This window comes from Polypterus senegalus, chromosome 12 (assembly GCF_016835505.1).
Source record: "Polypterus senegalus isolate Bchr_013 chromosome 12, ASM1683550v1, whole genome shotgun sequence".
Classification (NCBI taxonomy): Eukaryota; Metazoa; Chordata; class Cladistia; order Polypteriformes; family Polypteridae; genus Polypterus; species Polypterus senegalus.
In genome coordinates, this window is record NC_053165.1 from 30,871,754 (window position 1) to 31,015,932 (window position 144,179).

Consider the following 144,179-nt stretch of genomic DNA (forward strand, 5'->3'; position numbering starts at 1 on the left):
GCATGTCATGGGTTTTGCCAGATACCAATGCTCTCACTGGACAGCAAGAACTTTTTAAAAGTATTTCTAAAACGGACAATGGAAAGCTACCTGAAACTTGAAGCTTTGTAGGTACATAGAAAAACAGAACACATAACACATTGTCAGGACAATGCATGGACAGGACAATTAACAAAATTGACTGAACAATTTGCAGCTCTGAGGTCTCTCACCTGTCAATGAATATGAATGGACTCTTTTAAAAGATCTCAGCAGTGAAGGTTGTCAAAAGGATTGTGGCTGTTACAAAAGTAGTCTTTGAAATAGTTACACAGTCAATAGAGTGTTAAGAGGCCTTTCACACGTTAGCAAGATTTGCCAGAAAAGTAAGGACATACCAAGAGGCAGTTTTAGCAGTGAGAGTAAAAGCCTGGATCAGGCAGATTTTATTCAGCTCCGTTGTACTGTGGACAACATGCACTTATACTGTCTCCAACTGCCACTTTCTCGCTATATGAACAGAACAATATTGATTGTAGGAATGGCACCTTTCTTTGGCTTTGGAGTTTCAGGCAGTATTCATTACCATGATCAAGACTATTAATTTCTTAACCTTATCCAGTCAAACATCTCCCAACAATTTCTTATTTGCAAAGGTGCAGGAAAGCAGGCTGTTTTTCTTTTTTTTTTTTTTATCTTTCTGAACCTTCAGCCAATGTCCACCATAAATTGGATCTGGTCACCTATATTTAAGTATTTAATGCCCCTCAAAAATCTCTAAATATCAATGATATACAGCTTTATCTTGTTAATGTCCCATTAGATCTTCTCTACCTCCCGTAATTGTTCAGTTCCAATGAGGCCATGCCTGGTTTTACAATTACATTGTGTAAATTCATCCTTTTATCCCAAATAGACTATGCCAACAGTTGTCTTTCATGCAACATCCATAACAAATTAATTTAGTTGTATCAGCACATATATTTTTAAATAGTGTAGAGCATTACTGCCTCTATTTACCAATACATTTTTAAAGAGTGTAAAGGAATCTTGTGTTTCTTTCTCTCCTCTTCTCCTATCTTATCTTTCCATTCTCATTTGACTATTACAATGAATATTGTTCCTTATTTAACTTTGTCAGAGCCATACTTCCCCTTTATACCCTGCTAATGTTGGCTCAAACTCATTAACACCCCCCATTTTCTCTAGAATTTCAAAAGACCGTTCATTAAGCACTCCAACATAATCCACATCACACTGGGGTGTCCGTACCATATTTAAAATTACACCATTGAGCATACCTCCTATGCACTTATGGGTAGGAGTGTTTTTTCTGCTATTTCAACATCATGGATTCCAATGGAACTTGGATAAGCCTGTTTTCTTTCAGTAATTTCCATGACCTCCCTGTACAACTGATTCTGAACTGAAGATATCACCCCCTTTATCTCTTATGATTGCAGGATGTGGTCCCAAGTTGAAAACAGCTGGACACATTTAGCACCCATAGGGATTTATTTTGAGAACTCTGAGCTCTCAATATTCCAATCACCAAGATATGGATTTGGGATTCCTTCTTCTTGTAACACCAGCCAAGGTCACTCCTTAAGACATGAGACTCTTTTGACCTCTCATGTTTTTTTTTTTTCATACATTTCCCCATTTACAGTACAAAGCCAGTTGCCAGGCTTGATGTTGCTTCATGTAAAGCAGCCTATATGCCTTTACCTCTACATTCATTTTAATTGGTGTGACCTTCAATCTTCCAGCACTCTATCATTGAGTAACATTTTTCTAAATTATCACTTTCTTCAAAAGTCCCCAATCACCATACTCTGTTCAAATATGCAGATCAGCTGTAGCTTACGCCAAGTAAGATTTTCATAATACAGCACTGTCATAAATGCTGTGTTTCTGTCCTGTCCAATTTGCTGCTTTTGGTTGCAATGATTTTACAGTAGTCATAGCGTGGTGTTAAATAAAACATGCAACACCTCTTTTCATATCCATGTTTGTTGAGTGCTTTGGATTTTTATTTTTTTAATTCTTTTCACTCTGCTCAAGAGCTGCAATTTTTATTGAACACCTACATATTTAGGACTTAATGGTATAAACCAAAAGTAGCAGTGTTAAGTTTCAGTTCCAGAAATTGACCTTTTGGTAGTAACAGTTTACATCACTCATCAACTTTTGCCTATAAAAAAAAGTTAATTGGCCATGTGTAAAAACGCATAATCAGTGTGTTTAACTTATAAAATTGTAAACAATTACATGCAACCCATTTGTAATATCCTCCCACAGAAAATATTTCAGATCGAAAAGAATCTTAGAATACAAATAACTTTCAGAAACAGAAAATTACAAGAACGTCAATTTTCATCCTCTGAGCCTTTGCAGGAAACTGAATGGACAGCAGACACTCTCCTTCTACCAATTACATTTATTCCAGAATGTTATTTGCATTTTAACTTCTCCAAATTCCCTCTCAACACCCAACAAGCAACCACTTCCACAAGCACCCTGCATTTCACAATGCTTCAAGTTTATGCAACAGTACCCCCCTGCCTGTGCATGTTGTGTGGAGGTTAGCTACCTCTTTTAAAACCAGGCCTTTTCCACACGTGAAAAATAAAATTCCGAATCTGAGCTAGCATTTTACAAACATTTTATAGCTTTAGGATAAGATTTAGAACAAACTTACAACATTCTTATTACATGGCAAGAATTTTCATATACTTAACATTTCACTTCCTAATTCTGTGTGATAAAAGGTGGTAGTGGATATCTTATTATAGCTGATGTTAGCTTACTAAACATATCGATACTTCACTTGTACCTCACCAAATGCCTTTTGATATTTCCATGCAATAGCATATTATCTGTAAGATATTTAAAGTAAGCTTGAAAAAGTCTATAAAAAAGGTGTGCATCAACTGCTGTTTCACAGTAATAAACTTTGCTCTGGTTTCATGCACACCACTGCAAAATGAACAACTTTAACAGTACATCTATTTGTCTTCAATAACACTACTGCTAATCGCAAACAACTTTAAACGTTTGCTCTCGGACCAGCTTGTATGGCTCCAGCGTTAACATGGACAGGGATAAAGTAAAGCACACACCCTCATGCAATTTAAGCCCATTATTTGGGTATGCTAGCCTTGGCTTCTTGCTTCCTAATTCAGCTTTTTACTGTTCAGACTGTTGCACTTACCTTAGTATCCTTTGCTGCATTTGGAAATACTGATGTCCTCCAATTGTTATCTAACAATTTCTATCATGTTGGGTCCAAATAAAGGCTAAGCACAGGTAATGGAAATTTTGTACGAAGTCACACGTTTATTTCCTCTGCCTCTGTTTATCATGACAAAGGCAGCAGTCTCATGAATTAGGTACAAATAATCCCCATACGCAATGTTTCAAACATAGAAATGCTCCTTTTCCTAACATTTATTTTAAGAATACTATAAGAATATATTACAGTCCTTTTATCGTCAGGTCTTGCGAATACAAAGTATTACTCAAACCATGGCTATGTTACCTGCATCTCCTAATGTGTGTGCAAAAGTTTACATTCACACACACAAACTTCAAGAATTCAATCCGGATTTGGTTTACCTGCATGCTTACTCTTCCAATTTCAAACATGACCATGGTAGGTTAAAAATATTTCCCTTATTGGTCATTGCTATACATGTAGTACCATTTTATAAAACCATGTTAACTGAATGAGTAAGCTAACTCCTCCTATAAACAAAGATTAAATTAGAAATGTATGAGTAATCTTTTAAAGGGTCAAGCATTGATCACTCTAGAATTACTTTATTGAACAGTTATTCCAGAACAGATTCTTCTCATGATGAAGCCTTGAAATGCAGTGGGGGGCGGGGGGATTGTGTTAAGGTAAAGAGTGGAGATTCAAGATGCTAGAAGCCTACTTCAATTTATTAAAGAAATAAATATTAAAATAAAAAAAAAGTTCTTAGTACAACTGTCCCAATTTTTCATTATGGGCAGTGACAGGTTAAGTAACTGAGGGGAAGCAAGTCATATTCATCTATGCCCACACTGTCACTCGGAGATTTTGCTTGTTGCATTACCGGTGGCAGAGCTCAGCAGTGGGAAATCTGGCTTTGCTGAAAGTAAAAATTTAAAAATATGTTATTTGTCTTCCATCTTAAAATGATGAACTTAATACAAAGAAAAGTTTAATACTGATCAATTATTCCATTTTTGTAAGCTGAAACTTTAAAAGCCTTCATCATGAACACAAGAGGGAAAAATTGCTTTCACAAGTTGGCTCCAAGGTAAGATATTTTTTACAAAAAAAAACCCTGTAGGCAATAGCCAAGTATTAGTCTCAGCTGAAAAGAGAATAGGTTTACCAATTTAAAATTTTTCATGATGAGTGGAAATCGATTCACAATATCTTTTTAGCGATCAAGATATCAGATTCTGATGTGCATTACATTAGAATGGTAGATAAACTACAGAAAACAAATTCTGGTTAATATATGCACTAAATTTGGACACCAGTGAATTAATGAAACTTTGCAACAATGAATTTGCAATATCAGCTCTTAAGTTTGAGATTGTGTATTAAATGTCATCAATTTAGGTCATCAGCAGTTACAACTATAGGATCTTTAATTGTAGCAATAATTTTCAACAGCATTGTTTGGAATGGGATAAAATTTTACAACAGTCTACTTCAAAACTTTATACTGCATTACTCCTGTGTCAACATATCTTGCTCAAACTTCAGGTCTCCTAGTCTTCCATAACCAAATGCAAAAATCTTATATGATGCAAGATTATGGGACTCAGGAGAAGGGCTATTAGGACAGAAATTCTTAAAAAAAAGGGTTCTTCAGCATTTGCCAAAATTTTCATTAACTATTCTAAAATATGCCTGCTGGATCTCTGCTTTTATTAGCATTTCAATGTTTCAATAAACATGATCTCTATGTTCACTCAGCTATCTTAACTGGCTAGGGGAAGGGTGGCAATTTCATTGCTTAGAATCCTGTACCGACTGTATTCATAACTATTTTAATTGTATTGTGATTTTTAAGCAGAATGAAGCTTTATTAAAAACCAGGTAAAGTGACAAGCTTAGGTCAAATTCAAGGGAATAAGCCTTAAAATGTTGGTAGTGTTAAAGTGAGGTCACAAATATACACAAAGTTGTGCTGTGCTTTTTATGTTCTCATGTGTTCAATGTTAAATTTTGACTGCTCATTTTCCTCTTGATCTGATGGATTCAATTAAACCATGAACAGAGTAGTGCAACATGTTTACAAGTTATTTCATGCACAAATTCCTTAAACTCCTTAATAAAATGAGGGGGTATAAAGCTAAAGCTAGAGTATCTCATTTCTTTACCACATACAAGTTTTATTGCAGGAAAAAAAAAATGTTTTTAATGACACAATCGAGGACAATTGTGTTTGCAAAACATGAATACACAAGTCATTTTCCCCATTCATTGAGGTGGACAGACCCAAACTGACAGCCTTCATTTATCTGACCACCTGGAATTTCACCAATCTAAACATGTCTCATTCCTTTAAACCAGGCCTCAAGAAGGTGTCATGTAGGCCTACAGGTATTCATTCCAATCAAATAAATCCCACCTTTAAGTGAAACTTTAGCTTAAATGAGCTTTTTCTTAGCAATAATTTAGCTTTTTATCATCTAGTTTTTAAGTGTCCTGAATTGAGCAGAAAGTTTCTCAAAAAGCAGATGAGTTTAAGAGTCCCCTTCTTTCACACTGCTATCTGCTTTTCAGAGGTGGCCTACCTTTCAACAAATAATGATCCAGCACAAAACTATCACAGTAAATATAGTAGCATGAACTGAAACTCTGTATATTTGCACTGCTGTCACAAATCACAATGGAACCTTCTATATACTTTTTAAATTCAGGAACAAGGGGACAAATAATTAGCCAGGACATTCCATCACAGGCTCACAGTAGAAGATATTATGTTTGCTTCAATTAAAACCCGCAGCCAGCATGGACCTCTAGGAGTAAGTTTGGTCTGCCCCTGGAAACGTGCATAGGGGAAGGAAAAAAATAATAATAAATAATATATAGGACCATACAAACAATGAGACCAGGAAACATTTTTAAAGAAATAGATATTCCTGTTAAAACATTACCATTCATTCTTGTCAGAGTACAGTGGTCAAAAGGAGAAAAAAAAAAAACGAAAAAATATACAAGCATTCTGCACATTAGTTTTACCCATTTTTCTCAAAGCTGAGCAAGATCAAAACAAAACCCACCCCAAAACAGAAGTTCAAGCAAAGCTCTTTGTCCAACCCAACTCCAAACTCATAGCCCAAAGAGTCGGGGACATTTTCCAAGTCCCTAAAAAGAGAATCACAAATTTAATGCAAAGAAAATGGGAGGAAAGGGGGGTGGGAGGGAGAAAGGGAGCCCCTACTCCCACAAAAATACATAAACACTCCTAACTCCTCCCCTCATGGTATATGGGGTTTTAACAAAAATCCAAAAGAGCAGTACAGGGACTACTGCTGCCTCATTACATATACACAAAAGCCATGGGAGAAAGATTTATTTAATTAACAAGACAAATGTAAAAGCAACTTGGTTTTGAAGTAAAATGTAATGTTACTGACAAACAGTAACAAACTGTACAATTAAGACTAAATGTACAGATAACTTGGGGCCAAATTCTGTCCAAAAGTAATTACAGTTCTAGCGATAAATGGTGTTCATTCCCAAAGTAGGCTCTGCATAAATACATGAAGATTTTAGGTACAGTAAATAAAAAAAATACTCACTGTAAAAGGGATTGAAAAAGTCCCATCCAAGTTTTAAAAAAGGGGGCGCAATGGAATGTAAAGGGAGCGGGAAGGCACTAAAATTAACTAGGTGTTTGTATTTTTAAAACGTAAAAATTATACAATTAAGATCATTTTGCTGACAACAGGTCTTCTGCCGGTCTTCATTCGGCCTCTTCATGATTTGGACTTTCTTGAGGGGTTGGGGTTCTGGAACGGCTGTGAATGGGAGAGAGGACAATTTAAGTGTTGGCCAAGATGGCTCAGCATATGAAAGTAATTTGCCCTTTAACACCCTGTCTCAAGTGTGGACATTAAATTTAAAAACATTTAGGATCTCCTCAACAAACCAAGGAGAGGATACCAGTTAAAGAGAAATTAACCAAGATTAAAGCTGTCACCTTTCTCTTTTAGGAGTAGGGGATCGTGATTGGGACCGTGATCTAGACCTGGATGCGGACCGTGCTCTGGAGTGAGAAGCAGATCTGGATCTTGATCGGCTAAAATGAAAGTGACAGTAGTAGTCGTCAACTCCCAAATAAGACCAAACAGTCCTAATACATCACAAATTGGAGCCACATCAAAATATCACAGTATCTTGTATTAAGTTAAGATGCTCTATTCTGTGCATTCTATTTGTATTTAAATGTACCTTCTCACTGGAGTTCGGGACTTGGATCGTGCTGGGGAGCCAGACCTGCAACAAAATAAAACCAAAATATCTGAATGATTAAGATGGTTTAACAAGACCAGTTTTCACCCTGCTTTCAGCAAGAACTGACCAAGGTGCTACAGTTTTAGTGCTCCACTCAATGTGTTTGAAGAAAATTATATAGATGACCCACATTTAAGCTCATGCAGAGACTATTCTGTAAGTACACATTAAAATAAATTGGCCAGAAGAAATAAAGTTGTACATGTGCAACGTGAAATATCTTCCAGCACAGCAGAGAAGTAAAAAATACCCATGAAATGGGGTTCGAATTCAAAATATTTTTTAAATGTGTAGATAGTGTATCATATGCCATATCATCCTCAAGTAAGCCTCATCCCAAAAATAAATTGTGCCTGTTGACATAAATGTACAGTTTACACCAAGGCAGACTCCTGCAAACAATAGCATATAATAAAAGATCACAAGATTTTAAAATATCAAATTTTAAAAAAGGACTGCGGAGGACCAGAAGAAAAAATTGCCATTGTAACAATAGAGTTCAACTCATGTTTCACAATAAATTTATAAATCCATGCTTACTTGAGGATAAGAGCAAAATGGAAGAACCTTATTTAGCTTTTCAAACTCTTCAATTACCATATACCCTTTAACAAAAGGTTTTACACTAAAATGGTCGAAAACAAAATATACAGGTACATGCATTTTGAAAACATTTTAGACACTCCAAGAACTAAGGTTGAGGCCTTAAAAATTAAGGACACACCCCCTTTAATCCCACCTGCTTTTCCTCTTAGAATAAGATGGAGAGTGATACCTGCAAAAGAAAGCAAGCTTATTAAAATTCAGTTAACATAATACAGAATATTTTATACAGAACAAAAACAAAGTGGCCACAAAGTACAAAGAATGAGTATGGAATGGCACATGCCGTTATTGCCTTAAGTGTAACTTCCAGAATGAGATCCTAAAACAAAACCACCAATTTTGAATGCTGACAAAAATGTAGAAGTCTTAAAAATAGGGCTGCATAAGTTCCAATTGGCGAGCTGTGTCAGTGATGGACAATCCCGATTCTGGGTGGCCACATTGGCTACAGGTTTTGTTATATTCAATTTCTTAATAGGATAGGTTGTTGGTAAATGCAGTCTTCACTTTACTTGAATGATAATGGAATTGTTAATTCTCTGTGCAAACTCAGAAATATGCTCGCTTCTATGGAACTTTAGTACACAAAATAAGCTTTAGAGTTGATTAAGATTTTCGGTAGTTCAGATTGTCCTCATTGCAAAAATGGAAGACATCACTATTGGCCAATAGTTGAAAGGTCCAACATAGCCAAACAACTCTAAAAAACTTACTTTCACAGCCAAGCAGATTAAACCTAACATAGGTTAATATATGAATAAAGGTCTAAACCCATAGATATGTACAATAAGAATACAACAGATAGTTTTCAGGTTAACCCCACAATGAGTATAAAATATATTGGGGTAAATATTGCCATTTTCAAAAATAGTGTCCAAACAAGTAGGCAACAAAAATCTGCCCACAAGACATACTTAAACATGTCTGTCTATACAGTTACCACTGTATACCCCATGCAAATTGCAGTAGGGTAACAAAACAGGGATAATGTACACTATATTGCCAAAAGTATTGGGATACCTGCCTTTACACACACATGCACTTTAATTGCATCCTATTCTTAATACATAGGCTTTTATACAAGTTGGCCCACCCTTTGCAATTATAACAGCTTTAGCTCTTCCAGGAAGGCTTTCCACAAGGTTTAGGAATAGCGTTTATGGGAATTTGACCATTCTTCCAGGAAAGCATTTGCGATGTTGGACGAGAAGGCCTGGCTCAGTCTTTGCTCTAATTCACCCCAAAGGTGTTCTATCCGGTTGAGGTCAGGGCTCTGTTGAAGCCAATCAAGTTCCTCCACAGCAAAGTTGCTCATCCATTTCTTTATAGACCTTTCTTTGTGCACTGGTGCGTAGTCATGTTGGAACAAAGACCATTCCCAATCTGTTCCCACAAAGATGGGAGCAGGAAATTGTGCAAAATAGCTTCATATGCTGAAGCATTAAGAGACCCTTTCACTGGCACTAAAGGGCAAAGCTCAATCCCTGAAAACAACCCCATACCATAATCCCCCTCCACCAAACTTTACATTTGGCACAGTGCAGTCAGGCAAGTACTGTTTCTCCTGGCAACCGCCAAACCCAGACTCGTCCATCAGATTGCCAGACACTGCTCTAGAGTCTAGAGTTGACTGTGGAATATTTAGTAGCGAGGAATTTCACAAATCGACTTGCTGCACAGATAGCATCCTATCATAGTACCAGGCTTGAATACACTGAGCTCCTGAGAGTGACCCATTCTTTCACAAATGAATGTGTTATTTTTAAATGCACTATACAAGAACATTTAAAGCTACTGACATTGCTTTATTACCTCAACAGTCTGCAAAATAAGTCACCGACAGGACATCACAACAACCTAAAGCTTCTACTCCCAAGTCCAATAGTAGTAAAAACCATTCAAGTAATATTTTCTATAACAGTGAAGAGGTCTTAAAAAAAAAAAAAAAAAATCATCTCTTGCCAAAACTTTTGAGTGATGAGATTTAAAAAAACACACCTTTAACAGATAACAACTTGATAAAAATCAATTCAAAAATCAAACACAGAAACTCTTAACCAAATAAAATTTCTGCTATATCCTAATCAAGAGATTCACATTCAATGCTATTCCAAGTCAAAATGGTTACAAGAAATCCACCTCTGCATGCCACTTCACTATATATTTTTATATTGCATAAACAAAAAAAAAAGTCACTTACCGATCATTGCTGCGACTACGAGAACGATTATAGCGGTTCCCTCTGGACCGTGAACGGGACCTGGACCGAGATCGGGACCGAGACCTGGAAAAGATTAATATATTTAACAAATTGTTGACCCTACAGTGAGGAATAATTTTTGCAAAAGTGATATATTTTATATTTTGAATTGTATAAAATGAAAGAGAAATGTATATTAGCATTTGAATAACCAGGACTACTGCAGCCACAGAAAGGAGCAGGATTCTACAGGGATTTTCAATAAGGAGAAAAAGCTTATTAAAAATTATACCTTAATACTAGCAGGAAGAAGAAGAAGAAGAAAAAACACCCAAACACAGCTTTCCCTTATTTTATAAAAGCCCAAGACAACTGCAAATAATCCACACAGCCTTGATGACTAAATCTAGACAAAATCACCACAATATTAGAGGGTACATTTGGACGGAATTAGTGAATCTTCACCTGCTACGGCGCCCTCCACTTCTTTTGTTGTTGTAACGGTAGCAGTCATATGCATAGTGGCCTCGCTCACCACATTGGTAACATCGGTCATTAGGGTCAAAGTGTCTTCGACTCGGGCGGCCATATCGTGTCTTCCTGGACATTCCTGTGGACAGTTCTACACGAATACGTGAGCCACAAAGCACCCTGCCAAAAAACAAAAAAAGCATTTTAGCAGTGTTTTGATCAGCAAAGAAATGAAATTTATAGGAAATAGCTTACCAAAAAGCGCAAATTAGAATTGTTACTTTAATATATATTAATGTTTTAACAGGAAAATTGTCCATGCCAATTATAACACCAAATTCCACACTTTGTTACGGTGAACACCAGTCTAAAGTTAGGTCTCACAAAAAAATACCCCCTCAAAAAAATAAAAATATAAAACCTATCCTTTAAAAATTTGTTTTATGAAGTGCAAATTTAAAATTCTCTCACTTCCATCTCAAGAGTCTGCCAATGGGCTTACTAGAATAAAACAGTCTTTAAGAGATCCTGCAAGATAAAGGGAGAATCACATAAAACGAATCTAACACTAACGATAAGGTAGACAGAATATTGTCTCTCTGAAGCCATGCTAGCATTACCAGTATCCATTGCTCCGCTCCTATTGCACAAAATTATTCAAATGCTAAATTATCCTCTCACAATCTAAGAGATTTGACAAAGAATACTACAGAGTTTATCTTGAGTGGACTAGAACTGAACCAGATAAGCAGGTTAGGAAGATATATAGATGACAGCAGAGACTAGACCAGTAACCTTTACAGAATATCCTACTGTACAAGTGAAACAATTGGAAAATAGGGACAAACATGAACATTTGCCAGCCACTCCATTAGCTTCCATTTTCCAGGAAATTATCCAAATCAGTTTCTCCCTTTGTTTTTTCATAAAAGTAATAGTTTAAGTGTCCTCTTACACCAACAATGTTTAAAATCAGTCACTTCAGTGCTCTATGCCATAGCAAGTGATGCCGGAGAAGGTCTAAAGGATCAAAATCACTAAATATCTTCTTTCTGGTCCACAGTATCACAAAAAAAACAAACAAAAAAAAAAAACACACCTTTATCCTTTCTCAAATCCATCCCATTAGCTACACATTTATGATCCATAGACTAAATGTACCAGTTTACTTAAAATTGATATTATTTGAACACTCCCTCCAGTACTAGATATGGAGAAATTTTTAAAATATGCAGAATTCAAAACAATGCCATGTGATACTAATTTACACAGCTCAGTTGTACAGGGGAAGTTTCTGCTCCAAGGCATTTCCAAATAAAAACAATTTTTGTGAGATGAAAAGCTACACTTGTAAGTTAATTACTTCTCTTATTCAAAGAATCAATTAAAAAATGCATACATTTTCAAACAAGCCTGCAATGTGTTAAAGTGGAGCTTACAACTTGTACAAGAAGCATCCTCATATTTAAAGCCAAACTCACCCTAAATATCTCCTGTAGACAAATTGGTACGAGAGGATTACCAGTCTCTTTCAAAATTTGTACAGAGAAGAAATACAAATAGAGGAAGTCTGGCGACAGACTCACTAGCAACAAATCAGAACCAATCAATCATTTTGAGAGTAAACAAAGAGTAACTGTATATAAATACAGTGTACATACACGCAGTTCCAGAAAACCAGTTCAGAGACTAATCCTGCAGGCATTTCAGATAATTTGGCCAGCATAGGGTGAAAGTCAGAACAAACTAAAATGTAAACTGCAGAGACTACAAACTAAAAATTGTAACTTAAAGATTGTACATTTGACCATAGAAGGTAATGGCACTTCGAGGTTTCACTGTTAGTAGTGCATAAAAATTAACAGCAAAAAGTACATTCCTACATTTATCACGATCTTAAAATATCTAAAATTAAAATTGCAACCAAAATGTCTGAATTGTGTATCATTACCAAACCAAAATTGAAGGAGCTCTCCAAGTCCTTCAGGAACATAGAGGTCAAGCAGTCTGCAAAGGAATTTAAAAATGTCTCCAAGCAATTGGAAATAAGCTATTCCACTGTCTAGAAGATCTACAAGCAAAGAACATTTCAAACATCTACCAGCTTGTCCATGCCAGGCTACATCAGAAATTCAGAGAAGAAAACAAGATCTTGAAAATAAGTCCCTTAGAAACACAGAATTTCACTATGTGACCTACAGGTAGCTCTAAGTGCTTAAGTCTACTATTAGAAAGAAGCTACAGTACGTTCACTAGATGACACCTTTGCTGTCCAGAAAGAACTTCAAGAAGTCTAAACTGTGCCCAAGAACTACTAGGAAAAGATAGGACTTCTAGAACAGTTTTGTCTAGATAGACAAGGCACTAACGGGGGTTATATGGCTACAGTACCAGAAGACAGGTTTGTCACAAAACCAAAGACTGCATCTGTCAACAAGAAACAGATACCGAGCGTAATGGAAATTTTATGGTTTGTTGGTCTGGTTTGCCTGGTCAGTTAATCATCCTATGAATTAGAGCTGGGCGGTATACCGGTTCATACCAAACACTGTTGTAGTCGTATTTTTTTTTCTCAATACTGTGTAATGTACCTGGGTACTGTGTAGTAGTGCGACAATGCTGGTCCCCTACAGACTCACCCACATGGGAGTCTGTTGAACCAACACAGTCGATAGTTATGACCAAGATGAGCTGACAAATCTCACTGAAGCCAGGGGGATGGTGAAAAGTGCTCAAGTGCTTTTGTTAAAAACAGTCAAAAGTAAAAACAAAAAGTGTCCATTGGGAAACAAAAATTAAAAATACATCACACAGTATCCAAATAAATAGCAAATCCATAAAACCAGTGAAATGTGGGGATAAAATCCATAACAAAAAAATCTGTTAAATAGAGGTTAAAATGCAGTCTCTCTCCTGAATGCAAGTTGCAGTTTTAGTATTTATGTATACAGCTTAGCTTGAAACAGGTTCCACATTAATGCAATCTGCCTTAATGGTGGTTCAGTTGGTAAAGAGGTCATCGCCAGGTTGCACTTGTTTAATTTTATTTAGTGAGTACTGTGTAATGCACCTGGGCTTGAAGTCTTGAAGGAATAGTATTACTGGAAGTTGCAATTTTATTGTTATAGTTAAAATATCGGTTTAAAGATGCAGTTTAATGATGGCAATGTTGTTTAAAAAGTCACTTTAAAAACGTGTCAGTGGACAGAGATTGTTAACATTAACAGAAAGTGTAGCTGGTTTACAAAAAAGATTTACTATTTATTCCTTTTCCAAGACATGTTCAGTGAAATACAACAACTTTTGACAAGCACCTCTGGATATTTTACCAAGTCTGAAAGCCTCTTTGGATGGTTGAAAAATTGTCAAAATTATAGTTGAAGTTGTTTGCAAAATTTGTTCAATGAAAAGGTTCTATATTTTGACTGCAACTGTCCTGCAAAGAGGTTCCTTCTCTTCACTCCTTAAAAACTATCACTTTATGGGGCCATACAAACATGTATTAATACTTGTGTGCACATTAAAATGTTTTGTACAGTGTACAATTCTCATGACAGTGGAATAGATTATTAGCCAATCTAATGCAGTAAAAGAAGTGGAAAATGTGGTTAACATCCACTCATGTATGGGGGGAAAAATAGAAAAAATACCGTCAAACCGGTATAATTTTGAAAAATATTGTGATATAGAATTTTAGTCATTCAAGTGACTTTGAATTAGGCATGGTTGTTGGTCTGAGTAATTCAGAAATTGATGATCTACTTGGATTTTTCATACACAATCATATTTAGGGTTTATAGAATTGTCCCAAAATAATGGGGGAGGATTTTATTGAGTGGCAGTTCACTGGCCAAAAATGTCCTGTTGATACCTGAGGAGAATAGCCAGACTGGCCCACGCCGATAGAAAGGCAATAGTAACTCAACCATTCATTACAGCCGAGGCACGCAGAAAAGCATCCCTGCATGCACAACACATCAAACTCCAAAGCAAATCGGCTAGAGCAGCAAGACCACCACAGCAGGTGCCACACTTATTAGGTAGGAAGAAGCAGCTGAAGCTACAATTCATACTGCATCACCAAACTGCAAAATAGAAGAGTGGAAACATGTTGCTTGGTCTGATGAGTCTCAATTTCTGCTGCAACATTCGGATGGTAGGATCAGAAATTGCGGTGTCAATAGCTGGTGTTCACAGTCACCAGCACCTTTGGGATGTGGAGGAGCGGGAGATCACATCATGGACGGGCAGCAAACAAATCTGCAGCAATTAAGTGATGCTATTATGTCAATATGGAGCAAAAACCTCAGTGAAATGCTGTACCTAATAAAGTGGGCCAATGAGTGTGTGTATATCTGCTAATTTTACAACTAAATTTTTGAATCACCTCCCCTTACATCAAATTTAAAATAGTTTAAATAAAAACCAAATCTTAGTACGTTCACATTTCATTTAAAAAAAAAACACACCCCACACAACATTTTACAGGGGGTGTTCTCACTTTTTCACATTAATTGCATTTGGTTTTGTGCGTCATACTTACCTCATTTTTTGACATCTATTTCATGTCCAACCTACCTGGAAGGGGATCTCTCCCTGAATGAGGGGCGGGGGGGTTTTCACCTTCTTAGAGTCAAGGCTAAAGGTAGCTCTCAAAAAACTGGGTCTGTTAAAGCCCATGGATGGATTCCTTGTTTGATTTTGGGCTATACAAGAAATTGTTGTTCACATGACTGTATATGCTACTATCATTCAAAGAAATAAAGCTAAGAATCATTCACTTAGAGATCATAACAATTATGTGAAGTATCAATCCTCTTTATGCATTAACCATTTTATATCACTAACTTGTGGAATGGTCTTCTACATTCCACCTTATGCCATGTGCCAATTTAACATTACACAACCTTTACAGAGATTTTTTCAATCACATACTTAACACTAACGAGTCAGAGGCAACCACAACGACTCCAGTGACAGCCAGCTGTGGCATGTGTGACTATATCATGCAGCTTAACATACCCATCAATTTATGCTCATTTAATCAGACATACTTGGATGAGGAGATAAACATCGTTAGTTGTCATGTTTAATATCCCCACTAACCAGAAGCTGTGTAAATGTGACAAAGGCTTTAAAAAAAGCCTTACAAAATTAATCACAAGCACTTAACCTCGTAAGTAAAAATAAAGGCCAGGAGGGTTTTCATGACCTAATGAGCCTTTATTCGCCAACTAAAATTATGCAAAATATACTCTTGTCCAAAAGTAGGTTACAACTTTCATTCTAATTTCTAGGAGATCTACAGTTAAACAAAAACAGGATTTAAAACAGTTAGGGAACCTTTATTAAGATGTAATAACATCTTGCCTTAAGGAGGAGCCTGGGCTGCCTCAAAAGCTTGCACATTGTAATCTTTTTAGTTGGCCAATAAATGGTGTCATTTTGCTTGACTTCTCACTAGAATTAGGAGTAAGAGGACTCCTTTTAAACAGCAGTATTAATTCAAAGTTCCAATTCAAATTAAAAATTAACTTGTGTAAGAATTTTTGAAGTTTCTCTAAGCGTTGCCTATTACTATTACTATTAAATCTCAAAAACACAATACAAATTAGTAATGAATAAAAAAAAAAAATTTGAAAACAGTAATACTACTACAAATGATGCCAAAACAGCAAATCTCAAAAGAAGTCCTTTGTGTGGTAAAATATTGAAGAACGGTGAAAGACACGGTGTGTTGGCACAGTCCGAACAATAATAGTGCGTTTCTCTTCAGATTTTCCTTCTAGATTTGAGTTTTTCAACAGCACACTGCACAGGTACAAGTTGGAATCAGTTTTCTTCTGTTGAAGTTATATAAAACATGTACTATAAGACACTGTGGATTGATCTGCGATGTGCTGAACTGACGGTGTGTCTCTTTAGCGGTAATGTGGATGATGGATGTGCAGCAAAGATTTGTTCTACAAGCTGCCACGTAAAATTTGCAGGAAAAACAGTTTTGCCAGCTTTTTGTTTCTACAACATGGATGCATCTCAAATGCATTGTTCCACCAGATGACAAAATATTTTGTAGTATTTCTTTTGTTGCATCCACATAATGGGATAAAAAGTAAATTCTTGGTCCCTGTGATTTACACCGCCCATCATGCTATTGGAGTCAACCACAGCACAAGGCTTCATAACCCGCTTGTTGCCATTTGACTATACTGTGACTGTAGCTGCATTATGTTCAGTGCCAAGATGACAAACATCTTTCTCATCCTTATATTTCAATGCAAGCACTTTACTTTTGTCAAGCTATTAGCACACCTTGCTGTAATTTAGCTCTGCCAAAGTCTTCCGGCATGCCCAGACGGCTAGAACACACTGTCCCATATGTGTCAGCCCTTCATCGAGATGTCAAATAGCTCTTGCGAAGCATAAAAACTGTCCGTCTTTACGCAGTAACCTTGATCCAGCAGAGAATCCATCAAAATCGGCACCAATGACATAGCAACGACATACCGATTGTACTTTGGCTCTGTACATGGGCAAAGGAACAATATTTGATCCAAACTCCAAATGTATCCAGTTTTAGATTCACAAAGCTTTATGCCAAATCTTGCTCTTTGACGTGATGTACTGTATCCATGACAGTCTGCCCTTATAAGCCATGAGACTTTCATTGATGCCAACCTCACAGTCCATAAATTTACTACAACGGCCTGGTGTATCTCCCAAATTTTCTTCACTTTGGGTGCTGGATGGGTATTTTATTTCTATATATAAAAAAAAGTCAGTGTGTATGTATGTTCCAGCATCGCGTCCGAACAGCTGGAGCGATTTTCATGAAACTTGGACACGTGTTCCTCATTTGTCAAATAAAAATACTTTAGGGTGAAATCAGCTGTAATCCACCCCCTTCTGGGTGGGGTGGGTTTGATCTTGCAGTCTAGTATGCATCTTATCATCCAGTTGACACTTTGAACGACCACCAGAGGGCATAGTGGAGGCAACTGCCAGCATTCTTTATGTTTGAGTGCAAACGCACCCCTGATTGCTTTTGAAATTAAATAGTTCTTCACATGGAAGAGTGAGTGAGTGAGTGAGTGAGTGAGTGAGTGTGTGTGTGTGTGTGTGTCTGGCCCAGAAGTGAGACGTACAGTTGGGGTGAGGGCTCCAGATCCGAAGATACGCAAGCGAGGCCAGTACACCGGCAAAAGGAAACCTTCCAAGACAGTCGCTTAGCTGCTAATGCACAAATGATGCAAGCACTTCGGCAACACAAACCCTTCTAGCAGAGAGATGCCCATGGTAGTTCTGACAATTTAAATACTTTCTAGGATCCTGTGCTGTTCAGTTAGTATATACCAGGGGACTGCCAGCATTCTTTAATTTTGTACAGCACCCCGCCCCGGTTGCTTTTCAAATTAAATAGTTGGCCGGTTTCAAGCATCAACTAGATAACATACATACAAGACAGCAACACAAGGACATTAGTGAGTCTTTGTTTCTTAATTTATTTTTATTGTTGTGTTTGTTTAAATGTTTTTCTCAAAAAAAAAAAAATCCCATACGAGGGCGAACTGGAGGTGACTGCCTGCATTCTTTGTTTGAGCACCATCGCTCCCGTGTTGCTTTTCAAATAAAATACAGTTGGCCGGTTCTGAGCATCAACTGGATGATAACATACATACAACACCAAGACAAGCAAATTTTTTGAGTCTTTTTCCATCCATCATCCAACCCGCTATAGCCTACCTATAGGGTCACGGGGGTCTGCTGGAACCAATCCCAGCCAACACAGGGCACAAAGCAGGAAAACCCCGGGCAGGGCGCCAGCCCACCGCAGAAAACCCACGCAGACACACGGAGAACATGCAAACTCCACGCAGGGATGACCCGGGAAGCAAACCCAGGTTTACAGTTTGTCAATTTATTTTTAAAGTGTTTTTTTTTTAAACTATGGTTTTTCTCAAACAATAAAAAAAAAACACTAATTTTCCTCATGGGGAACGATGGGTATTTCAGCTAGTTGTTGATAAAGTGTAGATAATTCACAAATAGTGAAAACCTACACTCAAGACATAATTTCTCCAAAGAATGGCAGCACGGACAGCACTTTTAAAGGCTGAGTGATTCTCGGATCTAATGCATGCACAAGACAAAACTCTGCAGTTGCCCGACTGACACTCGGGACTAATTCTTTTAGCATGGTTTTCACAGCCCAAGTAAAGCTTGGCTGTAATTCTAATGAGGTTAAGCTATATTACAGAATTCATAATGTAAGTCAGACCTGTATACAGAGGGTCCTCGGGTTACAACGTTTCGAGTTGACAACGCTCACTCCCATAAAAACTTTTAAAAAATTGAGACATGAGAAGGAATAAAGGTAAGGATTTTTTTACTACACTCATTTTTTCTGTTACTACAGTACAGTATATTTATGTCCTTTTCTTTTTTCTCAGGCTTAGATTGTGTTTTTATGTTCTAGATTATGATTTTGCAAATGTGTTAAGATAGGTAAGTGACTTAGGCTAGAGTGTGTTTCGACTTACACCAAAATTCGGGTTACATCACTGTTGTAGGAACGGAACTGTGTCATAACCCAAGGACCCCCTGTATATGTACAAAATGCATCTATTTGCATAAAAAAGTGGCAATGCTAATGAAGTTAAGCCAATTGCATAAAACCCGAGGTATTGGTCTTACACCCGTACTCCGTATTCCACAGCAGCAAAATCACATTAAACAAGTTTTTGCACTGATGTAAAGGATCATTCCGCCTCAAAAATTAGATATGTTACTTACCCGATGTAGTCATAACCAATTTAAAAAAAAAAAAAGTATATGTTTTCAATATGTATAGAGTAAATACAGCCCAATAGTATCAATGCTGTACAATGCCAACCAATGTAAAAAACATCCACAGAAGACAGGGCTCTTGACCAATTAAATAAAGTCTTGTGCAGAACTTGTAGAAAAACACTAATTTAACTACTTAAGATGAACAAAGTTGTTACCCGTTTCATCCAGAATTAGTAATGTGTGTGTACATATTACACATACACAATTTCTTTTACATTGATCATAACATATCCTACTGTTAAACCCATTAGGCCCCCACCCAAAAAAAAAAAACAAACTACAAATATCAAAAAGTGTGCAACAATAAAAATGATACAAAATAAAAATTAAACAATATTTTACATATTGCCAGAAACTCTTAAGATACTTTAAAATACTCACTTTCCATCCATTCCCTTAACAGCATCAACTGCATCTCGGGAGTCTTCATATTCCACAAAAGCAAAGCCAGGAGGGTTGCGTGCTACCCATACACTGCGCAGAGGACCATAGTAACTGAAAGCCCTCTCAAGCTCTCCCTTCGCAGCTCCACTACCCAAGTCACCAACATATACCTTACAATCAGAAGAGCGCGAGGAACTACGTGATGAGGAATAGTAAGACATCTTAACCTAAAATGGGAAAAAGAAAACCTCTTATAAAGGAAAAAAAAACCTCCATTAACCTCCAGCAACATAATTCACAAAAAAAGTCCATAAACAGAAATGATCAGGGGAATGGGCTTACACTTTCCAAATTGTGGTAAATATGGAAAGCTACTGTGCCCTGGTTATTTTTTTATAGAAATCAAAGCAAAAATCTGACAGCTTCATTGTGTACAAACCTCTGCCTAATGCACTACAGGAGGCAAATTTCTGATAAGCAAATGAGCAGAACTGACATACAGTATGCACCACAGACTGTACTTAATTTAGCAGCATGAACTGGAAGTAACCAACAATCTGTCCCCAGATTTGTAATAATTGCTTGTTAACTTAATAATCATTTGCAAAAAGAAACAAAGATAACCTCCAGACGAAACATTGTAACATGCTGATAGTTCTTTGTGCCTAAAACTGTTGAGTGCAAACTAGCCATACAAACAAAAATAAATAAATAAATAAATCATATCTACGGTAAATGCATTTTTTAAAATTATTTTGCAACGAAAAATTGCAGGTTTTTGACGAATCTGATAAGCTGCACGAGGACACGTCCAGGTTCGCTTTTCATTGCATGACGTACCAATCAGCTCTCAAGCTCTCGATCGGACGTCTTCATAACGCAGAAAAATAAACTTAACAGGAAGTACAACCTGAATCTCAATGGACTGTACGCGATTACTAGCTAGTCGCACTCCCGCCGTTGGCTGCAAAAATCTAAATAAGCCACTCGATGAGCCGAATGAAAGCGGGGGCTTTCATAAATTTGACGTAACCAGTACAATGTAATATACGCATGGGGTGCATTTTCAAAACATTTATCACGGGGTTTCAACACAAAAAATGAGGGGAAAAAAATTAAGTTCCCATGTGGAAAAAATGCATAAATGCCAAGGTAAATTGTTTGCCTTCATGATATACAGCAGGCTTAGTGGCCCACCAAAAAACAGCCACTCTTGCACACATGTAATTCAGGCCTTGCTACGGCCGGCAGTCAAAGGCCTAAGGCCTCGCTAGAAACGACCGCTAAAGGAAAAGTCAAGACTCGATAAAAATGTAGTTTTTTTCCAAAAAACAATCTTCCGATCCCAGCTCCAGACCGCAGTGATCAGTGCATGCAAGTTATTCGCCCCACGCGGAGCGCGACAGAGGCCCTGTCTCAACTGGCAAACGGGAACAATGGCCGCCGCTCTTACCTGAAAGTAAGCACCTGGAATCCAAATGGGCGCTCTCAACGTCTATGACTCAATTATGTGCTTGCGGGAGCTCAATCGAAGCTCCCAATGAGACCTGGATTCGGTTCAAGAAAGGTTCAGACACTCAAACCTACGCTCTATTCCACGCACCTCACTCCCTGCAGCCTTCTACTCGTGCCGCCCGCCCGGCTCTGTGCGTCACGCGCGCCAGCGTGCCTTATACCCGCCCCTCGCGCCGCAGCTATGACAACGCGCTGCTTGTGCTCGCGCGCCTTTGCCTGTGTAATTCGAATTTTTGCTCCGTTCCTCAACTGAAAATAAGGAAGCTAAATTACAAAATAATCATCAGGAAGAAACAAGCCATGGATTACCGGAGATTGAAAAGAACGGATAGCTTGGAGAAACGGGGCATTTCAGCGTGGGACATTAACTGAATATACAGAACTACAGAAGGAGGTGAAACGTGAAATCAGACAGACAAACCTGAAATTATAAGGGCAGAATTGAGAGTGAACTGCGGACTGATAACCCGGGTTTACTGTGGAATGGCATGAACATGATTCACACTAAATACCATAATCGTATTGAATTGAGAGGAGTTAAAACTGAATATCAGTTGGCTCAAAAATTCACTGAATTCTTATTTGTTCACTCAAATGATGTGCCACTTTTATGTTATAAATCCTCCAGGCTGGCATACGCGATTTTCTTTTCCCTAACGTGCCTTCCATCCAGATATAGTGTTTCACGGCAGCGGAAAGTCTTGAAGTAGATGCTCTGTTGTCTGGCTGCCCATTTTGCATGGGCACTGGACTCACTGAAAAATCTGAAACTTTCTGTAAAGGTGGTGGTTTAGGCGCTTGTGGCCTGTTCAGTTCTTGTAAGCAGTAGGTATAAGTCATGCCTATCACAGCATGGGTGATGATGCATCTATGTTGCATATTAATTGGCCTTGATGATAGTCTTAGGTTTGTGGTAAGTGGTAGACCTGTGTCTTCCAGTTCTTTTACAGATACTTCCTTTGCCAGTTATGGAAGATAATTCATGTCAAAATTAAATGCACTCCACCATATTATCTGCATTGCACAATGCAATGCATATGCACATGGCAAATTTAATTGTCCTAATTAAAATATACTAATTAAAAACATATCAACCAAATGATTGATTGCTTTTTATTATAGCATACAATTTTTGTGTCAATTTAAAATGAAATACAGAAACATATTGCATTTTAATTAAAACTTTAGGTTGTGTGTCATAACTAAGACAATGCAAAGGTATTGCATTTCATTGAGGGGCTTCTCCGAGTGTATTGAATTTTAATTCAAGACCAAGCCATGCCAATACTGAATGTAATCAAATGACCAACCTGCATCAAAAAGGTGGGGCAACAGGGCGTCAACAGTTGGGGTATTAACATATATATGTGTGTGTGTGTGTGTATATATATATATATATATATATATATATATATATATATATATATATATATATATATATATATGATACTGAAAAACATGGAAGGAGACTAGATGTGATTTACTAAATAATTCACAAATGCTGGTGCAGTACACATGCAGAGCAGGTTAGAGATAACAGAAGTACGAATATTCGAAAGTCTCAAAAGAGGATAGGAAAGATCACATTAGCACAGACAAATGGAAATTATTAAACACCGAAAAGAGATTGAATATATTGTTTGGATTTAAACTTTAAGTCTGAGACTTGTAGATCATCTAATTTGTGTTGCCAGAGAGAATTAAAAGATTCCAAAAACATTGGTATGGTATGAACTCCTGTAAAATGAAGACTGTTAACATGAGATCCTTTCAAGTCACGCCCTAATTACAACTATTTTCAAACAAGACCACGGTCATGTAACCTCAGTCGTGTGAATGCTTTTGGCAGACACACTTCCTGCACTCTCAGCTCTTATAAATTTTATCAGGGCAATAAGTTTATACGTTCTAGATGACACGTCAATGACTAAGCGAAGAAGAAAGAGCATGGACATACATTCAAAAAAGTTGTTTTATTTATTAGAGAGAAAGAAACGATATTCACTCACAGGCAGTTATATGTTGTGTTGTCACGATGTAAGTCCAAACACGGAATCAAAATTCAATGAGATCTTAAGGTTAAAGCTGTCTCACTTCCAGTTAAGACTATAAAATGACATCAAAAATTCAGAATCAATTTCTCCTTGATGGAACAGTTAACTTTGTGAGATGGAATGTTAAAGGCCTAAATCACGAACTAAAGAGAAAGAAAGTATTGTGTTACCTAACAGGTTTAAATGCTAAAATAGTATTTTTACAGGAGACCCACTTACTAAGCAAGGATCAGTTCCAGCTGCAAAAGGACTGGACTGGCCAAATGTTCCATTCTAGCTTTACAAAGAAAACTAGAGGTGTGGGAATTCTCATACATAGAACAGTCTCATTTGTAGCATCAGATGTAGTATCTGATCCTGAAGGGAGATACAGTATGTGATGGTCATGGGCAACTTATTTAACTGTAAAATGATTTTGATAAATGTTTATGCACCTAATGTCGATGATAAGGAATTTATAAAAAATGTATTTGCATCCATTCCCAATGTGAACACTCATAAAATTATAATGGCTGGTGACTTTAATTGCGTTTTAAATCCACTCTTAGATAGGACTCCTGTCACGGGGGGAATGACATCTAACACTGCAAAGACAATTACACAGATTGTAACTGACCACAACTTATCAGACCCCTGGAGGTTTCTAAACCCAAACTCAAGAACATATTCTTTCTACTCACCAGTACATCATTGCTACTCAAGAATTGATTATTTCTTTATAGATAATAATTTCTTGCCTACGATTAAATCTTGCAAGTATGATGCTATTGTTATTTCCGACCATGCACCTCTGATCTTGGAGCTAAAGTCACTATGCCCCACACACTCACCTCGCAGATGGCGTCTTAACCCGCTTCTATTAGCAGACGAGAACTGTACAGAATTTATATCCAAACAAATCAGTTTCTTCCTAGAGACAAATACATCCTCAGAGGTTTCTGCAGGAATACTCTGGGAAACTCTAAAGGCCTTCTTAAGAGGACAGATTATTTCATATCTTTCCCACAGAAATAAATTAGAAACCAAGAAAGTATCAGAGCTAAAAAGCGAAATTACTAGAATAGATGAAGAACATGCCAGGTTTCCAAGCGAGGCTCTACATAGGAAAAGGCAGGCTCTGCATTCAGAACTCAACCTCTTGACAACTAAAGAAACTGAACAACTAATTTATAAATCCAGACATCATTACTATGAACACGGAGAAAAGCTAATAAGCTTTTAGCTCAACAAATCCACAAGCAAGAAGTTTGCAGTGCAATCCCAGTAATCACCAACACAAACGGAGACAAAATCATTGACCATAAAAATATAATGCACACATTTAGAGACTACTATAAATCCTTATATTCTACTGAGTTTAAAGAAGACAACACACAATCTAATACATTTCTGGATGCATTACAGATACCACAAGTAGATACTTTTAGAGTGGAGGAACTAGACAAACCTCTGGCGCTATCAGAATTACTAGATGCTATAAAGTCACTTCAAGGCAGGAAAGCAGCAGGCCCTGATGGCTACCCTGCAGAATTTTATAAGAAATTAACTGCTCAGCTAGCTCCCCTCCTATTAGCAACATTTATAAAAGCTAGAGACAATCAAATTCTACCTCAAACTTTTCGCCAAGCATTAATCACAATCTTTCCTAAACAAAATAAGGACTTATTACAATGTGCATCATACAGATCAATTTCACTTCTAAATAATGATGTTAAGATACTCTCAAAAATTATAGCTAGAAGGATGGAGAAAGTGCTGCCTTCGGTAATATCACAAGATCAAACTGGATTTATCAAGGGTTGACACTTATCTTCCAATCTTCGATGCCTGTTTAATGTAATATACTCACCAACAAAGTCAAACACCCCAGAAATATTATTATCATTGGATGCAGAAAAAGCATTTGACATGATTGAATGGAAATACCTTTTCACTACATTAGAGAAATTTGGGTTTGGCCTGAACATTTGTGCATGGATCAAACTACTGTATACCAATCCAGAAGCTTCAGTTTGTATTAACAACATTTGTTCAGACTACTTTAAACTAGAACGTGGTACCAGACAAGGATGCCCCTTGTCACCCCTGCTATTTGCAATCGCCATTGAACCACTGGCGGTTCACTGTCGAAATGCTGATCAGATAAAGGGGATTATCAGAGAAGGACTGGAACAGAAAATTTCTCTATATGCAGATGATATGGTACTGTATACACTCACCTAAAGGATTATTAGGAACACCATACTAATACGGTGTTTGACCCCCTTTCGCCTTCAGAACTGCCTTAATTCTACGTGGCATTGATTCAAAAAGGTGCTGAAAGCATTCTTTAGAAATGTTGGCCCATATTGATAGGATAGCATCTTGCAGTTGATGGAGATTTGTGGGATGCACATCCAGGGCACGAAGCTCCCATTCCACCACATCCCGAAGATGCTCTATTGGGTTGAGATCTGGTGACTGTGGGGGCCATTTTAGTACAGTGAACTCACTGTCATGTTCAAGAAACCAATTTGAAATGATTCGAGCTTTGTGACATGGTGCATTATCCTGCTGGAAGTAGCCATCAGAGGATGGGTACATGGTGGTCATGAAGGGATGGACATGGTCAGAAACAATGCTCAGGTAGCCCGTGGCATTTAAACAATGCCCAATTGGCACTAAGGGGCCTAAAGTGTGCCAAGAAAACATCCCCTACACCATTACTACACCACCACCACCAGCCTGCACAGTGGTAACAAGGCATGATGGATCCATGTTCTCATTCTGTTTACACCAAATTCTGACTCTACCATTTGAATGTCTCAACAGAAATCGAGACTCATCAGACCAGGCAACATTTTTCCAGTCTTCAACTGTCCAATTTTGGTGAGCTTGTGCAAATTGTAGCCTCTTTTCCCTATTTGTAGTGGAGATGAGTGGTACCCGGTGGGGTCTTCTGCTGTTGTAGCCCATCCGCCTCAAGGTTGTGCGTGTTGTGGCTTCACAAATGCTTTGCTGCATACCTCGGTTGTAATGAGTGGTTATTTCAGTCAAAGTTGCTCTTTTCTCAGCTTGAATCAGTCGGCCCATTCTCCTCTGACCTCTAGCATCAACAAGGCATTTTCGCCCACAGGACTGCGGCATACTGGATGTTTTTCCCTTTTCACACCATTCTTTGTAAACCCTAGAAATAGTTGTGCGTGAAAATCCCAGTAACTGAGCAGATTGTGAAATACTCAGACCGGCCCGTCTGGGACCAACAACCATGCCACGCTCAAAATTGCTTAAATCACCTTTCTTTCCCATTCTGACATTCAGTTTGGAGTTCAGGAGATTGTCTTGACCAGGACCACACCCCTAAATGCATTGAAGCAACTGCCATGTGATTGGTTGATTAGATAATTGCATTAATGAGAAATTGAACAGGTGCTCCTAATAATCCTTTAGGTGAGTGTATATCAGACCCACAAAATTCTGTGCCTGCAGTCTTAACAGCACTTACAGAATTTCAAAGGGTCTCTGGTCTCAGAATTAATCTGAATAAAAGTGTACTCTTTCCAGTGAATTCTCAAGCTATATAATATTAGATTAGACACCCTACCTTTTATCATTGCAGATCAGTTTAAAAACCTAGGGGTAAACATCACAAGTAAACACAAAGCTCTTCATCAACAAAATATCGCCTTCTGTATGGAAAAAATTAAGCAAGACTTGCATAGATGGTCAACCCTTCATCTCACTCTAGCTGGAAGAATTAACATCGTTAAGCTTTTTTTTATTTCAAAACATTCCAATATACATCAATAAATCATTTTTTAAGCATTTGGATTCAACAATAACCTCATTTATTTGGAACTAAAAACATCCACGAATCCAAAGACCCTACAAAGACCTAAGGCAGAAGGTGGCATGGCTCTACCCAACTTTTAGTTTAATTACTTGGCAGCAAACATACAAGCTATAAAAACCTGGGCACAAATAGATGAACATACACAGGCCTGGTCTGCAATAGAAGTAAAATCCTGCAGTACTTCTTTATATTCTCTGCTTTGTGCCCCAATAAATGCAAGTTATCTGCAATATACTAATAACCCAATTGTGCTTCACTCACTCAGAATATGGAACCAATGTAGAAAGCATTTTAAGATGGAGAAGCTGTTATCTGTGGCACCTCTGCAAGAGAACCACCTCTTTCAACCCTCGCAAACATTAGGGATTAAATTGCTTAGCAATCTTTATATAGACAACATCTTTGCATCCTATGAACAATTACATTCCAAATTTAACTTTCCAGCTACACATTTCTTTCACTATCTTCAAATTAAGAACTTTGTTAAACCGAACCTGCCAGATTTTCCTCATCTTGCACCCTTGTCCATGCTGGAAAAAATATTGCTCAATTTCAAGGACTTAGACACCATCTATGCAATATATAAAATTATTTTACAGTCCCTCCCTTTTAAAGATCCAAGAGGACAATGGAAAAAAAAACTCTTAATCAATATATCAGAAAAGGAGTGGAAAGTAGCAATGCAGAGACTTCACTCGAGCTCCATATGTGCAAAGCATACAATTATTCAACTCAAAATTATATATCAAGCACATCTGCCTTGCCTAAAACTGTCCAAAATGTTTCCAGGGCAAGATCCAACCTGCGAATGCTGCAATCAAGTCCCAGCCTCACTGGGTCACATGTTTTGAGCCTGCAACAAATTAGCATCATTTTGGACCAAAATTTTTAAGTGCTTTTCAGATAACCTTGGTGTCACAATCCCTCCTAACCCATTAACAGCTAAAGTGGAGAAGGACAAACAAACTGTGATTGCATTCGCTACACTTTTGGCACGCAGACTTATTTTGCTAAACTGGAATAATCTTAACTCTCCTCTTTTAAGTCACTGGGAAACCGATGTTTTATACTATTTGAAATTGGAAAAAATCAAATATTCAGTTAGAGGATCTGTACAGAATTTTTTCAAAACCTGGCAGGATCTAATCAATAATATTTTAGAATAAGTTCTTAAAGCACAGAGGAAGGAATTATCTCCGCATTTCTTTTTCCTTCTCCATTCATCTCTAATGGCCTATTAAACTCATCAATTTAGGTATGTTTAAAAGCCTTGATTGATTTGTATGGAATGATTACAATAAAATGAATAAAATTTTTTTAAAAATCTAGGTTTTTGGGAGTTCTTTCTAAAAGATAAAATGTAAAAACTAAAGTAAAGTAAAAGTTAAAACTATTAGCCATGTAAGAGGTTGTATCTTGGCTTAGTTCGGTAAAAAAAAAGCATTTGCTTCTTTTTTCCATTTTCTGTTTTCTGAAACTGAATTTGTGGAGGTCCTAATGCAATATTGATGAAAAGTTAATTCCAAATATTGTTTTTACTGAAGTTTTACAGTAAAAGTGTAAGTTTAAAAAGTATTTATGTGTTAATTTCAAAGCCAAATAGAACGAAAACGTATAACACAACGAATACCTCTTATGCAACATGAAACATCATTTTCTTTCAATTTATTACGTTTTACTATTTTTTACTATGGCTAATTACTCGCTATAATGTGAAATAGTTAGTTCTATTATGCATATGTAACAATTCCCATGAAAATAAAAATCTGTTTAAATTGTACATCCGCTTCCTCATGCGTGAGTGGCAGAGCTGTGAAGTCACTAGTGTGTAGTACCTGCCTGGGGGTTGGCGAGCAAAGCAAGCAAGGGACAGAGCCCCCTAGTGTATATATATATATATATACAAAGTATATACAGTATATATATACAAAGTATATACAGTATATATATATATATATATATGTTGGCTGGGGCCAATGCCCAGGCAGGACGCCCCTGCAGCATATGGACCAGGGGAGCAAGCATGGGAAACACAACATCTCCCCCTGAATGCTAAATGGCAGCCTCCCTGGTTTGCAGCGGTGTCTCTGACTCCCCTGAGGCTTAATGGGGGTTGGAGTTTTGTGCAGCCCTGTTGGGTTCTGCAGGCACCGCCAGGGGGTGCTGCAGTAGGAGCTGCTGGACCCTTCTGGGCACTAGTTTCGCCACACCTGGAAGTGCAGCTGGATGTCAACAATCAAGCACCTGGAGTGCCCAATAAAAGGAGCCAGCAACCATCACTCAGCAGCCAGTCGGGTGGAGGAGGACGAGGTTGCTTGGGAGGAGTGGTTGTGCCGAAGGAAAGTGCTTTACGTTGTGTGGTTGACTTTTTGTATTTATTTTATACAGTTAGGTTCATAAATATTTGGACAGAGACAACTTTTTTATTTTGGTTTTGTACATTACCATAATGAATTTAAATGAAACAACTCAGATGCAGTTGAAGTACAAACTTTCAGCTTTAATTCAGTGGATTGAACAAAAAGATTGCATAAAAATGTAAGGGAACTAAAGTATTTTTTTAAAACAATCCCTTTATTTCATGGGCTCAAAAGTAATTGCACAAATTAAACAACCGGAAATAAAATATTCATTTCTAATACTTGGTTGAAAACCCTTTGCTGGCAATGCCAGCCTGAAGTCTTGAATTCATGGACATCACCAGATGCTGAGTTTTCTCCTTTTTAATGCTCTGCCAGGCCTTTACTGCAGCGGCTTTCAGTTGCTGTTTGTTTGTGGGCCTTTCTGTCCGAAGTTTAGTCTTCAACAAGTGAAATGAATGCTCAATTGGGTTAAAATCAGGTGACTGACTTGGCCATTCAAGAATTTTCCACTTCTTTGCTTTAATAAACTCCTGGGTTGCTTTGGCTGTATGTTTTGGGTCATTGTCCATCTGTATCATGAAATGCCACCCAATCAATTTGACTGCATTTAGCTGGATTTGAGCAGACAGTATGTCTCTGAACACCTCAGAATTCATTCGGCTGCTTCTGTCCTGTGTCACATCATCAATAAACACTAGTGTCCCAGTGCCACTGGCAGCCATGCACGCCCAAGCCATCACACTGACTCCACTGTGTTTTACAGATGATGTGGTATGCTTTGGATAATGAGCTGTTTCACGCCTTCTCCATACTTTTTTCTTTCCATCATTCTGGTAGAGGTTGATCTTGGTTTCATCTATCCAAAGAATGTTTTTCCAGAACTGTGCTGGATTTTTGAGATGTTCTTTAGCAAAGTCCAATGTAGCCTTTCTGTTCTTGAGGCTTATGAGTGGCTTGCACCTTGCTGTGCACCCTCTGTATTTACTTTCATGCAGTCTTCTCTTTATGGTAGACTTGGATATCGATACACTGACCAAGCCCTGGAGAGTGTTGTTCACTTGGTTGGCTGTTGTGAAGGGGTTTCTCTTCACCATGGAAATGATTCTGCGATCATCCACCACTGTTGTCTTCCATGGACGTCCAGGTCTTTTTGCGTTGCTGAGTTCACCAGTGCTTGCTTTCTTTCTCAGGATGTACCAAACTGTACATTTTACCACTCTTAATATTGTAGCAATTTCTCAGATGGGTTTTTTCTGTTTTCACAGCTTTAGGATGGTTTCTTTCACCTGCATGGAGAGCTCCTTTGACCACATGTTGTCTGTTCACAGCAAAATCTTCCACATGAAAGCACCACACCTCAAATCAACTCCAGGCCTTTCATCTGCTTAATTGATAATGACATAACGACGGACTTGCCCACACCTGCCAATGAAATAGCCATTGAGTTTTTTTTTTTGAGTCCCTGAAATGAAGGGTTTGTGTTCAAAAAATGCTTTAGTTGCCTCATATTTTTATGCACTCATTTTGTTCTCCCCACTGAATTAAAGCTGAAAGTCTGCACTTCAACTGCATCTGAGTTGTTTCAGCAAAGGGTCTGGCACCGGAAGTGATGTCTTCTGAGGCGCCCGAACTTTACAGGATTTCCCCGGTAAGGTCTGTAGGCAACTGAGAAAGACAGTCAGCGCACCCCACTGCCCCCTGGTCGGATGTTTTTATTACAATTACTCAGGCCCTTTAGCTGCCTCCTACTCGCACATGTGTGACAGGAGCCCAGACCCATCGGGTCGGGCATCCTGTACCGAGAGGTCATGGGCACAAGAGAGGGCATCAGCGTTGGCATGGTAAGAGCCCTTATGATGAATTAGCGAAAACTTGTAAAATTGGAGGTCAAGAAACCACCTAGTGACCCGTGGATTCGACTCTTTGTGAAGGGCCATCCACTGTAGGGGTGCATGATCCATTACCAGAGTGAACTCCCAGCCCAAGAGGTTGTACCTCAACTGCGTAATCACCCATTTAATCACAAGGGCTTCCCTTTCCACCGCTGCATACCTGGTCTCCCGATCCAACAGTTTCCGGCTCAGGTACATGATGGGGTATTCAACACCATCGACGCTTTGGCTCAGCACAGCTCCCAGGCTTGTGTCCGAAGCGTCTGTCTGGAGAATAAAAGGGAGAGAAAAATTAGGAGCTTTTAATATTGGTGCTGAAGTAAGAGCCTGGTTTAAGTCACAGAATGCAGCTATATCTGTCCATACCACATGATTAGGGGCCCTCTTCTTTGTCATATCTCTCCAACAACCGAGGTACGAACCCACAGTAGTACCCGGCCAATCTGAGAAATGTTTAGACCTGCCACTTGGTTCGTAGACGGGGCCATTTTAAAATTGTATCTATTTTTGAACACTGTGGTTTCATGGTACCCCGACCCAACAGGTAACCCAAATATTTAGCCTCTTGTAGTCCAAAAAAACATTTGTTGGGATTGATATGAAGCCCGGCTTCTCCTAGTGCCTGCAATACTGCAGTGACCTGCTGTATGTGTTCCTTCCATGTGCCTGAGCTTGATCCGCTCTAAAGTTTTTTCAGAGCCTAAATGGCCTCCAAGGAGGTGGGCATGTGCTAATTTACAAACCTGCTGGCGGTAGGTTTGTGGGATTAACAACAGTTTCCGGACCTCCTCCCTATGTTCCGCGACCCAATATAATAGATCATTTTCTATTACAAAGTGAGATCCCTGTGGCATGGACTGCTGTGTGCGTTGGCCGTTGACAAGGACTACTGCATTTTTTGCAAATTTTAGGGAGTCATCATTCCACTGCTTCCTTTTAAAAGAAGCCGGTGTTTTTCAAAATTGAAAGTAAATGTCGGTGAGAGGGTCTGACCTCAAGGGGGTCAAGGAGATTCCTCCCAATTTGTCAAGGCACAGGTGGATGACGTGGTCGCCTGCGACAGTCCAGGAATCTCTCCATCCTCCTCGTGGGCTTCCATACTGTATGTCTCTTTGCTAGCTGTGTACACGGTGTGGAGATAGCTTAAGACGAGTTATCCCCATCTATAATGAGGCCTAAGTTTTTATCGGGAGAAGTCAATAGTTTACTGCATTTATTATCAAACCAGTCTCGCCCCAGAATCACTGGGAAAGGTGGATTAGGATGGACCGCCATGGAGAATTTTTTTAGCGATCCTCCCTGACTCATGAAACATAGGGTGGTATTGTACATACAGATGTCTCTGTGAATACATTTAATACTGGTCTTTTCTTTAATTCTTTGTCGCCATAAGACATATCAGCAATCAACAATGGAAATGTTGCTGCCGGAATCAAACAAGGCATCGAGTTTGTAACCATTAATAACTACGGGTCCCATATTCAATAACGTCAGGGGGTTGACCAGAGCGCACAAACCGTCTCCTCCCCTCCACCTACATCCCGTCTCGTTCCCGGGTAGGTTGCACACCCGGCGGCCCGTGAACTCAGAAACAGGTTCCGTTTTATGTGGAAGAGACTTATTTTGTAGGACATAATCTCTAGGAAATCTACTAGAGGACTGTTCTACTCTCCCAAATTTCAAGACTGACATGGGTAGTTTTAGCAGCTGTATAAGAAGTTCTTCCATAGAATGGAAATCTCCCTAGTCCGGCTGGGCAAAGTTTTTGGGAAGGCCCTGTAGAAAAAGAAAGCAGGCTACCTGCTGCACTGGTTGACAGGTAGTCATTTCAAATGGCCTTTGCCATAAGGCCACCTACTCCCAGAGGGTCATAGCCTGCCCCTGGATTGATCTTGCCAGATCAAATTCCCAATTTTTAATTATTCTTGCCTGCTGGACTTGGGATAGCCCATATTTAACTGGGACCTCAGTCTCAATGGGTGGCTCAGCTCTCTCCTCCGAGAGAGCATAATAAGCCCTTTTTGTTTCATCCCCAGAACCAGCCTACGTCTGTGTGTCCCTTTCACACTATCCACTTGGTAAGTTACAAGCCTGGGTTTGTATTTTGGGAGCGGAGCCTGTACTGAGTCCTTTCTGATCCCCAAACGCACTTCCCCCCCCCAGGAACTCGGCCCTGGTACTTTCCTACCTGGTTTCTTTCATGTTTGTGTCCCGGTTTCTTCTGGGAATTCATCCTGCTGGCTACGCCACTGTGATAATAAAGCAACACAGACATCATAAAGATTTGGGGCAGCCACCCGTATATTGTTTTAAGGGCTGCAAAGTTAAGTTTTTGAAGCACAATGTGCATAGAACATATTCCAAAACAGAACTGATTATTACAGACAAAGATGGAGGCTTTAAAAGCCCTTAAAGGAAGTGACATCATCAAAAGGGCCGGAATCGGAAGTGATGTCTTCTGGACCAGATGTGACGTCAGCAAAGAGCCCATCACCGGAAGTGATGTCTTCTGAGGCGCCCGAATCTTGCAGGATTTCCCGAGAAAGGTCTGTAGGGACCTGAGAAAGACAGTCAGTGCACTCTGCTGCCCCCGATTAGATGTTTTATTACAATTATTCTGGCCCTTTATTTTATAAAAAAAATCTTGGAAGGAGATGAGACGTGATTATCTCAGAGACCCTTTCACGTCCCGCAAGACAAGTCTTCATGCCAAGCGATGTAAAGAGATTTGTAAAAGTCCTGCGTGGTTATGTCAGACACATTTCTTGTAAAGAGAAAAAAATGATATTCACTCATGGGCAGTTATACATTGCGTTTTCACAATGTAATTCCAAACACGGAATCAAAATTCAATGCGATATTGATGAAAAAGTAAAAGCAAAAAGAGATTAAATATTTGGACATAGGTAATATGACAGAAGTGAGCAGCACGAAATGCAGATCACGCAGCACGGCAGCAGTTGCAAGCCAGTAGCTGATCAAGCAAAGAGGAGGTAAAAAAAAAAATGGTAGAGATGCGAAGTGGTTGGCACGTAGTACAGGAGTGGGTGAGTAAGCAAAGCAAGCAGGGGGCAAAGCCCCTTAGTATATATATATATATATATATATATATATATATATATATATATATATATATATATATATATATATATATATATATATATATATATATATATACTGCTGAAAACACATCAGATTTCAATAGGAAAAAAATCATGCTGGATATCTACACTGATACAGACTGGATAATGTGTTAGGAATGAAAAGATGCCACATCAATTGATGGAAAGGGAAATTATCAACAAACAGAGGCCTGAATTTATAGACACCCCAAAAATCAAAGTGAAAAAATGATGTGACAGGCTAGTTTATTTTAATCGAAATTTCATTGCAGCAACTCAAAATCATACTCAGTAGTTTGTATGGCCCCCTTGTACTTGTATGCATGCCTGACAATGTTGTGGCATGCCCCTAATGAGACAATGGATGGTGTCCTGGGGGATCTCCTCATCACTGAGCCAGTCAATGGTATAAATTCCTTCATCCTTCAGGAACTACCTGCATACTCTCGTCACATGAAGCTGGGCATTGTCGTGCACCAGGAGGAACCCAGAACCCACTGCACCAGTATAAGGTCTCACAATGGGTCCAAGGATTTCATCCCGATATCTAATGGCCGTCAAGGTGCTGTTGTCTAGCCTGTAGAGGTCTGTGCGTCCCTCCATGGATATGCCTGCACAGACCATCACTGAGCCACAACCAAACCGGTCATGCTGAACAATGTTACAGGCAGTATAACATTCTCCACAGCTTCTCCAGACCTTTTCACATCTGCCACATGTGCTCTGGGTAAACCTGCTCCTATCTGTGAAAAGCACAGGGTGCCAGTGGTGGACCTGCCAATTCTGGTATTCTATGGCAAAAATGCCAATCGAGCTCCATGGTGCCGGGCAGTGAGCACAGGGCCCAATAGAGGACATCAGGTCCTCAGGCCACACTCATGAAGTCTGTTTCTGATTGCTTGGTCACAGACATTCACACCAGTGGCCTGCTGGAGGTCATTTTGTATGGCTCTGGCAGTGCTCATCCTAGTCCTCCTTGCACAAAGAAGCAGATACCACTCCTGCTGATGGGTTAAGGACCTTCTACAGCCCTATCCACCTCTCCTAGAGTAACTGCCTGTCTCCTGGAATCTCTTCCATGCCCTTGAGACTATGCTGGGAAATACAGCAAACCTTCTGGCAATGGCACGTATTGATGGAGAAGTTGGACTACCTGTGCAACCTCTGTAGGGTCCAGGTATCGCCTCATGCTACCTGTAATGACACAGACCGTAGCCAAATGAAAAACTAGTGAAAAAACAGTCAGAAAAGATGAAGAGGGAAAAATGTCTGCGGCCTCCACCTGTTAAACCATTCTTGTTTTGGGTGTCGTCTCATTGTTGCCCCTCTAATGCACCTGTTGTTAATTTCATTAACATCGCCGTAGCTGAAACTGATTAACAACTACCTCTACTACTTAACTGACCAGATCAACATCCCAGAAGTCTCACTAACTTTATGCTATACTGTGATTAAAAAGTGTTCATTTAATTTTTTTGAGCAGTATATATATGTGAATTTCCCCTTGGGATTAATAAAGTACCTATCTATCTATCTATCTATCTATCTATCTATCTATCTATCTATCTATCTATCTATCTATCTATCTATCTATCTATCTATCTATCTATCTATCTATCTATCTATCTATCTATCTATCTATCTATCTATATGTGACAAGGAATACACTCCAGACATTATAAAGGTTTGGGGCAGCCACCCATATATTATATCCTGACTGCAAAAATTTTGAAAATAATTGAAATGACATGTTCTCAAGACTGAGTCCAAAACAGAACTGGCAGACTGAGGGTAAGATGGAGGTATTAAAGGCCCGGAGAGGAAGTGACATCATCGGGTTCCAGAACCAGAAGTGATGTCATCAGAGATGGCGAAACAGAAGTGGTATCATCAGAACTTGAACAGAAGTGACGTCATCAAAGGCGCTGGCACCTGGTGGGATTTCCTGGGAACAGTCTGCAAGGAACTGAGAAAGACAGTCAGCACAACCCGCCACCCCCTGGTCTGATATGGTATTACCAATACTCAAGCCCTTTAGCTACCTCCTACTTGCACATGTATGACAATATATATATATATATATATATATATATATATATATATATATATATATATATATATATATATATATATATATATATATATATATATATATATATATATATATATATATATGAACACAGTCTATTACAATCTCAACTAGGTCCTGTTTTTTGCAGAAAGCTCTGTTAATCAGAGCATTTACATGTGTTTTAATAACCTGGTTATTCACAGAAATCTGGTTTAAAAGAAAAACAGGGATATTATATTGTCTGAGAATTCAGGTTAACAGCCATAGATTTTTCCACGGTCAAAACAGTTATTTGGCCATGTAAACCCTTAAGTGGGTTACAGTTAAGGATTTTGAAATCTGTGCATGCCTGTTGCACTCTGTTATCCTGTGTATGTGTTTGTTGTGTACATGCTGGAAGCAGCCTGAGGTGGTAAACAGTACCAGAGATAAACTTCCTGAGGCAAATGCTCGGGTGATCACTTTATTTCTTGTCCTAGTTAATATTTAAGAAATCTTTAAAATTATGTTAAAGAACATTCCGTTCTAAGCTTTGTAGCACAATCTCAGGGGATACATGCTCCAAACTTATTTTTGGATTTATGGTGGCCATTCATGATGTTTAATCCTTTTTATTTCATAGTAGCATTTTGCCAAATGGAAACTCCATAAGTGGACTCATACATGTAAATGTGTTTTTTCTAAGAAACCAGGTTTCTGCCTTAATCAGGTTAATCACCTTATTTTGATTTTGTGTGTGCATGTACCGTAAACACACTCAGTTTGAGTCTTCTATGAGATAAGGAGAGACATGGACTTGTTGATGGGTTTGTTCAATGGTGTGATTGTTTCTATTTACAGCTACATAGCTCTAAGATAAAGGATGTGGTTGTAGGTCTTATGTGCTCACCTCATCCCGCTATAGTAACACTAATTAAAAGGGAGAGAGTGGACATGGTGAAGCACTACCAATACCCAGTCCATTATTCAATCTAATGTTACATTTGCATTTATATGTTAGTTTGGCAACCTTAGCATTAAGAATATAAATCACCTTAAAAAATTGTAAAAAATAGCAGGAAAACTATTGATTTGCAGTTGAGATATATTACAAACAGGTTAGAAACTCAGTTATTTTTCCAAATTTCAGTCAATGCCATCAGGCTGCAGATTTAGATTCCTAAGGGTAAAGAGCAACAGAATTAAGCATTGTTTTTTTCCTAGAGCTATAAGCTTTTTTAATTCTTTTAAGTGCAGGGACGCTGTTAAATTCTGAATTATTATCTTGTACACTGTTAAAAGTAATTATTCTTCTCTGTACTAATCTTGAGTGTGTGTACTTATGCTAACAATATCTTTCTGTTGTGTTTTTTCTTATTTTATTGTATCTTTGTAACAATGGCTTATATTTTGTATCTTTCTGCTGCAAACAAATTTCCCTCTGGGATAATAAAGTACACAGGTAGCAGTGGTAGCAGTGCTGTCTTTCAGTAAGGAAGGAGATCATGGATTCGTGTCCCAGGTCCTGCCTGCATGGAGAGTGCTTTGAGTTGTGAGAAAAGCGCTAAATAAATGTAAAGAATTATTGTTATTATTATTAAAACCTACCTAGTCCAACATCTTGCATGAATTTCAAGATTAACTCTCCCTCTGGGAAAACACATACAGGAGAGGTAAATATTTATCACTGGCTGGTTAAAAAATACAAAATATTTAGTATTCCTAAAATGTTTCATTCTTGAAGCAAATCATTTCTGAATTACAATACCAACACAAACTAACGCCTTTTAAAAAAACTGACAAAATTGTACCCCATTTTTAAATAACGAGACATTCTAGAGTTCAAAATATATCAACTGTATTTATTAAAGTCATCCTCTACACAAATATCAGTGCTTCTAAACTCATGCTGACATCTCCTTCCTTTAAGGTAAACAGGCAAAAGACGTTCACACAGATATACAAAAGGAATGAACGAACAGAAAACAGAAACGAGCATGGGATTGAGCCTAATGTCAACCATGGACTTCTGAGAGACTGCTTCTCACGGCCACCGCGAACACATGACATTCACTCATGGCCTCTCTGACAAATTCACCATAATGTTTATAAGTAATACATAAAAAAATGAGACAAACTACAACTGGTTGTGTACCAGTAATACTGTGAGTTGTTGAACTGTAATTAACCAGTGAGTTTATAAATAGCAATAGAGACGTAAGTGCTGGAAAGTGAAGCACTGGAAACGGCAGTGAATTGCTGGAGGCTGAGATCCTGAGGACTATATGTTTACTAGTGTTGTGGGGAACAGACCACTGGGAGGTGGCATACTGAGGAGCATGGTGATATACAGGACAGTGTAGGGATAGGAAAGGAAGGTCAAGTATTTTAAGCTAAATTACAGAACACTAGTGAATTGCTGGAAATTGGACTGGAAGATAATGTATCATAGCTTTTTTTATGGTTGATGGTCAGTCACTTCCTGGACTCAAACCTCCAAAATCTCAACCATCAGCCCAGCCGTAACACAGCCTGCCAAGTTAAAGGAATGTTTCCTTTGCCCAGGAAGCTTCTGTACTATGGCTCTTCATCTCAGTGTAGCTTGATAATAATGAGGACAGATGTACTGGTAAGTGAATTACTGGTAGTTGTGTATAGAAGAACATAGTATTGTAAGTTATAGTATCGAAATATAGCAAAGCAAAGTGGATTAGAAATTTTAAAAGTGTAGAGATAATGCAATGTAGCAGAACTGATTACATGTTAATATAGTGGTGTAATATAAACATTTTTACTGGGGATTAGAGGAGACCATATAAAACAAATTGCTGAGATGAACTGGGGATTGGACTAGTGAGAAGTACCTTGCAGTGTTGGGCCTACATTTATAGTAACAGAGAGTGGAGGACTAAAAGGCCAATTACTGCGAAAATGACAATAAGTAATATAGCAGCTGTTCTAGGAAGAAGAGTACGTAAAAGAGTAATAGTAGAAGTTCAAAGTACTGAATGGTGCAGATCATATGGCAGGGCATGAAGAAGGGTATCCCCTATTGTATGTGGAACAATCGATAATGTAACAATAATACTCAAGTGTGCAGAAATGTCCTGGAAAGCAAAAGATGTAGTGCAGCAAGAGGCTGGTAGTAAAGGAGTGCATTGTTTTGCTTAGTAACATATATTAAAGAGACTGACTTCTGTGACTAGTGAATGGTGGACAAAAGAAAAGAACAAGAAAGTCAAAACACTTGTTCTTTTTCAAGGAGTACTGCAACAGGTAGCGGGAGGAAGAGATGATACTGAAAATGAACGGTATATTAGACATTGAGGAAGGAACTAGAAAATGTAATACTGTAAGAAAGCACTTACATTTACTGGAATATTATTATGGCAGAGATAGAAATACAGTGAAAATTAAAATTATAAAGTGTGCAGTTTTCTAGCAGACTCAGAGTGAGAAGTACTAAAAATGTATTATTATATGCGGAGTACTGGAATGCTGTGTGTACAGTGATAGACAGCATCAGGGTTTAAATCATAATAACAGAAACCAAGGTAAAGCATAAGAAATAAAAACATTAGGGGACATGATTAGAACACAGCATATGAGAGAATTTAATATCTTAAGTGAATATTTAAGCATTTGCACAGATTTCCTCTGTGTACTCAGGTTTTTCTCCTACATCTCCAAAAATGTGCAGGTTGAGTTAATTGGCAATTCTATAATGGCCCTGCCTCAGTGGAGGTGTGGGTATATATGTGTAGGTGGGACCTGCATGGGCGAGCATCCTGTCCGTGACTGCTTTCTGCCTTGTGCCTGATCCTGCCAGAATAGGCTTCAGTCTCCCTTGGAGCCTAAATTGCATTTGGCACCTTTAAGAGTGTTGTGTTGTGTTATGTTTGTTCTTAAATATTGTAAAGTTTACTGTTATACTTTAAGTGTTGAGGCATCTTTATGGTATTAATCTAAATATTCAAAATTTGAATACAATAAATTATGCAGGTACTGTAGGTTGTGCTAAGTGATACATACACAGTGGAGAAAAGTGAGGAGGACAGGGGAACTGGAGTGTAGGGTTAGTATTCAGGAGTGGACTTAGAGCAAGAAAATTAAAGAAAGAAGTGGAAAACAAAAATGGTGAACCGCGTAATGATTACATTTAGCACATACAGTACAGTAGGGTGCCCACCCTCCTCATTCTTCAGTTTTATACATTGATAAGATGATTAGGAAACTTCGAGGGTGGCTAAGACCCTGATATCGGCAAATCCAAAAACACCCCTGGTTCAGTACTGCGGGTATTGGTGCATTCTTACAAAGTAATGTTCCAGGTAATGTTAGAATATTGTGATTAGGCTTGTCCCCTATCTTGGATTGACCCAGAGCTCTGTTGGTGAAAGTTCCTCCATCTTTCAAACATGCAAGTATTCTAACTGGCTGAGCCAATGAAGAGCCACTGTAGTCTGAGCAGCTAGAATTGGTATTTTATGTAGGAATGGATTGGTACCATCACTTCACTGCAATGTGCTACACTAGGAACTGGGATGGTAGTTAGGGCCTAAAAAAAGCACTGAAGGACAATGGACTACAGTGATATCAAGAACTGCAGGGAATGTACAGTAAAAGGTGAACATTCACTGTAAATTTGTGCCAGACTTAAAAGATTTAGAAAAAGTAAGACACCCAGCTCATGCTGATACCCGGCAAGATCCCAGAAAAAAACATGCAGACATCACAATAGAAACAAGATGATAACAATTGCAAGAACAAATTGGTTCCAGGGAGGACAAGCAGCAGCTGGAGAAGAATCAAGACATGAATCTGCAGTTGGAGTTGAGCTGGAACCAGAGCTGAAGGTGCAGTTGGAGCCACAGCCAAGGCACTGGCAGCATTATACTCATGGAGTGCAAATTCAGCACTCAGGCTGAATACAAGAAGTATACTCAAAGTTTAATTCATCAAGGTAAAGACAGTAAAACTCGTGGAAGGAGCACTGCAGTCCTGCTCACTCCAACAGGCAGTCTGGGCATCTTTCCAGTCCTGGGTTCTTGGGGCCTGAGCTTTGGTCTCTTGTTCATATAACCTCCACCATATACTACTGGTAGTAATCTCATTCAGCAGAAATGGTGAATCTGTATTCAGGCTTGTCAAGAGTGTGAATTGTATGTGTATGAGAGTTGTTGTGATGTTTGTGAAGTGAGAAATATATGTTTCAGTAGGTGTGGAAGTATAAATATACACTGGTCAACAAAGTTGCATATACTCATGCAATAGATCAGGAAATAACACAGAGGGCATATTTGCAAGACTATATGTGAATGAGTATGTGTGCATGTGAAAAGAGATCAAGTATTAAGTTTTATTGTGTTTGTATGGAATATACTGTGTGTGAGCATCAGGGGGCCGTGTGTATGCTTGTTTGCTGTTGTCCAGCATTGGACACCATAGGATCCCATTCTATCAGAAAAATTGTTATGTTCGTTCTCCACTAAAACATGAAATTATAAATTTATCCTGGCCATCACCACAAACTACATGGGGTAAGTAACAATTGCAAAAATATACTTTTAGGTGGAGTATTCATTTAAGACTTTGTGTGCCTGATTATTGTGTGCTTGCATTACAGGATGTCAGACACAATGTAACCAAATGATGTCACATTCAGATGAAAGCCTCCTATAAAGGCAAGTACATTCAGCTTAGAAATGACTGGAGGACAGTGGAATTTGGATGGAGGAGAAGAATGAGACCAGAGTCCAACCTGTCTACAGAGAAGAGATCAGAGGGAACCAGACAGGAATGTGCCAAGAAGCTATACACATTTGCCCTGACCAGATGGTCTGTAAGAGCCAGAATGCAACCACAATAATATTTTGAAGGCTCCTTCTGGTGATGTAAGCAAGAGGTCGCTAAGGCTGCTCTTCAGACTGGACTCTGGAATAAACAAAGAAGCAGAGTCATGAGAGGATGCTGCCCGCTGGACCCAGCTGTATGGTTCAGTTAGAATCCTTTGATGTGGCAGTAGGCCTCCAGACTGGCAAACAGGATGTAAAGAAACCAGAGGCCAAAAAAGAACAAGCTGGTCATGATCTTGGGGGTCCGCAAGCCCCCCAGCTCCCCACCAACTGATGGCCGGCGCCGGTACAACAGGACTGCCATATTAACAAAGGCGAAGATGGTGAAGAGGGTGACAGAGAAAGCCAGCGATCCTGGATACACTATGAAGTCCTTTCCTTGGGAGTTCCAGTAGATGGCTGCCACAGACCAAGCCACACCGATCCCCAGGAACACATTGACTGCATTGCTGCCTGTCACATTGCCAATGGAGGCATCTGCATACTGGTCCTGAATTGCTGCCACCTTACTGGCAAAGGTGTCTATGAAAATTGAGAGAGAAAGCGCACACAAGCAAGTGAGTAATCACAACAGACAGTGTCATACTGAACAGAACTGATAAACTGCAAGAGAGTCTCTTAGTTATATATGGGGAGTCATGCATTTACATTGCTAAAGCGCCTAAGCAAACTAGAGATTCCTGTGCTAGTGTACAGGGTTACAGTAATCAAGACAACAAATAAAATCTAAGTGAGATCCCTAAAGATCAGCTCATGCCCTCTCCCATATTGAGATTACCTGGTATAGAGGTGCCCAGAGCTACAAACACTACTGCAGTTACTGCATCCTTCAACCCCACCGTGCAGCCAAAATGCGAAGCTAAGTCTCCAATCAGAGCTGTGAGGAGCCCAATGACCAAAATACAGACAAAGAAGCAGGCCCAGCCGTTCCAGTATTCAGTTGGTGGTACACAAGCAAACAGCACCTTCCAGAACACCGTAAGAAAATGCATCACATAGTCAAAACATGATGGTAGTCGTTCCTCACGGCCTTCTTCGTCTTCTTCATCACCATCACCTGAGTTAAAAGAATTCAAGTCACATTAATGCTGAAGAATTGGTAAAGTAGAACAACTGTTTGGCCACTAGAGGGCATAACTGTACAACAGACTTTAGTCTCCCTTATCCTAATTGAAAAGGTTCACATAAACGTAAGATCAATAAGGATCGCCAAAAACCATAGACACTGAACAAGCTAGATCTGAACTTGGTCAGATTTGTTGCTAGGCCCTGAACAGGTACAATTCTTAATCTGTCAATTGTGATTTACCTGCGCTAACTGTGACAGCCTCCAGGAACTGTTCTCTCCATGAGTGCGTTCCAATCACCAGTGCAAGGTTGGTTTTTTTGATAAGTTTGTCCACTGTACTCTGTCAATAAAAATAATCAAGTCAGAATATGTGACTTATCTCACCAGATCTGTTTTTGTGATGAAAATGTCTCATGACCACTACTGGATTTATTTATCCCCTTTAAAAGAGAAGCCTTCAGAATCATGGAATATATTAATTTGTCAAATAACATTGAGTAGTGAAGCTTTTTTAAATACATTTTAAGAAAAGAGTGTCTGTTTTTGCACATTGCAATAGGGCTTAAGGTAACCCAGGTCCAAGCATGAAAAAAGACCTAAACTTACCAAATACATTGTCACATAAGTAAGAATAGGAGACAGTTTATGGGCTCATATAACTGTATTTGCTCAGCAGACCAGGCGTTGGCGCTCTACTCTTAACTCTTTCTCCTATTTTCCAGGCAGAACAGCTGAAGAATCACCCCAATAATAATCACTTCCAGCTTATGATGCCATTTCCGGTTTCACCATCAAAGTCTCACTTCCAGATGATACCACTTTGATCCCAGAATACCACCTGCTTGTTACATTCCATTTGTTCCATTATATATTGTATGTCTGCCATTCTTATAGATCAGTTCTGTTCTGGACTCCAGTCTGTAAAGACCAAACCACTAACCCTTTAACTTTAACTAAACGGGAACGGTCCCCAACACATTAACTTTGCTCTTGTGTGTTTTGTTATAGTCGCCAAGATTTTGCTGTTTGAAGATGTCCGAAGAGCAGGATCTAAATGTTATGCTTACCAATCTGGCCACAGAGCTACAAAGGGTGAAGCTGTAGTTGGGAGAGACACAAACAAGGCTGGCTGAAGCTGAAGCAAGCACAAGCATGGGCAGCTGTATAGGAGGACTGGGCTTGGGCTCCCTCTCAAATCCTGTTATCATTACAAGACAATGACAATATCGAAACCTATTTCCTTATTTTTAAAAGGACGCCAACTCACCATCACTGGGAATGTGAGGAATAGGCGCAGCAGACCTATTGTGACCTTGGTGAGGAGGAGGCTGCTAAACTACGACGTGCTCAAAGCCGAAATTCTAAAGCACTACAGTGCATCAGCGTACCAGCAGGTGAGGTCCCGTTACGAGTGACGCTTTGATCCAATGAAGCCAACTCGGCCACAAATGTATGAAATCTGGAACATGGCTGGGCACTGGTTACGACCATATGTAAACCATTACAACATCCACTTTCAGTTTAAGAAAGTGTCCCATCCATGTTTTTGAGGCATCTTTGTGAAAGGGAATGGAAACTAGAAATAATTATTTTATCACTAATTCTTGGAACTTTTCTCCTTGAGATAAGAATACATTTCCTGTTTGCTCATGTTAACAGTCAACATCGAGGGTTGAGTTTAGACATAATAAGGGAGCTGACCAGCTAGAATAAAAACATGTCTGAATTTTCTTTTGAGAAATTTATCAGAAAATGCTAATATCCAGGACCTCAACATGAATTTAAAAATCAATGCATTTATACCTTAAATTTATGACTTGTAATGCACTGATTGGATAAGAACATTTGAGTGGAAGACCTACTGAAAGCAGACCTGTAAATTTGTAGCACTTGTTTCTCCATTAACTAGTACTTGTAGCCGAAGAGGAAAAAAACATATTGCCTATTATCGAAGCCAGCTGCAGTTCCAAAAATATTGCAGGTGAGTCATTTCACTGCAGCTGCAACTGAAGCAGGCTGAAATTTAGCGTCATGGAATAATAAAAATAGCAATGTCTTTGAGGATGAAAAGCTCTTATGTAGGGTGGCAAGGTAGAACAATCATTACTGGTGCTGCTTCAAGGATCTAAAATCATGGGGTTGAATCATGTGCCAGGTTGTTGTCAGTGTAAATAATCATAACAATCTCCATATGGTCACTTGGATCTCTCATGCATCAATGCTGAGTGGGGTTTTAACACTGCAAAAAAGAAGATCAATAACCAAACTTACTCTAATGAAAGCAGCCCATTTGGACCTTCAGGTCTTGATCATTTATTCTAGTTTAATTATGGAAAGTGGAAAATTGTTTCTAGAACTCAGTGAAAGATGAAGGATGAAAATTTATCTTCATTAGTAATACATACTGCAGCCATACGTAAGAAAGCATGTTCATCCTGAGCACGTCTTAATCCCTGCAATAGAGCAACTCTTCCTGATTGGCCATAAGTTCACATTTTCCTCATATGTACCACCAGTCGTTATTTGTCTGATGCATTGCTGTACCTTCCAGTTGCATGTTTTTCTCTTTTTTGTCTCTCCAGTTCTGCTCTCTTGTCCCTTCTTCTGTTGGGTCTTTTCATCAGTATATTCTGGCCCATACAAATACAGCTCAGCAAAAATGCTAAATATCTTCATAGTTGGACATCTTGCATATTTAAAACAATAACTTAATTGTCTAAATCCTAAAAGAAAATGTACCAGAAAGTAGTAGATTCTAAAAATGAAAGTAGTAAGTATAGCAGTCACAATACAGGCAGGAGGAAACCACAGCCCAGAGGGGTAGAAGGTCATTACAGTGGGAGAGAAATTCCTCAAGATGAGGTGCAGAGCCAGTTTTCTTTTAAAATGTCCAAATCTCACTAGTCATACTTTTAAAATTCTTTTCCAATGCGATGTGGATACACTGCTTTACTGTATTTGTGCAATCTCAAGATGAGGATTAATATCTGCTAACATTCTTGCCTTAATGTAAGTAAATAAAATTAATGTAAGTAAATATAAAGTAATACATATTGTGACGGGAGACCTTGACCATTACCCGGCCAGGACGCCAGCGGAATGGAAGGACTGGGAGAGAGAACATCTCTGAGGCACTCCCTCCCCTGGAATGCTAGAGGGCAGCCCTCCTGGGCGGCTGTGGTACCACGGATTCTCGCAGGGCATGCCAGAACTTGGAGTTTGGTACAGCCCTGTTGGGTTCTGTGAGGGCTGCCAGGGGGAACTGCAGAGACCTATAATGGACTTCCACCACACCTGAGAGTGATTTCAGGTAATACTAGTGAGCCACCTGGAGCACTCCTAGGAGTAGAATAAAAGGAGCCATCTCACTCCAGGAGCCAGAGTCGGGAGGAGGTGGATGAAGCTTGCTGAAGAGGAGTGGAGGCGGACAGACTGGGAAAAGGAACAGATTGGCAAAGAGAAGGAACTGTGCTTACTTTGCTGTACTGTCCTGTGGCTATTGTGTTGCTGTGGGGAGCGAAGGAAGCACCCCACATGTAAATAAACTGTGTGCTGTGTGGCAAACTTGTGTCACAGCTTGTCTGTGTCCAGGTTAGGGTGGCTGTATGCACCCCGGTGGTTCACAATATCTAAAGTAAAAATGTTAGGTTTGAATACACAATGGGAGGTCTGAAAATTGAAAGTACACCTTATGAAAAGGATTTAGGAGTCAAAATAGACTAGACACTAATAACTGCCAGACAGTGTTCAGAAGCCATAAAGAAAGTTATCAGAATGTTAGTTTATATAGTGCCCTGATATGTAATGTACAAGTTCAAGGAGGTTATGAATAAGCTTTATAATGCACTGGTGAGGCCTCATCTGAAGTACTGTGGGCAGTTTTGGTCTCCTGGCTATGAAAAGGACATAGCAGCACTAGAAAAGGTCCAGAGAAGAGCGATTAGGCTGATTTCAGGGCTACAGGGGAAGAATTATGAAGAAAAATTAAAAGAGCTGAGGCTATACAGTTTAAACAAAATAAGATTAAGAGGAGACATGACTGATGTGTTTACAATTATGAAGGGAACTAGTCCAGTGGATTGAGAATTATTTTAAAATGAGTTCATCAACAACATGGGGTCACAGTTGGAAACTTGTTAAGGGTAAATTTTGCATAAACAGTAAGTTTTTCTTTACACAGAGAACCATAGTCACAAGTAGTGCAGTAGACAGTAGGACTTTAAAGACTTTCAAAACTAGACTTGATGTTATTTTAGAAGAGTTAAATGGATAGGACTGGCAAACGTTGTTGGGCTGAATAGCCTGTTCTAGTCCAAATTGTTCTAATGTTAAAAATGGACATATTTCATAAATTTAAGCCTTATGTTTCATGTTTGGGCCTGGGTTACCTTAAGCCCTGTTGTAAGATGCAAGAAAGTATTTTTTAAAATTATGACAAAAGATTCACTTTAGAATATAATGTTATGTGGCAAATTAATATATACCATGATTGTAAAGAAATAACTTTGACTTGAAAAATACCGAACTTATCCATTAAAGGATCACTGACGGATCTTTATAATAACCGTTTTTTTCTTTGTGGTTCCATTCTTGATCTGTAAAGTGATGCCTTCACTGTAAGGGGTCTCTTTCTTTGGTTTCCATTAAATCTCTGCATGTGTGAATGCATATTCAATGACCAGAGTCAGGTCACCCTGAGATTAACTGATCTTACTGATAGTCATTTCCGTGATTGACTATCTTGAGTACTTAATAGGGTTATCTCTGTAATGATGCCACTTTTTAATCTTCACAGGATATATGTTGTGATATGGCCTTATTGATGTACAGAGTCAGTCTCTCTATGAGTGATCCCTTTCCCTGGACACTACAGACTTCATTTTGTGATGCCACACCTTCTCAGCATACAATTTCTTGCATGTAAAGTGGATTTCCTGGAGTAAATCTAAGCAGAAATGAACAAAACAGAAATCACATCACTATTTTGACTCAACATGCTCTTAAGGGGCATTTACTTTATTTCTACTTCAATGCTTTAAGGCTGAACTGCTGAGATTTTCTCTACAGTGGTACTGACTCAATTCCACACCCCACTCCATGCACAGTCACCAGATCAGGAGAATGAAAGCCATCAATTTGAAAAGGCTTATTGATGACACAAGTGTAACTTGTTCCACAGCAAACTGGAAAAGGGTAGGAGAGCTGGTGGCAGAGCATCACAGCATCAGAGTAAAAAAAATCACAGCATCAGAGTAAAAAAAAAAAAAAAAAGTGGACAGCCAGTCAGAGATGAGCTGCAGAGCTGTCAAACATGGAGCCACTTTGAGCTCACATTTTTCCAGTCCAATCAGAATGGAAAATATTAGGCATCATGGGCAGATTTTCCTACCTGACAGAGTAGACCATTGGCAGTCATAGCAGCCCGAAGCTTGCAAGAGGCACAAATCACGAGTAGCTGTTTATATGAAGTCAATGTAGATCATGAAAAATCTCAAGTGACTAGAGCTGTGCTTCACAGTGGCGTAGCGTAGTGGGGGCGGCAGGGGTGGACCGCACTGGGCGGCACTTTTAGGGGGCGGCAAAGAATTACTGTATATTTAAGCCTTTTAAATTGAAATACCTAAATAAGGGGGCGACGAAATTTTCCTCCACCCCGGGTGGCTGACACCCACACTACGCCACTGGTGCTTCAGCCATCCTTAAAACACCATTAGTCCTATACTGAGTGGCCATTTTATTAGGTACACCCCCTCAATACTAACTCGGCTCCCATTAACCTTCAAAACAGCCTGATATCATCAGGGCTTGGTTTCAACAAGGAGTGGAAGTGCAGCAACTTCTTCTCATAGCTAATTATCTTAATTGAGATTTGGTAAAGAGGCAGGTGCTTTAGATAAATTCACTGTTGCATTCTTGAAACCATTGCAGAATAGTCTTAGCTTTGTGGGATGTAGCATTATGTTGTACTGCTGCCATAAAGGGATGCATCTCATCGACAATGATGTTCAAATATCCCTAGTCATTCACATTCAAGCAAAAAACACACTCTACACCATTTTGTAACACTGCCACAATGCTCTCCTGATATGCAGCAGAACTGATCAATGGACTCATGAAGTTCTAAAAATATCCAGATTTTTCTCATCAGATTCATCAGAACCAGTGATATTTTTTAGTCTTCTACTGTTTGTGCATGTTAGCCCACAACCTCCACAATGACTGGAGCAGAGTTAGTTTAGATGGTTGGCTGCCTCAGTCTAATTCATGATAAGGTCTGATGAGTTGTGTATTCTGGTATGCCTCTTTTTAACAGCACCATTGTGCTCAGCAGTTAACTGACTGACTGTAGACTATTAATTGCACTATCCATTCTTTTATCCTCCATTGATTCCTTTTATTAATGGTCTGGTTCTAAGCACTGGATCACTGTTGGAAGGATGTTTCTGAGTGGTGGTCCATTCTCTATAGACTACAGCAACACTTATTCATGACAATCCCTGCAGAATAGCATTTTCTGATGCATTCATGCTAGTACTCACTACCATGCTGGGTTCAGAGCCTTATAAGTCCTTAGTCTTTCCTATTTTCACACCATACACATGAACCACTGGTACCTGAAAGTTTCTTTTAAATAATATAATTTAAATAAAGGATGATGTCATTGATTGATTACATAGAAGAGGAAGGTAGACCTGAGCAAATGGCCACCCACTATATAAAAACACTTTCTCTTCTAAGCCTCATCATGATCCCTTTGCTTCTGATTGCTTATTTTAAATATCATTCTCTTTTTTCTATCACTGTTAAAACACTTTCTGGGATCTTAAATATCTTAGACTGCTTACAATTTCTGTGCATTAATATTTGCCCTTAAGTAGCTATGTGCTGTCATGATTAGCCTCAGAACTGTTATACACTAACTTTTCTATAACATCCAGTTTCCTACGTCAGCCTTAATTCTGTGCATCACATTTTGTGACAGACTCAGCACTTACCTTGAATTCGTAAGATTCCTCTATTATGACTTCTAGCTTGCTGTGTTCCCCAAGTATTGGCTTTCCCATCTCTGCAATTCTACGTGCTTCCTCTTCCTCTGCAGTTGGCTTTCCCTCTGGGTCCTCTGTAGGATGGATAGTATGTGAAATTAACAAAAGGGTAAGGGGATAATAGTCTGAATATGCATGACAGTGATCACCATGAACATTTTACAAGGCCAAAGCAGCAGAGTATTATGTATTATACTGCTAATTTAAAATCTGCCTATCCCCACATTAAGAATTGCCCTATCAATTTATTAGAATGCCTTGGAATCTCCATAAAATGGAAAGAAGAAGGTTCAGGGCTCACCTTGGTTCAGTAGCAGAGCTGTAGAAAAAGAGAGAAAGGTAACAATAAGAAAAAAATGAAATGAGTAATGAATGATCAATAAAGATGCCATCAACTATATACTCGTACAATACAAAGTTAAGAACAGCTTGCCTGATATTCCTCTCTTTAGCCAGCGAGGCTCATCCAGAACAATGAAGAAGTTCTCCTGCTTCTCATATTCCTCATCATCGATGATTCGAACCTGCAGCTTTTTTCTACACAAGGGAACAGTCTTGAGTTACTTTGATAGAAAAGCCCACTATGAATCATCGCTTCACTGGCCCATGTTTACGGTATGTAACTGAGCACTACTGGATCATCTCACAAGTTCAGACGTCTCCAGAACAGCATGTCCTTCTTCCATCTTAAAAAGACGTCAAAGCATGGATTACAATACCAGCAAGAAAGGTGAAAGGTCCTGAAAGAAGCTGTCACCACTACTCATGTCTCTAGGGTCCAGTTACAGCTTGATTGAAATGGCGGAAGAAACATTCTATGGTTAAAAAGCATCACAATGTATTTGTTCAACAAAAAAGAGATGAGGATCTGCTTAAGATGAAGAGATGTATCTTTAACTTAACTAATTATAAGAATCTAAGAATATATCGTATTTAATTCAAGATCTGTCATAGCTTCAAAGATTTATGATCTGCCCAGGTTAAAAAATGTGAGTTGTTAAAACACAGATTCTTCACATTTTAATAGACAAAATGAAATTGATCCAAGCAAATACAATCAAGATCTGATGAAGCCTAGAATTAAACATTACATCTCTGGAGAAGGGATCTAACCTATCGCAGATGTACCAGTATTTCACTGAATGTATTGCAATTCCAAACTTAAACAGAAGCAGATAAAAATCTAGTACATAGAAAGAATTTCACCTTTTCTAGTACGGTACACTATCTCTTCTAATGCCAATCTCAAATAAAGAACTAGTTAATTAACCAAATGAGCAACCCTTGCAGTGTGGTCACCTCTCCTCTTATTTGTACACTTTCTCATGTTCTCAGATAACTACTATATTTTTGATAAAAAGGATACATGATCTAAGCAAGATAGAAGTTAATATCTACAATATAAAAAACAATATATATATGTTTGTGTGTGTTTATACGGTCTCTCTGAGTAATGTGACTGGTCAGCTTGGCTTTGGTTGCTCACTGCTTAGAATGATGACACAATACTTTAGGAATGCATAGTTCAATTCCTGATTGTAACAATTTTTTTATATTATTTACAAGAAAAAGCAGTTAAAATGGAGCATTTCAGCAACAACAAAGCAAATAATTTACAATTGCTAAATATTAACAAGATTTGATTTTTTTGATTTGATATACATTGTCAGTCTTTTCGCATGACCTTTGGGAGTCAGAGCACAGAATTAGCTGTTGTACGGCATCCCTGGGTCAATTTTCAGGTTAAGGGCTTTGCTTCAGGCCCAACAGAGTATAATCCCTTCTGGCAGTAATGCAATTTGAATCAGCAATCTTCCAGATACCAGCACTGAATCATTGCCAAAAAGTTGCGTTCAAAGATGGGAAGTACTTGCAAGAATAAGTGATGTTTTCACAGTAGATAGTGGTTCACTTCACCTAACTAAGGAGATCTGGGTCTTCTGCTCCAGAAACATCTCCAACTGGATTTTTTGATTTCAGGATTTTTGGGTATACTGTATAAACAAAATTCTGCAATATTTTCATTATTAACCCTAACCCTTTCACTTTCTCTTTGTTGTATTCAAGTGTTACTCATTTCATGTGCACTGATAATGTCATCGGATGAAAAATATACATAGCTTCCAGGTGTGGGCCAGCACATGGTGTATTGGACATTATTTTGCATAAAAAAACATTTTTGAGAAGAGTCTGGCTTAGAGATTCTCATTCTTATCTAGTGACTAGTTCTCCATTTGTTAAGATGCCCTATTTAGATTCAGATTTCTGCTTTTCTGAGATGAAGTTTGATTCTGAGTTTGTCATTCCACTAAAAAAACATTATTTTTATTTTTTTTTTACTTTGCTAGATTGTGAAATCCACATGATCTACATGAACTATCAAATAAAAATCTGCCTCTTTTAAGAATCTGGTGCTATGCAGATCTGATCCCATCCAGTACCCTTAAATCTGGCATAACTTGTTATGGCCATTAAAATTAACCATTAACACAGCCCAGATTCTAAGATCTGTACAATATAAAAGTACAGCAAGCTGATTACAAAGACAAGCTGTTCCAAAAGTGTTTAAAAACAGAACATCCCAATTGTTTAACGGTGAAAGGTTTGCCTGTGCCCATCTTCTTTATACACTTACCATTAAGATCTGTAATCAATTCTATTTGTGCAATGCTGCTTTGCCAAATAAATCACCAGTACAAGACACACCACCACTACAGCTTTGCACCCAGGATCTCAATGATCGGTTATAAACCAGACAAAAAAAGGGGCAAGAAGAATAAAAGGAATGAAATATGACAAACCCCGGGGAAATTGGCATGATTCGATAAAGCAGAATCAAAAGACAAGCCTGCAAGACAGGGCAACCTGCGCAGAGACTCAATCCTTCGGACTGCTGTGGACACGCTGTTTCTTGTCAGAGCTGCTTTGTCTTCCTGTCAGACAGTCCCCCGAGGGGAATGGCTACTACACCATCACCATAGCAACCCACCTCTGTGCACTTTTGCAGGAGGAGATGAGAAAAAGAAACTGTACCCATTGCCAAGAGGTGTTGGGTACTTGCATTGGTAGCAAATGCTATCAGAGAAAAGGTCAGAGGCAGGAATGGGAGTTCAATAAAAGTGACAATGAGGGAATTACAGAAGGTTAATTTTCATATGTCAGGAGTGGTGTGCAAAGGTTTTTCCGATCATTTGTGTCGCTGCCCAGCTTGCTATCATTGATAATTTGCTTCTCTCTTCTACTTCCTTTCTTTAATGATGACTACCACACAGAGTGTGACCTCTTTGTCTCATGCACCTGCTCTTCTCACTGTTTGCTGACCTAGCCCATTTTTCCCATTTATGATCATGGAACCTAAACCACTTGTATGTGTATGTACGTCTCTCAACTTTAATCCCATCATCTAATTGAACCTGCTCACATCTCTTTTTCCTATTCAGATTCAGATCTAAACTCCTTCCTAGAATCCAATACATATAAATTCATGGCACAGAAGGCAACTAAAGAGCTGGAGACAGAACCTTGTGCATATAACCTTAGCAGTGGACATACTTACACAGTCTCATCGTTGCTGAACTCCAGTTCTCCCCTGCTGTCTTCATAATCTACACTGCCTCCGCGGGCAGTCCCATCCTCTGTGTGATATGGTACCACCACCGTGCCCCTGGCTCCTGAGTTTCGTAGAACGGCCACTTCCATGGTGCCCACACTTTCACTTACACGTGTCACCCTCTCGCCAAAAGTGAAGATTCCAGCATGGTCGTCATCAAGGATAGTTACCATGGTCATCACCGGCTCGGCCAGTCGGCCTTTTGGAGAGTTTGGTGAGGAATCACACTCAAACATGCCCTCTGCATCACCAACACGAAGATTCAGGAGACGCACAAAGAAGTGTTCATCTTCTTCAAAGATATCGTCGTCAATAATGCCTACCTGTAAACACAGAAGTAGAGGAATGAGGATGAGCAGCAGCATGCCATGTTATCTCATTAACTGGTGTCATACATGTCTCACCTGAATTTCTTTGCGTGTCTCTCCTGGTTTGAATATCAGGGTGCCCTCACTATATTCATAGTCAGAGCCTGCATTGGCAGAGCCGTCCTCCGTGCGGTAGTCCACGTAGAAAGTGGACTGCCCCTCCCCACCACTGCATATTGCTGTGAGTGTCACCATGCCACAGTTTTCCACACATTGGTAATGGGCCAGTTCAAAATAGATGTGGCTACAGTTCTCCTGGGCTTGCTCAGTCTGGACTTCCTCCAGGTTGGCTGTTCGCTTGGCATGGTCAGCTGCATGCTTCTTCAGCACATTACCGGCACCAATCATCATTCGTGTGGCCTGGACACGGTAAAAGGCACGACTCTTCTGCTGGTGCAGCAGAGCATAATAGTTGGCCATTTCGACCAGCTGTTCCAGCTCCTTGTCTGGGTGTTTTTGTTTCAGGTCCTTGAGGATGCGGATGACCTGTGGTGATAAAAGTGCAGACTGTCACCGGGACTGCTTTATTTCATTCTTTGCCAAATTCCATTCTGCTAATATCACACTCCAACTCTTTTTCTCTTTTACATTCAAGTCACAAGATGCAAAATTGAACAGTTTTATCTGTTTTTGACGACCCTTTATTAAAAGTAATTGTAATGTAAACTACGCACACATTAACATAACAGTAAATGCATATTTAACATTTAAATATAGTGTACTGGGAGCTTTGTCCCCTGCTTGCTTTGATTGCCAAACTCCAGGCCTGCACTACGCGCTAGCCTCTTTGCGGTTCTGCCACTCATTTATGGGGATGTGAATGTACAATTTAATCAGATTTTACTTTTCATGTGAAGTGTTACATTTGCATCCACGCTACGTATAACTACCCTTGATTGCATTTTACTTCTTTCTCTCTATTAAATAAAATTACTTTTTCAAATGTTTGGCTCTGAGATTTGTTAATTGTCTTTGCAAAAGATATTATAACCAGAAACTGTTAATGTTTTAATACGAATGGCATGTCAAGATCTCCTTTGGTGTCTAATGTTATCCGCGGAAGATGTACTACATTACCTTTCTTGGATACATCCTTCTTTTAGCAGTAATTTGTACGGTGGAAGACCGGATGGTGTTAATTGAAAATTCTTTGAGATATTATAACTCAATGTTTTTTATCTTCCACATGTTCACCACCAACTGTTTCAGCATAGTGTATTGATAACTGATTTACATTTTTGGCGTAAATTCGTTTGACTTCCTCAATGCTAGGATTGCCCGTGTACTCATTTTTTCTGTTGATAACCCTACATGATGAAATTCTTCAATAAGATTTGGATATAATACATCTTCTTTAATTGGGAACTTAAAGTGAGGAAAATGTTAAAATTTATAAGAGTTGAGAGCGCAGGAAGTGTGTCTGACAAAAGCATTCACAAGACTGAGGGGTGAGAGGACCGTGGTCTTGTTTGAAAATGGTTGTAAGTAGGGCGTGACTTGAAAGAATCTCATGGCAAAAGTAACCGTCTCACGCGACTTCATTCCAAAAAGTCTCTTCAAAAAGTCACATCTCGTCACAGGATAAAGTCTTGTCTCCCAAGATTTTTTTATTATAATAGAGAGACATAAGCGATGAAAGACACACAGCACTCATTCAAAAATAACTTGAAACAATGGTGTTTAATAATGAATCAAATTTAGCGTCCATTTGCCTTTTTAATAGGTAAACTGGGCTTGTCTCATTTTCACAAGTTTGTTGAAATCATGGGGAAAAGAAGAGAGTGCAGACAGGAATATGTTTTAGTTTGTTGGAGACTGACTTGTGTAGACATTCAGTGCATGCGTCTATTGTGCATTCAAAACAAGCTAGTCTTGCAATTGTGTTCACTTTCTTATATTTGGCAGTTCAATGTGAAATGAGACAATACCCTGAGCGCCTTCTGGCTGTTTTACAAACACACTATAATGTTTTTTGTGAAGCCTTAACATTTTCAATAAAGAAAGTTGAATGACTTACTTCTGCAAGTAGCATGCTTTATTTCAAAATATTTTCATAGCTGAAGACTTCATACTTTTGTTTGGTAGGATCACACTGCAAATAACCTACAACAGTCATTGTTCACCATGCTTCATGGTAAAAGTAAATCTATATCTCTGAAAATTTGGGTTGTATATTCTCTTAACATTCCTGCTTGGGTCTGGTTTTTGGATTGAAGTTCATGAAGTTCATGAAGAATTGGAAAGGTCTGGAGTATGTGATGCTATGGGGCATTTGAGGAACATGTCCATGTTTGTTGGCTTTTTTAAATTAAGCATGCAGTACGGTGTATTACAGATTGTAAACTGCTTGTAACTGGACTTTAGAACATAAGCTTAACTGTCCTCCATATTTTAGTCATTCTTTTCCCCTAAACACCCCCGGTCATTAAATGGCTCTCTCTCTCACACCTTATCCACCTAATAATTAATCTGTGGTGAGCATACTGGTGCAAAAATGGCTGCCGTCACATCATTCAGGTGGATGCTGAACATTAGCGGTGGCTGAAGTGGCTCCCACTCCCTATGTAAGGAGCTTTGAGTAACGAGAAAAGCATTATTATTATTATTATTTGGATATTAGAAAAATGCAGATGAGAACAGGCCATTCAGCCCAACAAAGCTCACCAGTCCGATCTACTTAATAACCCCCTAAAACAATAAAGTGAAGGCTGATTTATTTATTTTAAAAGACAGTGTTCAGAAGCCATTCAGAAAGAAGGAATATTAGGTTATATGGCACAATGTGTGGAGGACAAGTCGAAGGAGGCTATGCTCAAGCTTTACTGGTGAGGACTCATCTGGAGCACTGTGTGCAGTTTTGTTCTCCAGGCTACAAAAAGGACAACGCAGCGCTGGAAAAAGTCCAAAGACACAACTAGACTGATTCAAGGTCGACAGGGGATTATTGTTATTATTAGGAAAAATTAAAAGAGATGAGCTTTTTCAGTTTAAAAAAAATATTATGAGGTCACATGTCTAAATTGTTTAGAATTATGAAGGGAATTAGTACAGTAGATCAAGACTGTTGCTTTAAAATGAGTTCACAGGGACACAGTTGGAAACTTGTTAAGGGTAAATTTCTTTCAGAAATTAGGAAGTTTTTCTTACATAGAGAACCATAGACAAATGGAAAAGGTCACCAAGTAGTGTGATAGGCTGTAAGACTTTAGGGACCTTGAAAACTCAACTTGAAGTTATTTTGAAAGAATTAAGCGGATAAGATCAGCAAGCTTTGTTGGGCTGAATGGCCTGTTCTCGTCCAGAACAAATCTACGGCATCCAGTAATCCACATTTGGGTTGGAACACACAAGTTGAGAAAAAAACTGCCTTATACTATGCCCTCTCCTTCATCAAATACACAAGACTCTGACCTTTCATACGCAACTCCTCAGTCCTTTCAGACTTATTACCAGACTTCTCCTTTTGTTCTGTACAGATATGACGCTATCTGTTTTATAGGACCTATCCCACCTGCTGCTAGCCACAGCAGTTGATAGAACTTAAGTGCAAAAAAACAACTCTAATACTATTTTTTCTTTCTGCCATTTTTATTCATTGAAGTAGAATTAGTTAAAGAAGACCTATTGGGTGAAATGATATGGCTATTCCTAATTAAAACCAGTGTAGAATATTGTTGCCTTTCAGCTTGTCAAGTGTTTTGTGTACTTGTAGTCACATGACAAAGTCATTAAAAATTGAACAGTAATAAAGAAAATAGATTTGGATGCAAAATATTCCTAGCCAGTGTTTGCCTGTGTCTGTATTTAAACACTAGGCATATAGCATTTTCTGTTAGACAGAACCTAGAGTACAAATCTATCTGAAGAAGAAGCGGGTGAGTGCACTGATATTTTTGAAAGTTGCTTATTTACCTTGCTAACTGGGCCATTAATGTCTTTTCTAGTACTTGTATTTATGCCATAAGCTTTCTTGATGTAGTAGTAACAAACTCATTCTGTTCCATTCGTAGCAATTTACAAGACACTATATTATGATGATTGACAACCTTACAATGTGCTACCTTCTCTAACCTTTTACTTTAGAATTGCATGTCAATTTAACACATCCAACTGTGGGATTCTGGAGAAAGCCAAAAACCAGGATGGACAGAGGGAGCCATATAAAGTCCTTACATAGAGTGCCTAGAGTGCCAACCACTTGCCATATTCCCTTGATAATTTGCATCCATTCATTTTCTAAATAAGGTTTTTGGACAACTGGGAAATATTCTGGAAGCAGCATGAACACTGCATAAAGAAGTCATGGAAGACATGATGCAGTTACACCAGGCATGGTTAGAGTCACCAGTCGGTCTAACCTGCACATCGCTGTACTTGGAGGGAAGGACATGGAAACTCAATAATCAGGCCAATTACTGAAATTGACTGTCACTCACATCAATGTCATACCTGCCCCCACTTTAATCACCCGTCTTGAGGTACAGAAACAGTAAAGGGTTCCATCAATCTTCACTCATACTTCATACCATCATATTCCAGAAAAAGTATATTAGCCTTTTCTTTTAAATTTGGAGACCAAAGCAGCAAGTAATTGTCTAGATATGGCCTTGTAAGTGTATACACAGCATACAACACCTACATGCCTCTACACACAATGAGTGTCGAGTTTTCAGCTTATGGCATGTTCCACTACTCCAGCCTTCATACACACTGGAGCTTTTTCATACTCACCTCTTTACGGCTCTCGTCAAGCTCTTTGCTAGCTTCAAGGGATGCTGCAGCCATAGCCAGACCAGCACTGCCTTCCAGAAAACCCTCAGTCACAGAGGCACCTCCACTTCCGCTTGAGGGGAACTTTCCATCCATCATCATCTCAATCCCTTTAGGTGGGAGCTCCCCTTCTGTTTCCACAATGATGCCTCGCCTCTTGTCAGCACGGTACCGTTTGTGCATATATTTGTAAAACAGGAGTCGTCTGTCTGCCACCCAAGCAAAGACCACACATATTGGGAAGAACAGCAGGGTTACCAGGGCCTCCCACACCTAAAAGACACTCGCAGATTTAGCCTGGTGCTTTGACACACAAATACAGTCAGATAACAGTGTGACCACTATGAGGCATAGAAGCTAACATAATGCAAATTAGAAACTAAGAGAAAAAGGGACATTAAGACACAACGTAAGCACCAAGTCATACACACAAACTTGTGCCTTCAATAAAACGGTTTTAGACATCAGAGATTGTGGCCTTACCTTGACCACGCCTGGCGAGAACACGGCCAGGATTAGGTAGAGCCAGATGTAGGCAAAGATGCTCCATGTGGCAGTGACAAAAAATACCCGGGGGTGTTTGATCTTCCTTGTTTCCCCCTCGGGGATGACCCATACACAGATGCCAATGATGACAAACATGTTGAAGGCAGCGCTACCCACAATAGTGCCTGGCCCCAGGTCACCTGCTTTGAACCCATGTCCCACCACCTCAATAACAGAGAGCAGGATTTCAGGGGCTGATGAGCCCAATGCCATGAGGGTGAGGTTAGACACTGTCTCGTTCCAAATACGGACGGTGGCCACAGTAGTCTCACCATTTGGCTTGGTAATGGTGACCTCCTTCTCCTAAGACGCAAAGAAAAAATAAGATGAACAATAAAGTGACATACTACAAGCAGAGAATATTAGAGAGAAAGGCACACAGTAGTAGATGGCACAGTTAAAGATGTAGACCCACCTGAGATGTGATGACCTCAATGGAAGCCATGAAACGATCAGCGATGATGGAGACACCCAAGAACATATATGCAAGTGCCACAAAGTAGACAATGGCCCGAGCCACCTTGTCCCCAGGGGAAGGACTCTGTGGCTCCCAGACAGGCAGCATAATTCCTGGTTTGCATTCCACTTTCTCTAAACAGGAGCCAGTGACTCCAGCACCACTTTCATTGGCAGAAGGCGAGACAGAGGGGGCAGCCTGGTCCTTTTCTGGCACGGACTCTGATGCACAGAGCATGAAGAAAACAGCAGGGAGGGTGACCAGCAGAAGCCACACGGGATGCAAACTGTGCCCCATTGTGTTGCAGAAGAATGGGTAGAACAGTGTACAGCAGGAGGAAGGTAAAGACAGCTATGAAATGGGAATTCTGGCTCGGTTGGCCCTCACTCTTATTTGTTGATGTGTGTATGCCAAGGATGGACCATGTACTCCATTTGGTTTCGAGGCTGCTCTCTGAGCCAAAGTCTCCTCTGCAGTGGTGTGGAAAAGGTAACACACACACTGCTCACATCCGCAGATTGCAAAGTCAAAGATCACTTGCAGACCATACCTGCATGGAGAAAGATTAGAAAAGGAGTCAAAACATTTGTACTGAGCCCACTGTCTCACTCTGTTGATCCACACTCACAGGCCATTTGTCTCTCAAGGGGGCAGTGTTAGCAAATACAATAAACAATTTGCACAAAAAATACATAATGGGAAATTAGAACTCCAGCAACATAAGAACATAAGAAATTTGACAAACAAGATGAGACCATTCAGTCCATCAAGATCATTTGTTTAGCTAATAGCTAAGCTAACCCAATATCTCATCCAGATACTTCTTAAAGTCTGTCAAGATTTCTGTTTCATCTGTATGGCTTGGTAGTTTGTTCCAGATTCCCACAACTCTGTGTAGAGAAGGGCTTCCTGGCTTCAGCTTTTCCACTGATGTTCTCGAGTACAGGATTCACTCTTAAGCTGAAAGAATTCTATTGCATCTGCTTTATCAATGCCTTTGAGAATTTTGGATTAGGTCCCAATATAGTCTCCTCTGCTCAAGAATAAACAGATTTAATTCTCTGAGTTTGTCCTGGGGTGCTCCTGGTCTCTCTCCTCTGCATAGCTTCAAAGATCTGCTATGTCCTTCTTGGAGCCTGTTGACCAGAACTGCACACAATACTCGAGATGCAGTCTCACTGGTGCAGTTTATACTCTAAACATTATGTCCGAACAGCTTTTACAATATAAGCTAACATTTCATTTGCCTTTTTAATCACTTCTGCACATTGCTTAGATGATGAAAATGTTGTGTCAATGTAAACTCCTAAATCCTTTTCAGAGATTGCTTCCTGTAGGACAGTTTCTCCCATCTTATATTCATAACTGACGTTCCTTTTGCCCACTAGTAACACTTTTGTACCACTTTTCTGCATTAAACTGCATTTTCTAAATGTTCTCCCAGTTCTGAAGCTTGTCCAGATCTGTTTGAATTTTTGCTGCATCCTCAGTGTCTGTCATTTCTCCAATTTTAGTGTCATATGCGAATGCCATTAATGTAAAGCGGTCCAAGGACAGGGCCCTGAGGAACTCCACTGATGACCTAATGCCACGTGAGGACAAACAAAAAAGGTCATAAAATGACAGAACAAAAACAGCTATCGCTTCGCTAAAGAAAAAAAAAATAGTAACCAGAACAGCCATCAAAACGGTAAAATGATAGCTTTTGGGAGGCAGCAACAAATGGTGGAAAGCTGTGGCTTAAAGGCTTTTAAAGTGACCCTCGCAGGCAGAATACGGATGGTTTTTGCCAGTAGCTCTTTGGAATAAGTTAATGTAAATTCATTATGTTGGTGAACCATGGCATGCTAATGGGGACACTGCCATCCCATGTTTTGAGGACACCAGTGTCTACTCAGTGTCTATGGCTTCTGTTCTGTTAATAACTAGCTCTGTTATTACTTGCTTAAGTATGGAAAATACACTTACTTCAAAGAAATAAGAAAGTCAAAAATGTGTTAATGGTGTAACCCACTTTCCCCTTACAGCTCTGACCACAGAGAGCCCATCTAGCTCCTGTTGAAACTGTCACATTTGTTTGGACTCCTCACTTACACCTACCCGCTCATCTTAAAATTCCACTCATTATTTCCATCCTTTACTCCTGCCTTACTGTTTCTCCTACCAAAAACAAAAAAAAAAAAAAATCAGGGTGGACACTTATGTTACAAAGACAACCTGCAAGTCCAATTAAAAAGCCTCTGAGGCTGGAGACAGCACACAGCTTATCACCTCAGTGATGAGCCTGCTGCCATATCACTGCTCTCCACTGTCCAGCATTCCAGCACATGAAAGCTCACTACCCTCTGGGGGTCTAATTCTCAGTGCAGGGTCACTTTTACCAGTCACATCTGTGGTCAGGAGCTTATAATGACCTGGGGCCTCACGTATAAATGGTGCGTATGCACAAAAATGCTGTGTAAGAATATTTCCACGTTCAAATCACGATGTATAAAACCTAAACTTGGTGTAAAGCCACGCACATTTCCACGGTACCTCATACCCTGTCATACGCAAGTTCTGTGCTCGGTTTTGCAGACTGGCGGCACCCAGCGTCAAAGCAGTGCTACTGTTCCTGTTGTAATGGATGGCCGGCTTCATATTCTGGCCCTCACCCCCAGGCCACCAGGAGGAGCTCTCCCAAGAGCATGGACGGGGCCCGAATTCCAGCAGGGCCTCATGGACTATGTAGTTTTTATGCACAGCCCTGCTGGATACCTTGGGGACCACTGGGGGTCACTGTAGGGAGGCCAGTGGACTCATTTGTGCACTATGACCCGGAAGTTTGTCACAGGAAAAGCAACGGGCTTCCAGGGGTGAAGAAAAGTACTATTTACCCTGACCCGGAAGGAATAAGGACTTGTGGACTGTTGGGTAGGAACATTTCCGGGTCAGGGAATATAAAAGGACTGAGGGCGCTCCCAGACGGCGAGCTGAGCTGGGTGGTAGGAGGGCAACGCGTCTAGGAGTAGGAGGATTGATTTATTGTATTGTTGAATTATTGTTGGTTGTGAGTATAGTGTGGAGTGGTAGTGCTTATTGCACATAATTATTATAATAAAAGAATAATTCTTGCACTTTTACCTGGTGTTTTGGCGTGGTGCCTGAGGGTTCAAGGGAGCAATAGCGCCCCCTACTGTGACACTGGCATAGCTGGCAGGATTCTCTCGCCATCTGTTGGCAGGGGACCTGCATTTAAAACAAATTTTGTGTACGCAGACGACCCTAAGAAGGTCCTGTCGAAGAGCACTTAGCGGTAGAAAACGCCACTCGCTACAGAAAGTGTTGTAATAGTGAGCCTTGCTGGATCAGCAAGAAATGGGGGAAAAAACAGGCAGAAAGAGTGGGAATAACCCGAAGAAACAGACCCTAACTGAGGCTGAGATGATGTGGACATACCTGACGGGCAGTGAGGAAGACAGGGCGCTGATAGAAGCTGGAAAAGCCCGAGCGGTACGGCAGCAGCAGGAAGATTGTCAGATATCGGATCCACCGGACTATCTGATTGAATGTGGGATACGTGAACTTAGTCCGGAGGTATGTGCAGAGAAAACGCCCGAGGCGCCGGGAACTGTTTTTTCTTATTTTCCAGAGGCCTGTCTGTGGAAACCCGACGGTGAAACTGAGGAATACCTTTTACCCGGGCAAGATAGCTGCTATATCGACAGGTCTAGCCACTCTAGGGATCTGCAGGGAAAGCCCATTCGCCAAGAACAGTCACGTGGACTATCCTGGGACAGGTTGGGTAAGCCGAAAGCGAGAACCGGTGTCACCTGACCAGGAAGAGACCTGCCTGTTCGCCGAAACCGACCACGTGATCTCACTTGAGGGAAGTCGGGAAGGAGAAGGTCAACATAGGTCCATCGGTGAGGTCATTTATTCCCCGACGGATCCGAGCTCCTTGAAGGGGAAGGGGGAGGTGAGTGAAGCAGCGCCGAATATAAATAAAGGTAAGGAGGAGCGGGATGTGACTGAATGGTCCGCCGTCAAATTCGAAAAGACGGATCACAGTCGGCTGGTAGCGGCTCCCCGTTCCTCTAAAAACTCCAAGTCCCAGGAACCTTTGTGCAACCCAGCAGAACACGTGCCAGGAGTGGACATTCTTATTGGCTCCCGGCCAGAAGGTAAGGCAAGTGAGGAGAGTAGCCTACCTCTGGCCGAACTAAATAACATTTTAGAACTGCGGGATCGCGAGAAACTGCTCGAGCCCGTATATGATTTATTACAGGGATTAAAAGACATCAAGAAACAGGTGGAAGAGTTGGGAGTGACGGCTGAAGCACCGCTGAAAGGGATATGGGATTATCTACAGCATTTTGGTCAGGAGGCTCCCGTCATGCTTGATGTGGCGGTACAGGTGAGTGAGACCGGTACCATACAGTGTAAAGGGACAGTGCGAACTGGGCCCACGGTTAATAAGTAGCGGGTGCCAAGGCACTGCAAACCCAACAAGAGAGTGGGGCGTGATGACAGATGTGGCGGTGAAAGCACCAATCGTACCGGTACAGCTGAACAGTGCTGTTACCTGGAGCGATGCGGTGCTGATAACACCGCCTCCTAAAAAACATAAGTCAACGGGCATACAGACAGCAAAGGGGCTCTCTCTTTCTAGTAGAGAGTCCCCAGCTGTGTCCAAGCCCCAGAGTAAGCAGGAGATACCCCAAAGTAAAGTGCAGGTCTCCTGACAAGAGGGAAAAACAGGTGGAGAGCTGCAAAGCGGCCGTAAAACCTCCCTTGGCGGACAAAAGGGAGGAGTTAACAGAATTCCCGAGATGTTTCCGGTCTTGGGGAGAAAGACAACCGGGAGGATGACAGCGGTGTTACAACTGTCGTCAGTCGGAATATGTTTGGCGAGCATGTCCTCGGAGGACAACGGAATGGAGGAATAATTGTTACGCCATTCCCCCTGGGTTTTCTGGGGGACCTGGACCACACGGCCGAAGCCCGACTGATGCGTCCTTCTGGAGGAGGACGTCCCTCGCGGGGCTGGACGCTCCGCCCCAGTGGTCATCGCTAAAGGGGGGGAATTGTAGTGGATGGCCGGCTTCATATTCTGGCCCTCACCCCCAGGCCACCAGGAGGAGCTCTCCCGAGAGCATGGACGGGCCCCGAATTCCAGCAGGGCCTCATGGACTATGTAGTTTTTATGCACATCCCTGCTGGATACCTTGGGGACCACTGGGAGTCGCTGTCGGGAGACCAGTGGACTCATTTGTGCACTATGACCTGAAAGTTCGTCACAGAAAGAGCGATGGGCTTCCGGGGTGAAGAAAAGTACTATTTACCCTGACTCGGAAGGAATAAGGACTTGTGGTCTGTTGGGCAGGAACACTTCCGGGTCAGGGAATATAAAAGGACTGAGGGAGCTCCCAGATGGCAAGGTGAGCTGGGTGGTAGGAGGGCAACGCGTCTGGGAGTAGAAGGATTGATTTATTGTATTGTTAAATTATTGTTGGTTGTGAGTATAGTGTAGAGTGGTGGTGCTTAGTGCACATAATTATTATAATAAAAGAATAATTCTTGCACATTTACCTGGTGTTTTGGCATGGTACTTGAGGGTTCAAGGGAGCGATAGCGCCCCCTACTGTGACACTGTGTACTTACCCTTTCTTTTTCAGATCCACATACCTGACACAGCTTTATAAATACACTGAAATTAAGCATATATTTTTATTAGTTTAATGCATCTGATTGTAATTAACCTGTAACAATATAATGGTCCACAGAATGGATAAACTTTTCCAAATACCATAACTGCTTTAGCATTGTTACTCTCTCTGCGCCTTCTTCTTTCAGCTGCTCCCGTTATGGGTTGCCACATCGGATAATTTTTTTCCATTTTACTCTCACTACACCACTTGAAGTATTTATATCACTGTATCTGCGTGTGAATCACAGCTGTACAGCAGCTGATCGGAAAGAGAATTATAGGTATACAGCATCAAGCACACGCTGCCTCAGCCATGCTGTCTATTGAACTGCTCTCGCGGTTCAGAAACAGTTTCATCCCAAGAATCTAAACACACTCAATCACTCCATCAACTATTCCTTGTAGAACTGTTTGTACTTGGAAGTATAATCACCTCACTGTAAACTTGTGATACAGTTATAATATTGCACAATCTGAGCCACTTTATAAAGTGTGTATTTACATATGATGATGAAATTATTTTTAAGATGAAATGCTGCAAAATAAGTTTATTATATTATGCAGATAAAACTTTAACTTCATTTAAATATCTGTATTATAAAAAGAAATGCAAAATCAAGGCTAGGCTACTGTACGTGATCTTCTCTCGGAAGACATTTAAAAGACCCGCGAGAAAAAAGGACCGTAAACATGAGGCTTGGTGCCTAGAGATGGTGCCAGGGCCGTCTCGCGGGACGTGGAACATGAGATTCTTGCAAGACACGCCCTACTTACAACAGATATCATACAGGAGCACGTACATCAAAAAACAGTCAGTCATGTAAAAGCACGTAGTGCACACACATTCTGTGCTCTCAACACATATAAAGTGTATAAGGACGATACGGAGAATAGACACCCAAAAGATCGTTGGAGAGAAAAAAAGGCAGATAGATTATGAAACCAGTAAAATTCTAAAGTATTGTAGCGTCCCAGCTAGGTTGCGGCCATTTTGGTTTTAAGAGACTGTTTGGTCCGATTGACAGAGGGCGAAGTACAGCACGGAAGACTGATAGCGGTGTATTGATTGATGCGGTAAGGGTGGCGAGAGCGCGAGAGTTGAGGGTTGGAGAGGGTGCTAGAAAGTTGTGTTTGGGGTTACGAAGTCAGCGATTGTTCAAGTAAAACTTTTGTGGCACTTTATCATGTCAGTCGCTACAGTATCAAAAAAAGATAGAAAAGATCGCAATGCCGCAAAACAAAAGGTGATTAACCATCAGAACCAGGTGTAATTGAAAAAAGAGCAGGACAAATCGAGGTCAGAAATAAAAGGCAAAGAGTAGAGTCTTTTCGCATTCGCATCATTCTTAAATTGTAATTTCTTCCGATAAACCTTCAATTCTCTCTCTGAAATACGTAATATCTTTGGCAGAATCCATTTCATCGGCAGTAGTAAGCATTTTTCTAATTAATTCTTGTGCTATCGATTCACCAATCAGTAACTAGAGGGCGTGTTAGAGCCCACCCTCTCAACTTTGATGAGTGAAAGTGACAGTTTTATTTCAAGCCGTATTTCATGACGGTTTGCAGGAATGTTATGGACAAAATGAAATAAATAAATAAGCAACGAAAAACATATTTCGTGACACATTTATTTATTTATGCTCTCATTTCATGACATATTTATTTATTAAGGCTCTCATTTCAAGAAACATTTATTTATTTATGCTCACATTTCACAGTACTTTTATTTATTTACGCATTTATTTATTTATTTCATTTTGTCTGAAATATTCCTCCATATTCGAGTTTCTCCGACACTCTATGTCACTCGATCAACTTCCTTTTGTTGTTTATACCACTGTTTAAACCAACAAATAGTACATTTTTCCTTGCCTCCACTTGGTATTCGCTGAAATTCTATTTTCCCTCATGCTTTTGCCATTGCCTTTTCACAGAGCACTGAGCTTAAGGGCTATTTATATAGATTTGCATATTCAAAAAGGCATAATTCTGGGAGGAGCTGGGGTGGGGCAGCAGGCAAGTGCACGTGCGTTAATTTTCATTTATGTAGCGGAAGAACGTGGAAGTTGGTGAACGCACAGATTTATGCATCTGGAATTTTTTGTGCTTAAGCACATTTGCGCTTTTCTCCGTACGCCATGTTAGAGTGTGAATTCTACACACGGCGTTAAGCATGAGGCCCTTGGTGCGACTAGGACAGAGTGCATTCTTTTAGTTTGTGTTGTTTCTACACAACTGAGCACAGACAAAAAGATAAATGGCCAGACACCATAACTGTTACTGATACAGAGAACTCAACTGCGATCAACCGGGGTAAGGGGGCTGTCTTCAGCTTTACTGCCCAGTACCTCCTTTATTGTGACATTTTGACTGGCTTCTCTAAAACCCTGTGGATAATAATAATTCTTTACATTTATATCACACTTTTCTCACTACTCAAAGCACTTTACATAGAGAGTTAGGAGCCACTTCAAGCACCACCAACGTGTTGTACCCACCTGGATGAGGTGACAGCAGCCATTTTGTGCCAGTGTGCTCACAACACATTAACTATTAGGTGGTGAAAATTAGGAATTAACTTGCTTAGAGATCTTTATATAGACAACGTCTTTGCATCCTATGAACAATTATATTCCAAATTTAACATTCCAGCTACACATTTCTTTCACTATCTTCAAATCAGGAACTTTGTTAAACAGAACCTTCCAGATTTTCCTCATCTTGCACCCTCATTCACGCTGGAAAAAATATTGCTCAATTTTAAGGAATTAGACTCCATCTCTACAATATATAAAATCATTTTACAATCCCTTCCTTTCAAAGATCCAAGAGGACACTGGGAAAAAGATCTCTCAATTAATATATCAGAAAAGGAGTGGAAAATAGCAATGCAGAGAATTCACTCGAGCTCCATATGCGCAAAGCATACAATTATACAACTCAAAATTATATATCGAGCACATCTGTCTCGACTAAAACTCTCCAAAATGTTTCCAGGGCATGATCCAACCTGCGAACGTTGCAACCAAGCCCCAGCCTCACTGGGTCACATGTTCTGGGCCTGCTCCAAATTAACATTATTCTGGACAAAACTTTTAATTACCTCTCAGACAGCCTTGGACTCACAATCCCTCCTAACCCATTAACAGCTGTGTTTGGGGTTCTTCCAGAGGGTCTTAAAGTGGAGAAAGACAAACAAATTGTGATTGCATTCACTACACTGTTGGCACGCAGACTTATTCTGATAAACTGGAAGAACCCAAAACTCTCCTCTTTTAAGTCAGTGGGAAACTGATGTGTTATACTATTTGAAATTGGAAAAATCAAATAGTCACAGACTTTTTTCAAAACATGGCAGGATCTAATCAGTAATATTTTAAAATAAGTTTATAAAGCACAGAGAAGTTATTAATTTAGGTATTTTTACAAGCCTTAAATTTTACACTGTTTGGCTTGCTCTCTCTCTCCGGGGTGGGGATCGATCTGTTCTTAACATAATTCTTTTTTTTGTAAAAACTTGATTGCTATGTATTGATTGTAATAAAATTAATAAAAAAAAAACAAACTATTAGGTGGTGAAGGGGTGAGAGAGATAGCCAATTAGGGACAGGGAATGATAAGCGGGCCAGAATGACTGGCTGTGGAGTACGATTTAGCCTTCCTTGGACATCAGGGCACACACTACTGTTTATGAAGGATGCCCAGGGATCTTTTATGACCACAGAGAGTCAGGACCTCAAGCTTACATCTAATCTGAAGGACGGCACCATTTTTACAGCATAGCATCTTTGTCACTGCACTGGAATGTACGTTGCCAACACCACTTCAGGCAGCAACCCTAGCTTTTCCAAAAGACCAAGGGGCACACGTATGATATCTGTCCATTTATCAATGTAGGGACCAGATAGTCCATTGATCCTTACTGCCAAGAGTTCCAAATGAGTTAACTTAAAATATTAAAATTTTAAGATTGAAAGACTGCGGTGGGTGGACTGGCACCCTGCCCAGGGTTTGTTTCCTGCCTTGCGCCCTGTGTTGGCTGGGATTGGCTCCTGCAGACCCCTGTGACCCTGTAGTTAGGATATAGCGGGTTGGGTAATGGATGGAAGATTGAAATAGAAAAAAGTCCAGTGAGAGACAAAGGTGCAGCAATTTTTCCTAAAGTGATAGCTTTTACTAAAAATAGAACGATGGAGAAAAGAAAGGTCTAGAAGTAAAAAAAAAAAAAAAACTTGATGAACAAGATGAATTAATATTATGGTATGGACTACAAATGATGAGCAACATGAATTGGGTCTGCTGATAATTTGGGCTTCTTCACACTAAAAAGATATTTTTAAAAAACTGTACTCTATGAAACAGAAGGGGTAACGGAGAGATCCCATTGCCTCACTGACTTAATTGTTAATGAGCAAGCAGGTGACCTCCATTGCATTGTGCATAAAGTCGACACTTGTTTCCAGCTAGGATATAAAGTAACTGAGAATTTACATAGAGCAGATCCTGATACAGTCAAGAGATTTCCTGCTGTGGTGTCTTGGTATACAGTACTAATTAATGCTGGGACGAAAGTTACCACGTGGACAAATAAAAGTGTTTACATTCTATCACAACAGCTCTGGTACTTGCTGCCCTAATCAGATGCTGCAGTGCCATGTGTCTATCACAGCAAGCAACCAGGGTTAATTTCCAACAGAACTGACAGCTTCCACCACCCACTCACATGTGCCAACTGTCCATATCATTGCTCAGTGTAGGCTAGGTGAGGGCTCCAGAATGAGCACATAGGTGGGATGCTGGAGATATCTGATCAGAGCCAATGGGTATGCACAGAGATGCAAAAGTGCCATTTGCTGCTTATTGCCTTTTTCATCCAGCAACTCCCTTGGTGGAATCAGTTGACTCATTGAGCCAAGAATACCAGCAGAGAGACGCAGAAGTAGAAGGGAAAGACAGATGGGCATTGAGGGCAGACTACAATATCGCACATTCCCTAAAGAACTGAGTTTTCTGTGTCTCTTGTGTTTTCTCACTTCACATCAAAGGGCTCCATACACACTTTCACATTCTGCCATGCTAGGTCTTAGTATCTCATGTACAGGAAGAAATTTATCAACATAAAATGAGATAGATAGATAGATAGATAGATAGATAGATAGATAGATAGATAGATAGATAGATAGATAGATAGATAGATAGATAGATAGATAGATAGAGGGGCGGCGCAGTGGTAGCGCTGCTGCCTCGCAGTTAGGAGACCCGGGTTCGCTTCCCGGGTCCTCCCTGCGTGGAGTTTGCATGTTCTCCCCGTGTCTGCGTGGGTTTCCTCCCACAATCCAAAGATGTGCAGGTTAGGTGGACTGGAGATTCTAAATTGGCCCTAGTGTGTGCTTGGTGTGTGGGTGTGTGGGTGTGTTTGTGTGTCCTGTGGTGGGTTGGCACCCGGCCCAGGATTGGTTCCTGCCTTGTGCCCTGTGTTGGCTGGGATTGGCTCCAGCAGACCCCCGTGACCCTGTATTCGGATTCAGCGGGTTTGGATTTGGATGGATAGATAGATAGATAGATAGATAAAAATACACAGTATAATATGCAAAGAATAACTGTAATAAGTAAATACCACTGATTTTCTACAAATATGATCTATGTATGTTTATAAAATGATAAGGCCTGTCTGTCATGCAATTACTCACAAACTACTGGGCTAGAATCCTAATCTTGGTCTTGCTTGAAAGCTTATCACCTCTGTCACACACGTGCGCATGGAAGGCAGCTAAAGGACCTGAATAATGGTTGTTCTCGATCCTTTGCAGACCATTTACGGGAAATTCCACGTGCTTCCGGTGCCAACGATGATTCCACTTCCGTTTTTGTTTCCGCCACCAATGATGACATCACTTCCAGTTCCGTCGTAAGTGGTGATGTCAATTCCGGTCCTGATGACATCACTTCCAGTCTCGGCCTTTAAAGCCGCCATCTTTGCACCGCTCAATCAGTTCTGTTTTGGACTTTGAATCAGACACTACTCTATCAAATTTAACCCTTTTTGCATATAGGGCATAATACATGGGTGGCTGCCCCAAACCTTTTTATGTCTCCTGTCCATTCTTGTGACACCTGATACCTTCTCAGGTAGTAGCAAACTAAATTGTGCACATGGACTCATCACTGCAAAGTGATTGGCAAATGAAGTGACAGTACAGAAAGAAAAGGAAGACCAGGGCTACCTGCTGAACATTATCAGGATCCTGGGACTTTTTGTAAATTATTGACAGGTTGTTTTCTGGCTCTAGTATCGTTATTGGGGTTTCCGACACTCAGGAATCTGATAGAATCATTTGTTTTTTGATTCAATGCTTTGTTTCAAAATCTAATTTTTAATTTGGGTTATTTTCCACTGCCATTTTGCTTTTTATCCAGCTGCGCTAACTGCCAGTTTTAACCCTGTAAGGGGTGTGGCTTCAGAGGTCATGATCCTGTCAGTCATGCCTCATCAGAATAAAGGGGTATTCTAGGTTCTGACTACTCAGATTCGAAAACCCTTTTTGTGCTTGTATTTTGTTATTTCGTGTTTGTTCTCTTACTGATTTTGACCATGTTCTTGTCTCATGGTTTTTGTTTTCTTGGTTTAGACCCCTGCTTTCTTTATAATTTTTCTTTACGTCTTTTCTTCCAGTCTTTCTCATTTTCCCTTGCCCTCTGGGCAGAATAGTTAGTTGGATTATTATGAGCAACTCTGAGATTAGGCGTCACATCCACAATGTGAGGTAGTTCAGGACAATGTTCAAACATCAAAAAAACAGTTTAAGCATATACAAAAATCCATAGAACAGTAACAGGAAACAGTGAATGTTATTGCTGCAAGAATGGATGCATCCACTAGTACCCTTAGCTGCCATTACTGCTTCTGTATCTGTACCCACAAAGAACCAGTGATTCTACTCCCAACTAAGTATATCGGAGATTCAACTGAGTCTTTTTTGAATCAATGTCACATGGACCTTGAGGCACAACCTATAAAGTATCCAGATGATCACATCCGTATTGTGTTTATTATGTCACTACTTGATAAAAACCAATTACAATGGGCGTCTACAGTGCATGACAAATATAATAATGCTGCTTCTGATTAGATGTTTTTGTTAAAGAATTTTAAAATTTTGCAGCTAATTGCTTATGTAGGCAAAGTTTTCACTTGTATTTTGCTTTGCTTTGTGCTGATTGTGATTTCCTAGATTTTTGAACCTGTGCTGACCTGTTTGACAAACATCAAATGCGGGATACAGTGTGGAAGTGTGGGAAAGATGGAGTATTATACACACAGAGGTCTGTGCGGGGCTAAAACCTTGATCTTAGTCTTGATGAAACAACTTATGATGTGGCACATTCTCAAAATTCAAATAATTGGAGGTAGAGACAGCCTCGTCAAACTGAACTGCATTTGTGGGTTTATTACTGTGGAGAGATTGGCAAATAAATTGACATGACAGAAAGAAAAAGAAGACCAGCGAAATCTGCTGAGCATTAAGTAAAATGCAGAGGAGGATGACATGATGATGAACACCATAACAGGAAGAAAAAGAAGAAGAGCAGTGCCTCCTGCTGAGTGCCAATTGCAGGATACAGCAAGCAAGAATGACAAAGATGAAGAGATGCGTGCCAGTGAGGGTCTACCTGTTTCACTAGTTAAAACTTAAAAGACAATGAAAACTAAAAAATCCCCTGAATCATGTTAAAATCTAAATACAGGACAGATAACAGAAATTGAAATAAATAAATTACCCAGAAGTCAATAATTTTATCATTGGGCCAGAGCACTCAATACAAGGCAGGAGCCAACTCTGATAGGGTTTCAGTTTATCTCAAGTGCTCACCTCTGTTCTCTCATAGCAGTCCAATATAGAGCTGGCAATATTTGGAAAAAATATTCAGATTCAAAGAAAAATAACATCTTATAATACATCCATATACTGTACTATACCTACTTATTCCATTTCAGCTTTGCAGATAAATGAGCTTCTCCCAGCTATACAGGGACAGAATAAGTCCATTTCTGAGTAAAGAACATTAGAACATTAGAACAATATAGAAGAGAACAGGCCATACAGCCCAATAAAGCTCGCCAGTCCTATCCACATTAATACTTCAAAATTAACATCAAGTCTGGTTTTGAAAGTCCCTAAAGTCTACCATGCTACTTGATAGCTTATTCCAAGTGTCTATTAAGAAAAACTTTGTTTGTGCAAAATTTACGCTTAACAAGTTTCCAACTGTGTCTGAGTGTTCTTGATTACCTCATTTTAAAATAACAGTCTCGATCCACAGTTCTAATTCTCTTTATAATTTTATACACTTCAATCATGTCTTCTCTTAATCTTCTTTTGCTTGAAAAGGCTCAGCTCTTTTAATCTTTCTAAATAATTCATCCCCTGTACCCCTGGAATCAGCCTAGTCGCTCTTCTCTGGACCTTTTCTAGCACTGCTATTTCCTTTTTGTAGCCTGGAGACCAAAACTGCACACAGTACTCCAGACAAGGCCTTAACAGTGTGTTATAAAGCTTGAGCAGAACCTCCTTGGGCTTGTACTCCACACATCAGGGTGCTGTATAACGTAATATTCTGTTAGCCTTCTTAATGGCTTCTGAACCCTGTTGGGAAGTTAATAGCATAGAGTCCACTACAACTCCAAAAACCTTCTCATAAGGTGTACTTTCGATTTTCAGACATCCCATTTACTTTTTACTTCCTTCATGTAATACTTTACATTTACTGACATTAAATTAATCTGCATCAAATCTGCCCAAGCCTGTATTATATCCTAGTCCTTCTGTAATCATTCAATGGTTTCCAGATTATCTGCCAATCCACTTATCTTTGTATCACCTGCAAACTTAAGTAGCTTGTTACTTATATTCCTGTTTAGATCATCTACAGTATATATATTTAAAATGGCACCGGCCCTAGCATTGACCCCTGCTAGTCACCACTCTTAACATCAGCCAATTCTGACGAGGTTCCTCGTACCATCACTTTCTAATTCCTGTGTCTGAGCCAATTCTGCACCCAACTAAAAACATCACCCTGAACTCCAACTTCTTTTAGTTTGATGCCCAACCTCTCATGTGGCACCTTATCAAATGCTTTCTGATAGTCCAGATAAATAATATCATAAGCTCCACTTTGATCGTGTCATTTTGTTGCCTCCTCATAGAATTCCAGCATGTTAGTAAAACACAACCTCCCCCTTTTCTGAACCCATGCTGACTGTTCAGAATAACTGCTGTCCTTGCCATGTGTTGCTCAATCTTACCCTTAATAATTCCTTCCATTAATTTTCCTGTGATGCATGTTAAGGTTACTGGCCTATAGTTCCTTGAATCTGCCCAGTAACATTTTTTATATAACCAGATAATATTTGCCATTTTCCAGTCCTTTGGTATCTCCCCAGTGCACAGTGACTTCCTAAAAATATGTGTCAAGGGTTTATATATGTACTCACTAGCCTCCTTAAGAACTTGAGGGTAAATATTATCTCGTCCTGGTGATTTGTTTGATTTCAGCCTATTTAATCTGAGCAGGACTTCTAACTCTACAATTTCCAAATCTCTCAGTACCTACTTAGTAGTCCTGTTTACCTCTGGGAGGTTATCCACTTGCTTAAATGTAAAGACCTCAGAAAAATGCAAGTTTAGGGCATTCACTATTTCACTGTCTGTATCTTTTAATTCCCCTTCACTATTTCTGAAGCACTTCACCTCCTGCTTGGCTGCTCTTTTACTACTACAGTTTCGAAAGAATTTCTTAGGGTCGCCATTTCCAAGGTTATTCCAGTTAATATTCGGATAATTAAACTCACCCATGACTATACTATCCCCCGGTAAACTTGCCTTTTTAATATTATTTAACAGATGTGTGTTGTAATTACTGTCTGCATTGGGTGGTCTATAACACACTCCTAAAATAAGACCTTTTCCCCTAATATTTTCCAGACAAAGCCAGATGTCCTCACTAAGATGGGGCTCATCATCCAGCTGAAGAGAACTTGCATTTAAATTCTGTTTGACATCAATATCAAACCCACCTCCTTTTCTGTTCTGTCTATCCTTCCTTCCCCCTATGTTATACTCATCTTCATCTTTGTTATTTAGACTGGTTCCCCTTATTGCTATAATATCATAATTATGCTCTGCTACATACAGTTCCAACTCACTTACCTTATTTTTGATACTTCTAGCATTAAGGCAAGCTATTTGTAATGTGTTCTACATTTAAATTTAGAAGTAATAAGCTAGAAAGCAAAGTATATTATAATAACAATCAGTAAATTAACTTGATATGAAATAAAAATTCATACACACACACACAAATACACTTCTAATTTTTGTCATTCACTCTGTCTTCTCTCAGGTTGGAATGGCCGGGCACACAGTGACTAGTTAGTCTTGCTCTTTATCTGTGCCATGCTAATATGTTGAGAAATCTCATGGAGTTGCCTGAACTGCACTGTTCATAATTGAGTGGATCCCATTGTGCCCTTTCAGATGAATAACACCTTTGGCCATTTTGCACGAACTTATTCTTGGCTTCTGCTTCAGTTATTCACATTTTCTTCAGAAGGCATACAAAACTCTGAAAGCTTTAAACCCAGGCCAAGGTGCCTGCTGTCATTATATATATATATGGACGGTGGACGGCCTGGACCCATGCCCGGTGAGGAAGCCTAGAAGGATCAGGAGAGGGATTATACCTCCCTTGGGCCACGAGAGGGCGGCCACCCTGGTCTGTATGGGGACCACGGGAACAGAGCATGGAAGCTCATCTCTATTGGGGCCTGTGGCAACCACAGGGGCAGGTCGGAGGATTGTGGAGCCCTGGGTGTCAGCATAAAAAGAGAATATAAAAGAGACTGCCTTCTCCAAGTGAGAGAGCTGGAGTCGGGAGGAAGAAGGCAACGCTTGGGAGGAGATTTGGAAATGTGGAAGGAGAAGTCTGGAGAGGAGAGAGAAGGATGGAAGAAGGGTGTTTGCTGCAGGGACACTGTGTTGTGTGCTGGACTTTTATTAGTAAAGAGTGTGTTTTTTGGAATATTTGTGTCTGTGTCTGTCTGTGCCGATATGTATGTATTAATATGTATATGTATTAACAGAACTCATTCTCATTCTGTTTCACTGGGTCTTTTTCTAGCTCTGTTACCTACACATTCCTATGTCACCATGTTCATTTTCTAGATTTTTTTATTGACATAGCATGATATAGAGAATTGCCAAGCTGTTAATGACACTACAGCATTTTAATTAATTAAGTGCACCAAAAGAAATCAATCTCACTTAAACAGAGAGCGGATGTTGATTAAAATAATAAATAACTCTCTTTTTTCCCTCTCACCTGCACTGTTTTTCTTGTAGTTGTGGCATTTATAATTTCTACCAGCATGTGCAGCCCAAGAGCTTACAATCATCAATTCTCAGCAATGTTACGGTACAGTGAAGACGTGTATTGGGCTATAACTTCTGTGTCCAGTTCCAACGTTTAAAAGCAGTGGAATGTTCTATGAAATTTTCACAATGAACCATGACTCCCCAAACAGAAAAGAAAAAGGGAAGTGGAAGAAAGATGACCTGAATTGTCTTCAACCAGGACCCCACACTGAGTGTCAAACAGGTAAGCAGCCAACAGGAACACAAGCACAAGAATAACTAGGAATGTAATCCAACAAGGAGTGGTGGAAGAAGGACCTTTGAAAGAATCCAAGTAGCCTTGTTATGTCATGTGGTTAGTATTAGATGACATGTCTTCAGGATTTTCTGCAACAGCAGCTGTAATTTAATAGTATATAATAATATTATTATAGTAGTGCTCCAGTTTCCTCCCACAGTCCAAAGACATGCAGGTTCGTTGATTTCAATGGTAAATTGGTCCTAGTGTTTTGTGTGTATCTCCTACTCAGGATATAGTGGGTGTGGAAAAATTAATAAATGAATGAATGATTATAATATCATGTCATTTTCTAACCTGTTTAATCCAGACCAGGGTCATGGTGGGTGCTGGGACCTGTCCCAGCTAGCATAGGGTGCAAGGGAAGAACAAAACAAATCCAGTCCAGTGCAGGGTGAGCACACACACACACACCAAACACATACTAGGGACAATTTAGCATCGCCAGTTCACCTAACCTGCATGTCTTTGGACTGTGGGAGGAAACCGGAGGACCCAGAGGAAACTACAATGGACACAGGCAGAACATGCAAACTCCATGCAGGGAGGACCCAGGATGAGAACCCTATTCTCTTTACTGCGAGGCAGCAGCACCACCACCATATAAATCGTAATATGATGCTTTTTATAATATAACAATAATATCCAAGATGACCTTCTTATAAATTGGTATCAATGTCTTATTTACATGTGCTTTACAAAAATCAAACTCCACGTGACGGATGTTGTTATGGCAATGAAATATTTACTTTATATGGATGGCCACAGAATTAATCTTTGTCACATATTTGATTTAGAAAGCTTGTTTTCATCCTTAGACACATCCAAAGCATGCCTCCTGCCCAAAATCAAAGCACACTAAAACATTTACATGAACTGACAGAATACATTTGAATTTCTACTTTTGATTTAAGGAGAGAAGACTTTTACATTAATCTTCACGTCGCTGTGTAATTTAATCTTCAAGTAGAATTTCGCATTTTATTATGTGTGACAGTAACTTTAGCCTAAAGAGATTAAATGCATGGCTATGTGAATGGTTAGAAAATGAGGCATTATTAACAGTAATGCCTTTGATATTTTTAGTTAATGGCAATACCACTAGCAATAGGTGAGTAAAGAAATTGCATAAAGTTATTTGGTAGATGGTGGTACAGTGTTCAGTGCTGCTGCCCCACTGCCTGGTCCTTGTCTATGAGGAGGCTGCACATCACGTACTCGAGTTTTCATCCTAAACACATACAGATTAGGTGAATGAGAGATTTGAAAATGTCTTGGTGTGTGTTAGTGCGCATGTTTGCCCTGCAATGCAATGCAACCCTATCCAGCTCTGGTTCTTGTCCTTTGTCAGATTTGTCAAAAAAGATTTGATTTGTTTAGATTAGATTAACTTTATTAATCCCAAGGGAAAATTCAGAATCATACAGCAGCAGAAACATAAAAAACAAGGATGCAGACACAGAACACACAGGACAAACCAAATAATACAACCAATCAATAAGTAAATAAACAAATAAATATAAACTTAAAAGAGTACATTGGGAGAAAGCATTGAATTGCCTAATAGCAGTGGGCAGAAAAGACCCCCAGGACATTTATTGGCACATCATGGTGCAATGAGCCTGAAGCTATAAGTGCTCCAAGAGAGCGTCTACTGGAGGGGATGGGGGGGATTTTTCAGTATGGCATCCAAATTTGCCACCATCCTCTTTTCTACAACAGCTTCCAGGTTCACCCTGTGATGGCGCAGGTTTTCCTGTTATGTTTGTGCAGGCATTGTGCATCGTTCGAGCTCAAATTGCTTCCCCAGAACAACACACTGGCTACTATGGACTGATAGATCATTTCCAGCAGATTGCTGCATACATCAAAATACCTGAATCTTCTTAGACTCTGTCTCGCGGTGATCCTAAGAAATAGGATTGAAAATGAAGGGATATCTGTGAGCAGTAATTTTTCAAAAAATTAAACATGACGTCATTTGAGTAGGTGGCAAAAAAAGATGCGATGTACAGGGCACACATGTTCTCACAAATGTCCCTACACGGGCTTGCTTCTCTCTGTATCTGGCACTCTAAATATAATCCAGACATCCATTATGAACATTGAGCATATCTATGAATGTGGCCAAGTCAAATGTTCAAACTATAATAAATAAAAATATACCTTGCACTGGAAAAATAGGAGAAATGATCCAATGTGAAATACGTAATGGAAATAAACGCTGAATCGCTAATCTAGAAATAACATGAGGTATCGTTAACAGTCAATATCCTTTGCAGATGTGCCTGCAGCAGACAGGTGCTGATCCTGATGTGAGAAGCTCTGGATAGCCCACTGCCTCATGATGCACTGACACATTTTTTATAAGCACAATTCATTAATTTAAAAAAACTGAACTATTCGTTACAGGAAAACCCAGCAAATTTTGTACAGAATGTATGTAAACATGAAAAAGATAATGTGGCCACCCACATGGAGACAATTTTTACTGCAAATGTTAAAATTGTTTAGGGTGAGAGCAAGATGGGCTGTTCATTGTGAGCATATAAAGCAACAAATGAGGAAGCTTAACCAGAACACAGAATACTTGCATTATCGAAATATAAGAGCACAAGGCGACAGCAGGCTATTCACACCAGCTTATTTCATTTTCACCAAAGCTTTCCACAATATGTTAGTTTAGATGTAAAAGCCTAAAATATCTTTTCATTCATACATTTTCTGAAGGGGTTTTAGGTGGTCACAGGAAACCAGAGTCTGTCCCGGCAGTATCAGTCCCCAGATAGGCACAACCTACAATGCCATCCATAATGTTTGAGTTGTTACATTCTCTGTTCCATGATTTAAAATTACAAATCAAACAATTCTGACATAATTAAAGTGCATTTTGGCAACATTCATTTAAGGGGATCTGCATACATTTCATTCACACCAGAAATTACATCACTCTTTCTACGTGATCCCCCCATTTCAGGGAACCATAATGTTTAGGACATAGCAATGGCAGGTCGATTAAGCTCTCATATTTAGTCCTCTGTCACATATCCCTTGCATGCAATAACTGCTTGTAGACATCGACAAGTGCTGAGGATCTTCTGTCGTGATGCTCTGCCAAGCCTCTAATGCAATCATTTTCAGCGCCTGCTTATGTTTTCTCTTCAACATATCAAAGGCCCGCTCAGTTGGATTTAAACTGAGTGACTGACTTGACCATTCAAGTATTTTCCTCTTCTTAACTTTGAAAAACTCCTGTGTTACCTTAGTCATACATTTGGGATCATTATCTTGTTGTAGGATGAAACGCTGTCCACTGAGTTTGGAGGGATTTACTGAAACTTAAGCAGATGAGATGTTTCTGTACACCTCAGAATTAATTGTGCCACTGCCATCAATGAAGAGAAGTGTGCAGCTACATGAGGCAGCCATACATGACCAAGCCATAACACCCCCCCACCCCCCCCATCATGTCTAACAGATGAGGTGGACTGTTTTGGTTCTTGAGCAGTTCCTTTTCGTTCCACACTTTGCTCTTGCCATCATTCTATTGCAGGTTCATCTTTGTCTCGTCTGTCCACAAGACCTTTTTCCAGACTTCTGCAGGCTCTTTTAAGTACGTTTTTCACAAACTGTAATCTGGCCATCCTGTTTTTGTGGATAAGTTGTGGTTTGCATCTTACATTGTGACCTCTGTATTTCTGAAGCCTTCTGCAGATAGTCGTCTCTGACACACACATCTGCCTCCTGAAGACTGTTTCTGATCTCTTGGACAGGCATTTGGGGCTTTTTCTTGATCATAGTGAGGATTCTTCTGTCATCAGCAGTGGAGGTGTCCTTGGCCTGCCAGTCCCTTTGTGATTACTCTTACATTCTTTCCTCTTAATGATATTCTAGACAGTTGATTTAGATAATCTTAAAATTTTACTGATTAATCTGTAGTACTAGAGTGTTGTACCGTGTTAGCCATTATGAATGTAGAGAAAAGCCAAGCAAAATGACACCTTTTATTGGCTAACTAAAAAGATTACAATATGCAAGCTTTCGAGGCAACTCAGGCCCCTTCTTCTGGCAAGATGTAATCAAAGAAGGGGCCTGAGTTGCCTCGAAAGCTTGTATATTGTAATCTTTTTAGTTAGCCAATAAAAGATGTCATTTTGCTTGGCTTTTCTCTACTGATTAATCTAATAGTTTTATTCTTGTTTTTCAGCGTCATAATGGCTACTTTGACTTTCATTGGCACAACTCTTGCCCTCATGTTGAACAATGGCAACAACAGACTCCAAAGGGTAGAAGCAAGCAGAGGTATCTTATGATGAAGCAATGAAACCCACCTGAGGAATGACAAAAATCTGTGACACCAATTGTCCCAGTCATTATGGTGCCCTGAAATGGGGAGACAGTGTAGAAAATGTTTTGCCATTTCTACATGTTGTGACCAAAATGTACTTTGTACACAAATACCCTAAATTAAAGTCTACAATATGCACTTTAATCAAGATGTCTGAATTGTGTGGCTGGAAAGGAAAAATATGTTGATGTCACAAAAATAATGGAGGGCACTGTAGTATGAGGCAATAGTCAATCTAAAGGCTCTTTAATTTAAATATCAACTCTCTTTTCACCATAAAGTGACCAAACAACCTAAATATGTTGGAAAGATTAGGTAAAAATAAAATGCTGAGCCAGCTAACCAAGACGTTTCTTATGCGCGTATGTTTAGACCTGACATTATAGAAGTTGTGGTTGCTTTATATGCTTACAATGAGGAGTTCATCGTGCTGTCCCTTTTGGGTAGTTTAAGTAATACCATCTTAAATTAATGTTTGTTATAAAGATGTGTGCTCATTTTGCAATATGCCCATTAGTTGAATTATCTGGTGTGGCCAATTTAACTGTAGACAACAAAAATATTACTACATTACAGACCCCTACTACAGCCCTGGCACTATCTGTGTGTGTGACATTTGTTTGCTCACACCATCCATATTTTGGTTACCTCTCACATCTCAAGCATGTGTATTAGGGTTCCTGGTTATTCTAATTTACCCCTTATAGTGTGTGTGTGTATGTGTGCACCGTGTGACTGATTGGTGCCCTGCCTAGAGCTGCTTTTTGCCTGGCAGTCTTTGCTGTCCCAGAGAACAGGAAGATTTAAAATGTTATGGCTGACACTAATTTGCCTGTCTATGGTTAGAGTGGCCTGTAACAGACGGATGTTTTGATTAGGATCAGTTTGTGCCTTGTGCTTGATGGTACTGGGAACTGAGATAGGCTTCTGCTCTCCGGAAATTTGAATCATAATCATGAAGTGGAACCAAATTACTGGTGGCACTCCATTCATGGAGATTCACTAGCATTCAATGGAACAGCATGGAGGGAGTAGGGGAATGTCCCAGTGAAACTTCAAGAACCACAGGTATGCTAAGAAACGTTGCCGGTATTCTGCCAGTGAGTACTGGAACACTCAAAGCATTGATCATAATACTATCATGAAATTAATGAATACTCTGTCTGTGTAGCCAAACCACAAACCTCAGCCACTGCTGATAATATGCTGTTAAAATGCAGTACTAGCCTCAAAACTGAAAGACATTGGGGAGTTGTTTAAAATATTAGTAGATGTGATTCTCTCCACACCACCACTGTTTAACTGAAATTCATTAAATAATATTTAATGTTTGTTTGCATATTTTTTTTATAAAAACACTGTTCAATTAACGTTCAAATCTGGAATTCTTCTTTGGAGCCTAATCTCCAAAGTAGTAGACTTTACAAACTTTTCATACAGAAATTAAATTGAAAGAATAATCATGATATCATAGACCCTTTAAGTAAGATGAAGCTTGGAGACCCAGCACTCTAAACACCACCACCACTGAGAGGATGCAAAGAGGATTTAATTGGCACAGTCCATGGTGAATAAGTTTTAGGTTACAGTGTAAGGAGTGTGATGTGCTCTGTAGATGAATGAGTAGGGATTGAAGAGCATAACTTTGTTAGGATGCAAGCCAGCTGTCCCTCAATGACAGGATTCACTTGATAATGTAGGCAGTTAGATTGTTTGTGAGTCTACCACTGTTTGGAGTTGTAAGTAGGAGGATCAGTCTCCAGTCCCTAGTAGGAGATGAAACATTGCAACACACCTACCAAATCATAAGCTGTTTCCTTATTTACCCTCAGAAGAGTCTAAATTAATTGAGAGCCAAACAAAAGGTGCAGAAATTGGGCACAGGGGTTAACTGATGGTGATCCTTTACTTTCAATCCACAGATTCTTGATTACACCATAATCTAGAGTCTAGGTAAGCCATTCCATTAAACTGAATGTATTGCCGTGATTCTAGTAACAATCCAGGACTTTCTTAGGATCATGACTTACAATATTATCCTGATGAAAATGTCACTCACAGGTGGGCACACTGCTACCACGAAAAAGGGTGCATGTCAAAGGCAACAATGTTCAGATGGCCTGCAGCATTTCAAATGTTACTCTGTTTGCATGAAAGGACCAAAAGTGGGTCACAGAAACACATTTCACACACTGCCGCCACCACCACCACCACCCTATAGGATAGTGTTGGTTACGCCTTATCTTTGTGGTCCCATCTGTATGAGTTAGCAGAAAACAGGTTCAATCAGAGTGCACCATGCTTTTCCAGCTTTGCGTTGTTTGTGTTCTTTAGACCACTGCTAGAGCACCTTATCATTTTCTGCTGACACCCCATCTGTCTTAAGTAAGAACAAGATGGATATTCTAATGTGAGTCTTTGGCAACACTGTGTTACTCAGTTGTTACAGAATGGAATGGAGACTGTTTGTTATGGTCCACAAGTCAAGACTGCCTTCATCTCCCTCTTTCATCAACAGTCCCTTGCCTATTTCATTACAAGAATTAGTAGCATGTTTGGGGTGTTGTTCCATGCACCAGTGACATTACTGTGAAAGGAAAGTTACTGCTTCTGATTACAACCATGTTAGTGTGTCTGACGAGCAAAACAAAGCCCCTTAAATTTGTAACCTTTCTTTGCACGATCCACTCTTTCAGCTTTCCTGCCTTAAAAAGAACTGCACATGTGATACTGTCACTGATTTAGCAATTATGTTAGAAGGACAAGTGGACCTAATAAAGTAGTCATTGAGGACTAGCAGAGGGTAATAAACAACAGCAATCTCTGGAGAGGCTCCTGATCGCAGCCACATAATGTATGCCACAAATCAACAAGTGACATGTCAGCTGACCGAGAGCAACACACCATACGTTTAACTAATGCTATCTCAGACGTGTAAGATAGGAAAATACAGGATCAGTATTGGTTATTGACGTATGTATGGAACAATTTCCCCCAAAAAAATATTATTTCAAAAGTAAAAATTGCTTTTTCATTCCTCATGTGTCACTGGTATCATTGGGTTCTTCTTTATTTAAATTGTAAAGTAGTCCCTGTCAAGCAGAAGCTCCATGATGGACGTGAAATGTTCTCTAGATGTTTTTTGAGTAGCGCTAATTTATTACTTGAATGTAAACACCTGTTTCTGGGTATTTTGTGATTTTTATTAGCTAAAGGTAACTAAATTACACTTTGATTCCTAGCTTGGATGCCTTCAATATTCCAGATGAGGTTCCTCCAGAGATTCACATTTTCCCTTAATGTTAAAAGACAAACCAATAAACTGAGAAGCCACTTTAAGTTACTTGCACGTGAAAGAGTGTGGGCTTATTCTTGTTTTGTGCCTTTTACTGCCAGGTTAGACCTCAGATCCTAATGACTGTGCGTTTATTTAGCAAATGTGATCAACAGATGTTTTTTATGGAAATATGACATTTATCAATGCAAATGCCTGCATTAAAAGTACACAAGTAATTAAAATATCCTGTAGCCTTTTGTACATATTATAGTGAGAAATCAAGTAAAATGAAACCTTTTATTGGCTAACAAAAAAAGATTACAATATGCAAGCTTTCAAGGCAACTCCTTCAGGAAAAGATGTAATCAACATAAAGATGAAGTCTGTGGATACCACAACTTAATTACTCCCCCAAAAAGGTAAGTGGCACCAGGCCACACAACATTACTATAACATTATAAAATGTGTGTGACAACTAAAATTAGATAGATAGATAGATAGATAGACTCCTGCGTGGAGTTTGCATGTTCTCCCCGTGTCTGCGTGGGTTTCCTCCGGGCGCTCCGGTTTCCTCCCACAATCCAAAGATATGCAAGTTAGGTGGATTGGAGATTATAAATTGGCCCTAGTGTGTGCTTGGTGTGTGGGTGTGTTTGTGTGTGTCCTGCGGTGGGTTGGCACCCTGCCTGGTATTGGTTCCTGCCTTGTGCCCTGTGTTGGCTGGGATTGGCTCCAGCAGACCCCCGTGACCCTGTACTTAGGATATAGCGGGTTAGATAATGGATGGATGGATGGATAATAGATAGATAGATATTTCACTTTATACCCACTGTGGGTGTTATAAATCATTCACTTAATCATCACCCCCCTGAAACACACTATATGCAACCTGTTTTTCTTAAAGTGTTGTCCAGCTCCCATACAGACTCGATCTCAGTCCTGCCTTCACCTGCCCACAGCACAAGTTTATCGCACTCCCACACATCACAAGTTATTGCCCAGCTTGTCAGTTTTTGATAGGTTTTGTTCTACTCTGCATTTTTTAAGGCATTTTCTATTTTTATTCTGCTGACCAGAGTGTTTGAAATAAGTGACTATTTTTTTTTTCAAGTGTGTCAGCTGGTCTGCAATCTCAGGTGTACATTTTATTAATGCTAAAAATAGGCACTGGTGAGAATAAGAGTAAGATTGAATATGTGCAGTGCCTACAAGGTAGAGACTGTATCTGATCCTCTGTTCATGATGGGAAGTATTTTCTTACCTGTATGGGGTAAGAAAACCACTGATGATGAAACAGTGTGATGAAAGCTAACTTGACTTCTGGACCTAAGTGCAGAGAAACAATTCCAAATGAATTTGTAAAGACAGAATTCTGTCACCTATTTTTGAGGTTCTGGCCTGAAAGCTGTTGCAGAAACCACTCTAGAGACTAGTCTATAATTATCATTGGTGTAGCAAATATTAAGCTATCTCTCTATCCAAATATTGGCTTTAACAGCCCACAAGTACTCCTCTGTGATCGATATGATGCCATCCACATCTGCTACACTTATATTCTGCGCTCTCACTTAAATGCTCTGGCACTGGTGAAGAATGTGCAAATATTGACATTGAATCAGTCACTTTGGTAGGATGCATCATGAACAGCCAAGTAATTTCAATAAAACCTTTCCCATACACCACATCATATGACCAATATCCTATGACATCAAATCAGTATTTTTACAGATTATACATACAGTACAATATATAGTAAAAAATGTCTTAGTTTTTCATCTTCAATGACTCTGCCTTTATGGAAAATATAAAAATATTAGTCCTTTTGTTTTGTTTTGGGTTGGGGGGGCTGATATAAATACTTGTGAGAAGGTCTTCTTGGTTTGCAGTGAGGGGTTTGATGTCAGACTCTTACCAAATAATCCAATTAAATAACTAAAATAAATAATTCATTATTAGATAAACAAAAATGCTAACTGCACTTATCTAGCGGCCTACGCTTAATTTATTGTAAGTGCTAGTTTATATTTCACGCTCAGAACGCGTATGCGCCCGCATCATGGCTGCCACGCTTTCCCAGCGTTCATTTGATGCGTCATCTGAGCAGATTCTCAAAAATTAGGGTCTAAGACAGGGGTATCGAACTCTGGTCCTTGAGGGCCGCAGTGGCAGCAGGTTTTCATTCTAACCATCTTCTTAATTTGTGACCAGTTTTTACGGCTAATTACCTTCTTTTGCCTTAATTTTAATTACCTTGACTCAGCCCCCTTAGTTGTTTCCTTTTTCTTAATTAGCAGCCAAACAATGACGAGACACAAAACAAGAATCCATATGACCAGCTCACTTGTGCCCATCAGAAAATATGTGAAAATAAAGAAAGGTGGAGGTCTCAGTAAGGCTGATCTCTCAGCTCACCAAAACATTGTGAGGGTGGTCTTAGAAAACACAGAACCATCAACAGTTCTGGAAATGTCTGCTGTGGCAGAATGAGAGCAGCACCAAGCCATGGAATTAAATCATGAGTTTAATTAACAGCAAGAATCGGCTTCTTATTGTGAAACTGGTTGGAGGCTGAAGCCCCCATTTAGCTGGTCATCTGTTGGCTTGTTTCATGCCTCATTTCTGTTTGGCTGCCATTTAATGAAGAAAGGAATTAATTCAGAGGAATGAATTCTTAAGAACAGGGCTATTAAAATGAAGGGAACAGCAACAACAACAACAAAAACATTTATTTATATAGCACATTTTCATACAAACAGTAGCTCAATGTGCTTTACATAATAAAGAATAGAAAAATAAAAGACACAATAAGAAAACAAAATAAATCAACATTAATTAATATCGAATAAGAGTAAGGTTCAATGGCCAGGGGGGACAGAAAAAACAAAAAAACTCCAGACGACTGGAGAAAAAATAAAATCTGTAGGGATTCCAGACCATGAGACCGACCAGTCCCCTCTGGGCAACAGGAGTTAATTAGCAGTGACAACTGGTCACTGATTAGGAAAAGGGTTAAAATGAAAACCTGCAGCCACCGCGGCCCTCCAGGCCTGGAGTTCGACACCCCTGGTCTAAGACCTGATCCCACCCACACCTTCGAACCATCTGCGTGCTTCTACAATGGGTAATTGGTGCTTGCAGGGCGGGTCACCACTTATAGGGGCGTGCCAATATGCAAAGTACCACGACCGTCAATTTAATAGAACTTGCACCACGCCCATAATTATTCTTTAAAGGGGCGGGTCTCCATATATGACCGGTTATGGGCGTGTCGATATTCTTGCTCTACGACAGTGCACGTACAATTAACTGACGAGCATTCGCTTTCCGTCCATCATTATTCATACGAGCGTGAGTTACGTGTAGTGAGACGGCCTGGTATTTAGAGTTCATTTGTATGTCCTGATTTCGAAGCAGTTTGTAGATGAGCACTGACAATAAAAGAGGGTTGTATTCTGGCCGCGCTGCCAGCAGAACAAGAAGACAAAAGTGGTCGCCCGGGATGAAACACGGCAGCGCCGAGCCTCCTCTGCTGTAAGTGTTCTCTTTCATCGACATTCTCTCACGTCTAATTAAAGCTCGTACTGCGTTACAAATCAATTTCAAAGTGTTTCCCTTCCGAGGCTATAAAATTAACACAAAAGCTGTAAATACAAGTAAAGAGGTACAGTGAAATTGATTTTCCTGATCTGTCTCCCCCGCTCCCCCTGTTACAAGTGGGAGGTGTTGCGGTCTCCGTGAACCAAGCCGGCATACAAAGCAGGTCGGTCTCCCGCCAGAGAGCAGCAGCACTCTCGGTTTCCAGGGCGATATTGATGCTGCCTTTCCAACAGCAGGAGGGTCCCGTTATTTCAGCCCCCATCACGTGCATTTATGTCAAGGAGCATCTGTGTGAGCTGCTTCTGAGTTCTGAATCCACAAGGAGCTCTGATAACGTGACTTTCATAGGGGTAGACCGACCAGTTATCGTGTGCAAACCGTCAGGCTTGCATGATTTTGACCGACCAGAATGACCTCTAACAAGTCGGTACTGACCCATGGGATTCTAGTCAGTATGGATTATTTGGTTGGGATGACCACGAAGATGAAAATCAACCCCAGGAGAGCCTCAGACTGACTAAGTCTGTTTGTATTTGATCGGCCCACATGGCTCTTAAGCTCAATTTAACCCAGAAATAAATTATTCATCCTCACAAAACATGCCTGAAAGCAGCAATCTTTGCTGTCAGCGCCTGAGTGCTAATGTGTCCTCGTGGCGGCTGCACAGAAGAGACTCCTGTGCATTGCTTTACCTGGCCAGGTAATGGATACTTACTCGTACATCTTTAATGGTTTTTCTGACATGCTGACTATTGTTGAGTTGTGATTGAAATAGTGTCTCTTAGGAAGACAAGCTCAGCTTTCACTTTCCAGGGTGCACTACTGTTACGCATCTTAAGTGCAGAGTCCAGTGGCTCAAGACCCACCCAGATGGTCTGTCTGATACGAAAGGGCAGCATCAAAGAGAAGTGGCCAAGGTTTACTCTCTGTCTCGTCCCTGATCAATGACAAAAGTTGGGCACTTAAAGCACAGAGGATGGCACACTTCTTGCAGAGAGGTGTGTTGCATCTTATCACTCTCAGGACTTTAGCTTTTCAATTCAACTTACTTTTTTACATGAACATGTTCACAGTAATGCACATGTTTACAAACCTGAGAGACTGCAAGAACAAAAAAATATAAAGTTCCTAATGAACGATGGTAAAGTAATGGACTGGTGCCACTATATAAATACCCAGATAGATAGATAGTGTCTTTCCTATCTATCTATCTATCTATCTATCTATCTATCTATCTATCATATAGTCTTTTCTGTCTATCCATTTATTTATCATGTAGTGCCTTTCATTTTTATCTATCTATCATATAGTGCTGTTCCTGTCTATCTGATAGATAGGTGCATAGCTAGATAGACTGTTTGTCCCCTGGGGAACAAAGCTTTACAGCGGCTCAAAAAAATATATATAAGTTTTTATTATATATAAGGTATATTGTATAATAAAGAAACAACAAGTTCCCAAAACACACATAAGAACTTCTGGCTTGAATAATAGAGAGCTGCTGCTGTAGGTGGTAGTATGATCTTCAGGCCTGTCCAGATGTGCCACAGGTTTACATGTCAAGTCATTCATATAATATAGAGTGGCATGGTGGCACAGCAGTAGTGGTGCTGCCCTGCAACAGAGAGACTGGACTGAGGTTAATGTTGTGGGTTCTCCCGGTGTGGAGTTTGCACGTTCCCCATGTCTCCAAAGTCATGCAAGTTGGCATTGCTAAGTTTGTTTGTGTGTTCCACCCATGTTGGACTGGCCCCTTGTCCAAGGGCTACTAGGATGGGCTTCAGCTTCCCTGCAACGCTGCTCAGGATAAGCGGGTTTGAAAATGGATAGATGGTAAAGTGAATAATTGGTAATATAAATTTAGCTCTAAGTTGGCTAAAGCCATGTTGTACAATGAAGCTTTCATGAAAAGGCACTATAGGACACATGAATTTGTCAGACAGGACATTCAACTGGTGTCAGATAGCGGAGTGACACTCCACCTTCATGACTTGCTGCTGTGCAGAAGTCTTCATTAAGTCTGTGGTGCCGAACCATCGGGCAGGAAGTGCCCACTGACAATGAGCAAAGGCTTGTAAAGCTGGAACCTTCAGTCTCGTACTGATGTTGGTTTTGTTTTATTGAATCCTTCAGGCCGCTTTGTTCCTGTTGTTGAGAGGTTGTATAAATGCTGGCACTATTTGCATTTCATCTGAATCCTTGCAGACTGGTTGCTCTTGAATCCTCACATGCACACTGATAAGACTGTCTAAACTTTTCCCATCGTTGATACGTGTGCTTATATAACCAATGGCAGACTGACAAGATTATTATGCTCTCAGCCAGCATACTGCTACATTATCTCCTTGCATCAGTAACTATTTAGACTGCTGAGTTTTGCTAGATAAATCTACTCCAATATGGCTTTTTAATACCTCGGACTCGAGATTTCTCCCTAAATGACAGTACCTGAGCTCAATGGGAGTCACCCCATATCTCATATAAGAACATGGCAACCTAATATGTATGTTTACATAGCAGGCAGGTTGGTGCGACATGGGATACTGGGCTGCCAGTGAAACAGTAGCTGCCAGCTTCCCCCTATGAATGTCGTGTGCCAGCGAGCAACTGGTTGCATTCAAGAGGGTGTCATCCCAGGAAACTGCACTCGTTCATGTTTGAAAGATAACAACACACACTCGCACACACTTATTTTTTTTTTTATTTTCTTTATAAATTATTCTTTGGAATCCATACACACATCTGCCCTCACAGTCATTTTGTGTTTTCCACCTACCTTTCTCTTGTCTGCCAGCTTTGTAGCCAGGTTTCTGCACTACATCAAGCAAAGGAGCACTGACACACAACATATACGCCCACACACCACGCTCCGCTCAGCTCACGCTCTGCCATGGTCCGCAGCCTCTCCACATCCACTTCAGGATGCTATGTGGGCGACAGTAATGACATCAGCTCAGCTGTGACCAAGGAAGCTCCCCTTAAATTGTCTTTTCACAAAGCCTGCCTTCCTGTGCTAAACAGCATGTACGTTATTCATCTGAAAGTGCGGTAATTACCTGTTGTGGTAATGACAGATGCGCTGCTGTCACCCATAAAATCGGTCCTGTACCCCTTATAAAGGTGATTAAGAAGCAGCCTCCGTCAGACAACACTGCATTTGTATGAGTGACTAATGGGCACGCTGCACTTGCACTGGTGATTAATCCACACACTCAAGTGAACACACAGCATTTATGTTGGTTGTTAATCTGCATTCATGGAGGTTTTGAATCTGCATTGCCCGTGGGACTTGCTGCACCAATTCTGCTCATTAATCTACAGTCCCAATTTGATGGACACTGCATTTAAAAAGTGTAGCCTTGGCTGGCCACACCACACTTCTGGTGATCATTATTCTGTACTCCCATTTGGAAATGTTGCACTCATACTGAGGATTAATTTGCCATCCCAGCTGGATGCACAACACTCCCATTGATTAATTTGCACCAGTCCCATCAGAATGCAATACACGTGATCCACCGCATTTGTTGAAGCGAATAATCAGCAAGTCCACCATAATACGGCGCATGTGTGGTGGTTTTTAATATGTGGCACTAGCTGGGTACACTGCGTTCATCATGGATATTTTTCTGCAGCCTCAGATGGATGCAACATACTTATACTGTACTTTTGGTTGATCTATACATTAGTTGGAATTCTCTTTCAGACATTACTGGTGATTAATTCTTTGCATTTGTGCTGGAGATGAATCCGTGGGACCATCAGGACCAACTGCACCGATCTGCTGTTTCAGTTGGATGAACTCCACTTGCACTTGTCCACAGTACCACTTATGCAGATGAATAATTTGCACTGCATGACACACTGCATATACAAGTAATTAACACTCAGATTCAGAATTATGCAGTGCACTTGTACTTATTAATTTACATTCCTGTTTGAACATCCTGCATATATGCTGAATATTCTCAGTGGAAGACCTCACATTTACAGTGATGATTAATCTGCAGTTCCAGTTAGACACACCACATTTATTCAGTTGATTAATTTGCTACGTTGGCACAGGTCATTAATTGCTACTCTCTTTTGGGTATTCTGATTAATCTGCAGCTCTAGATGGGCACATTGTGTTTGCACCAGTTTAGTACACTGTGACTCGCTGTCCTTATACTGGGTGTGAATCTGCAGTTTCACTTTGACCCACTTCACTCATACTGGTTTCTGCAGTCTTCAATGGATCCACTGCACTCATACTGGTTGTTAATCTTCATCATGCTTCAGACCTGAGTGAACACCTGGAAAATGCAGTTTAGTGGAGAAAAGTGCTACAGGTGGGCAAAAGGAATGTCGTTCTAAATACAAGATGGGAGACACTGTCCTGCAGGAAACAAACTCTGAAAAGGGTTTTGGGGTTTATGCTGACACGTTTTCATCTTCTACGCCATGTACAGAAGCAATTAACAAGGCAAATTAAATGTTAGGTTGAGTTTTAATTGGGAGGATGATCTGTTCTGCACTAGTCAGGCTGCTTCTGGAGTATTATGTGAAGTTCTGGTCACCACGCTACTAGAATGACATAGCAGCCCTTGAAGCTGTGCAGAGGAGACCAACCAGATACGTCCCAGGACTTGACATGCTCCGACAGTCTCAGAGAATTAAACCTGTTCAGTCACGAGCAAGGAAGACCACATGAAGACCAACACTTCAAAATTCTCAAAGGCATCGATAAAGCAGATCCAGACAAATTCTTTCAGCTAAAAGGCAAATTACGTACTCGAAGACATCAGTGGAAATGCATTCAAGACTGAAGCCAGGAAGCTCTTCTTTACGCAAAGCATTGTGGGAATCCAAGCCGTGCACTTGAAACAGAAACCTTGACAACCTTAATATTGGGACATCTTAGGTAAACAAACCAGCCTGGTGGACTGAATGGCCTCTTCTCGTTTGTCATATTTCTTACGATCTTGAAGATGGATACAGTGCACTTGTATTGATACATCACAGTAAGCTTTTGCTGGTGATTGATCTGCTGGTCTGGCAGGGCAAAATGTATATTAATTTAAGACAAATGTACACACCCGACGAGACACAAGTGGCACTCATACTGGTTATTAATATTTCGTATCAGTTGAATGCACTGCACTTATACTGATTAATTACCAGCAGGCCAGGCTAGATGTCGTACTTGCATGCAGGTGATTTATCTTAAGGTCTGACAGGACATACGTCACTTGTGCTAGTTATTAAACTGCCGCCTTCATTGGACACATTGCATTTATAGTGCTGGTTAATCTGCACAACCAGTTAGACACATGGCCCTTAGAACAGGTCAAATTCTTTTGGCTGTTGTTTCCCAGCACTGTCATTTCATAATTGTGACCCCATCCCCTTTATTAATGCCCACAGAGCTCTTTGCACAAAAAAAAACCTTCAGAGTCTTCTCCTTTGCCATGGCGGAGGGCCAAACTGAGTCCTCATGAAGAGCGGCAGCTAGGAAAGAGATGACACCATCTGATCTGCCACTCGGGCTCCAGCCAATCAGATTACAAAGCTAGGGCGTGGGGGTGTTAAACACTAGTGATCGCTATCTTCCTTCTGTGACCCTATTACAAACCCAGCCATGATTAATTTATTCCTTAGCAGTGCTGCCTCTGAGACTCCATTACTTGCATCTTCACACCTGAGCCCTGCCACATCTTTGGCCCCTGAGGCTTCCATCAATGCCACACTGTAGGCATGGTTGCCGCCTACACATGCTTTATTGCATATGCACACACTTCATTTTCGTGATCAATCAAAGTGTCCTCACTGACTCTTTCTCTCTGCACCATTGACCTTTTATATTATAACCACTGACCACTAAAGGCCTGAAATATCAATTACAATGGCCTACGGGAATTACCTAGAGCACAACTCATCATTTCTAGCTGTGCACGACAAGACACCGTCACACAGCCCTAAGTGACTGAGCCTCAGAGAGAGTTTTCCTGGTTCCATTGTTTCATTATAGTCACAGCTGGAACGGGTAGCCCAGGAGAATATTAAACAAGTAAAACAGCAATTGTGACGCTGCCCTCTCTCATCATCTTTTTATCTACAGCTTCATAGATTGTAGATACATCTCAAAGAAATGTGATGATCACTCCATCAATGATGTAGACAGTTGTGAATATTCCGTGAGCGGTAATAATCTCTGCATAGAGAGCTCCGTGAAAGCTGATTAGTCAGTACAACGAGATCCTCTCTGTGAATGGTCTAGAAGAAGGTGGACTGGCCGGCAGAGCACTGGAGGTGCTGCTCTAAGAGCCCAGGACAACGTCAGTACTGCTGCAGACAGAACACACAGCGAAATGACTGAGAGTAAGTGCTTCCGGGTGCCTGAAACAGCAGAACAATTTATAAAAGTCAGTCCCCGTATATCTTGACAGGCATCTGTACAAAATGTACCTTATTCTCCATATTTTTAGAATATATAATTGGCATCTGTGCTCCCTACCAGTCGCATCGCAAGGCTGATTTCTAATGAATAGCAAAGAAGTTTCTTACTCTTTCGTCTTGGCTGATTTCCAGGCTATTGAAACTAGTTTTATTTGCCGTCACAGAAAAAGTAAGAAATTTGACAAATGAGTGGAGAACTTTCAGTCCATCAATCTTGTTTTTGTTCTCCTTCTTCCACTAATTGTTTGCTTCCAGACACTTCTTAAAAGTTGTCAAGGTTTCTGCTTCAACTACACTCTTAGAAATGAAGGCGCCAGAGAGGTTCTTCAGAGCGATGCTATAGAGGAACCATTTTTGGTTTCCAAAAGACCCATCCACATGAAGGTTCCAGAAAGACCTTTGTTTATTTAGATCTGTCACAGGTTCCATACAGCAAGTGACCATGACTAGATGGTCACAGGTTAGTGAAATACCAAAGGATCACAATTTTAGAAGGATTCTAGCTGCATACAACAACACAGGCTCAGTTCAGTTTTTCTTAAACTGGTAGTGTCCTGCTAGTTCACCTACCAAACATTAGAGATTTCATTTTTTTTCCACAAGTTTTGCAAAGCACATACAAAAAGAACCTTTCCCTGAATGAAATGGCACTTTGTCAAGCAAGAGTTCTTCAATGAAACATACAACCCAGTAAAAAGTCATAAAATGCCATTAACAAACCAGTGTTTTTTAAGAGTGTACATGTCCTGGTAGTTCACTTAAGATTCCCGTGATCGTATGAATGAAGAAGTGCCATGGAATGACATATCTAAGTGCTTATTCACCCCTTGCTCTCATGATATTCCCTAAATTCAAGCTTCAGTGAAAGCTTGTTCCATTTAAATTCAGGGTATATCTCGACCTCAAGGAGCGTATATGCATTTCACCATGCCAGTCCATGACAAAGTGTGCATAAAGCCAACCACACACACACCTTCAGACTCAGATAATGTGCTGGTTTCAGGTTCTGGACTGTGGAAACATCTAAATGGCCTGAGAAAGTCCAAGTGCTGGGGTTAATTAGTTCTTGCTACAGTAGGGATACCTTACAGTTCAAATGATGTTTACTTCCTTTTAAAATATAAAGCCTCAATGGTGAAGTAATGAATGAAAGACAAACCCTTTACCATCAAAAAGGTGCATCTCTTGGATACAGAAGTTCTACGCTTCTGTTCTCCAGTAACCACATTAGTTCTAGTTTATCAGCAGTGTTTTTACAGTTTGTTAAGTGTGGTATATAACACACTTTGAGTAAGAATCTGTGTTTTTGTGAAATATGTGGTTCACAAAAGCTGGCACATGCACATCTGTAGCAAAAGCAACTGTAAGGGGTAGCACATCCCTCTAAAATCATATTATGGTCATGTCTGCTGCATAAGGAAAGAAAAGATTACACATCTACACTCTTCAAAATAAGGGTACCATAGTGGTTTTTTAGAGCAATGTCATAGGTGTACCATTTGTGGTTCCTAAAAGAAATATCCACATGAAGGATCCAGAAAGAATCTTTAAATCTATAACAGGTCCATAAACATTTATGGATGGATGATGATACATTTGTGTAATTCTGATAGGCTCTTGACTTTAAAAGAAGAGGCAAACCTTAAGGCTGTCTTGATCTGTCAGTGTCTGGTTAGGTAGCCTGCTATACAGCAAAGACTTCTGTTTTGTCCACCTATTAAGAACTATTTCTAGGCCCACAGAACTACTTTCATTAGCAAAGAACCCTTCCTGGAATGAACTGGTTCTTTGTCAAGTGATGGTTCATTGAGGAAATGCACAACCTGATAAAATGCCATTAAAGAACAGTTATTTTTAAAAGTGAACTTCTCCACTTCTCTTATCTTCCAGTGACTTGAACTCCTTCATGAATGAACCCATTCAGACTTCACATGGAATCACAGCCTAAAACTGATCAGGGCTCCAAAGTGCTAGTGATACTTAATGCTGCTCAATTCCATATATAACATTCTCAAACCAGCTTAGCGTAGTTTAGAGGTGAGAAAAACTAGAGTATTCCAGTAATATCATATACAAGGAATCCATGATCCATGCTAGAACCCACAAATTTAGCCAGGTTACTACCACCAATTAGCTTAGCATACAAGTTTTGGGGAGTACCAAGAGAAATGCCCCACACAAGCTCAGGGAGGGCATAAAAACAACAGGCAGGATTTGAACTTAGGAGGTTGGATTTCTGAGACAAGAGGATGCACCATTTTGCAGCCACCCATGTGTTACCAGACCTGCTTATTCAGTTCTGTGTCACAGAGATAATAGTGTATATAGTTTAACATTCTCATCCCTGCTTAGCTCAATCAGTGTGGTGGGGGTCAGAGCTTATCCTGGTCCACCACAATTTCTGCTTGGGGACAAATGAAATCTAATCACAGGGTCCATGCAAGTGCACAGCCACACTTGGGCTCATCTTCTTCTTCGTCTTCTTTTGGCTGCTCCCATTAGGATTTGCCACAGCGGATCATCTTCTTCCATATCTTTCTGTCCTCTGCATCTTGTTCTGTTACACCCTTCACCTGAATGTCTTCTCTCACCACATCCATAAACCTTCTCTTAGGCCTTCCTCTTTTCCTCTTCCCTGGCAGCTCTATCCTTAGCATCCTTCTCTCAATATACTCAGAATCTCTCCTCTGCACATGTCCAAACCAACACAATCTCACTCTCTGACTTTGTCTCCTAACCGTCCAACTTGAGCTGACCCTCTAATGTACTCATTTCTAGTCCTATCCATCCTCGTCACACCCAGTGCAAATCTTAGCATCTTTAACTACCTCCAACTCTGTCTGCTGCTTTCTGGTCAGTCCCACCATCTCTAACCCATATAACATAGCTGGTCTCACTGCCGTCCTGTAGACCTTCCCTTTCACTCTTACTGATACCCATCTGTCACAAATCCCTCCTGACACTCTTCTCCACCCATTCCACCCTGCCTGCACTCTTTTTTTCACCTCTCTTCCACAATCCCCATTACTCTGTACTGTTGATCCCAAGTATTTAAACTCATCCACCTTCACCAACTCTAGTCCCTGCATACTCACCATTCCACTGGCCTCCCTCTCATTTACACACGTATTCTGTCCTGTTCCTACTGACCTTCATTCCTCTCCTCTCTAGAGCATATCTCCACCTCTCCAGGGTCTCCTCATTTTGCTCGCTACTATCACTACAGATCACAATGTCATCAGCAAACATCATAGTCCACGGGGACTCGCATGCAAACTCCACACCGAAAGTAACATGAATTGGAAGTCAGCTCACTGGAGCCGTGAGGAAGTGGAGATAACAAATGTGCCACTCTGTATAGCCCATCCATTGTTAAGCACACCTAATCTATTTCAGGATTTCGCTAGAAATTGCAGGGCCCATGCCAGCAGGAATGGGGGAAAATCAGGAACCAACAGTAGACAGAATGCCAGCTCATCATACTTAACGCAAACACCCACACCAAACTCATGGGCACAGTTCAGAGTCATCAATTAACCTAATATGCATGTTATTTCTCATATGGGAGGTAAAGACAAGTATCCACAGGAAAAAATCTAGAAAGACTCAGTGACAGTGAGCAGCACAAGAACTGGAATCAGTGGTGTTTCTTTGATTTGATGGTGTCAGAGTGTTAGCCCCTTTTTCAGGCGTCTTGCTACTCTTCACAGTGTGTTCCAAATTTTGCCCAACCTATTACCTGAGCATCCAACAATTTGTTACGCGTATGAGCGGAAATCAGTGGGGGGGCGGAGGGGAGTTTAGTGGGAGAGTGGCTGATTTGCGGAGGCTTAGGCACCTGATATATATGTACAGAAATGGCAAAAAGATCCGGGGCTTTGCACAATATATTCTGGGCTTAAGCCTCTCAAGCCCCCCTTCCAATAACAGGTAATAAGCAGGTTTCACAATATATTATCCATCCATCTATTTACAAACCTGCTTATCCAGCGCAGGGTTGTGGGGAAGCTGGAGCCTATCCTAGTACCCCCTGGACAAGGAGCCAGTCCAACACAGGAGGAATACACCAACACACTTAGCAATGCCAGTTCACCTAACATCCATATTTTTCCACTCTGGGAGAGGAAACCTTTTTCAGTAATGGGGAGAACATGCAAATACTAGGAACACCCGCAACATAACCTCAGTATGGTCTCTCTGTTGTGGGGCGGCAGCACTACTGCTGTGCCACCCGATATTATAATTTTTATGTGAATGCCTGTACATATGAAACCTGTGCTATCTTTGGACAGGCCTGAAGATCTTACTGCCACCAACTTATATATAATATTTTTTTGATCTATCTATCTATCTATCTATCTATCTATCTATCTATCTATCTATCTATCTATCTATCTATTAACCCATTCACCAATAGTTGTTCAATTGGGACATGGAATTGGATTAAACGTGCTTGAAAATGGATGAATGGATTTTGTCTCCGTGCCAAGAAGCTATTTAGCCTAATTGCAAGAATACATTTAGTGTGGAGACAGACATATATAAAAGTTATTTCAGTGTTGAATGGATAACCTTATTCTATCTATCTATCTATCTATCTATCTATCTATCTATCTATCTATCTATCTATCTATCTATCTATCTATCTATCTATCTATCTATCTATCACCATGAATAACATACACACACTCTCAAGCTGCCTTTTTGCACATGCCAGATCCACTCTGTCTGTCTCTCAGTCCATCCTTTTGTCACCTGCCCCAGAGGAATTGACTTTTCAGAATGGCCTCCCACAAACTGGTGGTTTGTTTTCAACTACAACAAAAATAAATTAAATTCTTCTTTTTGTCATAAATCTGTGAGATAAAACCCACTCTGACACCTCCTCCATGCCCGCTGTTTTGCCTTCACATGTTAATTTCCAGCAAATTTCACAGCTCGCCGTTACATTTGTTAATATATAACAGCTTCAACTTATTTATGTATAAACATCCAGGGAGACTTATCTTTGCATTGCATCTTCTCTGGGAGGGAAAAAAGGTATGAAAGTGGGACAGAAAAGTAAAAGTCCACAAACTGCTGATCCAGAAAATTAAAATAAAAGATGGGCTTTCTTTCCCCTGGCCAAGGAGTGAAATATAGAGCGTCTTATGCAGGCTGATAACACAAAGGAAATGGTCCGAAACCGACGGCCGCCAGCCAACTGAGTAAACTGATTGGTGGGGAAAGTTATTTTCCTGCAGGCTGGGGAGCACCGCGCTGTTATGTGACAAGATTTGGCTTTCTTTTCCAGTTTACTGATTTATCATGAAATGGAAGGGGTTGGTGGAGAGGGGAGATCGCGGCTATCACAGATGCACATTTATATGGTGAGGCTCGCAGTGAACGTCAGACACGCTTGTCTTATTTCATTTCACTTATGGCCCAGCAGCAGGTTATGTCATCACCAGATGACCATCGTAGAAGACCGCGGCCCTCAGCTCAACTTTCACTGTCCATCAATACACCCCACCAGCCCAGTGTAACTCCGTGCTCGCACGCTTTTTTTAACTTCCCATTATGCTTTTTATCTTTTCCTTTCCGCTTTATGAGTGCAAACCACTTTATAGCAGTCACTTACGCTGGTGTGCTTTAAGAAAAGGAAAAGCCATTGAACAAAGAGCGTAATTCGGAGGCGGTGCCGAAGCTAAAACACCCCGGAGCGCCCGCACTGGGCTGCTTGTCGGTCCCAGCTACAACTGCGCAGTCTGCCCCCTCCGCTAAGCCTGCCAAATGGCAGAATCAGAGCAAACAAAGGGCAGCACATTAGTCAATTAGATTTAGAAATAATCCGTAACGATCGTGTGTCAACCATGGCCATCTGTCCAGCACCTCGCACAATAACGACCCCCACATGCGCCACCCCGAGCGGCGAAATCAACCCGCACATGTGTCAGCGGGTCCATCCGCCAGGTAAAAGATAAATAGCTGCCAACTCCTTCGTTCATTCTCACCCCGTAAAGAAACAAGTGGAGCCCGACCCCTTTGGCAAAGTCGGGGCCCAGGACGCCCAAAGGGGCAAAGAGCCATCAAGAAAGATTGCGCGCGAGGGGATGAGAACGCAGAGCATGAAGACCGAGAGATACTTCTGCCGGCACGGGAAGGGGATGCAGTAAACACGAATTGGTAGAAGAACCGCCAGGTGCGACCTGTCAGAAAGGCACCAGCGACCACCTTAAAAAGTGCACTGAGTTACTGCGCTGATTCGAAGCGAAATGCGTCTGGGGAGACTGGAAGATGGAAGAATGAGAGAACCTCAGGGTGGGGAGTCCCCACCCTGGTGACCTTCTCCCGCAGTCAGTTAGCAATCAAAGTGCATTATTTAGCGAGGATTGGGGCGGCGTAATCGTTTCGTTTTCTGTCACTCCGAATGAATCAATCAAACACAACAGGAATTAAAAAAGAGAGGTGGCAGGGCTCACTTATCAAAGTCCGTTACATGCAGACAGGAGGCGACCCCCGCACGACAGCGTAGAACCCACTGAGCCGAGATGCCATGGCTCACCTCCTCTTTTTTTTTTTCTTTCAACTCACCGCGATGCTGTCTCCATCCGATCCCGGCGGAGCTAGGCGAGCAGGGGGCAGCGGGGTCCCCGCCTGGCCAGCGCCTGCTTAGTGACTGCTCCAAGTGGCTGGCTGCCCGATGCGCTCAGCTCTGATCCCAGCTCGCTGCTGTGTACTTGCGTAGCGCACGCGCGCGACTCTGCTCAACGGGAGCGCGCCTAAGGGGCCGCGCACCGAGGCTGGAAAAGGCGACTCTACCCGCTCTGCTCCCCAAACCCAGTCCAACATCGCCCCCTGCGGCATGTTCTATTGAAAATTATGGGCTGGCTGCACTAGTAACCCGAAGGTTCAGATCGAGAAGTGCTGATAGGAGAAGGCTCTTTATTTAGTGTGACACTGACTGGATTGCAGTGGGAAAACATATGAAACACTAGGGTGAGACATGCTGATTCTTGATCATCTTTTGGAATGTCCTCACTAGTGAAAGAGATTAATGTGAGTAAGAACCATTTTCATAAAATGTCACCATAAAGCAAAAAACAACACCCATGCTGCATGGTAGATAGCCTTGAAATACCAATTCAGAATTCCAACTGGTTTGTCAGACCTACAGGGAGATCCATCAGTCAAGTTTTTTTTTTCTTTACAACGCCTAGATCTTCTGGCAGTTAAGGGACTCTTTTAAATTGCCCTTTCCAGTTCTAAGAGACATTGGGTTGTGGGAGCAAAAGCAGTTGTGGATGAAACAATTAGAAGAAGGTATCAGGAGTATTGTGTGATGGAAGAATTAAGTAAAAGTTTAAAGGTAAGGATCATAGTAAGACTGGCAATGATGTATGGAGCCGAGACATGAGCAATAAACAGAGTGCAGCAGAAGTTAGATGTGACAAAAATGTTGAGATGGATGTGTGGAGTTACAAAAAAGGACAGAATGAGACAATCAGAGGTACAACGAAGGTGGGAGAGATAGCTAAGAAAGTACAGGTAAGTAGATTGAGTTGGTATGGACATGTGATGAGAAGAGACAATGAATGTGTGTTTAGTGAAGGGAATGAGAAAGGGAGGAAAACCAAAGTGGAGATGAGTGGATGCATTAAAAAAAGATATGAAAGAAAAGGGCATGACTGGCAAGGAGGTGAAGGACCGAGTTGTTTGGAGAAGTTGATCAAGCACATCGACCTCACATTAAAAAAATGACAAAGTAGAAGAAAAAGAAATGATTCCAAAACAATAGTGAAATCATTATTTATTGGTCCATGCAGGCCCCATTATATTGGGTAAAACCTACATGAATGGTGACACAAGCGGCTATCTGTTGTAGTAAGATATCATTCAGGTGGGGTCTTGTGGCACACCCAACCAAACATTGTGTGGGAAATGGAATGGTCAGTGAACAGTTATCTGGTGCCGAGGACATATTTGACCGGTGAAGTGTGCGATTGGCATGTGGATATTCCCAAGAGAGTGAACTATAGCAGCAAGTAAGCAACCCATGCATGAGAGTCTTCCTGACATTGAAAGTGCACTGCTACCAATCTGATTTTAGTAGCGGACGACATTCTTCACTCCTTGAGACTGACACAAGGCCAGACATGACTCGTAATGTCCTCAGCATGGAATCCTACCCTAGTGACTGGCAAGGAGCAAACTAGCCAAGGCATTCCTCATTGACTCATAGTGGCTATAACATCTCTGCGCACAGTAGAAATTGGTGATCACAATATGGTAGGTGGACTGCAAATACCAATGATTGGGCTTACCTTAATCAGGATGACTTGGTCTCAGTAATGCATGTGTCAGTCATGCAAATTATTTTCTTGGTGTTTTAGCCACATCACAAATAATTATTACTAGGAAACGCGTGGACCTCTGGTCCTCAGATAAATATGGTTCATATCAAGCAAGCTGAACATTTGCATTTCGACCACACATTCTTTTGTATTCAGTATTATACAAATACCGCCCCCCAGTGAGCATTTCGATGATGTGACTATCAAAGGTAGTGCTCCTCGACCAAACATTAATGTAAGGATGTCAAAGCAATGTTACTATATGGGCAGAAGTTGACAATCTCATTTCTCTGTCATTGTTGCTCTTACATTTCTGTACCGTGGAGTATGTCTAGTATGTCGATGAGTATTAGCCAGCTGGTCAATAGGTCCATTTTCAGGCTTGTCTCTCATCGTTCTTCATCAGTGAAACTCCTCCTTTGTTTGGATTGCCGCTCATTAGATGGCACAACTGGAGTTTGTGACGATGCGGGTTTGGCTCCACACTCCCATCGCTATTCGGGAGCCCTTCAACCCAACACCGTCGGTAATATCACCGAGTGAGCTAGACAGTGGAGGCAACAACATAGCAACATAGCAAGGGGATGGTATAAAAAGGTGCATAAGTGCTTTTATTTAAAACAGTCCATCAATCAAAAACAAAGTGTTCAATAAATAAAGTGCAGTGCTTCAAAAATAGTTCAATAAATAATCCATAAAAACACGTGGAGGTAAAAACAATAGAAAAAACGATCCTTTAAATTCAGAGGTTAAAACGTTCCTCAGGAAGCAGTCTTCTAAAAGCAACAATAAGCCCGGTGCTTCTTCTGTGCTAGAGTCCCACCTGCTTTTCCCGACTAGGCTTTGCAGCAGGCGAGACGCTCTCTGCAGCTGCCCTTTTCAACTCACACACAGGTCTGGAGACCTCCCGATCCTGGCTTCGGTCTGGCACTCATCCCAGGCCTGAGACTTGGAACCTTGATTTCCAGGACGCCCATATCAAGGTCTTCATCTCCAAGCCTTGTGACTCCCGCTGCCTTTCCGGTCTTCTACGGCCAGTCGCCTTTCCCTGGTCGCTCCTGCTACCTGTTCACTCAGCGGGAGCGACGTCAACTATGACTCCTGGGCGTTGGCCTTACACCCAGCTTCCTCGCAGCTGCCTGCGAGCGCTCGTTCGCTCGCCCACACGCGCCGCGTGTCTGTCCCTCTCTTGCACCGCCTTGCTTCCTCGCTCCCTGTAACTTCCGTTCTCTTTTCCTTTCTCTTGTTTTTCCGATCTGTTCCCCAACCGACTCGCGCTTCTTTTAAACAGCGAGGGGCCATAGCAGCTGCAGCACATTAGCCACGGGAACAATCACGGATGTGGGCAGTCCCTCACCTGTGCACACGGATTTCTCACTGAATGCCCACACCGCAGATCGCCCCGCGGCTTGCTACAACCACTATGCCCCCTCATGAAGCCGCCTCGAGTGCAGTGATTATCTATTTAAAAAGAAACGGCCTTTGCTCAGCGAGCTGTGGACCCATAACACCACAGAGTTCTTTTCCACATGTGCATTCTGTTTCCTGTACTCTAATGCACAGCAGATGGCACTGCTGTTCTTCTTCCTATGTCGGACCTAAGCCATGCACTTCATGCTCAGCAGATGTTGCCACAGTTGTTTTCCTTTCTGCCATGTTACCTTCTCGAGCAGTTTGCCTTAGGAAAGACATGAATCACAGTAAGTTCATGGGATAGCCACTACCCAAATTGCTTGCTTCACAAGCGTGTCACTGGTTATAAGCTTTTGATTAAGACCAAGATCAAGATTCTATCTCCAGTAGTTTGTGAGTAGCATGTTACATACTGTATATACTAGCTGTGTAAGCCGGTGCTGTAAAAAGCCCAGGCTCCTAGAAACTATTGAAACCATCAGAAAAAAATTTGAAATGCAGAGTCAGTGGTTTCATTCTGCGGACGTGTTCAACCCAGGTCTATCAGAGGCTAAGCAAGTTTCTCTGTCGTTTGTCTTTCCTCAGTGGTTTTACTTTGGTTACAGAATCACTTTCTTTCAGCTTCATGCTGTAGCCTCGTATGTCTTTCTTGTTCCAACTTGTTAACTTGGGGCCGCCTTGCTGGCTCTTTGACCTTCAAGGTGTAGCCTCTAACTTCTGGGCCAGACAGACAGACACATACACACAGTTCCATGCGTAGACATTTATATACTGTATACGACTAGTCATGGTACCTGTTGAAGACCGGTAATAGAATAAATTTAAAAGTATTTGACATTTAGATATTACTTACCTTATGTATACACTCAGCATTCCACTTTTGCCTTTCCTGCATATCTTAATTTGACTCAATTGGTCTTGGCCAGCACTTTCTGTCTCGACCGAATTCCTATAAAGTCGGCTTCTCCGACTCCATTATTTCAAGGTGCTTTGCTCACCTCACATCTGCTTTTGGACTAACCACAATGGTAGATGGGACCCCATTACCTACTGTGAAAACATCATGTGTATTCTTGTGAATACGTCCCGTCTTTGAAGGTGACTCTCAGCATTCCTCGTACAACCTGGGTGTCCTTATGGGTGCTAGCCTCCCTTGCCTGGTACTTCATGTCTTGATCGGGTTTGTCTGAGCAACCACAGCAAACCTGACCAATGAGACTAAAGCCAAACTGACAAAGCCACAGACATTACATTTACATTAACATGTCTTTGCTTGGCAGACGCCTTTATCCAAGGTGATTTACAAAAGAGGTAAATATAATCAAGTAATGTAACAAATACTTTACAATCATGGATTAACAACCCACAAAGAAATTGAATTTAATGTAACAACAAATCAACCAACACTTACTATGAAGGATCACAGAGAAAAGTTTTTTTTTCTCTTCAGTCAGTTAGATATTTACACAACAGAAGGGTCTTCATTTGTTTCTTAAATACTTTGAGGGAGTCAGCAGTATGGATGGTAGATCGTTCCACCAACTGGGAACTACACAGAAAAAGAGTCTGGACTGAGACTTGATACCACGCAGAGGTGGCATCACCAGATGCTGTTCACTGTCAGACCTGAGTGGGTGAGAAGGAGCACAACACCTCACCAGTGTCTTCAGATACTCAGGTGCTGACCCACTGACTACTCTGTAGGCAGGCATAAGGGATTTGAACCTAATGTGTGCTGCTAGAGGGATCCAATGTAGCAACCTGAATAGAGGAGTGGCATGTGCCCGTCTCGGCTGGTTAAATACATGATGGACCGCTGCATTCTGGACCATCTGCAGTGGCTTGAAAGCACATGCAGATATGCTTGCCAGAAGAGATTTGCAGTACTCCAGATGTGACGAGACCAAAGCCTGGACCAGAAGTTGTGCTGCATATTCCTTTTGATAGATAGATAGATAGATAGATACTTTATTAATCCCAAGGGGAAATTCACATAATCCAGCAGCAGTATACTGATACAAAGAAACAATATTAAATTAAATAGTAATAAAAATGAAAAAAATAAAATTAATGTTAGCATTTACTCCCCCGGGTGGAATTGAAGAGTCGCATAGTGTGGGGGAGGAACGATCTCCTCGGTCTGTCAGTGGAGCAGGACAGTGACAAAAGTCTGTCACTGAAGCTACTCCTCTGCCTGGAGATGACACTGTTCAGTGGATGCAGTGGATTATTCATGATTGACAGGAGTTTGCTTAATGATCTTGCGGATGTTGTACAGCATGAACCTGCATGAATGAGAAACAATAGAAATGTGGTCAGAAAAAAGATAGCTGCTGTGACAATAATTGAGTCCAGACATCATAAAAAAGGTTTGGGACAGCCACCTGTATAATATCCCTGACTACAAAAGGCTTTTAAAGTAACAGAGATATTCACCAGACTGAGTCCAAAACTGAATTGATTCATTGTAAGTAAGATGGCGGTTTTAAAGGCCCATATAGGAAATGACGCCAGCAAATGCTCCAGAACTGGAAGTGACATTGTCTGGCCTGGAAGTGATATCTGCGGAGGTGCCGGAACCTGGCAGGATTTCCCGGGAAAGGGTTTCAGGGAACTAAGAAAGACAGTCAGTGTACCCTGCCACCCCCTGGTTGAATGTGTTATTACAATTATTTAAGTCCTTTAGCTGCCTCCTACTCAAATGTGTGTGACACTGTTCATCATTCACCACACCAAAGGTTGTGTACAGACTTAGCAAGTGTTAGTGACCATGAACCAAGCTCTACAGAGATGGGGAGTTGAACAGGCTGGCTGGCCAAGATCAGAAGAAGTTTAGTTTTTGCCAGGTTCAGCTGTAGGTTGTGGTCCTTCATACAGGACCATATCAGTGAGACATGGAGAGACTTTAGCTGATACCATGTTGTCCTCAGGAAGGAATATCAGGTACAGCTGTGTATCATCGGCATATCGCTGATAAGAGAAGCCATAGGATTGGATTATGGAGTCCATTGAGTTGATGTACAGACAGAAAAGTAGACCCAGCACCGACCCTTGGGGCACCCTTGTACATGTCTGATGCAGCCTTGACATCTCACCTCGCCAGGACACACTGTAGGGTCTGCCCAACCTTCTGAGAGCAGACCCAGTGATTCCAAAGTCAAGGAGGGTGGCAAGAAGGATGTTGTTGTTGACTGTATCAAAGGCAGATGAGAGATCTAGAAGGATGAGGTCCAATGATGTGTTGGTAGCTCTGGCAAACCATTGCTGGTCAACCTCAGTCAGTCGAGTGGTTCCTCTTGAAGCCAGACTGGTTGGTATCAACCAATCCATTCTGGACAAAGAAGGAAGAGACCTGGTTTGAAACAACACATTCGTATTTTGGAAAGAAAGTAAAGGAAAGAGACCGGACTGTAAATGTTCACCTTAGGATGGATCGAGTGTTGATTTTTAGAGCAGTGGGTTTATCAGAGAGTGTATGAAGATAGTAGGAAATGTGCTGGAGCTGATTGAGGTGTTAATGATGTGTGTAACTGCAGAAATGAGTAAGATAGAGATGGCCTGAAGGAAATTTGAGATGATAGGGTCAAGTGGACAGGTACTGGGGTGATTGAGGAGGAGGTCGGAAACATCAGTGGCAGAGAGTGGAGAGAAGGTGGAGATTGTTTGGTGGTGCTTGAAAGGAGGCATAATGGATGCCACTGAGGGTTTAGGATTGACATCACATTTTATTATATAGTTAGATAAAAAAAACTCCAGCTTCCAGAGATATAAATCCATTTTAATAGCTTTTCAGTTGCAAAGCTGAAATCTAAACACTGTGATTTTGAGTCTGATAAAAAAAGACAAAACGATTTTCCACAGAACTGAATTCAAGTTCTAAAGCAGTGAGGTGGCAATTTAAATTCTCACCATTACAATCTCTGGCAGTGTGGAGTGGAGCTGTAGTACCAGGCGACTGCATGGTTTTGCCGGCTTGACATCATAATAAAACGATTAATAATGTTATCATTCTCATAACTCCAGTAAGCTTATTTGTGACTATTGACCTTTCATTTAGTGTATGTGCTTCATGTATCTCTGTGATCATGGTCATGTTTTAATTTAATTTCACATGAGGGGGTATCATTTATGTATTTTTTTTTTTTTGCACTAAGGCCCATCAAATTCTAGTCTGTGATTATTAGAATAATCATTCATGTAGCTGAGGCTCCACTTCTCATATATTACAGAAAGTGCTGCATAGCCAAATGAGACGTGAAAATGGGAGAAGGGGTTAGAGTTTCATGTCATTCTGTTAAGCACACAGTGTCACTAAGAAGTCCAGTTGATGAGAGTTTTACCTTTCTCATACCATTTTTATTTTCTCTCTATTATAAAAGGAAATCCTGAGACAAGACTTTTTGAAAGAGATCATTTTTGGCCATGAGATTTTTTCAAGTCCTTCCCTCCTCTCAACCATATTCAATCACAGCCACGATCCTCTCACCTCTTATTCGTGGGAATGCTTTTGTCAGACACAGTTCCTGCTCTAATAGCTCTTATATATTTTTACGTTTTCCTCACTTTAAGTTCAAAATAAAGGAAGGCTTATTATGTCCAAATCTTATTGAAGAATTTCATCCCGAAAGGTTATCAACAGAAGAAATGAGTACACGGGCTATCCTAGCACCAAGAAACGATAAAGTCAAACGATCTAACGCAAAAATTGTCAATCGGTTACACAGCAAATTGGTTAAATACGTATCAATAGACTATGCTGGAACAGTTGGTGGTGATCGTGCAGAAGATGAAAACATCAACTTACAATATCCCGTAGAATATCTACAACCATTAACACCGTCCGATCTTCCACCGAATGAATTACTGTAGAAAGGAGGATGTATCCAAGAAAGGTAATGTAGTACATCTTCCGCGGATAACATTAAGACACCAAAGGAGATCTTGATATGCCATTCGTAATAAAAGTTAACAGTTTCCCGTTAGAATAGCTTTTGCTATTTGGAAGCCTGCCTCGGACACAGATAGGCAGACACCAATGGTTTAAAACGCCACACATGTTTATTCATATTTACACTATGTACAAATGTCCCGCACACAACCCAGTGCCCCTGCACCACACATCCTCAGTCCATGCCTCTTAACCTCCTGTCCTCTCTTCACCGCCTCCACTCCTCTCCTCCAGGCTTCATCCTCTTCCACCCAACTCCAGCTAGTGAATGGAGGGAATCGGCCCCTTTTAAGTCCATCTGGCCGTGCTCCAGGTGCCTCCTGATGAGCTTCCGGCAGCACTTCCTGGTGTGGAGGAAGTGCCACACGAGCACCCAGAGGCACTCCGGGTGTCCCTGGTGAAGGTGCTGGCAGAAGTGCTGACGTCCAGGGCTTCTCAGGCGTTCAATCGCCCCCTGGCAGTGACTAAAGGCCCCTATAGTGTTGAGCTTCCATGCTTCGTTCCCGTGGCCTCTATACCACCCAGGGCGGCTGCCCTCTCCCGGTCCTTCCAGGCGTCCCAGCTGCATACCGCCCCCAGCCACTGACTCACCACAGCTATGACAATTAACAAATATCAGAGCCAAACATTAAAAAAAAGTCAGTTTATTTATTAGAAAGAAACAAAATTCACTCATGGGCAGTTATACGTTGCATTGTCACAATGAAAGTCCAAACATAGAATCAAAATTAAATGCGATATTGACGAAAATGTAATTCAAAAAATAGTTTTTACTGAAGTTTTACAGTAAAAGTGTATGTTTAAAAAGAATTTGCATATAATGCAGTGAATAATTGTAACGCAAAATGAAACATAATTTGCTTTCAAATAATTATGTTTTACTATTTTTTTTACTTTAATTACTCGCTTTAATGTAAAATAGTTAGTTCTATTATACTTATGTAACAATTCCCATGAAAATAACAATCTGTTTAAATACGTGAGCGGCTGAACCACAAAGTGGCTACCACATAGTGCCTGCCAGGGGGTTGGCGAGTGAAGCAAGCAGGGGGCAGAGCCCCGTAGTATGCTATAATTTTCTAATACCCCAAAAAATATAAAAGAAAGCAGCATGAGATTCTCATTTACTGTAGTCCTTCCCTGACTCCGCTCTTTCCAATTCTAACCTTGCAGTGAGCTGGGGCCTGTCCTGGCAGGATACTAATCTTGGAGGAGTGGTGGTAGGTCCTGACAAGACACACTGGGCACAGGACTACATTAATTTAATCTACACATATACCCCAGTGAGCTAAGAGAGGTGGGGGACACACAAATCTTTTGCATTTTGTAGTGTGCTAATGAAACACGGGGACCTACAGTCCTAAAATAAAGGCAGCTCATGTAGAGCAAGATGAACCTATCAATTTTGGCAACAGATCCATTTGTGTTCACCATTAACAAATTCCGCCTTATGGTGACCACATTAGTGATCTACCTTTCCTAAGTTAGTGCTCTTCAAACAAACATTGATCTAAGGATGTTAAAGCAATGCTTGCATATGGTCGGGACTTTCAAGAGCTTGACGATGAAATTTTTTAATTTTTATTCGGGCAACACATCCTTTTGTTCTCAACATTATAAACTACAGCACGGCATCGATCAATCGATCACATCACTAATGTCCCTTTTATAAATAGAATGGTCCTCAAGGAAACGTCAGTGTAAGGATATAAAAGCAAAGCTTTCAGGTGCTCCGAAATTCTGAGTATTTCACGATCGAACTTTTCAATTTTGGCAACACATCCTTCTGTTTTTAACATTAAAAAATACAGCTTGTCACTGATCATATCACTGAGGTAATTTAGCTAAGTAGTGGTCTTCAAACAAGCATTGGTCTAAGGATGTACAGTAAAAGCAAAGCTTTCATATGGTTGGACTCTTTGACAGTCTTCTTGATTGTCGCTGTGCAATTCTGTCTCTGGACTTTGTCTTGTATGCCTTGTGTTTGTCTGCTACTTATTAGCTCTGCATTAAGGGCTACTTTTTGTCTGCCAGTAGGTGTGGCAGAAAAGTAATGTGACTGGCAACACTGCAAGCGATCTGGCAACGCTGTGCTGTTGTCCTTGATAGAGCACGTGTATCAGTACCCTCCCATAGCTCAGTGCGAGTTTCAACTCCTTCCGTTAACTACGTGATTTTTGTGACTGCTATTAGCGAAGTTGTGTTTTTGGTTGTGCGTCACGCAAAATGGAACAGCGGAATTTGGAGCAACGTTGTGCCATTAAACGGCAAGTGTGACGTTTGAAAAGTTAAAACAGGCCTATGGGGAACATTCTTTATCCCGAGCTCAAGTTTTTCGTTGGCACAAATCATTTTTGGAAGGCAGAAAACACGTTGAATATGAACACCATTCAGGGAGGACCTCAACTTCAAAAACCAATGAAAACATCGAACGTGTGAACACTCTTGTGAGATCAGACCGTCGTTTAACATTAAAAATGTTGAGTGAACAATTAAATTTGAACAGATTTACCGTTCATCAAATTTTGACTGAACATTTGCACATGTGAAAGGTCTGTGCCAAAATGGTGCCGAAAAACTGCCCTCTCCATAACAGAATTTTTGACCTCAAAAGTCATTCCTGTGGTTCCCCAGCCCCCTTATTCACCTGACCTCAGTCCGTGTGACTTTTTCCTTTTTCTTAAACTGAAAAATGTCCTCAAAGGACGTCATTTCGGGACTTTAGAAAACATCCAAAAGAGTGTAACGGACATGCTGAAGACCATACCGGTTGAAGACTTCCAGCGCTGCTACCAACAGTGGGAACAACGTCTCCATCGGTGTGTAGCTGCCCAAGGGAACTACTTTGAAGGGGATAACATTGATGTTTGAAAAAAATAAAAACTTTGGTAAATAAAAAATCAGTCTCATTACTTTTCTGCCACACCTCATCAATATATATATCTTGTCATTTTATTCTTCCTTCACCTTTTGTTATTAACCTGATGCTCAGCAGATGTCACTGCTCTTTTTTATGCCATTATACTGGTTATTACTTGGTTTTGTGGTCACTTTTCTATATGCATGTGACCACAGGTCACATTCCCTTCCGTTATTGACATTTTATAAAGTTAAATGTTGGATAATGAATAAACACAACACACTTGATTATGAATTCTGGACACGCATTGTGTCCTGTAGGATTATCAATTGACAGGCTTGTGAGGGCCGTGGTTTTATTGCAATAAATATTTTTCGCCATCGGTAAAGTGACCACCAGATTTCTGCGACCTAAAATTTGTTGAATTTCAAGAACATTTCAGGCCATGTTCCGGATTAGTTCTTGCTTGTCTATGTGCTTCAGCAGCTTGCCTGCTTATTCTTCTTTGTTCTTCATCACTTAATCACTTTTTGTGATGTGGTTGATGCTCCACAGATGTCACTGCTCTTTTTTTTTCTTCCTTTTCTTCCAATTATGGTGTTCCTTGTCACATGATCAGCCACAGCAATTTACTTGACTTTCAGGAGGTGTCGCTGCTCTTCTTTTTCTTTCCGCCATTTCACATGGTTTTGCGATTACTTTGGTGTAATAAACACACAACCATAAGACATGGCCTCCAAGTTGCCGCAACCTAAAATTTTTTGAATTTCAAAAACAAATCAGACTATGTTAAGGATTATATCTTGCTTGTCTGTGTGCTTCAGCGTCTTGTCTGCTTATTCTTTCTTGTTCTTCGTCACTTAATCACCTTCTTTGATGTGGTTGACACTCAGCAGATGTTGCTCCTCTGCATTTACTTTCTTCCAATTATTATGATCCTTGTCAAATGATCAGCCTCAGCGATTTACTTGACTTTCAGGAGATGTTGCTGTTCTTCTTTTTCTTTCCTCTATGTCACATGGTTTTGCAATTACTTTGCTGCAATAAACACACACGACCACATATCTTGGCCACAGGTTCCTGCTACGTAAGATTTTTTAAATTTCCAGAATGTATCCGATCATAAACATTTGATTAAGAAAATAATTTTTATCATAATTTTATTTTCATTTAGTTTTTCTGAGGGTTAGGGAGCCATGAGGATCTTTGTTTTGGCATAAGGGGCCTTAGAAGAAACAGTTTTAGAAGCACTGGTCTAATTGATTCCTTGGAATGGTTTTCCTAGCTTGAATTATTTCACTATGTTGTTTTGGTAATTGGAATTTATTATTATTACGGTTTTTGTGCAATTGCTGCTGCTTTTCTTTCTTATTCACTCATCACATGATATCTCTTTACAGGAAATCTGCTGCCCTTCTATGTACTTTGTGGGTTGAACCCCAGGAGGCAGGCCCCCCTGACATCACTGCTGCTGGGTCCTCCCTCCAGCTTTAGAAGTGGAGCAGAGAAGAGGATCCATCAGTAGGTCCATGAGTATTGTTATTTCCTTTGGTTTTTCTTTCTGTGTTTTTTGTGTATTGATTGCACAATTTTGTATTTGTGACTTTGTTTGTTAGTTTGTAGATTGCCGTTTTAGGCAAATCCTTTTTTGCCTTATTTTTGCCCTTTTTCCATGTTTTCCTATTTTTATTAATAAATCTTCTAATTAATAAAGATTCCTGTTCCAGTGGTGTCTACAAGCCAGGGTGTTATGGTTTACTGTCCCTCATAAGACATTCTGGAGCTTTCATAGCATTCTGATCTTTTAAAAGCCAGCATGTGGTAATTGGAGCTAGCTGACTTGGGGAGCCTCTTCTGTACAGGTCTCCGTTCCGGATCATTTTAGTGACCTTTTCACCAGGTCGCCAGATCACAACATAATGAACCACCCAACTAATTAAAAAAACATCCTTAAAAGCATCTTTATTGTGAATCTGTTCAGGTTAAACTAAACTTTTTGCGACATTCTCTGAATGAGGCAGATTAAAAAAAAATCAGTATACTGCTGCTGGATTATGTGAATTTCCCCTTGGGATTAATAAAGTATATATATATATATATATATATATATATATATATATATATATATATATATATATATATATATATATATATACTAGCAGAATACCCGCTTCAGGCGAGAAGTAGTGTGTTAAAGAAGTTATGAAAAGAAAAGGAAAAATTTTAAAAATAACGTAACATGATTGTTAATGTAATTGGTTTGTCATTTATATGAGTGTTGTTCTCATATCTATATCTATCTATATATCTATCTATATATATATATATATATATATATATATATATATTGTGAACCCGGTCCTGACACAGACAGGTGGACATCTTGTTAAAACACCACCCCATGTTTATTAAATACAATATTTACAAATATTGGTCACTCAGACCCAGTTCAAAGTGCACAATACCCCAATAAACACACAGTCCTGGCCACAATGCCTTGTCTTCGGGCCGCCTCCACAGCTCCTCTTGCCTCGTCCTCCTTCCACCCGACTCTAGCCTCGAATGAATGGAGACGGCCCCTTTTATATGGTTCCCGGATGAGCCCCAGGTGTTCCGGGCATTCCTCCTCTGGCCACGCCCCAGCGTGGCGGAAGTGCCGGCTGTCCTTCCGGCTGCTGTCCGGGCGCCGTCATAAATCTTCCCCCCAGCACTTCCTGGTGTGGCAGAAGTGCTGGGGTAACAGGTCCCCAAGGCATTGGGGCGCCTCCTGGCGGTGACCACGGGCCCCTACAGGGTGGGGCTTCCATGCCCGGTACCCGTGGCCCCCAAAGCAACCCGGAAGGCAACCCCCACGTGATCCAGGGTGGGTGCAGACCCACATCCAGTCCTTCATGTCGTCCTGGCCGGGTCATGGCCCCTGGCATCCCTGACAATATATATATATATATATATATATATATATATATATATATATATATATATATATATCAAAATACCCACGCATGCCAGCAGAGAAGTAAAAAGAAAAGGAAACATTTTAATAATAAGGTAACATGATTGACAATGTAATTGATTTGTCATTGTCATGAGTGTTGCTGGTATATATATATATATATATATATATATATATATATATATATATATATATATATATATATATATATATATATATATATATATATATATATATATATATACACATATATATATACATACGACTATATATGTATATACTAGCAAAATACCCGCGCTTCGCAGCGGAGAAGTAGTGTGTTAAAGAAGTAATGAAAAATTAAAGGGAACATTTTGAAAATAACGTAACATTATTGTCAATGTAATTGTTTTGTCACTGTTATGAGTGTTGCTGTAATATATATATATATATACACATTGTAACAGATTCAACAGGAGACAACAAAAAGGTTTGGGGTTTTCCGGCCCCTTATATTGTCGACACTCCAGTATTTCAAACAAACACTTAGGTCAAACATAAACAATTCATGCGCGACGCCATACTAGGCCGGCCATTTTTATATGGGAGGAGCCGGAAGTGCAGGAATGCTGGGAAGGAGTGTGATGGATGATGGGAGAAACTGACATCATCAAAGATGGCGGAGGGAGGGCGGAAGTAGACGTACTGCGGGCAGGTCTTTATGGCGGAGTGTCTTTGGGTCTGGAAAACAAAGAAACAAGGTTAGTACCCCGCCATTCCCCGCCGGCGAACATCCTTCGATGTGTTTTAAGATCCGTCCGCGATCTCCTACTTGCGCATGCGTGACAAGACCCCCCCCTCAGCCCGAAACCGTCAGGACGGCCGGACCGACCCGAGAGGTCGTGGATACGGGAGAGGGCATCGGCGTTGGCCTGAAGGCCGCCACGGCGATAAGTGACGGTGAACTTATAAGGTTGTAAGTCCAAAAACCACCTGGTGACCCGCGGGTTCGACTCTTTATGCAAGGACATCCACTGCAACGCGGCATGGTCAGTCACCAGAGTGAACTCGCGACCCAACAGGTAGTACCGGAGATAAGTCACAGCCCACTTTATGGCCAGGGCTTCCCTCTCCACCGCCGCATACCGGGTCTCCCGGTCCAGCAGTTTCCGGCTCAGGTACATTACGGGGTGTTCAACACCATCGATACTTTGGCTCAACACGGCACCCAAGCCTGTGTCCGAGCATCGGTCTGGAGGATAAAGGGAGCTCCAAAATCCGGAGTCCGTAACACAGGTGCCGACGCTAGGGCCTTCTTTAAGTCACTGAATGCATGTTCCGCCACATCGTTCCATACCACGTGGAGGGGAGCACCTTTCTTTGTTAAATTAGTCAAGGGTGCTGCTCTTTCGGAGAAACGGGTACGAACCGGCGGTAATACCCAGCTAGCCCCAAGAAAGCCTGCACCTGTTTCTTGGTACTCGGACGGGGCCATTCCAGGATGTCTTTAACTTTGGAGCATTGTGGTCTCACCTGTCCTCGTCCCACTAGGTACCCTAAATACTTGGCCTCCTGTAAGCCAAAGAAACATTTTCGGGGATTAATACGGAGGCCGGCGTTAGCCAATGTTGCGAGGACAGCTGAGAGCTGCAATAAATGTTCCTCCCAGGTGCCGGAATAGATGACTACATCATCGAGGTAGGCGGCACTATAGGACTGGTGGGGCTTCAACACTCTATCCACCAGACGTTGAAAGGTAGCCGGTGCCCTGTGCAGCCCAAATGGGAGGACCTTGTACTGCCAATGCCCGCTAGGGGTGCTAAAGGCTGTTTTTTCTTTCGCGGATGCCGTTAAAGGAATCTGCCAATACCCTTTTGTCATGTCAAGGGTAGTCAAGTATCGGGCGGCACCTAGCCGCTCAAGAAGGTCATCAATGCTGGGCATCGGGTAAGCATCGAATTTGGAGATCTGATTCAGACGTCTAAAGTCATTACAGAACCTCCATGAGCCGTCAGGCTTGGAAACAAGGACAATTGGACTAGACCAGGGGCTGTTACTTTCCTCAATTATGTCCATATCCAACATCCGTTGCACCTCCAGTTCCACTTCGGCGCGTTTTGCCTCAGGGAGTCGGTAGGGCCTCTCCCGAACGATCATCCCGGGTTCAGTGATTATGTCGTGCGCAATCAGTGTGGTTTGGCCCGGTATCTCGCTCACCACTTCAGGGATGGCGTGTACAGTTTTAATAATCTCCTGCCGTTGTAAGGGGGTAAGCTCTTTAAGGAGGTTAAGGGCGTTCCCACCAGCGAATAAGGAGAGGGACCTACTAGCATTGGGAGACTCTTCCCGGTCTTTCCAAGGCTTTAATAAATTGACATGGTAGATCCTCTCGGTCGGTCGGCGATTAGGTTGGACAACCAAATAGTCGACCAGTCCTTTTCTCTCCTTAACCTCGTATGGCCCTTGCCAGTGAGCTAACAATTTAGAATGGGATGTGGGAACGAGTACCATCACTTGATCCCCCGGACGGAACTCTCGGAGGACTGAGTTACGGTTGTAGCACCGGACCTGATCTGCCTGCGCACGAGTCACGTGGTCTTTTAGTATTGGTTTGATTTTTTCGAGCTTATCACGTAGTTGCGCAACATACTCGAGCACATTTGAGGAGGGCAGGGGTTCGGCCTCCCAGCCCTCTTTTAGGATATCCAAAAGTCTCCGGGGCTGTCGCCCATACAATAATTCAAAAGGGGAGAAGCCCGTGGACGCTTGGGGTACCTCCCTGTAGGCAAAAAGGACGAGCGGAAGGAGCTGGTCCCAATTCCTGCCATCGGCGCTGACTACCTTACGGAGCATCTGTTTGAGTGTCTGGTTAAAGCGTTCTACCAACCCGTCTGTTTGGGGGTGATAGACAGACGTCTTTAGGTGCTTTATCCTGAGTAATCTGGCATCTTCCTTGAACGTATCCGAAGTGAATGGTGTACCCTGGTCCATGAGGACTTCTTTGGGGATACCCACTCTTGAAAATAAATTAACCAGTTCCCGTGCGATATTTTTTGTAGTAGCGGAGCACAGGGGAACCGCCTCTGGGTATCGGGTCGCATAATCAACCATGACTAATATATATTTGTAGCCACGGTTTGAGGGTTCCAGGGGTCCAACTAAATCTACCCCTATTCTGTCAAACGGGACGTCTATTAAAAGAATAGGGACGAGAGGAGCGCGGTCCCTCCTCGGAATCTGGCGAATCTGACATTCCGGACAGGACTGACAGAAACGCCGGACCTCCTCATTGATCCCAGGCCAATAAAAGCGGAGTTTAACTCTCTAATGTTTTTCGCCCCAAGATGGGCCTAAGAGGTGGCGTGTGCTAGTTCACTCACCTCCCGCCGGAAGGTACGTGGCACTAACAACAGTTTCCGCACCTCACCCTCGTAAGTTGCCACCCGATACAACAGATCATTTTCTAACACAAAGAAGGGCTTGCGTGGCATGGAACCATCAGCATGTGTGCTACCAGGAAGAACAACTGCATTCCGGGCAAACCGCAGGGAATCATCATTCCACTGTTCTCTTTTAAAAGACGCAGGCGTAGACCGAAATTGATGATCCAGGTTGCTTAGTGGATCTTGAGACGGGTTTGGCGGAAGTGTCCCCCGGCTTGTCCCTTCCCCGGCGGATACTTCCGGGTCAGAGGGTGCCACTCGGGAATCCACTCCCGACATGCCTGCGCCATCTTGGCTTGCCCCTGTGCATGGCGTGGAGATCGCGGGAAGGGCACCTCGTCCCCTCATGGCTAGACCCAAGGAGGCTCTGGGAGCGGTGTTCATCCTACCGCTGCTAATTTTGGACCAGTCTTGCCCCAAGATTACCGGATAGGGGGGTTCAGGCAACACCGCGACCATCAAATTGGACACCTGCCCCTTCCAGGTAACGTAACACTGGGCGGATCGATATGATCTGGTCTCCCCATGTACACAGGTGACTTGTAAATGTTTCGTGAGCCACTGTCGCGGTAAGACAAAACGGCGAGCAACAATGGTAATGTTACTGCCGGAGTCGAACAAAGCCACCACAGAGTGCCCATTTAACAACACCACTCCCGTATTCGGACTTGCCAGCGGGTGAGACGGAGTACAGTACCTCTCTTTAGTAGCACAGGTGCAGTCCATCGGCTCCGATGATGTGTTGAGGGGGCAGGTTGGCAGTAGATGACCGGTCTCTCCACACTTGTAACAGCGTGGGGAGGCCGGCTTTTCTTTAAATTTCTGCGGCGCTTCCGCAGCGCGTCGAGAGGGCTCGGGGTGGGCCACCCGTCCCTGTCGATTCCCACGCGCTTGCCGTTCCGATCCCCCGGATCGGTAGACCGCCAGTTAACGTTCCAGTACCTCCAGGAGACCTGACATTTCCTTATAAGGATGGGACCGGACCTGCTGGGCGAGAGAACTAGGCAGGGCGTTAACCAGGCCTTCACAGGCCACTTGTTCGACCACTTTTCTGGCTTGGGGGCCTTCTGGCCGTAGCCACCTCCCGATCTTACCCCAGAACTCGAATGCCTGCGCTCGGGCTGGCTTCTCCGGGTCGAACTGCCAGGTTCTCCATTCCGCCACCTGCTGGCCCGGTGTTATGCCATAGTGGGCCAGTATCTCCTTCTTTAGGACGTCGTATTTGGCGGCCTCCTCCTCGGGGAGGTCGTAATAAGCGCGCTGCGCGGGTCCCTTCAGGTAGGGCGCCAAGATGGACGCCGACTCGGACCGCTGCCACTCATTCCGGGTGGCCGTCCTTTCAAAGATCCCTAGGTAGGACTCGACATCATCGGCCTCCGTCATAGGTACCAGGGGTGGCGGTGTATGGCGCGGATGGTCTGCGATTGCTCTCCGGACCTCGGCCAGCTGAGCCCTTGTTAATTCCAACTCCCGGTTGGTCGCGGCCTGGGATTGCTGCAGTGCCGCGATTTGGGCGCTCATCCCCTGTAGCACTGAATTCAGGTCCTGTCCTTCCAACATTTTTCTCGGACAACGATCCTGCCGGCTACGCCAATGTAACAGATTCAACAGGAAACAACAAAAAGGTTTGGGTTTTTCCGGCCCCCTTATATTGTCGACACTCCAGTATTTCAAACAAACAGTTAGGTCAAACATAAACAATTCATGCGCGACACCATACTAGGCGCCGCGGCCATTTTTATATGGGAGGAGCCAGAAGTGCAGGAATGCTGGGAAGGAGTGTGATGGATGATGGGAGAAACTGACATCATCAAAGATGGCGGAGGGAGGGCGGAAGTAGACGTACTGCGGGCAGGTCTTTATGGCGGAGTGTCTTTGGGTCTGGAAAACAAAGAAACAAGGTTAGTACCCCGCCATTCCCCGCCGGCGAACATCCTTCGATGTGTTTTAAGATCCGTCCGCGATCTCCTACTCGCGCATGCGTGACAACATACATACACACACATACACACATTATATCTATATCTATATATATATATAGCAAAATACCCACGCTTCGCAGCTGCGAAGTACTGCCTTAAAAGTTTTATTGAGAAGAAAATTAAACCTTTTTAAACTGAGGGAAAATATGCCAATAATTATTTGTTAAGGATCTCTTTGTATACCACATTGTGAGTTCGGCCCTCCGGTTGTAATATGACCAAGCTATGCGCTGAGCTTACTCTTGAGCATGCAACGTACAGTTGGCCATGTGAACAGTAATCTTGTTTCAAATCTCACAGCTTGGATTGCTGCTGTCATAATCGTTTTGAGTTTCACGGTTTGTTTCAATTACGACAGTATTTGTATGACTTTTGTTGAAGTGACATTCGGCATCTGTCAAGCGTTGTAAGTTTACAACCAGTTTCATCGATAACTTCACATCCAGCTTTTGAGAGTTTAAACATTCATAAACATCAAAGTGTCCACTACTGAAATCGTCACCTGTCAATCTAAGATGTTTAAGAGGCATTGGCGATTATCGAAAGGTGTAAAATATTTGACCATTTCGATACACTTGAAAGTGACAACCGAACAATTCAGCGGCAGCCATCAACTCACATGCAGAACCATAGGTGAAGGGCTTAAGCATTTCACTCTTCTAGTGCTCCTGTGTAGTATAATTATCTCCTGTACCGTCATCAGTCCACACCTTGAACCTGTCCCAGTCATTCAATACATAAGACACAATGTTCTTCCGGATATCAAGAGTGAGCCTGATATGGCCGTGCAATATGTAACACAGAGAATGGAAAAGATAGGTGCCATCTCCGGGCATGGAAACCACTCAGTAAGTGACAGTTCTTTGATCGATGGTGATCACCTCGATAGACATGTTAATGGGGGTATGGTTGGAATGATAAAGGAAATGGGTACCTGAACAATGTAAAGTAAGTCTAAAATACCTATACAATAACTATATTTATAATCATAATAAATGAACAATAAAACAGCGGTGAAGCTGTGGATTAAATATAAAGGCTGTAGTTATCAGCAGGGAGACGCGAATCCCGTGGCGAAGCAAGGAAGGGAATGAAGAGACTGGAGCGACAGACGGCCTTATATAGGCAGGCAGCCAACAACGAGGGAGGCGTTGGGATGGGGGACCCAACGCCACCTCACACGGTGACTGAGCTGCAGGCTATGGACATATATATGTACTGTCAGGGATGCCAGGGGCAACAACCCAACCGGGACGCCGTGAGGGACCGGAAGAGGGTCAGAGCCCACCCTGGATCACGTGGGTGCCACCTTCCTGGTTGCTCTGGGGGCCACAGGTACAGGGCATGGAAGCTCCACCCTGTAGGGGCCTGTGGTCACCGCCAGGAGGCGCCCCAATGCCTTGGGGACCTATTACCCCAGCACTTCCGCCACACCAGGAAGTGCTAGGGGGAAGATATAGGACGGCACCCGGAGAGCTGCCGGGAGGACAGCCGGGAACACCAGGGGGTCATCCGGGGACTGTTTAAAAGGGGCCGTCTCCATTCATTCAGGGCTAGAGTCGGGTGGAAGAAGGACGAGGCAAGAGAGGAGAGTGGAGGCGGCCCGAGAAGAAGGCATTTGTGGCCAGGACTGTGTGTGTGTTGGGGTTTGTGCACTATTTGAACTGAACTGGGTCTGTGTGACCATTACAATTGTTGTAAATATTGTAAATAATAAACGTGTGGTGGTGAGTAACAACATGTCCGCCTGTCTGTGTCCGGGTCGGCTCCACAGTACGTAAGTAGGATTCAGTTAGCGTTGGGAACCTGCGTACCAAATTTCTTGAAGATGGGCCCATAAGTAACAAAGACTGTTGAAAAGTTCTATATGGTGGCCGACAGTGGCATCATACCACCGAAATAAGTACCAAATTTCAGCCTTTTACCTACACGGGAAGTTGGAGAATTAGTGACGTTAGAAAGTTCAATATGGCAGCTGACAGTGGCGTCATACCCTTGAAATAAGTATGTACATTGGTTTCGGTTAGCGAAGGGAAGCCGCCTACCAAATTTCATGAAGATGGGGCCATGAATAAGAAAGTTCAACATGGCGGACATTGTTGACCGTTATGACCGTTATGCATAGAATTTCGAAATGAAACCTGCTTAACTTTTGTAAGTAAGCCGTAAGGAATGAGCCTTCCAAATTTCAGCCTTCTACCTACACGGGAAGTTGGAGAATTAGTGACGTTGGAAAGTTCAATATGGCGGCCGACAGTGGTGTCATACCAACGAAATAAGTACGTACATCGGTTTCAGTTAGCGCAGGGAAGCCGCCTACCAAATTTCGTGAAGATGGGGCCATAAATAAGAAAGTTCAACATGGCGGACGTTGTCGACCGTTATTGACCGTTATGACCGTTACACGTAGAATTTCGAAATAAAATGTGCTTAACATTTGTAAGTAAGCTGTAAGGAATAAGCCTGCCAAATTTCAGCCTTCTACCTACACGGGAAGTTGGAGAATTAGTGATGAGTCAGTGAGTGAGTGAGTGAGTGAGTGAGTGAGTCAGTGAGGGCTTTGCCTTTTATTAGTATATATATATATATATATATATATATATATATATATATATATATATACACACACATATATATATAACAGAAATGTTGTTCTTCCATTTTGAATACATTTCCCCCACATGCTGCTCAGGCTAACTATATAAGAAATTTAAAATTATGGTCCTAAAATTTTCAGTGGCATTATCCTTTGTTGAATATATCTTGGACTTTGAAGAGGATGAGAACTTTACTGATACTGAGGGCCATGTTGGTTCCAGTTAAAACAGCACTGACCTCCTAATCTATACTAATAAAAGGCAAAGCCCTCACTCACTCACTCACTCACTCACTCACTGACTCACTCACTCACTGACTCATCACTAATTCTCCAACTTCCCGTGTGGGTGGAAGGCTGAAATTTGGCAGGTTCATTCCTTACAGCTTCCTTACAAAAGTTGGGCAGGTTTTATATCGAAATTCTACGCGTAATGGTCATAACTGGAAGCAGTTTTTCTCCATTTACTGTAATGGAGATGAGCTTCAACGCCGTGGGGGCGGAGTTTCGTGTGACATCATCACGCCTCCCACGTAATCACGCAGTACATAGAAAACCAGGAAGACCTCCAAAAAGCTCTGAAGAAAACATGCATTATATAATTGAGAAGGCAGCGAAACAATAAGAAGCGGCGAAAGTGACATATACAACCATATTCATGAGTTCTGCTACTTCGGAAACAAAGCACGATGTAAACCTACACTTTAAATTAAGTTCATAGACAGGCTGCCGCTGGCGTTTGTAATTTAGTGCCTGCCCATATAAGGCCGTCCGTCAGCGGCAATCCAATAGCAAACTGCCACTAAATATTCACGGGTGAAGGACTGTGCTTATGGAGAGGAAGATGAGATGGTCAGGGTGGTGTTTGACACAAACTCAGCGAAACTGCGAGAGAAAGTTTTAAGTGCCAGGACTAAGGTAACATTAAATGCAGCCATGGACATAGCAGGAGATGGCACCAGCACAGCTGGGAACCTTCGATGCATGTACACCGAGCGGCTCACGTGAACTGGCGCGTGCACAGATAAAAGCAACAGTTCCAAAGAGCTGAACAAAACCGAATTACACAATTGAAAAGGCAGCAAAAAATATGAAGCGTCTGACACATATAAGCATATTCATAAATCCAACTACTGCGGAAACAAAGCACACGTTGGAAAAAGTCAATGTCCCGCTAAAGGAAGACAGTGTAAAAAAAAACCCGTGCATGCAGTGTGTCAGGTCTCAGATAAAGAAGAAGACGAGCTGTTTATTGATGCAGTAAGAAACGAATCGATGAATGAAACCTGTCATCTTTACAGCGATTGACAAACACGGAATGTAACTTGAACACAACACATCCTACAAATACGAACCTGATTGAAAGAAATAATGATAATCAAATCCTTGATGACAGCAACACTCAGTAACACTCACAAAACAAATACTGTATATTGACAGTCATGTTACGTTATTTTTAAAATGTTCCCTTTTCTTTTTCTAGCTTTTTTAACACACTACTTCTCCGCTGCGATACGCGGGTATATATATATGTATATATATATATCCCGATCTACATACTCGAATAATGGATACTTTATTAGCCATCAATGATTGTTTTGGTAAAGCCATACTCAGTGTATTCATTAGATGAGCGGTAAAAAGTAAGAGCGAGGGAGGATGACTTATTGAGGCATGCAGGCTGTAGTGCGCGTCAACTCTATCTGAATTGCGATCACATTTGAAAAAATATATCTTTTCAAGTTCTATTTAGTCCATATGTGTCAAACTCAAGGGCAGCGGGCCACATCCGGCCCGGCGCGTAATTATATCCGGCCCGCGAGATCATTTTATATACTGTATTATTGTTATTAAAGCCGGGTATATGAAGCGCTGGTAACACAATAAACTACAGATCCCATAATGCAGCGCTTCAGCTGCCTTGCCAACACTTACCGCGTTAATCAAGTCTACCTTATGATGCTGCAAGTTATTGCGAAGCTAGCTCACACGATGCTGAAGAGAAAAGTTGATTCTGAAAATAGAGCCTTTAAAACCGATGGGAGGCTGAGTATATGTTTACTGAACCCGTGTGTCTCATTTGTGGAGCTAATGTGGCTGTAATTACAGAATTTAATCTAAGACGGCACTATGAGACAAAACATCAGGGTAACCTGAATGCAATGCAGAAGATACAGAAAGCAGAATAATTAAATAAGAATCTGACACTTCAGCGGACGTTTTACCCGTGCACAATCACAAAGTGATTTCAAGTGAAGCTGCTTTTATGGGAGACACAAATGCACCAGTGCACCTTGCCCCACTTTCCCTGTTGCCAAGTAATGTTAAACCAAGTCGTCACTACGGTGTTCCCAAATCCGCACTTTGCTGATAAACTGAGCGCACTGAGTTTGCACGGCGCTTTGGTGACTTTGAAGAACAAAAAAAGTCCGTCTACATGCGGCTCGAACCTTGTGCATGTTTGGTAGCACATATCTGTGTGAGAAGCTCTTCTCAGTGATAAAGACTAACAAAACAGCACACAGGAGTCGCCTCACTGATGAGCACCTGCAATCCATCCTGAGAATCTCCACAACACAGAACCTCACACCAAACAGAAACGAACCTGTGGCCAAAAAAAGATGCCAGGCGTCCAGCTCTAAAATGACATATGAGCAAAGACAACTGAATGATTTGATTTGTTATTGCTGAAAGGAACACATTTTATTTATATTTCCAGGTTTTGTTATGCAGCATGTTCATATTTGAATTTGTATAATTTTGACAGGATATATTTTTATGGAGAGCAAAATCTTTTGGGATATTTAAAATCTACGTTTATTTTTTATATAAAATTACATAAGAGTAAAGAAATTTGAATGTTTGTTCTTTTAACGTTTACTTTATTTCTAACTTGTATAATTTAGACAGGATATATTTTTATGGAGAGCAAAATATTATAAATTGTTTAAGGTTTGAGTTGATTTATTCACGAATAATATTCCTGTCTGTTTTTACCATTCCTACCAAAGATATTTCTGTCGACTAAATAAAAATTCCTTCTATTTAAAATTTAAATAGAACTTAAACAAATACGATAGTTCATAATATCCACGCAGACTTGCACGTAAGAGCGGGAGTCATCCGTTTTAACAAGCAGCGTATTGCACTGATACGAAATAGCTGTTTGTGTATATATGTAGATATGTATGTATATGTATATATATGTTTATATATGTGTGTGTGTGTATGTATATATGTATGTATGTATTTATGTGTGTGTGTATATGTATGTGTATATATGTAGATATATATATGTATGTATATATGTGTATATGTATAGATATGTATATATATATGTTTATGTGTGTGTGTGTAAATATATATATATATGACAACAACACTCATCACTCACAACAGTGACAAAACAATTACATTGACAATCATGTTACGTTATTTTTAAAATGTTTCCTTTTCTTTTTCATTGCTTCTTTAACACACTACTTCTCCGCTGCGAAGCGCGGGTATTTTGCTAGTCTGTCTTAATAAAAGGGAAGTGTCTGTGTATTTGTGTGTCTCACTAGTTGCTATGTCTCTATCATTCCAACAGATGGTACATCACAAACATTTGTAATAATAAAATGCATTGCATTTGTCATTCCAACAGATGGCCCTTCACAAACATTTTCAGTAATGTATTTTATTACTTCAAATATTTGTGATGTACCACCTGTTGGAATGACAAATGCAATGCATTATATTACTGCATGCATTACTAAATACTGTATATTTCCATACAATGTGGACCTGGGTGGCACAGTGGCTCACAGTAAGTAGGCCAGGGTTCAGATCCCAGGTCTTCCCTACGTGGAGTTTGCCTTGTGATGGACTGGAACCCTCCCCAGGATTTGCTCCTGCCTTGCACCCTATGCAAGCTGGGATAGGCTCCAGCAGACCACCATGACCCTGTTCAGGACTAAGCAGGTTAGAAAATGACTGACTGACAATGTGGACAACAAATATTAATAATATGAGGCCTATGTTGATTACTTAGATTTCAGTCTGTCTTAGATGAGTAGCATAGCTCGTATCTCGGTACAAATCAACAATATAGTTTGTGGTGGATTGCCGGCATTTTACTCTGGCCCTCACCCCCAGGCCACCAGGAGGAGCTCTCCCGACAGCATGATCATGCCCCGAGTTCCAGCAGGGCATCATGGACTATGCAGTGTTTATACACAGCCCTGCTGGATACCTTGGGGGCCACCAGGCATCGCTGTAGGGGGGCTCGTAGGCTCACATGTGCCCTATAACCCAGGAGTACGTCATAGTCATGTGACGGGAAGAAACGACGTGCTCCCGTGGTGAAGAAAAGGACTGTTTGCCCTGACCCGGAAGGAATAAGGAACTGTGGACTGATTGGGCAGGAACATCTCCGGGTCAGGGTGTATAAAAGGATTGTGGGAAAGCCCAGACAGTGAGCTGAGCTGGGAGGTAGGAGGGCGAAGTGTCTGGGCGAGGAGGAAAGAGTATTGGTTGGAGATTTATTTGTGATTTATGAGTGTAGAGTGGAGGGTGCTTTGTGCACTGTGTAATAATAAAAATAATAGTTACTATACTCTCACCTGGTGTTCAGAGTGGTACCTGAGGGTGTTAGAGGTGGACCACGCTTCTATCTGCTACAAGGTTTATTAAGGTAAAGCTGCTGTCTCCTCAAAACCCACTGAAACCAAGTCTATTGAAATCTCACCCAAGTCTGCTGCTGTAGCCTCCAAGTCCTCTATTTATGCTGTCTCCTCTGTTAAGCCCCCAGGTTCTGTTTATGCTTCTGAACTCTTTGAATTACATACTCCAGGATTTGTTTCTGTTACTATTGAACTGTTTGTGCTGTTGTGGTGCTTGAACCTCCTGTTCTGGTATTAATTGTCTTTTCATTCAGATTTACAGCATTACCAAGATGATAATAAACCTAAGGCAAAGAGCAATCACTTACCAAAAAAGCACAAACATCAAGCCGGAGTTCTGCAGTATGGACTTTTGTGCTTGTTTATTGAAGATGGGCCCTGTCCACTGTGCATTTGGGGCTGAGAATTCCTCACCCATGGCACCTCAAAATATGTTAAACTTCACAAGACCTTTAGAAACAAGGCTTATTACACATCCTAAAAAAGACAATAGAATTTTCTTGTCACAAAAATGACGACTTACACAGTCAGATTGAAATCAGAGCTAACCATCAAGTGCAAATGGTGTATTTAATAGCCAGATGCAAACAGCCTTACACAACTGGCGAGAGCCTCGTTCATACAGCTACCATAGCAATCAGTAAAGCCATCAACGGTGCTTGACATCTTTGTGATCTGCTTGCACAAGACTGACACATTGATGAGCTGGCACAAGACATTAAAGGTCAGTTGATTGCATGTGTCTGGCAGAGTGAAAAAGTCTCATTCCATTTACATAAATCAACTGATTATATAAATGGGTCTGTCCACCTACATGCATTAAGCCAGTGTCACATTGTGCGCCTTTTGGGTAAGTCAGACTGCCAGACCACGTCAGTTTACATGACTGAAAATCCCTGGGCATGTCAAACTTATCGACTGCTTTTTATAGCAACTAATAGTGTGCTGCCAGTCGGAGCTGGCACTGTATGAAGGGCTAGTAGGTATGGCAAGTTCAGTTGCTGGCCCTTCTTCTTCCTTTTTTCCGTAAAACACAAGACATCTGGCAGACGAGTTTCTCATAAGCGCTCTACTTGTTCATCACCTTCACCGTATCCACATGCGCAGGAGCCAATTTTATAGCTGGCTTCTCCAATTTGCCTCATCCATGGCTACCTGAGTAGTGGGTTCCTCTCAAGTCCAGACCAAGAATGTTACAATACCATCTAACTAATTTCAAGAACTCGTCTTAGCTTGGCCAGTTAGATCAGTCGTTCCAAAGTTGTTTTGTTTCTCACAGTCCCTTGGAGTATGCAGATCACACCGAGCAATCTGCTAACCATATTGAACTTTATTTCCTTTAACAATTGTGTGAATTGAAATTTAGCAAAGCAGAGTTTCACTAAAGGTTATATCACATGATGATTCTTCATGTCATAGCCTTCACTTACACAATCCTAGAGAGTCTGAGGCAGTGGTTGGCACACTCCCGTGAATCCTAATCACTTAATGTGACATGGCCTGCAACCTGCTCCAACAAAATGAAGTAGTCATAGTGGTGGCTCTACACACAAGAAAGCTGACAACCAAGAAATGCTTAACTGGAAGTACAATGCAAAGAACACAACGACGAGGAATAAAGAACACACGTGTATCTTGGACCTCACAAAGAGAAGAGAACCTCTGTGACTGCTAATGCTCACCAGCTATAGCGTAGCAATGGGTTGTGCCGACTCTGCAAAGCACAAGGGCCTTCAAGCTTGGGGGGTCCACTCGGGGCCGTATAGATTTTTACAAATTTTTCAACAACTTAAATCATTTGCACAGTTCATTATGTTAATAATTCACAGTTTCAGTGACATGTCCATCACCAGGCAAGTCCAATCCAATCTATGATGATATTATGTATTCGGCAGGTTTACAGTTTACACAAATTTAGATTTTGGGAGTTCGGAGGCTCAGAGCCACAATCAGAGGCACAACACATCCTAGTCTGCCTTACAGAGAAGTGCACATTCCCAAATTGGGTGATCTGGCATGCCATAGCAGATGTGAACAGAAGACGTTTTGAAGGAGTCACATGAATGGTAAATATACATTAATATCATAAATAATTGGTACTTTTGAACTTTGATTTGATGTCAACAGTTTCCAAAGTTCAAACTCGTAAACGGTAAATCAAAGCAATTCTGTTGATAAGTTCTGGTCCCCATTAGTTAGCAAACACCGAATATTTGAACAATTTGACACTTTTTATACTCTCGCCAGATGACACCATGTCAGTCAGTAGCAGTGGATCCAGAAAACATTATAAGAGTGGTGCTGCTAAACGTAAGGTACGCCTGCAACGGGAATTGCAAGACGCTAAGCTTACCAAGATTTATATCTTTCTCAAAACTGAGCAAGGGCCGGCGGTGGTAACTGAGAATCCTGATGCTGGTGAATCGTCGCAATGGCTGCAAGCAGGTTATGCAGACAATGCGGTGAGTGAAATGATGTCAACTACTGAGTCTGGAAGTAGCCATACAATGGCTACAGGTGCTGTCTGTTGAAACCATTACAAATGGAGAAACTACTAAAGACAAACAAGAAATATATATGACAAGGCAATCTCCTACTGACAAGGCAAATTTCTTGGAGCCATTGACACCTCACTTTATTGTATGATGTCCATTTTCTCAGAACTTCTGTAAACCAGGTCGATTGTGTAGTAGCATCCTGTCAGCCAGTGTTGTCATTTTAATATGTTACAAATTGAAATTGCTTCATTTTATAGCACAGAACAGTTCCTACTTTCTGGCTTACATTATATTTGAATCATCTTCGTTCACACAGTCGTGTTAGAAAAGCAAGCGGGTCCACCTCTTCCAGATATTTATGTACTACTACTACCCACACCTCCCACATTCCATTCTTACAATTTACTTTATTTTTGCTAACTTACAGCTGCTGTAATAAAGCGATTTAAAAAAGTTATTACAAATTCCCTTTAGAAGGCCAATTGGTTTGTCACCAGCGTGTCATCTGGTAGTATTACTAACATTTATGGTAGAGAGGAAGTGCCCACCTCAGGGTGCTGAACAGGGGCCTTCAGCACGCTAGCTACGCCACTGCTCACCAGCCTGGGTGCTCAGCTGCCAATATTAGATCCAGGACATTATAATAATAATAATAATAATACATTTTATTTCAAGGCACCTTTCTAAACACCCAAGGACACTGTACAGATAATTAAATCATACACCAACAAAAGCATAAATGTACACCTACACATATACGTATATCTATATCTATGGCACTGAAAATGCAGCAATAAGAATACAGCCTAAGGTGGTGTAGTGTAAGCTAATCTAAATAGATGTCTTAAGACGAGATGTGAAAATAGGTCAAGAGTCCACGCCCCGAATGTTTTGTGGTAGTGAGTTCCAGAGACGAGGAGCACTACAACTAAATGCCCAGGAACCCATGGTGATCAGGCGGGCAGAGGGGGTGATGAGATGACCAGAGGCAGAGGACCTAAGAGTGCAGTTAGGTGTATAAACATGTGTGAGGTCAGAGAGGTGTAATGGAGCAATGTTATGAAGTGCTTTGAAGGTAAGTAGAAGAATTTTAAAATCAAATTAGAAATTTTACAGGAAGCCAATGAAGCTGTTTAAGAGATGGGGTCATGTGTTGCACAGAAGAGGTCTGAGTTATAACATAGGCAGCTGAATTCTGAACAAGTTGCAGTTTATGGAGAAGCTTATGTGGGAGACCAAAGAGAAGAGAATTACAATAATCAATGCGGGAAGTGACCAATGCATGAGTAGGGATGGTGGTGCGGTTTAGTATGAGGGAGAGTCACAAGCGTGCAGTGCTACGGAGATGAAATAAAGACGACCATGTAACGTTATTGACATGGGATTCAAAAGATCAAAGATAACCCCCAGACTCTTAACCTGAGGAGAGGGAGAGACTGATGTGCCATCAATATTAAGCGAAAAATTATTACATTTTGATACAGCAGACTTGGAGCCAATGAGGAGAACCTCTGTCTTATGGCTATTGAGTTAGAGGAAATTAGAAGAAATCCAAGCTTTTACCTCAAATAGAAAGTCATGGAGGCAGGAAGGAGGAAGGACAGAGTTGGGCTTTGTAGATACACTATATTGCCAAAAGTATTGGGACCCCCTCCAAATCATTGAATTCAGGTGTTCCAATCACTTCCATGGTCACAGGTGTATAAAAGTCAAGTACCTCGGCATGCAGACTGCTGGCTTCTACAAACATTTGTGAAAGAATGGGTCGCTCTCAGGAGCTCAGTGAATTCAAGCCTGGTACTGTGATAGGATGCTATCTATCTGTGCAGGAATTCAATGTCAATGTCAAATGTATTTATATAGCACATTTAAAACAACATAGGAATGCTGTGGCCAAAGTGCTTTACAATAATAGAATAACAGAAAAACACACAATTAACATGAATAACATAAATAGAAATAAAATAAATGAACATAAATAAAATAAATAATAAATAGAAGTAATGTTACGTAATCACAATGAGGAAACCATCAGTATTACTGAAGGTCACGGAATGCAAGTGAATAGAAATGAGCCTTTAATCTCATTTTGAACAGTTCAATTGTAGACGACTTCTTTATATGATGAGGTAAAGAGTGCCACAGGTGAGGAGCAGCCATTCGTGACATTTCCTCGTTACTAAATATTCCACGGTCAACTCTTAGTGGTATTATAACAAAGTGGAAGCAATTGCGTATAACAGCAACCCCGCCACAAAGTGGTGGCTTTCTGCAGAGTCAATAGCTACAGACCTCCAAACTTCATGTGGCCTCCAGATTAGCTCAAGAGCAGTGCATAGAGAGCGTCATGGAATGGGTTTCCATGGCTGAGTAGCTGCATTCAAGCCTTACATCACAAAGTGCAATGCAAAACGTCGGATGCAATGGTGTAAAGCACACCACCACTGGACTCTAGAGCAGTGGAGATGTGTCCTCTGGAGTGACGAATCACGCAATCCGATGGACGAGTCTGGGTTTGGCGGTTGCCAGGAGAACAGTACTTGCCTGACTGCATTGTGCCAAGTGTAAAGTTTGGTGGAGGGGGGATTATGGTGTGGGTCATTTTCAGGGATTGAGCTTTGCCCCTTAGTGCCAGTGAAAGGGTCTCATAATGCTTCAGCATATGAAGTTATTTTGGACAATTTCATGTTCCCTACTTTGTGGGAACAGATTGGGAATGGCCCTTCCTCTTCCAACATGACGGTGCACCAGTACACAAAGAAACATCTATAAAGAAATGGATGAGCACCATGCAGTAAAGTGGCACTTTTGAACCATTACTTCTAACAGGGTAGGGTAGCAAAACGGTCACCTCACCATTGCTCTCCAGGGAAAAGAGTTTGTAATCAGACCCACACCAAATCTTCTGAGTGAGCAGAGAAGGACAGACAAGCAAACTAGATAAACCCCAATGACGGCAATTAAAGCAACAGAGAGATGCCGAGACTTGAGTTAAAGGCAAGCAAGTGGCTTGGTATCAGAATAAATGATAGTGAACAGGAAGACAAAGAGCCAAGCAGCGGTCAGACGCTTAGCCATGCAACTGAGTTAGCAGCGGTAAAGCAAACTCGTACTGATCAAACTGCTGTGGGCCTCCCTCGGCTGATGATGTCTTGTGATTCAAAGGCCAAAACATCCAGGGGTGCTGAGGATCACACCTGAACATGGGTCTTATGGGCATCTACCCCTAGTAGCAACCAATACAATCCCACTCAAGTCAACCTCAGTGCAAAATGTCATCAGGGATTGTAACATCTGCTCCGATAAATAAATTAAAGCAGGTGCAAAAGGACAGACATGATACAGACCAGCCAACCCCTACTCTGAGGGTCCACCGTGGTAACTGCAACAAAAAAGAAACAATTCTTAAATAAGCTGTCTCCTTCCTCTTTTCAGTGCACTTATGTAGATGCTGGTGCAAGTAGGCATCATATTTACGGAGAAAAAACAAGTTACCATGGTCAAGAGTACTGTCTTGTGAATGCCATCAGCTTTCCAATCACTTTTAGCACATACACAACACACTCTGTCTTGGGGACGGCTGGAGGTGAAAGCAGAAAAACAGATCGAGATCTTCGGACAGGGGATGTGCAAAGTAATCAAAGCTTGCAGAAGACTTCTCCACATTCCTGTCATCTGCCCGAGTATCGCCTTCAGTATCCCCCTCGGCTGTTGTTGCCTCTGTCATGTAACCAGAAGTACAGCCAGTGGCGTAGCTCGAGTTCATGCTGCTCGGGGCGGGGAGGTGCTTCAATTTGCCACCCTCCAACATATCTAAATATGTTAACCGATTTAAATAGAAAATTAAAATAATGTATAGAGAAAAGTTAAGATCAATTTTGCATAGATTTATTCATATATAGAGAAACAGCAAAAAATTTTCACATATAATTATTTATAAGCATCAACTAAACAAGAATATAGTATAAAGGCACTGGTAAGCTGTATTCTGATTATTAGTTTAATATAATTACGCTGCAAAAACCAGAACCAGTTTAGTGTACGAGTGATAAGTGGGGATGTTTTCTGCACAGAGCAAGAATGCATTTGGATTGTTGACGGAACAAATTTATAAACTGTAAATTAGTTGTTTATCTTCCTAGAAATTATTATCGGTGTAATGTTTGTTTATTTTTGTCAATTGCCTCATAAATTTCAACTGCTGTGTCTGATACCATCACAGAAGGCCAGTCTGAACATTGTTTTTGTGGATAAAAATCAGAGAATTTGACCGCCCTCTCCACCCGCCGCTAGCTACACCACAGAGTACAACCCTCTATGGCAGGGGTTCTCACCCAAGGGGGTATCTCAAAATGGAAGGTGGCATCTCGATTCACCAAAATTGAGTAGGGTGCGCTGTCCAACTTTATTGTGGTGTCTTGCAATTTGACGTCATTTGTAGGTAATTTATTAGTTACTTCACCAGGGGCCTCATGTATAAATGGTGCGTCATGCACAAAAATGTTACGTAAGAACGTTTCCATGTTCAAATCGCGATTTATAAAACCTAAACTTGGCGTAAAGCCACACACATTTCCACGGTAGCTCATACCTTGTCGTACGCAAGTTCTGTGCTCGGTTTTGCAGACTGGTGGCACCCAGAGTCAAAGCAGTGCTACTGTTCCTGTGTGGTTTTCCTTTCTTTTTTATATCCACATCCCTGATGTGACTTTATAAAAACACTGAAATTAAGCGCATATTGTTTATTGGTTTAATGCATCTGATTGTAATTAATCTGTAACAATATAATGGTCCACAGAATGGTCAAACTGTTCTAAATACAATCACTGCTTTAGCGTTGTTACTCTCACTGCGACACTTGGAGTATTTATATCACTATATCTGAGGGTGAATCACAGGAGTACAGCAGCTGATCGGAAAGAGAATTATTGGTATATAGCATCAAGCTCACGCTGCCTCAGCCATGCTGTCTATTGAACTGCTCTCATACGGCAAACACTTCAGAGCCTTTACTGTACTGACCTCACAGTTCAGAAACAGTTTCATCCCAAGGACTCTAAACACACTCAATCTGTCCATCAAGCACTCCTTGTAGAACACTTTGTACTTGTAAGTACAATTACCTCACTGTAAACTTATGATACAGTTATTATATTGCACAACCTGAGCCACTTTAAAGCTCGTAATTACATAAGATGACGATATCATTTTTAAGATGAAATGCAGAAAAATATGTTTATTATATTATACAGATAAAACGTTAACTTCATTTAAATAATCTATATTGTTAATAATGAAACATGTGAGGACACAGTGCCGCAGCATCCATTCACAGATTGTTCCTGCCTCGCGCTGTATTCTTGCTGGGCTGGCGAAACACTGGAAGGATAGACGGATAGAATAATTAAACATGTACTACGAAGATATTTCAATGTTCCTTGAAAGTTTTGAAGAAATGGCGTTCTAAGCTTACAGATGGCTTAACGTCTGTTAAGAGCTAATTGTGTGGCGATTGGGTATTTGGGGAAAGAAAAGTAAGGACAGGAATTGGAGGTTAGTACGTGTGAAGAGACAGGACAGCTGCAATAAATTATTACATCGAAGGTCGTGCATGGCGCAGCAAGCATCTTGCGTGAGACCTGAACAATCACTGCGCCACTGTGTTCCCATGTTTAATAACATGATTTAACTCCTATCATCATGAAAATTATATCATGTATACATCTCAGTATTTTAGTTATTCAGAGAGCTGCAATATCACAAATGTAATGGATTCTGTGTCCTGTCGAAGGAAGAGAAAGCCAGGAAGCACGTAGTGATTCACACACAAAGCACATAGAAGATCAAATACAAAACAAAGCATTTAACGTGCTACTTTAGTTACGATGGGATTTGAGAAACTACTAAATTAAATGAATTTAAGATGAAGTTTATGATGTTCTACTTTAATGACAAAATAAACTACGTGATTAAAGTGGAAATTTTGAGATTAAAATTGACATTTTCTGCTTTTTTTCCCACTGTGTGCCTATTTTTTTTTTCTTTGTACCCTAATAAGCTTTCATACGACACTCAAACTGTGGGCTACGTCTCACCTTTTCACTGCAACTTTGATATGTGACAGCTTCTTTTTTATTTCGGGCACTGTGCGACTTTATGAACTTGAGCTGTTGAGTTTCTCCAACACGCTATGTCACTCGATCAAATTCCTTTTGTTGTTTATACCACTGTTTAAACCAACAAATAGTACGTTTTTCCCTGCCTCCACTTGGTATTCGCTGAAATTCTATTTTCCCCCGTGCTTTTCCCATTGCCTTTTCACAGAAAGCTGAGCTTAAGGGCTATTTATATTGATTTGCATATTCAAAGAGGCGTAATTCTGGGAGGAGTTGGGGTGGAGCAGCAGGTGCGTGCACATGCGTTTATCTTCACGCTGACCGGGATTTATGTAGCAAAAGAACGTGGAAGTTGGCGTACGCATAGATTCCTGCATCTGGATTTTTTTGTGTGTAAGCACATTTCGGCTTACGTCATGTTATAGTGCGAATTCTATGCATTCCGTTATGCATGAGGCCCCTGTTCAATGATTTGAAACAGAATCAACTGTTGTGCGTGCAACTGTCATCTGTGAATGAGCCTCAGAAATGTGCGTTCGCATTTGTTCCTTGCTGCAGGTGTTGCGTTCGGAAAGGTGAATAATAAAGAGAATGCAAATTGGACCTTGCGATGATCCATTGAAAAGGGTATTGATTCTGTGCAAGGCCTGATCGTGAAACGTCACTGATTTTGAGGTTTGATTGACATTGGGAGGTGGGAACAAAGCGGACTGAATTGGATCCAACGCTTCCTGCTTACACTCCGCCCATCTGTCCTGCCGGCGGTCCTTTAAGTAGCGCAGCAATTTTAAGTGCAGTATGCGTGTTAAAGCGAATCATTACCAGGCACCAGTTGCTTTACAGGGGTCTCCAATCCCCCAAATGCCACTGATCATGTGTCATTTCCTCACGGTGGACACATTTACAACATTATGGAGAATTTATAAAGGTAAATTGCTCAGTTGTATGCAGTGAGTTAAAAGCTTCTCTTTCTGAGTTCAGTTTGTTCACTCACAGTACTTTATGTGGTGCAAAACTGAGAAATTTGACTTCTTCATCTTCAGATGTGATATTACTTTTGTAGGTGGTGCAAACAAAAACATTTAGTGGGAGTGCAAGGCATAGAAAAAGTTAGAAGCACTGCTCAGCTGTCTCTGTCATGGATCCTACAGTCGAACTAACTTCCTCCCTTCTCACGAGGCTAGCCTCACCTTTAATAACAAAGAAATTAAATAATTAATAGGACTACTACTATGCAGTGTGAACTACAACCTGCCACGGCTAATTCTAACTTTGCAATACATAATACGTCATGCCTGCTTAGCTATAATATATTATTGCATATCCTTCCATAGATGGTTTCTTCATATGACGCAGTCATAATAAGATGCCACGCTGGTCATATCATTTTCTGTAATACTGAAAAATACCCACAAACCTCCATCCTATCATCGCACCACTGCACCACAACGTTGCACAAACCTGTTGCTTTTCCTTCTTTGCTGCCTCGGCCTCATCACCATCACCAGACTGACTCTCTTTGGCTGCTAGCGGGAGCACAAGTGACACACAGCCATTCACCGCAGGTCACATAATATTGCATCTTACATTCACTGAACATTTTCCCTTTCTTAACAGGTTACACATCGCCTAAAGTCTAAAAGCTATGTGGCGGGGCAGCATTATTTAATGTGCTAATGTTAACAGAGTTGTCAAGCGAAGTGATGTTGCCGCAAGAACCTCAGCACGTTTTAGACGATGTGACAGACTGTGAGGCCAGTCGCCTTTGATACTGTCGCTAGCTGGCTGCTTTGGTGACAAACCAAATGCAGTGTTGAAAACTGTGAAAACCGGGCCTATACTTTTGGGGCCCTGAAGCTTGAACTGTTATGGGGGACACCTTCATAACCAGAAATGATGTCTGGGTAACCACTGCTGTCTTCTTCAATGAGGCTGGTCCACAACAGATCGGCACCTTTTTTAAATGTAACCCCAACATCTCAGATTTTGAATAAAATAGCTGCACTGGATTATCCCACATGATAAAGTCACTGGCCTTATATTTTACAAAATACATGAAAATTAAAGTCACTTCTGGGGGGGCCCCGAAATGTGGAGCCCTGAAGATTAAGCTTCATTAGTTTCACAGCAGATCCACCTTGGTTGTAAACTTAATGATATTTTTAACTGTTTTTTGAACAGTCTATTTAATGTTTCAGCTGCTGTATGAATCTGACTTTCCCCATGGGATTAATAAAATGAATCCAATCTAATCTAATCTAATCTAAATGACAGCTTTTCTTACTTTTTTAAATACAACTGGTATTTTTCATACATTGCACTGCACCCTCCTCCAGTAGTTTTTCTTCCACTTAATCCTTGCGATCACAGCACCGCCTTTCCTTTCTCTTTGGTCTCCATTGTAAAATTGTTAAATGCAGTGAGCAGACCATTTAAAATCAGCCCTGTTGTTTTGGACCCACTAGTGCCTGGGGCCTCCAACTCCGGTCCTGGAGAGCTACTGTGACCGCAGGTTTTCATTCCAACCCTTTTCTTAATTAGTGAGCAGATTTTGCTGCTAATTATCACTTTGCCTTAATTTTAATTGATGCACAACTTACCTTATTCCTTAATTAGCAACCAAACAATATTAAGACACAAAATGAACCAACACATACAGTAAATAATAACCTGCATCCATCACACAATAACTGATAATAAAGAAAGATGAAGGCCTCCTAAGTAATGTTGATCTGCTCAAGTCCACAAAACATTTTGACAGCCAGCGCTCTTAAAAAAGAACATCAACAGTTATGGAAATGTCTGCCATGACAGAATGAGTGCCATGGAATTAAATAAACGGGTTTAATTAGCAACGAGAACTGGCTTCAAGTTAAGAAACTGAATCAAGTGGTTGGTTGGAGTTTGAGGCCCCAACTTAATTGGTCATCTGTTGGCTCACTTCACATCAAAGTTATGTTTAGGTGCCGTTTAAGGAAAAAAGAATCAATTCAGCGGCCAGAGTCTCAAGAAAAGTCAATTAAAATAAGGAGATATAGTTAATTAGCAGCAAAATCTGGTCACATATTAAGAAAAGAGTTCGAAAGAAAACTTGCAGCCACAGTAGCTCTCCAGGACTGGAGTTGGAGACCCCTGCACTAATGGGATCAAGAAATAATCCGGTCAGGTTGGGGAGCATTCACTGGTACAGCGGGTTGCCACACCCATCACACAACAGATCAGGATCCCAGTTGGCAACCCCCCAGGCAGACATGCCAGCCAGTCCCACCCTCCACCATCTATCTTCCACAGCCAGGTGTTACGTGGGCATCCCCTTCAACTGGTCCAGCTGCTCGAGTCCTGAACAATGAGGATCCTGCAAATCATATCACCCTCAGGGAATCGCACCACATGGCTGTAGTGCCGTAACTGACGCTCCTCCCAATGCCTCTTTCGGGACTCCATGAGCAACACAAAGTCAAACCAGTGGTGCCAAAGGAGTCCTGTCTTCGTCTAGTGTCCATGTCTCTCAACAATATAGCAAAACAAGGAGCATCAGGACTCTAAAGACTTGGACCTTCGTCCTTTTTCATAGATATCGGAAGCACCACACACCCCTTTCCAGCAACCTCATGACCCCCCATACTCTCCCAATCCATCTACTGACTTCATAGGAAGAGTCACGAGAGACATGAATGTCACTGCTGAGGTAAGTAAACCTCTCAACAAGGTCGACACTCTCTCCACAGACAGACACACTGCAGATGGCTGTGCCTATGAAGTCATTAAAGGCTTGGATAATGCAAAATTTTTTAAAAAATTGACCAAAACTGCACTTTTACTCACAGCTATGATCACATTTCAGTGTTTTGACGTTAGAATGCTGTATTACATACCCCAATACTACGTTGTAATGTTTTTCTTTCTTCCTCCCAAGATGGCCAAACTGCGTTACAGCAAAGCCTGACCTGCCCAGCCATTTTGAACGTACAAGACTGCATGCAAGCTGATGGATGGACTATTATCTACTACCGTAAATGAGAAGGGTGTTTCAACTTTCAAATGGCACCACATCCCACTTTCTATGTTTCAGAATTTGTAAGGACTGTGGCCACCAGGAGGCGCTCCAGCTCCACAAACACCCGACACACACGCAGGCTCTGGACACGTCACTATTTACAAGGGTTTATTTGTGGGACAACAGCAATGCACAGTACAAGTACAATTCACACTCTTCTTCTCTCTGTCACCTTCCTTCCTCATTCTCTTTCTCCACTCCTCCCAGCAAGCTTGCTGCTTCTTTCATGCTGCACCCAGGTCTCTGATGGTGGCCCGTTACCATACTGTAGCCACCTAGTGATCCGGGGGAGGTAATGCCCTGTGTACCCTCTCTAACCTGCTTAGCCTTGAACAGGCACCGCGGGGGTCTGCTGGAGCCCACCCCATTGAGCATTGGGTGCCAGTCCATTGCACAGGGCACAGTAAAATAAGAGAAAAGGAATTCTGTTTTTTGTGTTACTTAAAAACAGTACAATTAGACTATTAGTTATTTAAATGTCATTGCATCTTTTGCAGGATATTCCTGACACTTTTATACTGTTTAGAAATGTATTCCAACACCTATTGAGCAAAACATTCAAGTGCATTTTTTTTGGTAGAACCTACAACCACACGCTCATTCAGGAAGTGGTCCCCCGAGGCAGAGAAGGCTCTGAGAGACTGCTTTGGAACTACGGACTGGGATATACTGCTGGGGTCACATAGTGAGAACATCGAAGAGGCTGTTGACTGCACTACTGACTACATCAACTTCTGTATGGACATTGTAGTTCCAGTAAGAACAGTACGCTGCTATTACAACAATAAGACATGGATTACAAGTGACATCAAAGGCCTTTTGAACCAGAAGGCTTTTAAAGGCGGTGATCAGCATGATCTCAAGCGCGTGCAGAAGGAACTCCGAGTCCAGCTCAGGGCGGCGAAAGAGCAGTACAGGAGAAAGCTGGAGCAGAAATTGCAGAACAACAGCATGAAGGAAGTGTGGGATGGGATGAAGATTATCACTGGCTGCAGCTCGAAGCGGGGTGCCACCATTGAGAGAGACGTGGAGAGAGCAAACCAAATGAACAACTTCTTAAACAGGTTTGACCACCCTAACCCACTCTCACCTCGGAGAACTGCACCCTCCACCCATCCTTCTGCTGATACCAGCATAGGTGAGACATTTCCACCCACAATTACAGCACCCCAGGTGAGTAGAGACCTGAGGAGACTTCGTGCCAGCAAAGCAGCGGGTCCAGATGGAGTATCGCCACGACTGCTGAATGCCTGTGCATTGGAGCTTGGGAGTCCTCTACAGCACATCTTCAACCTGAGCCTGGAACAGGGGAGAGTCTCGAGGCTTTGGAAAACATCTTGCATCACCCCAGTCCCAAAGGTAGCATGTCCTAGTAAGCTGAATGACTTCCGGCCTGTTGCTCTGACGTCACATGTGATGAAGACCATGGAGTGGCTGCTGCTTCACCACCTGAGGCCACAGGTCCACCACGCCCTCGACCCTCTGCAGTTTGCATACCAGGAGAAGGTGGGAGCGGAGGATGCCATCATCTATATGCTACACCGATCCCTCTCCGACTTGGACAGAGGCAGTGGTGCTGTAAGAATTATGTTTCTGGACTTCTCTAGCGCCTTCAACACCATCCAACCTCTGCTCCTTAGGGACAAGCTGACTGAGATGGGAGTAGACTCACACCTGGTGGCATGGATTGTGGACTATCTTACAGACAGACCTCAGTATGTACGTCTTGGGAACTTCAGGTCTGACATTGTGGTCAGCAACACAGGACCGCCGCAGGGGACTGTACTTTCTCTGGTCCTATTCAGCCAAGATACATCGGACTTCCAATACAACTTGGAATCATGCCATGTGCAAAAGTTCGCTGATGACACTGCTATTGTGGGCTGCATCAGGAGCGGGCAGGAGGAGGAGTATAGAAACCTAATCAAAGACTTTGGTAAATGGTGCGACTCAAACCACTTACACCTGAACACCAGCAAAACGAAGGAACTGGTGGTGGATTTTAGGAGGCCCAGGCCCCTCATGGACCCCATGATCATCAGAGGTGACTGTGTGCAGAGGGTGCAGACCTATAAATACCTGGGAGTGCAGCTGGATGATAAATTGGACTGATGCTGCAGATGTTTTACCAGACGGCTGTGGCGAGTGCCCTCTTCTACGCGGTGGTGTGCTGGGGAGGCAGCATAAAGATGAAGGACACCTCACGCTTGGACAAACTGGTGAGGAAGGCAGGCTCTATTGTAGGTATGGAGCTGGACAGTTTTTACATCTGTAGCAGAGCAACGGGCATTAAGCAAACTCCTGTCAATCATGAAGAATCCACTGCATCCACTGAACAGTGTCATCTCCAGGCAGAGGAGTACCTTCAGCGACAGACTGAGGAGATCGTTCCTCACCCACACTATGTGACTCTTCAGTTCCACCTGGGGGAGTAAATGCTAACATTACTCAAAGTTATTGTCTGTTTCTACCTGCATTTTTATTACTCTTTAATTTAATATTATGAATATTGAGTGAAGAATGATACATTTATATAGCCAGTTAAATCAAAGTAGCAGAAACATGGACAAAAACGAGACTCCGTTTAAAGGGTTAAGAAAATGGATGGGTGGTTCGTTTCAACTTCACCGCGAGGGGTTGTACCAATTGAGTAGGGGGCGCCCCTTTTTTTCTTTTCCCTAGAATTGATACCTGCCCGGGTTATAC

The 144,179-nt window shown here is 41.2% G+C and overlaps 2 protein-coding genes across 4 annotated transcripts; both read right to left on the minus strand.

The window, feature by feature from the left end:
* Window positions 1-3,785: 3,785 nt before the first annotated feature.
* Window positions 3,786-21,678, minus strand: srsf7a (serine and arginine rich splicing factor 7a). Of its 3 annotated transcripts, XR_005635769.1 has the most exons (9): window positions 21,472-21,668; window positions 20,016-20,245; window positions 10,779-10,964; window positions 10,314-10,397; window positions 8,247-8,282; window positions 7,445-7,489; window positions 7,194-7,292; window positions 6,793-7,011; window positions 3,786-4,115 (listed from the first exon to the last, which is right to left on the minus strand). XR_005635769.1 is itself a non-coding variant. In XM_039770710.1 (8 exons), the coding sequence occupies exons 2-8, from the start codon at window positions 20,237-20,239 to the stop codon at window positions 6,957-6,959; spliced, it is 729 nt and encodes a 242-aa protein (XP_039626644.1). In that variant the 5' UTR covers window positions 20,240-20,245; window positions 21,622-21,678; the 3' UTR covers window positions 5,360-6,956. The 3 variants fall into 3 exon arrangements, 2 of the variants coding, with proteins under 2 accessions (XP_039626644.1, XP_039626643.1); XM_039770710.1 differs by lacking the exon at window positions 3,786-4,115 and having other exon boundaries at window positions 5,360-7,011; window positions 21,622-21,678; XM_039770709.1 differs by lacking the exon at window positions 3,786-4,115 and having other exon boundaries at window positions 5,360-7,011.
* Window positions 21,679-38,694: 17,016 nt separating this feature from the next.
* Window positions 38,695-102,349, minus strand: slc8a2b (solute carrier family 8 member 2b). The gene is made up of 12 exons (XM_039770937.1): window positions 102,205-102,349; window positions 60,526-61,117; window positions 60,048-60,413; window positions 59,526-59,837; window positions 54,831-55,280; window positions 54,373-54,749; window positions 51,250-51,353; window positions 51,118-51,135; window positions 50,766-50,890; window positions 44,011-44,110; window positions 43,480-43,758; window positions 38,695-43,223 (listed from the first exon to the last, which is right to left on the minus strand). The coding sequence occupies exons 2-12, from the start codon at window positions 60,862-60,864 to the stop codon at window positions 42,847-42,849; spliced, it is 2,847 nt and encodes a 948-aa protein (XP_039626871.1). The 5' UTR covers window positions 60,865-61,117; window positions 102,205-102,349; the 3' UTR covers window positions 38,695-42,846.
* Window positions 102,350-144,179: the final 41,830 nt, after the last annotated feature.

Excerpts from the sequence above, each read along its gene's own strand:
- slc8a2b (XM_039770937.1), bottom strand. The coding sequence starts at position 60,864 with ATGGGGCACAGTTTGCATCCCGTGTGGCTTCTGCTGGTCACCCTCCCT. Across the intron at positions 60,414-60,525 it reads TTGAGGTCATCACATCTCAG|GAGAAGGAGGTCACCATTAC; the intron begins GTGGGTCTACAT and ends TTTGCGTCTTAG. Across the intron at positions 59,838-60,047 it reads TCTCGCCAGGCGTGGTCAAG|GTGTGGGAGGCCCTGGTAAC; the intron begins GTAAGGCCACAA and ends AGTGTCTTTTAG.
- srsf7a (XM_039770710.1), bottom strand. The coding sequence starts at position 20,239 with ATGTCTTACTATTCCTCATCACGTAGTTCCTCGCGCTCTTCTGATTGT. Across the intron at positions 10,965-20,015 it reads GTTAAGGGAATGGATGGAAA|GGTGCTTTGTGGCTCACGTA; the intron begins GTGAGTATTTTA and ends GTTTTTTGGCAG. Across the intron at positions 7,012-7,193 it reads CCTACTCCTAAAAGAGAAAG|CCGTTCCAGAACCCCAACCC; the intron begins GTGACAGCTTTA and ends TCCCATTCACAG.